At 40.4% G+C, this 144,179-nt stretch overlaps 5 protein-coding genes across 9 annotated transcripts; 2 read left to right on the forward strand and 3 right to left on the reverse strand.

The window, feature by feature from the left end:
- Window positions 1–20,184: 20,184 nt before the first annotated feature.
- On the reverse strand, window positions 20,185–48,645 carry rras2 (RAS related 2). Its single transcript, XM_079173653.1, has 6 exons — window positions 48,184–48,645; window positions 26,359–26,446; window positions 26,030–26,132; window positions 24,176–24,284; window positions 22,904–23,022; window positions 20,185–22,251 (listed from the first exon to the last, which is right to left on the reverse strand). Exons 1-6 carry the CDS (start codon window positions 48,283–48,285, stop codon window positions 22,164–22,166), a joined length of 609 nt encoding a protein of 202 aa, XP_079029779.1. The 5' UTR covers window positions 48,286–48,645; the 3' UTR covers window positions 20,185–22,163.
- Window positions 48,646–50,590: 1,945 nt separating this feature from the next.
- Window positions 50,591–61,256, reverse strand: copb1 (COPI coat complex subunit beta 1). The gene is made up of 22 exons (XM_079164875.1): window positions 61,121–61,256; window positions 59,057–59,198; window positions 56,823–57,052; window positions 56,471–56,640; window positions 56,247–56,361; window positions 56,043–56,135; window positions 55,794–55,931; window positions 55,527–55,646; window positions 55,141–55,248; window positions 54,880–55,026; window positions 54,606–54,751; window positions 53,978–54,074; window positions 53,714–53,874; window positions 53,466–53,586; window positions 53,144–53,371; window positions 52,561–52,740; window positions 52,292–52,436; window positions 52,037–52,156; window positions 51,775–51,920; window positions 51,442–51,531; window positions 51,083–51,238; window positions 50,591–50,851 (listed from the first exon to the last, which is right to left on the reverse strand). Exons 2-22 carry the CDS (start codon window positions 59,145–59,147, stop codon window positions 50,792–50,794), a joined length of 2,862 nt encoding a protein of 953 aa, XP_079021001.1. The 5' UTR covers window positions 59,148–59,198; window positions 61,121–61,256; the 3' UTR covers window positions 50,591–50,791.
- Window positions 61,257–64,612: 3,356 nt separating this feature from the next.
- pde3b (phosphodiesterase 3B) lies at window positions 64,613–101,194 on the forward strand. The gene is made up of 16 exons (XM_079166517.1): window positions 64,613–65,528; window positions 90,488–90,538; window positions 91,246–91,494; window positions 92,025–92,176; window positions 93,528–93,628; window positions 93,744–93,975; window positions 94,074–94,165; window positions 94,725–94,870; window positions 95,138–95,263; window positions 95,661–95,772; window positions 95,968–96,081; window positions 96,861–97,060; window positions 98,732–98,935; window positions 99,143–99,304; window positions 99,928–100,186; window positions 100,298–101,194. The coding sequence occupies exons 1-16, from the start codon at window positions 64,641–64,643 to the stop codon at window positions 100,519–100,521; spliced, it is 3,312 nt and encodes a 1,103-aa protein (XP_079022643.1). The 5' UTR covers window positions 64,613–64,640; the 3' UTR covers window positions 100,522–101,194.
- A 3,575-nt stretch (window positions 101,195–104,769) lies between these two features.
- On the reverse strand, window positions 104,770–110,492 carry cyp2r1 (cytochrome P450, family 2, subfamily R, polypeptide 1). 3 transcript variants are annotated; one of them, XM_079163836.1, is made up of 6 exons: window positions 110,311–110,492; window positions 108,293–108,481; window positions 107,604–107,745; window positions 106,855–107,487; window positions 106,373–106,702; window positions 104,770–105,624 (listed from the first exon to the last, which is right to left on the reverse strand). In XM_079163836.1, exons 1-6 carry the CDS (start codon window positions 110,323–110,325, stop codon window positions 105,407–105,409), a joined length of 1,527 nt encoding a protein of 508 aa, XP_079019962.1. In that variant the 5' UTR covers window positions 110,326–110,492; the 3' UTR covers window positions 104,770–105,406. The 3 variants fall into 3 exon arrangements, with proteins under 3 accessions (XP_079019962.1, XP_079019963.1, XP_079019961.1); XM_079163837.1 differs by lacking the exon at window positions 108,293–108,481; XM_079163835.1 differs by lacking the exon at window positions 110,311–110,492 and having other exon boundaries at window positions 108,293–108,858.
- A 7,070-nt stretch (window positions 110,493–117,562) lies between these two features.
- Window positions 117,563–121,082, forward strand: calca (calcitonin/calcitonin-related polypeptide, alpha). 3 transcript variants are annotated; one of them, XM_079165670.1, is made up of 5 exons: window positions 117,985–118,031; window positions 118,148–118,239; window positions 118,548–118,679; window positions 119,959–120,140; window positions 120,644–121,082. In XM_079165670.1, exons 2-4 carry the CDS (start codon window positions 118,154–118,156, stop codon window positions 120,119–120,121), a joined length of 381 nt encoding a protein of 126 aa, XP_079021796.1. In that variant the 5' UTR covers window positions 117,985–118,031; window positions 118,148–118,153; the 3' UTR covers window positions 120,122–120,140; window positions 120,644–121,082. The 3 variants fall into 3 exon arrangements, with proteins under 3 accessions (XP_079021795.1, XP_079021796.1, XP_079021794.1); XM_079165669.1 differs by lacking the exons at window positions 117,985–118,031; window positions 119,959–120,140; window positions 120,644–121,082 and adding exons at window positions 117,563–117,608; window positions 119,227–119,777; XM_079165668.1 differs by lacking the exons at window positions 119,959–120,140; window positions 120,644–121,082 and adding an exon at window positions 119,227–119,777.
- Window positions 121,083–144,179: the final 23,097 nt, after the last annotated feature.

A 144,179-nucleotide genomic window follows, 5' to 3' on the forward strand; every position in this document is an offset into this window, starting at 1 on the left:
CGTTTTAACATATATGGCAAATGTATGCCCGTCTGTGGCACAGTGTGGGAAGAATTGTTGGAAGAATGCTAACAAAAATAAACAGAAAAAAACCTGATAAATACATCAGGTGACATTTCCCAACTTAGCAAGTTGGTAAGGAAAGCCTGATCGCACCATTAACAATAACCACCATTCATTGGGTTAGTGATGTAAGTTGCCAACTGATAAACCATCCATGATCTCCAAATTCAGGCAACAGAGAGCTGCATTTCTCTGTCGCATTTGGAGGAACCCTTCGAATGTGTCCTCAAACTCCTATGACGTACGCAGCCTTGAAATGCCGACTTCGGAGGAGGCAATTAAAACACAGCTAGGGAGTGAGTCACTGACTGGATCCACATTACATCACACCACACACAGGAGCGTGTTGCACTTCAGAGAGACTGGAGATAAGTCATGGGATCCTGTCACCAGTAAATTGGTGTAAGCTAAAAAAGGCCTGTCTGCATCAGGATTAAGAGGTGGAGGGAATTTAGTCATGTAAATTATGCATAAACAAAACAAACAAAGGAATAAGGAACAGCGGAATGAACAGGTGACAGCAGATACCAGATGGAATATTTTGTGAACGAGTGCTATTTATGTTGCACAAAAATAAAGGGTTTTGAAAGCTCAAACATTACCTTAAAATAACTAATTTTGCAAGAGTGTTGAGAGTAATAAGACATTTTGATTGTCAAACTGACCATTTACACATGAAGGCATGATCATGATAGAGATATAGCCTGAAACAAAATTGTTAGTAACTGGAAAACTTAAAACTAAAAAACTAGCTATTATTCCCTCTTCTCTTCTCAGGAAAGTGGCCAGAAACACAATTTAGATGCACCTGTTCATCACCTGTTCATTCCGCTGTTCCTTATTCCTTTATTTAAATAGTAGATGCAGTTACAAATGCATTCAAACATTTTCAAAGCTATGGTTTAATTGCATATTCAAACTAAAGACAGCCTACTTGAGTAATCTAAGTCGTTATCAGATAACATTTGATTGTTTGATTCATACTGGAGTGCCAGGTTACCACACTGCTTGATAATGTTGCAATCACATAAACCACTGAGGGGCACTATGAATAAGCAGCAGTCTGATTCATTCCATTTAGAGGACGATATCATCATTTATAGATGAAGACCTCAAAAAAACCCATACAAATTTTCAAAGAAATCTATTTGAGAGTGAGGGCGGGTGGCTTTGAACCAGAAAGCCAGCCTTTGAAGGTTTCTGTGAGGCATAAACAGTGCCATCTTTATTTTAAGGGGAGTTGTAAATCTTAGAATGAGAGACGGGGACATTGAGAGAGAGAAAAAGAGAGACTATGTGTGTTTGTGAGTGAAAAGTAAATCTCTAGCTTCAGAGAGTGAGAGACTGTGTGTGAGCTTATGCATGCGAACGAATGAAAGGTAAATGAGCATATTGGCTTGTGTCCGGTATTGATTGAATCTAATGTGTACCTTCTATTGATTACTTCTTATGTGGCCAACATGGTCTTTGCTGGTAACAACAAATAGTGGAAAGTTTGAATTTATTTTCCAGTTACATTTTTCGGGGACCAACTTCTTTTGTAATATAGCGTCAGATGCACCTGAGACTCTATGGACGTTCCTGTATTCAAGAGTGTAGCACAACATTAAGCTATGTTGAAAAATCAGCAGGTGGGTGACCTATACACATGCACACACACACACACATTCACAGTTCTTGTATCAACAAAAATCCCTGTATCTCATCTCTCAGTGCCCAACGGAGGACATGCATAAAACATGATTTGGATTAGAAAATGTCACGCTGGATGAAACAGTGTCCCAGTGTCCCAGTGAGGCAACCAGATTGACTGCTACAATACACCAAAGTTCCTCTGCATCCTCCTTTTCATAGCACAGCTGTACCTGTGTATGTACAGCATGCTACTGCCAACTGTAAATCTCACATGATGATTAGGAGAAGCTAACAATACACATTTGCATTCTTTTCTGCATGTTGAATTTTATTCCATAACGCAATTATTGTGATAAACATGGACATTTTGCTTATACAGTAGCTTAAACTGATATAAGGCCTAAAGATAATGCTGAAAATCAATTTGTAACCAATGTATCTTCCCCTAAACAGTTTCAAAGATCTCCCCATAACGGATGATATTATAGATTCCACTAATATGTCATGAAACAGGCAAAAATGTTTTGAAAAAAAGCCCAAAAACTGCACTGACAAAAAAATGGTGATTGTAAACTAAAGCTCACCAACAGAAATAGACGTACATTAAAAAAGACATTTGCTAAACATTATTAAACACTGCCTTAATAACGCACAGAGATCTGAATCAATCCCTCCGTGTGGCAACCTGAACAAAGACGATATGTCTTGAGCTCTGCTAGATTATTGCCTATGACAGGGTTTCCATCTGGAAACCACTTGTTTCCACAGGCAACAGACACAGATGCACAGCTTAGTATAATAAGAGGCACAAAACCCAATATGGACTCATGAGTCATCTCCCATATTTTCCCTCTGTATATACAGATGTGTTTACCTTTCTAGACAGCCAAATGATGCCCTAAACTCACAATGTCTTTTTCCAGCTGTTGAAAATGCAATCTGTGATTTTATCCCCGCTGTTAGAAGTGTACTTACTGGTTTTATTAAAGTAATTCAAATAGTACCCTTGAATCAAACTTCCCTCAGCTGTGAACTGTGAAATGTAGAATTCGGTTTTGTTAATCGTTTCCAACAGTATTTGTTCAAGTACTTACATACTTGGGTATATAAGTTACGGTGTGTATCACACATACTTATTTTAACCCAGAACCGCAATCTTTTCCGAACCTCACAAAGTAGTGTTGTTGCCTAATCAGGTTCTGCACTGCAGGGGCATGCACAGGCGTGCAGATTGCTTTGTAGGAGAGCGCACAAAAAATCAATCATTTTCTGTAAGATATCATACACAAAGGATCAAAGAAGATCATAGAATCTGAAGTTTTCCTCCCTCCACAACACTTAGAGCGAACAACAGGACTGAGGCTTTTTTAGAGGAAATCAAATATATTTGATGTTCACATACAGTTAATATATTAATTGTTTTATATTCCCACAGCTGCTGTCCACTTTAGGTCTTGGGATTTCATGTTATCTTATATACACACAGCAGAGGTATATAGTGTTCAAGAAAGAATTACTTTAATAACATAACATAAAATGTACTCACTATACATACATATTATATTTATATTATATTGCAAAACTGTCCCAGTCCTTTCTTATATAATGCATTTTCATTATACTGTGTGGGCATTAACAGACCATGAAAAAAAAAATCAGGGTTATAATTTGTCCTTTCAGAGGTTAATGACCTGTCTTTGGTTCAAACTGAGGATACAAAAATACATCCCATACAGACGGACGCACACACATTGTACTTCACACCCCGCTGACAGAAAGGCAGCAGAGAGGCAGAGATGTTAAACGAGAGTGTCATCTCGTCAGGTACTGTACAGTGTGTGAGTCTGTGAGTGCGAGTGTGAGTCCTGCATCTATCTTTGGATGATTAGCTGCATGCCACTCACTGTTTCTGTTCATACCTATCTGTACCCGTTGTGTTCTCAAATTAGTTGTTGCAGCTCCACACACTCATCACACACCATGAATCACATGAGCAAATGACTGTAAATGAAAACAGCCCTTAAATGACACTGTTACAGCTTGACCACTATGAAGTCATGTTCAAGTGAAAAATGCAGCTGACCATGTTATTCTGACTCGGAGGGAGCACTGCTAATGAACGTTGGTAATTCAAGCACAGTGCTGTGGTGTGAATGTGTTCAGCCCTTGCATTCTAACTCAGCATCTTAGCGAGGAGGCGGTGGCTGACGTCTTTCTCTGTATATCACACGCTCCTCTGACGGTTGGCTCCCGTGACCATGGCAACAGCGCAGACTAATTATCATTTAAAAGCTCACCGGTCAACCATAATATCTGTTTCAAGAAGAAGAAGAAAAACACACACAGGCACAACACAGAAAACCAATTACTATATTGTTAGTTGCCTTAGCTGTGACGAGCAGCAGCATCACTGTGTTGCCGCATTAAGTCGTGTTTATTCTTCTTGACCAACAGGGGGACACATTGAACAGTGACAGAGATGTGCAGTGATCACTCACGGACACACGGAGGTGCTGTACAATAACAAAAGCTGTGCATTGCCGGCTACAGTATACTGCTTCACACTCTCTGTGAGGGAGGGGAGTTAAGAGCTACTGCAAACGCACATCCTCTACAAGAGCCAACAGCACTGACATGGATGGAGAATTAGTTCCGGAACACAGTGTGCCAGTCCCATTCATGCATTTGTCATGGTAGTGTTTGTGAAGTATTCATTTACACACGTGTACAAAGATGCCTACGTTTAGTGTGATGGACCAGTGTAACGAGATGGAATGAAACCTGACATGTCATGTTGAAAATGAAAGTCAGTGAGAGTGAATCACAGTCAGTCTTTTGTTCATGCTTTCCTCTATATGTGCAATAACAGTATTACAGGCTTTCTATCATCATGTATCTTTATTTGTCTCCTTTATCCTTTAATTAGCTAAACATGCAACATAAATGAGGATGACATACGCATCGTGGTCATAACAACAGATTTGATGGACTGAAGATCAAGAAATATTATTGCTAGGCCTACATATTATTTTTTGTTTTTTCCACCTAGTCACACCAGAGACAAAAATCTTTCATTCTCTGAGTCATTACAGAACATTCTGTTCTGTATTTTTGGACGTTGTTTGGCGAGATTTATACACTGACAAACTGAGTCAACAGATGACAAACAGCTTGAAGGAAAATAAGAGATATACGGTGACTAACTCTGCACAACATGCTGTCTTTGTGTGCATGATGTGTTTGTTCCTGCTATCAATTCGGACGTCTTTTTAACCTTTAAGATTAGATTACTTTAGAAACAAAGGGGATTGGCACACTGCATTTGTATCTCCTAAGAAAGGCAATGTCTTACTCTCAAATCGATCTTCAGAGGGCCTTAACAGGCAAACATAATGTTCCCAACAATGTCCCAGTGGCTGCTCAGCACCTGTTTCAGTCTTTAAGAAAGCCAGCTGCTCTCTATTAGTCAGATAGCAACATGGTTTATGCTCCTCCAGTCCATCAGTATTATTATTATCAGTATTATAATTGAGAGGCAGACCAATGTGAATTAAGACACCTTTCAAATTGCATGCTAAATCATGCATTTGCTCACAGGAGATTAAATAGGATCTGTCATGTATAATGTATAGTCCTGTGATATACTCAAATATGCTGGTCCAAAGGTAATACAGAAAGACTAATATACAATGCTGATGGCAGATTAGAGAGTAGGGTGATAAAGAACAAGGAAAGGGAACAAGAAAGGACAAGAAAAGATGAGATGAGCTAATTAATAGCACATGGAATAAACGAGGAAAGGAGAATAGCCTAGGTATTCATTTCATCACATTTCTTGGTGCCAACTGTCCAAAGAGACTCCACAGTGTCAAGGCTCTCTGGTCCAATTTCTTCTCATATTCATCCATCCATCTCATTTAAGTAATTGTTTATAGAATGTAGGCCCTGAACTATAACAAGAGTAATGCTTTTGAATGCACTTAGTTTAGTGGCCAAATGCCCACATCCCTTAGGGGCCATTCATCACGTTAAGTCAGGTTGATTGTTAAATGACAATGTATATACTTTTAGAATAACGTTTTCAAAAAATGTTTACATCCAAATTAAAAGATGCCAGAATGCATATTTGGGTTTTAAGCAGCTGAACAAGCTGAAACATAGACATATGAAGTTGAGTTTCTGGCCACCAGATGAATGTGCTGCTAAAGCATTCAGCTGGTCACTAACTCTGCCTTTTGGTGCTGCAGAGGCAGTTGTTATTGTGCTTATCAGTGACTTTTTACTGAGAACAACCGCGGCTGGGAACAAGGTTGATGAGAGTGAGTCAAAACACAACAAAAAGCAAAACAATGAGCTAAAAGATGCTATAAATATGATGAGTCGACGAGTGGAGGGAAGATTGTCTATCTCCTTTTATAATACACATCATAATTTCCCTCAATGTCATTTCATCCATTGTTCATTTAAAAATGAATCAATTACTGCACTTTTAATGCTTTACCTTAGTGTTTGCAAGTACAATTTGTATTCATATATGTGTGTATATGCATAGGTATTTATGTATGTATACTGTACATGTATCATAAATCAAAATGACTGTGTTTACATGTGTGTCAGTACAAAATATATGACTTTCACCTTTAGACAATATGCCTGTGAAACTTGTCCATTTCAGAGTGTATCTGATACACATAAAAGGTGAAATAACATAAGAATAAACACGAGCACAGACCGCAGGAGGCTATTGTGCGTACCGAACATATTTAGCTACTTTCATCTTGGTAAAAAAAAAAGGCAAAGGGTCTGTCTACTCAAGGTACTACTCATATAAAAAATGTACCAGTCATAAATATTTATCACTTCTTAATACGAGCCAATTGCACAGCTGGCTTGTCATGCTTCTTCAGACACTTGGTCCAAAGGAACACCTGCTGCTTAAAAGGTAGTTCAACACAAATCCACTTTGATGTGAAGGAGAACCAGCAGCCTCTCCTGTGTTAATAAGACAGCAAAGGCATCAAAGTAAGGGGGCTACAAACACCGTCACGCCACTCGTATGGTGATTGTGATTTATGAACGAAGGCGATGTTATTCCTTTGATGAAAATGAGGATTCTTTAGAAATGCCAAGCTGACAAAAGATTTCCTTTGGTGATGGCATTTGGCAATACTTCAAAAACAAAACCCTTGATTCTACTTCATAAAGAGCTTGAATATTAGTGCATAGGTTGCAGAGTGCATAGGCTTACACTAACACACACACACACACACACACACACACACACACACACACACACACACACACACCCCCCCCCCACACACACACACACACACACACACACACACACACACACACACACACACACACACACACACACAGTATGGGAAAGTACAACCCTATATATCTATGACTCATACTAAGAACATTGCAATATTTGCCAGGACTGTGCAAAAAGGGCAAAGTAGCACTATGCAGTATATTTCTTATTCTTAAAAATGTAAAATAATGTAGCATTTTATCATTCTTAACTGTGTATAATTATAGTATTTCACTTTTTTTACTGCGCTGTATCACTAAGTCATATTGACTGTGTACATTGTAATGAAGCTCTAGCGTAAGTTCAGCCAGGAAGACTATACTCTTGTATGCTTAGAGGCTTGTAGTGTATTTCTCACATCTACCCTTCACTTCTCATGCATGCTCACTCATTATTTCATTGTTCGGGGCTGTCAATCATATCAGTTGTTTAGATCAGCTGGTCTCCTCTATCCAATAGCACAACGAAACAATTTCATCGTTAGCCTATCATATTGCTGCTGTCTCTTTAAACATGATCGTCTCTCTACCTTTAGTACGTTCATGTCGCTGTTACGTACAGTACGTGTGCTCTCCCTCAGACCAGTTTCTGTATGTTTTCATTACAAACACGATTGGCAAGCTTCCATATTACCATTTTCCAGTCTCGTTTGTAGGAGCATTTCCCTGCCTGGGAATCTCACCGGTTACTCCGGGTCACTCTGTGCAGGTAACAACCTGATCTGCACTGTGCAGTCTCGGGCTAAATCCAGCAACCCATCCATGCACTCATCAGAATTCCTCAATGTGAGCATTCCTCTTTACGATTCATGCGATAGCATCACACTGTTAGTTGCCACACAAGTCATCATCGCAACCTTTCAGGTGGCAGTGAAAGTGCTCGCTCAGATTCTATATACATATGCATAAAACGGGTGGTTAAGTTTTTGATTCACAATTACTTATAATAACCTGTTTCTGGTCAAAGCTGAGCTCGACAATACATTCATGTCTTTCTGGTCATAATCATGCAGTTCCTCACAGCTTTTTCTAATAAAAAATATTATATTATACATTAAGTTTGGCTAAGTACTCACTACCAATACCTGTCCTCATTGTGTGGCAGGTATTGGTTTCACCTTCTGCGTCATCATGGAAAAGATGTCGTCCTGGATGCAACTTCCATAGCAGAACTACCACAGAAGTGGTTTTGAGTACTTTGCCACTTGTTTGTCTGACTGTCTGTCCGTGGTCATATTCGTCACAGTGATAGTGTCACAATAGATACAGTCACAAATCTTTTCAGGTGTATAGTAGGATCATTCCATAAAGAAATAGGCAGAATTCCAAAATATGTGCCTTCCGAGCAAGGCCGTCAGGAGTAGGTGGGTAAGAAGTGGGGAATGAGAAATGAGCCCAGCCCACTTTACAACCTGACCTGATTTGGCGTCATTGGCCTCCTGTTGATGTATTCTACTCATTCATTCGTTATTCATTGCGTTCTGCTGGATAACTACTATTCACAGCTTTCTGCCTACTCCTCCTATTCATCGTACGCTGGTAAGTGGGTCACTGTCAATGCTTCATGGTCAGATGTGTCCTCATACTGTTGTCCTGTTCTGTGTTGGATGCTGCTATATGACCCTGTCTTGACTAGGCCTCAGCGTATACCTCTGTCTTCCTAGTTTACTAAAGGATATTTGGAATCACATAATTGCCACCGCAGCAGCATTGTGGGGGAATCTCATATTGGGTCCATCTAGAGCTCCGTATTGACCTGCTCTATAGATAAATTGAGTAAGGCTCTGCCCATACCTCTTTAAGTTTGCCTTAAATCCCTCGTACGTGACGTGTGTCGACGTGTTTGTTATTGCTACTGCTTTCATTTTGTTGCCTGCTATTATCACATTAAGCATCTGAATTATTCCATAATCATGCCTGCCTACATTATCAATATACGCATATATTGTTGTGGGGGTGTTGGCTTAATGTCTATTTTGCTGTTCAATATTTCCATTCATAGATAACTCATCAGATCTGATTAATATACTTCAGCTAATTACTAATATTTATGTATTCAGCTAATTTTTCACATCCAGGTACTATTACTGCGTATTAATTTATGTCCATTTTATTTTGCTAATAACTACTTTAAGTGCAATCTGCAATTGTTTAATTTTCATCATGTTTTAGCATTTGCCCATATTAATTATCTTCTGTTACGTGATGTTATATCAATCATATATCGTCATACAAGTAGCATCCTATCCATTCTATTTTATTACAAGTGATTCATATTCTTGTATTGTCATAATTTTGTCATAGTCTATCTGCTATATTTTCATTGATTCTGTAATTGCTCACAATCATTGTATTCTAATAAATGGCCATTGCTGGCTTGATGATGAAAAAAAACTTGATCTCGCAGATGCTCTGGTCAGTGCTGACCTAGTCATTGCGGTGCTTTTGTTCCTGTCAACTCATTAATTTCATTTTTTTGCGATGAAATTGTTATCAAGATATGCATTCAAAAATCAACCATAAGTTACAATGAATACACACGCATACACATATATATATATATATATATATATATATATATATATATATATATATATGTATATACATAAATACACACACATACACATACAAATAATGGTAAATTAAAAATAATATATACACTACCGTTCAAAAGTTTGGAGTCACCCAGACAATTTCGTGTCAATTTTCAGTTTCTTCGCAATTCCTCGCATGGAATCGCCTTCATTTCTAAGAACAAGAATAGACTGGCGAGTTTCACATGAAAGTTCTCTTTTTCTGGCCATGTTGAGAGTATAATCGAACCCACAAATGTGATGCTCCAGATACTCCTATGTAGATATTTCATTAAAAACCAGACGTTTCCACCTAGAATAGTCATTAACCACATTAACAATGTATAGAGTGTATTTCTGATTAATTTAATGTTATCTTCATTGAAAGAAACAGTGCTTTTCTTTGAGAAATAAGGACATTTCTAAGTGACCCCAAACTTTTGAACGGTAGTGTATATATATAAATAAAAAAACGTAATATACACACATACAAGCCCTTACTCCGTAATCCCTCCCCCTCCCACAATTGGCGACACCCACCCTCATTATACATCTCATATAATACACTTGGGAATATAATATAATTAATTACATAAATTCTTGAATTGTATTTAAGACTCTAGTCCAGGATGAGATAGCTTTTCCTTTAGTTCCATGCATTCTAGCTACTGAGAGTCCCATGTTTACAACATCCCGATAACTAGCCAACCACTGGGATTTTGTGTAGCATGTGGAGGACTCCATCGCAATGCCAGCATTTGTTTTGCGGCTGTTAGTCCGATTAGTAAGGTGCATTTTTGTTGCTGTGATAATTTTAGCAAGGACATGTCATTTAGGAGCAGTACAGACGGGATGCATGGAACTACATAATTCAGAACATTTCTCAAAAAGGAACATACCATTTTTCAAAAAAGAGTTACTTCTTTACAAAACCAAAACATACGCATAAAAGAGCCAGCAAGTACTTCTGTGCGAAGAGTACATAGTTGGAATGAATTACTTTCATGAAGAAACTTTTCCTAGGTGTGAGGTATAGGTTCGGTGGAGAAAATTGAAATGGATCTGCTGATTATTAGGAATTTTAGAGGTTTCAGTTATGGTTTTCCAAATGTAATCCCAGTCCAATTACACATTCTCCGTCAAGTGTTCAATGTCTTTAGTCCAGGCCCGCTCAATATACAGAGGTTTGTAAAAAGATACAGAAAATAATGAGTACAGTTTTGATACTAATCACTTAGTTTGGCCTTGTGTATTTGAGATAGTATGTAGGTGATGTGATCCCAAAGGATCATTCCATGGTACCCCATATGCTTTAAGTGATGATCTTAGTTGTAGGTATAGAAAAAATGACTGTCTACATTTTTTTAATCGTTGATTCTTATCTCTTAACCTCAAATGTATATCCTGCTCCTTGTTATGCCTCATCTCTTCGCAGCTTATGCCATCTTCATCAATCATTTGTGACCCTTTCTTTATTCCCGCTCGGTAAGTAAACATTATTTTGGAGGAAACATTAGGCTGTGGTTTATTTTTTCCTTTTGGGGGATTTATCTAGTCCAAGTGCCAAAGACTTTTTCAAGGCTTTATCATCACATATCATCTGTTATTAATAAACTATCTTTCCTTTATCCGACTTCCATTCAAAATTGAAGGCCAGTAAGATAAAAAAAAGAGGGTACAAAAATGCATGGCTATTGTAAGTAATGGCTGCCTAACAAGCTGTGAGAAAATGTGATGTTTTGTGATTCAGAATTGTATACTGTTATCCATTTGTTTTCACACTGGATATGCATCACTGAGAACATTATTGAAGCTTTGTAAAATTGTCCCTCACAAACACCTCTAATCTGCATCTCCAGCACTCTGTCACACTTCACATTATCATTTTTTCCATCTCTTCAGAGCAAAGGACATTTAAGAGGATCTATCCTGGATTCTAGCTGATTGTCTTTCGTTATCTACATCTAAAATGTTTAACGTTCATAAAGCAAGACAAAGATTAATAAAAAAAGTCATTTTTCTGGCTTTATTTATTGAATGCAAACAAGATATGATTGATCAAATAAGATACATCTGTGGTATGAACCATAGTTTGTTGTAAAACAATTAAAAAAATACTACGAGAGGCAAATGTTGTTTTTTTAAGTATTGTAATCAGTTCCCATCAGGGGCTTAGTCTCATTGACACAGATGTGTAGGGATTCGTTTTATGATACAATAAATGTTTAACTCATGCTGATATTTTGTTGTATTTTAATAACATAATTGAACATACAAAGTGGGTAGGATTTGGCATCCATCTTGATTGTTGGACACACATACCCTATCTGCTATATTCCTGCATCCTAAAATATCAAGCCCAAGTCAATACCATCATACCAAGTAAGTGGGATTTAATAAGACAAGTTGGAAAATCTGCATGGCATCCTGGGTTTGGGTTTATTCTGTTTGAAGTTATAACAAGTGCATCAATATAAATAATCAATTTCTTATTTTATTTTAAATAGATTATATAGTGGATGCATATATAGATGCCTCAATGGACACATATGTTGGACTGTCACATCTACTTTTGTTAAAAATCAATCATGAACTTAAATGAGACTATTTATTTCTGGCAAGGGAAGGATTGCTTCAATAGCATTACATCTAGAGGATATTTTGTTTTTAGAATAATTGTAGGGACACCGTCATCTAAATGGCCATAAAAAAGGAATATATATGTAGTGGCGTTTAGATGGCCTGCCAGCATCGCCACCACAGCAACAAAATACAGAGGGAGATGTCAGAGAGGAAGCTTCTCCACCTGATGTCAGATCCTACTTGTCAGCAAGATTTTAAGAGGTGCAGCTTCAAACCACAGCAGCAGGTCAGCTGGCTGGCTCCCCAGACAATGTGAGTGTTTTCCTTTTTAACTGCAGCGGACGGATTGGACTGACAGGCGGGCTGAATTTCTGCCATGGCACCCTCACAAACTGATCTCCACCTGAAAAACATCTGAGCCTCACCTCAGTGGATGCTATAGCACAGGCACCATTTCCCTCCTTACCTCATATCTGCTCACTATACTCTCCTCTATCCGCCCACTATATTGTCTGGTCTTGTTTTAATCGATTTTACGAATAAAACGGGTGACAACTCAAAACAGCTATGTTACCGCAGGTATATGATTTTTGAAGAACAAAAGTGATTATATACTAAAAGTCTGCATTAGGTGTTAACCGTTATTCACATCATGTTCTCTCAGCCTGTCTCATTTTGTTTTCAGATTAGCGCTGGCTGTATGCGAAGGTGCTCAAGGTCCGTCACCCAGAGCCGCAACCCGCGCTTCTCCCAGGGAAGAAGTCTCCATGGAGGACGAAATGAAAATATGAGTCTTTTTCTCGTTTCTGCCACTTTGGATTTAATCTAATCAACAAACTATCAAAACACACATGAACTATGTACCATTGACCCTCGGGGAAAGCTTTATTCTTCGTCTTCTCATGTGGGACTGAGGACAGACTGGACGCTACAGTGACTCACTATCACTTCTTGAGGTACGAGTGGCATTACAAGACAGGACAGGGCTAGCTGGTTAGCATGCTCAGTTAATATTTTAGCAAAAGACAACTGTACATGAGTTTGCTATCATCAGGCAGTACATTTCAAAATGATGTGTTTTTGTTTTGCATTAAATGAAACTTTCATGCCAGAGGGTGGAATCCTCTAAAATACCATTGTGGTTTGTGGACAGGCTCTCACAGCTCTCCTGCTCTGTACTGCAGCAGTCATAGCCTGCTTTTCTAGGCTCATCTCTCTTCAGAACTATAGGTACCTCTGCGATCCAAAACCTAAATAGTCCACCAGCACAGGCACAGCACTAAAACAGCGTGATTGTCATCAAACTAATGCTGAAGCCATAATACACATATCTGAAGATGGAGAGGAATCATAAGAGGTAGAGCCAAAATACTATACTTTGAATATCAAATATCTCAGCTCATTTTAAGACAGTAGAGTCTGAATAAGTCAAGGTTTAAAGTATGTGGTCAGACAGTAAAGTGCGGAAGCTCTGTTTACTAAAAATGTCAAGAGGAGAAATCTTATTCTTAATCAGCAACTTGTGGATTAGGAATTTTGTAGCGCTGGATTATTAAAAGCATACCTTGGTTGGTAAAACAGTGCACACCTTTAATGCAATTGTTTCCCGACGACTAACACCGCCCAAAGATGGTAATGTTTGTAGTTCCATCGATTCATCAGTTTGTCCGTCTAATTGCAATATCTCTACAAAGTCCAATCAGACTGTCATGACAACTACATTCAACTGCTTCTCTCCACTGGGCCCATTCTCATCTATGATGGGTTTTTATGTTTTGACTATAAAAAATGTGTTTCATTTATAATGGAGTAATAGTCTTCTTGGATGGAGGCCGATGAATCAAGTTCAAACCTTTTTATTTGGTTGCAAGATACATGATTCTTTTGTGACTCATTTTTAAAGCCACCCACGATGGCCACAAACACACAATGGATTCCCTCTTCAGGAGCTCGCAGCAAATAGTGTGTATGACTTGGTGTGTAGCTGACAAACAGTGTTAGAAACAAGCTTGTGGAGGAGGGTCTCTTGCAAATCGAGTACCTGGGACTGATTCACTTTTTAATATAGCAATATGCATTTTTCTGCATATCCTGCAAATGATTAACATACAATCTAGCAGGTTACAGCTTCTGTAAGGCAGTCGAGAGCGCATACACATAGATGGTCTTTTAGTACTGAAGGTCAACAGCTCTTGCTGTAGCCCACACCTGCAGAGCCAGCTGAACAGACATGAGCACACCGCGTAGCAACCCATCAGATCTGATCTGAAACCGAATTCACACATTCACACATAGTTATTCAGACGCTTAAAACATTACAACACTCTATGACAGCACCTCACAACAATAATTAATTGAGGCTTCTTGCTGCATGTCTGAATTCATAGTTAAATGTAATTTAAGTCTCTTCAGTCAGCTGCACAGATTTCAAACCAGCACAGCTGACATTGCAAGAAATTCAAGCCACTGAGCAAACAAACACAGACTAAGACTGCTTAGATATCAGACAGGCAAAGTCTAGAAAAACACTGAAGTAAATGCAAAATGCATCCTCACAATGACTTGTATGTTTGTTTTTAAAGATCCACATTGACACTAAAACATCACAACATTAGGAGAACTGTAAAATCTGGTAATGAGCAGGACTGTTAAACCACCATGGGCAGTAAACACTGTCAATATGAGTTTATGGTCTCAGTCGCTAGTTTCAAGTCTTCTTCAATATAGCATGATGTTCATTTAATAAATTATGGTCCAGTTTAGAGTGAAATAGACCATAAAACGGAGTATGCTTTAGGGCGGGGCTACATTGTGATCGACAGGTCGTTACCAGAGCCGTAGACGGAGTCTCTACGTTACTCCTCCACCGTCCAAATATGGTCACTTCCGTTTACTGGTTGAACTTTTGAGATGAGATGTTTGGTAATTATCACTTGCAACGATCTCCACAGTTAATGCTTAACGGTTACTTCTCTCTTCAACTAACCATCAAGTCCCATGAAGACAGATGAGAGATTAAGGAGAAACTTACAAGCTCCACTGCTTCCTCTTTCTCTCTACTTTTTTTCCTGTGCAGTTTCAATGGGGGGGGGGGGGGGGGGGGGGGCAATGTTCACCAGGAAGAAGGTATTGATTTAAAACATGATAATTCTGCACAGAGCTCTGTGGCTCTGAATTGTATCTTGTCAGCCCACCTTTCCCCTCCATCTCTAGGCTACAGTGTTTACTGAGTGGGAGCCAGGACACAGTGGGATTGTACATACTGTAGGTCCACCATGAATTACAAAGCGTGCCAAAACACATCAGTAAGGCATGGTCGACTATGAGCAGGCGTATTCAAGGGTTTTGATTTACTCTACACACAGATCAGACACTGCAAATTAAATGGAAGATACATATAAACAAAACCAGAGCTATACTTTCATACAAATGGCATAAGTACTACACACCCACAGTGTTATTTTTTCCGTTTTTTGGTTGTTCAAAAAGTTCAACATCGTGCTTGTTTGGTGCATTTAATATGACCAATGAGAATGAAGTATCTCACTTAAAGGCCCCAACCAGGTGTTCCTTCTCATTCTGTCTGATTAGACCACTGCTTCGGTTGACGTTGGAGAAAAACAAAAAACTAATCAAATATAAAACTAGAGTTTAATCTGATCTGTCTTAACTCTCTGATATGAAACTCCAGTCAGTCAGTCGGATCAGCTACAGCGTCCAATCACTAACTGATGAACAATAAGGGGGCGTGTCGGCCGTTAAAACACTTCCTGGAAGCCTGTTCTCATGGGTCCTCGCTCATGGCTCCTCAGAGATCCCTCCTCTCTCCTCGATCCTCGCTCCTCAGAGCTAAATAAGAGCTTTGGGACAGCCGTCAATAACAACTTCCGGTTCAAGCGAGGAAATTACAAATAAGAGACTTGGGATGTACCCACAGTTGTTAGACAAGCTTTAATCAGGCAAAATAAGTGAAAACACCTGTGTGGGTGAACCAAAGGTGTGTACAGCCTTCAATGTGGAGGGGTAGAAGTCTTCATGGATGTTGCTTTGGGGCCCTATAGGGGGAATTACAGACATGTGTGTGTGTGTCTATATTTCTGCATGTATGGACTCATCCCCCAACTCAAGTGGCCCCTGTGCTGACACATGCATAAGAGGTGCAATTTGTTCATTGTCACCTCTGCCCCTCAGAGAGCCTGTGCCGCCACAACCAGCAACACCTGCACATATTGGCTTTCTGCTTTATTGAGCTTCTAGCCTTAAAAAAAAAAAGAAATACATTTGAATTACTCATGTTGCAACTTCATTGTATTTAGTAAGGAATCATCATTATTAATTCACTAAGATAGTTGAAAATAATTGTGTGCATACGGTGTGATAGAATCTGAATTGTAAGTCGCTTTGGATAAAAGCATCTGCTGAATGACTCTGATGTAATGTAATGTACCTGCAACCTAAATTTGACCCTTATGCTACCCGTAAGAAAGTGTCACATTAACGTCACAATTTGTTCTTGGGTGGACTGATTTTTGGCATCAAGAAAGACTTCACAATTCATTCATATGGTCAGTTCTAACTTAAACTCCTGCAGTTACTCTGTTAAAGGCTGCTTTCTAATCTGTTTAGCTGTACATGAAAGAAGTAAGTGAATCCCTAAAGCTGAAACTTTCGGTTGTCTGGAGTATAAAAATATACAATATTGCTGTAAAAGCAAACACAACTCCTCCTGTAATAAAGAGACCCTGGCACTTATTACAGTCTAAAGCTGCTTGCACAGTAGTTTAAACATGACTTCACAACACTGAGAAATCTAAAGTGGCTATAAGAGACCACTGGCTCTGGCAACAGTCTCTTGGGATGTCCAAGCACAGATTCAGAATACCAATTATATTGTGTGAGCCAGTGTATACAGTGTTGCCGGGGTAAACCATCCTCTACTGATGGAGCCTCTGGTAATCAATGACTGAGGAGTAATTGGTCAGTTAATCAGGAACTGCATGCTTTGGTGAGTGTTTATTCCTGAAGATATTTGCAACAATTGTGCTGAGACAGTATGTGTGCATTGATATGATTAACAAACTTACAGTCGGGGTTCTCCATATTAGAGCCATTTTCACAAGTCATGACCATTCAAACTGACTCATTCACTTACGTCTGACATCATGTTGATGACACAAGCACACACACAAAATGGAAATGTTGCTGTTTTCTTTAACGACAACCATTAACGAAATGTGTCATAAATCACACGTCGGAAAAAAAATCCTCCACGTGCTCCTATTTCTAATTCCTACGAAATAAATGTTTATTCAAAAATGCAGCTATTATCAAGCTGGGGACCACCGTGGCTCCACGTGTTTTTAATTCGCTCTGTGTTCATACTCCACAATGCCTGTTTGAATTAACACCAACATGTTTGTTCTTGATCACATGTGACACTCCCTGCTGAGACAAAGCATGCTGACTTCCTGTCTAATAAGTCCAGCTCTGTGATTGCAGCACTTTGAGGCTTGGATACACAGATATTCTGCCTCTGAGCTGATAATTATCACTTCTCAAACACAAACAACTTTAAGTATAATGTCAAGTCATCGATAGATAGATAGATAGATAGACAGATAGATAGATAGACCTCTTCATTATTTTGAAAATGGAAAAACAAAAACACATGGACATACAGGTAGTGAAGCAGACATCCAGCGTATCTGCCAGCAGTATGATGCTTAGGCTACTTAATACACTCACATTACGTCTCCCGTTTCCAAATCCGTTGCACCTGTCAACTAATTGCGCATGAGGGGGGGTCCCACCAACCATAACCATATCGGCCTAGCATGACAATACAAACGAAACGCAAAAATGAAAACAAGCGTTTGAATCGTAGACCTGTCAATGTGGGGGAAGCTCGCTTACCTGTCATAACTCCACCTACTGTAAGACATGCTCCTGTTGCTGCTGACTCCCTCCATGTCGTACTGGACGGACTGGACTGGCTGGCGAGACGGCAAAATGAAAGCGTAAACGCTCTTCTCTCCGTCTTCACTGAAGCACAAGCAAAATACGAACTACAGGAATCGCCGTGGAGTGAATGAGCAAGAGAGGCTGTGCAGAGCCAGACGCTCTCCTGTGGGCTATACCACCACAGAGAGGGGAGCGCGAGCTGTCAGCTCACGGTGCGTGCGCGGATGCTGATTTGTTTCATTCACGCGGACGCACAACGCTGATAAATCTTTACCCAACTGACTGTGTCCTGCGTGTCAATATAGCCTCAGACGGACTTCAGTCAAATTGAGCGAGCGTATCAAGGAATGAAACTGGGATTTGTTCATTTTTGATTATCGGCGTCTCGTGCACTTCTTGAGAGCAAACACTGAAGCTTTTCACCCATTTGCTGATTAAAAAAGGCAGATGGTAGATCGTTAAAAAACACAGATCTGTTCCTTTATTTTTCAAACGCTGAAGCAAAGTGCATGTGTATGTGTCCACTCTTAATAAGACATTGGTCATGGATGCTATTCAATGCAAATTTGAATAGGCCCAATTATTCATATTTTTCACAGGATCAGGCTCACTGCTTAGTGGATGCAGTTCAAGATCCCTGCTTCTCTAAGATCACTAATTGGATGCCTGCATAGCTATGGTTTTGTGCAAACATTGAGGTACTCTATTACAACCGATCATAAGGTGAACCAATCCAGAGAAGAAAGGTGAAAATGAGTGCAAAGGGTATGCAGGAAATCCTCTTTAGCTGCCATTTCAACACTGTGAATCACAGTTCACTATATATACAAATGTGCTGCATCTCTCCCGTGGCTGTCGAGGTCCTTCAACCTTTCCATACTCACCTCATTTTCTCTTATATTCTGCCAATAGAGGACAAAATTACATTAAGAAAATTTGTCTTTCCATGTCCACTTTTTTGAAGGAGCAAATGTCCCTATGGTTTGACTATTTTTGGAATACTACTGATGAGTGCATGGCCAAATGACACCCACAAGACAAAAATCACTGAAACAGGTTACACATACAGCTGAATTAAGACTTTAAGGCCCCTTTGCTGTTTTATCTTAAATGTAGATTCTCTCTTTGCACATGTAATTGATGGCTAGGATGTTATGTACTCTCAGGACACAAGACTGAAATTCAAAATTCTGTGACTGTCTGCAACCTTTGCAGTGCAGTATAATCACAGGCAATGTTTGAATGCGCAAAAGTTGCAAATGCACTTGATCTTCTATACAAAACACTCTTTGACAAAAGATACAAAGCACAGCACAGCTCTGGAGAGAAATGAGGATCATACAGAGAAGCCCTATTTTCACAAACAGAATTGCAGCACATGTTGTGAGGGATAACTGTGGCTTTAGTGCTATGATGGCCTACGTGATGTGTTTACTGAACCATCAGTGAGTTTTTAGCATGCAAATATAATAGTTTGATTCAGATGAAAATTATGAGTCTTATATGGACTTCATATTATCAGATCTCAACCCAACTGAACACCTATGGGACAATTTGGACTGATGTGTTAGACAGTGCTCTCCATCACCATCATCAAAACACACAATGAAGGAATATCTTTTGGAAGAATGGTGTTCATCCCTTCAGTAGAGACGTGTAGGAACACTGAAGCTGCTCCTGATGGGCCCTCACTAAAATGCTTTATGTTGCATCTTTGTCTTTTAATTTATCACCCATCTTTATGTCTCAATAACATTTCAGTGGTCAAAATAAGCCCCTTGTGGTCAAATGCATGTATGTATATCAGAAAGTATTTTCAGTGTCTTTTGTAGTATGTAATGTAATATTATATTGCCTCCCAAAAAATAAATTATCTACACTAGATGGATGCCACAATGCAACAATAGGCCAAAGGTATTTTGGGAATTCCAATAAATATGATCCCAAAACACAAAGAAAACAAATGAATAATAATGAAACCCACGGACACAAGGCTCAGTAAGATTCAGGTCTGTGCAGCTTTTTGAACCTAAAAGAAAGATTCTCTACCCCATCTGGCTCAATGACAGATTTTATTGTAGCACCAAAAGCTAGACACAGGGCAAAAGACATCGATATGGAAGAAAAAGAAGAAAACAAAACAGTATGATTTGGATGTATACTAGGATTTGGATTAAGATGGGAAGTAGGTATTTCAAATCTCAGTGATTATAATTCATCCATGTGATTTTAGGCTCTTTTGTTGCATTTTACACTCCACTGAGCTGGTGGTGAACAACTCAAATATCAATATATTCTCCAGTATTAAGCCACAATAAGAAACAACATTCTTGGTCACATCTGGGTAAAGAATTCAATTTTGTAAATTTAGGCCAACAGTCCTCCTCAGATTAAAATAATTAAGATAATTAAATATCCCTCTTTACATATACACACAGCTATGCTGTGAAAGTGTATTCACTTATAAACATATAAAAATACTTGTCAACTAGTTTGATAAGAAAATAATGTATAAAAGTAGAGTAGAAACATTTAATCAAGTTTGTTACTTCCATCATCTGATTTTCTTGTTTATATTACAGGATGACGATATGAAAAACAAACTGCAGTACTTCATTTATAAGCCCAAACAGAAGTACAGAAGTGGGAAGGGAAGGCAGAACAGTGCTTCGTGTCTGTGGGGATGAAAGCTCCACAGGTGGCAGGTCCGGTTGAGTTCATGTCCCATTGGAGTAGAACGACTGTTTTACGATGTGCATCTCAACGCTTCCACTTGTCCTGTTTTTTTCAAGAGACAGATCATTGGGGGGGGGAGGAAGGTAATGTAATAGAATAACTGAGGGACACAAAACAAATACATTGCCACTGTGTTATTGGAATGATATAACAGTTATTTGATCTAAATCGTAGACTAAATGTTTGACAGAGGAGATTCATTACATTGGAATTATCTGAACTGAGCTCTGAAAGAGTCTTGATTTGCAACAAATTGATTTGATGACATTACTTGTCAAGAGTTGAATACAGAGCATACAGTGTTTTGATCTGAAATCATGTTAGTTGTCAAAGATATACAATGTGCTACCAAGAAATGTATCTACTGCTTCTTAGAAATCTGATGTTCAATTTTGACTGCACCGCCACCTTCGAAGAAAGAAATTCAGACACATTTGCTACTTTTTGTACATTGAGGAGATGGAATTGGATAAGAAGGCTTCAATCTATAAGACTTTTGGAAAGAAATCAAATACAGTAGACACTTCATAGTTGAGATGAAAGCCGAAACCACAGACAAAGAAGAAGAAGAATCCACTGCAAAATGCCAGAAAGTTCTATCATTGTAGCTTTAAGGGCTGTCTAGGCTTTATATTTATATACATACTTATATATATATATATATATATATATATATATATATATATATATATATATATATATATTCACTTTCATATATGTAAAACCAAACTCAACCTCACACACTGTACTGTGGTGATTTAATAGATCATTAGAAGTACACTTTGAAAATCACAACAAATGTCACATATGTACAGTAGCAGATTAGCACATGGGAGTAAAAGGTGGATATGGCACGAAATACACAAAGCTTCATAAGATAATCTCTCTGCTCTGGTTCAGACGCTGGAAACTAAAGAAACTCATTAACATTCTGGATATATAGTTTTCATTCAATCTCGGTAGCAAGTACAAATGTCACTACAAGGCAAGAGAAGTCCTTCAGAGTACAACACATTAATTTGTCAGGCTGATTCGGAAGGCAATGTTTAGTGTTGGGACTCTCTCGTGTGAATTAGATTACGGCTGAAGGTAGAGTGGTGTTCAAATTTGGCATTGTCAGTAGTCCATAGTGATGTCCTGGGGACAGCACTTCCTGGTCAAAGTATCTCAGAAAAGGCTGTCTGAAGTCATGCACGAGGAGAAGGCAGCGGTCAGTCATCCACTTAGGATGTGATGTTAGGCAGAGTGGGTGGGGTGGTAGAGAGTAGCTGCATGAGTTACAGTGATAAGGCCGCCTCAGACGATCACACAATGGCAGCCGCTCTTGTCTTTCTCTTTTCTTGTAGGTTCTGGCGAGGGTGGACATTCCTGCTCTTGGAATTTCCTGGGAGTTGGGAGAGAGTAAAACTATCATGACACACTGGACTGTGTACATTTGTGATCTCTCTTTTTCTTTTTGTTGGAAACACAAATGACAGAAACTGAGTTTTCAAACAAATTTAGAACTGTTTGTTCATTTCTATGAGATTTCTGTCAGTGCTGTTTTATCTTTTATCTTTGTCTTACTGGTTCAAAGTGGGCGAGGCGCAAAAAGAATCACATTCTACCATTTAGAAGTAATATTTGAATCAAAAAGTGATGACATTTGTTGGGAGTGTTTGCTCATGTTGCCAAGCGACTATCAATCAAATCTGATCAAACCACACGCACAGTCTTGATGAGGCAGATAAGCCGAGTCTTGCTAAGCTCTAAATAAATAACACCTGAAGATGTAATCTTTATTGACTAGCTGACTTAGTAAAGAAGTGAAAAGGGGAAAAATGTAACAAAGGTCCCTGGTTGGGTTGTGATTCATGGTCATCGACTTAATCCCTAGGCCACCAAAGCGCCACCAGGCCACCCTGAGTCATTCATATTTATTGAAACAATGTGGTAAACCTTCACCGTATTCTGCCCGAATGTCTATCTTTCTTGCCTTTGCAAATGTGAGTCACTGAAAGGACAAAATGTAAAAATTGCATTTATAAATCACCTACCTGATTACTCTAACCAGCTCGTGGAAAGCCTGGTCTACGTTCATACGAATTTTGGCTGAAGCCTCCATATATGTGACCTTCAGTTGTCTGGCCAGCTGCTGGCCCTCTTCCTGGGTTACCTGAGGCAAACGGAAGGACAGAATAATGATGGCCCGAAACCTTAAATGTAGTGCTATCTTCTGTAGAGATGAAGCAGTTAAGTAAAGATGCAACAAATGTCATATTAATGTAAAATGTGAGCTTGTTAGATGGCATGCTCTGTTTATGCACATACTCGTCTTTGATGCAATACTACATACAAATGGTGGCTGAACTGCATCCCATGACTTTGTGAGGTCTTATCGTTTAAAAAGGGACAATTCACCTCAAAATCAAAAATACATATTTTTCCTCCTACCTGTAGAAGCTTATTCTCTCTGCTAAAATGTATTCATGGGAGTATTAAGTATTTACATTGACGCCCAAATTTCACTTTCATTTCCGACCTGACCAGGCTTTCTCCTGAGACTTCACAATATTATCCGCGGTGTTTTTTTCTCCAAATACCAAAATCCCTCTCAATTCTCTGTACTCTGGGACAACATCGTCCTTCCAGACTAGAAATGAAGCATTTTTGGGGAAAATGACATGAGGGAAGATGTACACGACTTGACAGAAATCTATTCATGGTAACTATACCATTACTTACACTTAAAGTGTTACATTTCTGTTGTGTTTAGGCTTCTATAACAGAGCTACGGTCAAGCTAATTAGGTTATGTGTTATTACCATCATCTAGCATGTTGTCCTATTTAATGTCTTTAGCATCTACATGTCTCTTGTAGAAGAATGGAATAAATATCAAGTAAGCAACACAAGCTAATTCCATTAGGGTTGAAATGCTAAATGTTGATTTCAGTGAATAAAACCCATTGATAGTACTTAGCTATGTGTGCCTGTAAGGCTCGTTTTCACCATAAGGGGGTGGTGTGGATTCACTGCAGGAAGTGATGAGCGACTGCATGCCAACAGGCAGAAAATTCATCATTTCATCACTGTCCCTTTTTCTCTCCATCCATTCTCCCCTCCTGACACCACCACTGCTACAGAATCACTTTTATTCTTTCACTCAGATCCTGCTGTATCTTGGCAGCGAGCTGCAGCTGCAACGCTTGCTTCCACTTTCAAATATGCAAATCTGATCCTCCAGTCGATATCATCTCTTCAGATGATCAAACAGGGTGAATGTTTGTCAGTCAGTGGGTTCATATCTCTGCAATCTGTTGGACTTACTTGTCTCTGTAGTTCCAGATCTGCTTTGTTTCCTACAAGGATCATAGGGAATTCATCTCTGTCTTTCACTCGGAGGATTTGTCTTTGGAATTTGTAGATTTCTTCAAAGCTGTAAAACATATTACATGGTGTTATGTGGTGTTTATAATGGGTAAATGCATACATTCATCTCAAAATGCCTATGTGCCCGACATCGCAATGTAGCTGAATGACCCACACACGCACACAAACACAGAAGTTGGGGTCGCTGCCGCTGTGGATCAGACTGAAGGGTTGATATTGTCAGCCAAATAGAAATAAAGTCAGCCACACTATTACAGAACATAAAATGTGTTTGTCTAAGGTGGGGCAGAATGCAACCACAAACCCAGGACGGCATTCGAGCCACGGGCCCGCAGACAGCTTGGTGAGCACATAGTAAATCTGGAAGAGACTTGACTAGTATAAATGGAGGAAAGAAAGACTGTTTACTACATAAACATTGGGAGGGGGTTGTGAGTTGGGGGCAGGGGAATGCAGCCCACTGTGACTGGGCAGGGACACAAAGACAGGGAGGATGGGCTGTAACATAAGAATATTACATGTGTAATAAAACAAGGGGGCTTAACCCCCAAAACATCAGATTGCAGTAAAACCACTCAAATATATTTAATCATCTAATTTTCAAGACTTCTATGAAATTAACTCAGATTTTTTGATGCTATTATTGGCCTGCGTTTCTCCTGCAAAAGACAATTAATGTATTTACATTCAGTTATCATCTTTCTATGTCGAAGTTTATATTGGTAGTGGCGGAGTCCGCCATCGCTTGCTGATAATCCAGCGCAGTTTTTATCTCAATTTTATTTTGGTGACAGCCTCACAGTTTACTCTTCACTGTCTTCAGTTTATTAAAACACGTTTGCTTGATTGTGCTGTAAACAGGTGCACCAGTGGCCTTTCTGTTGTATTTCTGACAAAGACGCAGCTCGAAGAGCGTTTGCTACAGTATTAAATCCCACCTGCCATATCACAGTTCACACAGGTGTCGCCAGGACAGAAATATTAAAGATTACAATCTATAATCATGAAGATTTTAGGGAAAAAAATCATCATCACCGTTTGACAGTATTATATACTGTATATTCCGTATTGGCTTGGTCCTCCTCTTTATGGAAGCTAAATTATGATTACATTAAATGAAAGATAACCCCAATACTGCTTTACAGTACGAGTGCATCATTACTTTAAGATATGTGGAACAATTCTAGATATATTGTGCATCTTTATATAAACATTTCCCCAAAATTCAACCCGACATATTTGGTGTCTTTGAGGTCTTAACTAAAGTTTAAAATAAAGTTTGAACAATTTTTTTAGCTGCACAGCATGCCTCTTACTCACCAGTGGGTCAGTGGGGTTTAAGCGGTTAAAAAGTCTGTTCATGCTTATACAAGCTACAATAAAGTCTGCGTCATGAAGATTTCAAAAGTTATAACAAATTTAAGATTTATATGTAACTTAAGATATCTCTATACCAGCCCACATACTATTGTGGAAAATGGTGCATGGGCTTCAAAGAGGAAGCTAAGGTACACGCAAAAAGTGAATTCAAGAGAACAGGGTGAGGGAGGAATGTTAAGAACAAAAGAAAATGACAAGAACAACAGCAAAGGGGGTCCGGAAGTACAAGCGGCAACAAGTGAGAGTATCGGTGCAATATTTATGGTTTTGGTAGAGCGAGAGACAGAGGAGGAGTGAAAGAAGGTGTATAGCTGTGAACAGTAAACAGAGATGGGCAAACAGAAAGAAAGAGAGAAAGACAGAAGTGCACTTGTAGCTGTGAGTTTGCACATGACGAGAACTGTCACTCACCTTCCTCTGTCAGTGACTGAGAAGACGAGCAGGAAGCCCTCCCCTGTCCTCATGTATTGTTCTCTCATGGCTCCAAACTCTTCCTGTCCAGCCGTGTCGAGGACTAGAGAGAGAGAGCGTGCACACACACACACGCACACACACACGCACACACACACACCACAAATCACTAACAAAGAATAACTTTCAGCAAAATAGACTTTTACCATCAATTCCTCAAGTACAATGTGTTAGAAACATACAAATAGACTGCATGTGTAGTCTTTATGTGTGTGTGTGTGTGTGTATATATATATTCTTGTCATGTTTGTTCAGCCAAGTGCACTTACTGTCGAGCCTGGCCGCCCTTTCGTCAATCACACACTGCTTGGTATAAGAGTCTTCAATTGTGGGGTCATAGTCGGTGACAAAGTACGACTGCAGGAGACAAAGAAGAGGACAAAAGTATAAGAATATGCGTGGAGTCTATACATTATGTCGGTTTGAGACACAAGCTCATGGCCAATCACATACCAACTGTAGACAGTATTCACTATGTACGGTTCTTTGCAGGGAGTGTGTGCAAGAAACCAACATGCTTTACTGTTCTATACTGACAGGAAATGAAGCAATACTGGCACCGTGCAAAAGGCAAGCCAACTGCGACTTTCGAGTAGCACTAACAATTATAGTTAAAGAGACAACAAGAATTTTCGGAGGAGGGTTTGGGAGCTGTTCCTGGAGCTGTTTCACCACCATCCACAATTCACTGTGAGCAGCTCTTCCATTTTAATCTGTGCATTGCATGGTAGGAGAATATTGTCCACTGCCGACTGAGTACAATTTATTTTGTCACCAGCGTCAACACACTGCACTGAAATATTGCTTAGAGTGAGTATGTACCATGGATTTGGGAAACAGATACAGTGACTTAAAATCAGCTGGCTTCATAATGAACGAGCTCTGTCCTTGTGTTTTTGGTTACAACAGCACCGCAGTAATGACCTCTACCTTTACAACCACACTGCAGACAGGAGGTAAACACACTGTCTGTAGACACTTGCACACAAAAAATGTCATGTAAATATTTCCTCACACAACAACCAGTGCTTAGGCTGCGCCAGCAGGCTGGCTTTCGTGCTAATAAGACATTTACAAGACGTTTCTTCAGTTGTCCGACCCATCACTCCTGAAGGCTTTGATTCTTTCATTCTGGGGCCAATATCTGGTCTCCTAGTAACCTAAACTGGAAGGGTGGGGCCAGGGGGCAGGGAGCCGGGCAGAGGAGGAGTCATGCATTTTTTACATTTTTCCCCATGTTTTGTAGTTCTAGCTCTGCTCTGGGACTAGTTAAGTGGTGACAGCTGAGGGGAGAGCTCGGGGAACGTCAAACCAACAACCTAAAACATGGAACGATCACGAGTACAGAAAATCCAGACAAGTCCTCCTGTTGCCCCGACAACAAGCCAAATGAAACTTTTACAATTACAGTCGTTTGTGTGTCGTTTCACACCAATTGTATACTGTCTATTTGCCGTTATTGGGCAGCCAGGGACATAAGAGAGAGCAGGCATTGCGTGTACTTAATGTCACATCTCATCTGACTCTTTCAGCAACATATTAAAAGCTGAAACAGATCAGGAAAAAAAACAAGCAGGTAAATGAATCTGGATGACCAATACAATCAGTGGAGTTGAGCTTATAACGGAGACATCATCAGTATGGACATACAATGTTGGCTGATAAGTAATATAGAGCAGAAACACCTTAAATATATTCGAGGTCATTTAATAACACCGTCGCCATTTACGGCTGCAAGTGACGATTACTTTCCTTATTGATGAATGTAACCGATCATTTTCTCGTTCCAATTTTCTCCCAGCTCAAGGTGATGGGTTGAAATTGTTTGCTTTATTTGACCAACAGTCCAAAATCTAAAACTGTTTCCTATCATGTATGGCAAAGAAAATCATCAAATCCTAACATTTGAGAACCAGGAAAACTTTTGCTGAAAAGTTGCTACGCACGGAGTAATAAAGTAATTGAGTAATAAACTGTTGAAGCTTTATCACCATTACATACTGTCTTCCAGAGGGCACTGACAAATCCTGCTCAGCACATACTAGATCTTGGTCCAAATAACAACATTTATAAGATAGAAAATATTTGTTTATGTCATTAGCTGATATATTGACATCAGATCTTTTAATCTCTCAAATATCAATATCAGCCATAGCCTCAAGCTCTAATTTTGTGAATCCAACTTATTGCGTCTTGTACATAAACACTTTCTTCTCATCCTGCAACAACAGGGAGCTGCAGGTACTCTCTCCCTCTCATGCTCTCCTGTCCCTCCGCAGCCTGCTGACCTGTGTCACATCCACTCACCACTGTTCAATAATTCATCAGTATTACTGTGTGTCCTAGAACAAGCTTCACTGCACTGCACTGCCAGTGTGCCTTCAGACGACCAGACAGACACAAAAAGAGAGAGCGAGAGAGAGAGAAAAAAAAAAAGGCTGCTTGTGTTTCTGTTCCCTCCCACCACCAGTACCACCACTCTCCCAGCCGTTGCTTCAGCACGTGACCTCGGCTTCCCGTCAACCTCTTATTCCTATTCTGTCAACCTCGGGCAGCCGCATTGAGCGCCGCACTCCTCCGGCTTTTTCCTCCCCTCCCTCCGCATGCATGGGTGGTGTTGCTGCCTTGCGCTCTGTTCTGGCTGAGCTGATTCTCTCAGAGCCGTTTCCCGTGATAGATGAGGCTGTTCTGCAGTGCCAGCAGCACCAGAGCCAGCACTAACAGGGCAATGGGCTGGGTGTGGGAGTGCAACATGACTCAGGAGGACTACCAATAACTACGTGACATAAGCCAGCCTGAGTCATGTCCAGTAATGTATAATTAGTCCATGACTTCATCTGATATAACAGAATGAATCAGGCTGTATGAGTCGAGTAGAGCTGCCCCAAGTTCTTGGGGAGCAGTTACAGCCACAAGTTACTACTGCATCCACAACCTGCTACTAGGGCTGGGTATCAGACCTCTGTACTTTGCTGACTACTGACCAAGTAGTGAAACATGCCCTGAAAGTTAGGTTTGAGTGCTTTGTTAGGCATCTTTTATTTTACATATTGTTTGATTGGATATTTTCAGATTGAAGTCATAACATTGCCCGTTTTATACAATTGTATTGTGGCAAAGTTCTTGTGCGGCTGCTTTTGTTAAGACAACATTGAGTTGTCGCATGCCGTTACATGTAACGAAACAACGTTTTGGGTAAATGTTTATACTCTTAATGTACTGCAACTATTGATTCTTTTCATTAGAAATTCGTCTGCCCTTTTGTGTATTTTTACAATTAATTGTTACATTGTTTGGTCTATAAAATGTCCCAAAACTTGTACAAAAAAACCCACAGTTTCTGTATAGCCCAATGCGCCGCCTTCAACGGTCTCGTTTTGTTCGACCAAAAGTCTGAAACCAAAAGAAGTGTTTACAATGAAAAAACTGAAAAAACTGAGAATTTGAGAAGCTGAATCCAGACAGGTTTGATATTTTTGTTTGAAAAATGACTGAAACATGATTCAATTAATCAATCGATTAAAAATCTCTCGTCATTCTTTTCCCTAATTTGGTACGGATGCTGCAATTCCAGTATCGTATTGACATAATAAAAGGAAAAATCTCAGATGTTATCCAACATATTTACAAGACAAGCAGGGACGGCCGTGTACAGGTACTGAGGCGCAGACGGATTCCGAGACAGATTTCAATGAAAACATTGGACAGCTGTCACAAGGAGACAGCCGACACTCACAGTGGGGTCGACAGATCAGTTCTTAAAGTGTGAGTGTAGTTTACACACACACACACACACACACACACACACACACACACACACGGTCCAACACACACAGATGGTCCACAGTGGCCTGTGTGCACTAGATCTTAAAAGATTCACTGCTAAAAGCCCTCTTCTCATATCAATTATCTAAGTGCACTCAGCACAGAGCACAAGTTGAGGCATTTACAGCAGAAGTGTCCTGCAGCAACTTTGCAGAGCTGAGGGAAATTAGTGTTACAACAGCTAGAAGAAAACTCAAGCTTCACTTCGGCAATCATTAGGCCAGTGCTGACATGACCACCATCATTTGTGAGCTGTAAATCAAGGATAACTAACATCCTTGGATTTTTCTCCTCTGCTAAAAGAAAATGGTTGGATAAGCGCACTGTAAAGCAGCACAATTGGTGGATTAAGAGAACAAAGTAAAACAGGGAGAGAAAAGTCCAAAAGTGTGCAGAATCAAGCTGCAGCACAGTTTAGATGTCGGTGACAAGGTGGGTCAGGACACACTCAGCCCCGGTCAGCTCACCAGGAAGGAAACTCCACCTCTGCAGCAGGCAGCCGGCCCAGCCGAGCCTTAGGGTGGTGGTGATGTCACAGACGACATGTTCCCCTGCCCTGCCTACCTACCGAAGTCCAAACATTAGCGGCCTGTTTTCAGCATGAAGAGGGCCGGTGGATGAGTCTCAGCTGCAGCACAGCCTTTTGTGCAGGGCTGTTTTCTCTCTGGATGCTTTGTGAAAAAACAGATGGAGTGAGATTACCCCACAAAGAAGAAAGTCAAAGAAAGAGTCAAGATAGTAGGGCTGCAACTAATGATTATTGTCATTATCGATTACCCTAAATAATACTGCCATAAAATAATGCTAAATGCCGATTACAGTCCAATTTGATGTCTTCAAACTGATCATTCCGTCCAAACAATAGTCCAGTTCCCAAACAAATTCAAATGATAACTATGTAATATAGAGGAAAGCAGCATATCATGTCATTTGAGAGGCTAGAAACATAAAATATTTCCGCTTTTTGCTTGAGAAAATAGCTTAAATGATGCTTATCAAATGTGCTGTTGATAGACTTCCAGTGGATCGACTATAGACGAGTACTTAAAGCAATTAAGCCATGCCTGGTAAAAACTGAACCATCAGTGATGCTTTTAAAGATGACTAGAATTGGACAAATCTTTGCAGAATAAACCACAAAGATAGCATCAAATCATTTTGTTTTTATTGTCTTTCAAACTGCCTCATTATTCAATTTCAAGTATCAAATGCTGTATGTGGTCCAGCCTGTAGTGTTTCATAATTTGAATATATTCATAGATTTATTTGAAACACCTTCTCAGGTTCCTTTTTAGGCAAACGCTCTTCAGTCGAGACATAAAGCAATAAATCCTGTCTGACTGCCGGTTGCCAGCCTCAAGGAAAGCAAGAACGGGTGATACGTGTAGGCGTGTAATCAACATCATGCTTGCACTATGCACCCACTTCCTCTCCACACAAACAGCTTTACGAAAACTAAATATAGATCCCTTTCCATCTCTGTCTGTTATCCTACTTGTTTGGTTAGAGCCGCCTCTTTGACTGTTAACCAGTACAGCATCATTAACTATACAGAGCACAAAACCACAGATTCAGCACCAACGCAGACAGAAAAGAGATTTCCACAAAAAAATAAGAAATAAAAACCTTTGCCGATTAATTAACAAAAACACAAAGCATCAAAAGAGATGAGGGAAAACCTGAAGGCGTACCTAGTAGATTGTCATAATTAGAGGGAACGCTGAGCTAAAACAAATAGTCATCAACACGGCTCGGAGTTAATTAGCCTGAGAATTCACAGACCTTGACTGGAAAATCATCAGCCGTAGTTACTCTTTAATTAAAAGTAAAATGTAGATTGAACGCCATTAAATTGTGTTATTCTAGGAAAGATTCTGTCAGCATCTGCAGATGTATTATATTCCCCAACCTCCTTATTCCCCACACCAACACAACACTGCCTACAACAACACTATATATATATATATATATTATTTTATATAGAGCGATTTCTTCATTCAGAATTGTGGAAGAAACACCGATCATATCTTATTTTGACAAAATGCCGGCATCGAACATTACTCAACTTGAGTTCCCGATAACCCTAGGACAGAGCAATACAAACTGCTACACAGACTGAGCCATCAGCACCAAGGAGCTGGATAGGAGCGGCCACTACAAAAGGCAAAGCTGTGTGTGTGTGTGTGTGTGTGGTGGGGGGGGGGGGGGGGGTCTAAAGCTGACAGGTGAAACATGTTCAGTGGGCCACAGCCAAGTGCAGCAATTTCAATGAAGGACACTAACGTCTGGTGCCTGCCAGGACGCACTGCCAGCTAAACGGCAGCAGAATGTGACGGATCGTGACGATACATTTCTGATCATAACACATCGTTACAGGACAGCTCATATTTTGTGCATGCCAATAAATCCATCAAAGATTTATAGTGGCATAAATATTCATGCCTGTTTTTCTTTTCATGGTTTTCCTCTGAAGGTGAACTAATATTATTAGATACATTTTTCTAGATACATATGTTTCTTTTGTACCTTTACACTTGCAGGATAACTCTCAGTCCACTGAAGGCTATTGTAATCTGTGACTAGGTCCAACATTTCTTGATTACCTAAGCATCACACCAAAGCAGTGGAGCATGGGGCATTGTTTAAGAAAAGAGACATTTGGCTGGGGGCATCTGTGTATTACTTTCTGTCCCCAAACTAGCAGAGGTTTAACCTCGTGGGTTGCACACTGGGCAGCTGTCGGTAATCAAATAGCCACCAAGAGGGTTTGATGTTAAACAGATGGAAGTGAGGACCAATTCCTTTGCATTTCTACACCGTCCGACCTCCTCCATCATCGCCGCTCTACCCATGTTTCACAGGGTTTCACACAAGTGGCACAGGGATTTGTGTGAGGAGCATTGTTTTGTTGAGTACTTTAGAGTGCTTGAAGTGAGAAATAGGGGAAAAAATAAGACAGAATGAAAGGTTTGAAGGGGGAGGAAGACTGTAGGCAACACGGAGAGGGAGAGCAAGAGAAAAAGAGGGGGAGGGAAAGGCATTAACTTCCTGTGGAAACACCCACTTTTCCCATGAGCTCATACAAACCAGAAAGGTCACTGATTCAATACCTAATACACACGGAGAGAAAGAGAGCGCACAATGTGCCCACTGCCTTAAAGGGCCACCGGGGAGTATTCTGTTAAAGCTGGGAAAGCTTTAAGACTGTACACATTGCTACAGAGAATTACTTGAAAATAACTAAACATTTTAATTGACACTATAGTCATTTTATTTGTAAAAGTCTGCTGTAAAGCTGCATGATCGTATCGCATGTTCAACATCCACAGTGATAACACATTCGCTGAATGTTCACAATAGAGAAGGCAGTCTGGGTGTAGCACTGAGCCTTGGCTTGATGCCGAATTAAATGAACCCATGCACATCACTCCTACAAGCTCTCTTCCTCCTAATGCGCAACAGATCAATAGCTTGTCCCTTAAATCATTCCCATGTCCTTAAATGCCGGACGACCACTGATACTCTGCCCCGTCACACAAACCACTGGCTTAACTCTCACATCCATCCAGTGCTATGACCGCACTGGAAATGCAGACCCTGCCACTCTCAAAGTGCACGGAACATTCAACTTTAATTATAAGAAACGGAAATGATGGTCAAAACTGCAAAAATAAGGTCCAAGTTGTCAAAAGAAACCTTTTCAAAGAGTCTTGCCAATCAGTGAAGGCCAATTCTGTTGTCTTCGGACTGTTGGGCCATCAGGTGGCACATGCACATCCACACATTTTAGTAAGCTGCAGTAAGCTGCACGAACACGATTTAATTCTGCATGGACTTTTCAACCACAAATGGTCTTCCTCAGGTCTCAGCTTGTTGGTTTGTGGATATTTATGTTTTTACAGTCCTGGTGGTGTATACCACTGCACCGCTGAGACATGGGGGCGCAGTCACTTCACTCGTTCCGAGTGACCAGTCCAGTAGGTATCGAGTGATCAGATGATCAAACAGCTATCCCAGGTGTCCCAGTTTTGACACTTATTTAAAAGTTAAATATAATTGTGAAAGTTAAAACTATTGCCGAAACTGTCCATTGTAATTGTTATAGCTGCAGCTGTTGATCATATCCATTATTAGCTAATGTTATGTTGTTAATGTTTTTATAGTTACAAATTTCCCAACTAACCGACTCATTGTTTTGTTTCTAAAATATCATATAAAGCCAAGAAGGGAGAAATGCTCACCATTATTAAACCAAACGTGTTTTTTTTATCCTACCAGATATTCAGTTTACTGTCATATATGACAAAGACAACCACCAAATCCTTTTATCAATCAAAATCATTACAGATTAATTTTCTGTTAATTGGCTAATCGATTGATCAACTAATTGGATCAGCTGTGGTAAATGTCATCAGTTAGATTTTGCAGTGCTACTCCCTGGTTTGCCCCACTATACTTACAGTGGCTTTGCGTGCATAGAGTTTTTTTAATGCAGTTAAAAGTGAGATATTTTAATTCATATTCCTGCTGTATTTACCATAAATGTTCACTTCCAAACATTAAGGGTTTGTAATTGATTGCCATATTCCCTAATCCCTGTGGTTAAGTTGCAGATTGAAATGTCATTGTAACAGATAATAGTAATATCCAAACTACTTATATAGATCAATATACATTTACATCTATAAAATTGCATGGGCATTTTCATTCGTTCCCGTTAATCGAGCACAAACTCGACTGGACCTGGACATACTGGCGTTTCACAATAAAAAAAAAAGTTACATACAGTATGTGAACGGTCCATCTAGCACTAAGTTGGGATCGCACTCATGCAGAGAATAAAGCAGAGGATAAATGTCCCACCAGTGAACCCCCTGCTCTCTTCTAACCTCTCTGACATTAAGACTTCAATCACCCTGCTAAATATCAATGTGTGCTGGACTCTGGACATGTTTGAACCCGCTCAAAGGCGCAGAATCAAAGAGGTGCCATTTAAAAGACCTTTTTCCACTCGATCACTTGGCTCAAAGCCGCCCATTTGCCTTTTAGTGCTCACACTACAAACTATTTCTTTATCTCCGTTCCATAAGAAGACTTTGTTGAATTGTAAATGGAGACCTGTGTAACTACTTTAGAAGCCCACAAACTGATTAAGCAGAACAACACAAAGAGGGAGAACTGTGTGAACCGGCCTTATTGTTCTCGCTGATCATGTGACAGCACTAATGTTCCCCTTCCTTGTATTAAGCCTATACCCTAAGCCCCGCCATTGATGAGTTATCAATGCTATTTTCTCTATGGCCCTTCCTTGCTTTGCTGGGAGAGACAGAAAATAAAGACATATTTTGATAAGAGTTGCTCTCTAAAAAGACATGGTGATTCCCACCTGACTGCATTTTGCTCTGGTGAATCCTCATCAATGCCTGCTTTTGTGGCAGTGGTAAAACCTTGGCCCATGTAACGGTGTATCAAAATTGCCACAAAATTCAATGGAGTAGATGTTGAGGATACATGAAGCAAGGCACTGCCAGAACAGTGTGTGGCAGTGAACCTCCTGCAGTGAGGGAGTGAGGATTATAATATGAATCAAATACCCATCGTCACAGTGTTTGCATATGTTTTTGTTTCATTCTTCTTCCTCTGCTTGTCTTGCTGCAGAAGTAGAACTGCACATGCTCACATCAACAAAGCTTTACTGTGACGGCTCAGTGAGCGGACACCAGCTACTGCAGTGGCTGTGTGGACAGAGAAACTACTGTGTGACTTTCATTCAACCCATTCAAAGTCACTCAACGAAGTGTGGCTCACAGTCTGTAGTCCATGGTTTTCAGGAAAACCGTATGACCGACCGAATAATGGGATGCGGATCAGCGCTCAAAACAAAGAACTCTCCGAGGATCCAAAGATTTGGTTTACCAATAAAGATTAGAGGAGATTAATAATCTGTATCCAGACAAATACTCGGAAATGACACATTACACTACAGCAAGTTATTTTCTACTGCTACCTACTTTAAAATGATCAAGTAGCTCCCAAACACCTCTAAAAACATTGAACTGTACAGCACCTGCAATAATGTATTCATCTTCCCCATCATCTCCCCTCTTTCCTCTGGTACAACTGCTGAGTGTGGATTTCTGCACCAGTGTACTTTGCTGCAGACTATAATTCTTAGCATGGAGTGATATGTCAAAGGAAATGGGGCCACTAACTGGCATCATGTCAGACACACAGCAGCATCACTGCCGTGTGCTATTAGGCCAGCAGATCCTACAACACAGGCAGCAGAAATGTTATTACTGGCGCAGGCAACTCCTCATAAACAACGCCTAATGGACACATCTCGATCCCTCTGACGCTTCCTCCCTGCCTGCCCAGTCGCCATCATCACAAGTCATTTTATTTTGGTAAAGGAAATGATCACGATCAACGTCCAATGAAGGCAAATACAGATGGGGGAATATTTAAAGCTTAACCATATAATAAATGAATGAATGCAGATGCAGGACCGGTCAGTAAACTCTTTGACGAGTTTGAAAATGGTGTCAATCATATGCTTTGGCCTTCAAAGTCACCAGATCTCAACACAATGGAGGTGAAGCTACATCGGAGGCTTATGCTGGCCCAACACCTGACTGGTTAGTAGATTTAACTTTTAAAAAGGCCAGCTTGTCAACAAGGAACATGTCTTCTGTGTGCACAGGAGCCTGAGCTCTACATGCTTGAACTAGCATCTAGAGACGCCTGGCTGTGAGTGGACAATGTTTTGGTTGGACATACCAAACACACTTTTTAAAAGGCAGCTGTTGACCTGGTTTGCATTGGCGTGTGCCAATGTAAAAGTCTGCATCGGGCTTGCCGACACCAACTGGTGCTGAAAACTCAGTCACATTTGCTGCGTGAGTTAGATCTGTATAACAGTCACACAACAGCTGTGTCGCTGACTCAACCGGACTCAGATATTGCTAAATGTATCTACGTGTGTACCTGATGCTTACCGACCATCCTCTCTCCGATTACGATCTGGTGTCTTATCAGTGGGACAGAGACAGAGAGGAGGACACAAGTCACACTTGGCTATCCGTGCTTTTGGACAGTGCGTCGTGCTGTACCGTCACCTGTCGAGGGGCTGTCTCATTCCATTCCTCACCTCCCCCCTGACGGACAGCAGGTGCCCCGCAGGCCTCTGGACGGTGTCTGCATGAGACGTGCCAAATGTCCACCAGCTGCCTGGCAGGCAGCTCAGGGCCCGGCATCAGAGACAAGCACAGTCGTCTAAAAAGAACCATTCATAGGGTTCTATCAACTAAGCTGCATGAAAAATGTCTCTTCTGCATGTGGCACATTACGGGAGGCGGTGCTGCTTAAAATAACAGCGTAGACAATGTTTAAAAAGGGCCGCACTAATGACAAACACTATATCTAATCAACAGTAGTATAAGTAGTTTGCTGATTAAATATAGACTTGTCACATGAAAAGGTGTACATGAATTTGGAATGCTAAATGTTAGAAGGTGGTGGGAGTGGGTTGCTAAAATAAGCAGCATGTCAGTTTCCCATGGACAGAGTTGTTGTTATACGACTCTGAGATGCGAGACCTGATACTGTGGCCAGTTATTCTGAAACACACAGATCTGTGGATACAGAACAATAGCCAAAAAACAACACAGAGGAACCGACTGCCCTCTGTGTCTGTCTGACTATCTGAGGGGCAGTGACCGGAAAACAACGAGGGATATCACAGGTGAATATAGGATTTTTGTTTTACCTATCAGAGGGCCATGTAACAGGTAGGTAAAGTTTGCATAAACAATTGTTGTATTCCTTATAGTGCAATAATCAAATGTTTATTATGTGGTAAAATGGATGAAATTGATCCCCAAAACACAATTTGGTTGCATGTCATATTTAGCACAGACTGCTTTTTCACATTTATGTGATTGTTTGTTACATTTAGCAGCATGTGACATTATGTTCCAATCAGGCTCTAAAAGAGAAAGTTGTTTCTAGAAGCAACTGAATCTTTTGTTTTCTTGAAAATCAAATAAACTCAAATACAATCATACAGGAAAAAATCTTGACATACAAGCTTTTTGTCATCAATCTGAACTCCAACACAGTCCGATACAACTGGCCACTGAGCAGTTCAGTGGGACAGCGTGGGATTACATGCCTTGCTCAAGGGTCCTTCATCAGCAACAGTTAATCCATATACTGTTACTGTATACAAATATCTATAACGTGCATCCATGGGGCTACCTGCAGGGTCCCCCAGTGTTTTCTATGTAAACAACATTAATGTATATAAAGGAAACGTTGCTTTGAGGTGAAATTTGAGACGGTCCGAGAAGACGCAACAGAAAGCGTCTCCGATCAAACAAGTCTGTCTCTATTGAAACATAATACTTTCTTATTTTTCTTTGACAATATTTTCTGGCAAAGATCAATACAAATCAAGTTCATGAGGGGCGGAAATGACAACCAAGAGCCAACCTCAGCTTATTCCAAATCACTGTCATTCAGGCCCCACTGTCAATCCTTCATGTAGATCCCTGTGATTCTCGCTGTAGCATGATAGGCAAATAAAAGGCTGTGAAAACATGAAATATTGTTCTGCTACCGACACCAGAACCATATTTTTCATTTATTTAACTAAAGTTTAAGTTTTCAAATGTGAAATGTTAAAAAGAAGCAGCCTTAGAATAACTTATCCTAAATAAAATACAGTCTCAAATTGGTCTTTTTTAAATTCCATTCCATCAACATGTATTCATACAGGTAACCTTATTAAGACAAAAGGTCTCATTCTCAAGAGAGACCTGGTTCTTTCAACCATCTGATCAACAAATAAGTATACAAGGTTATAATTAGGGCCAGACATCCGATGCCAGCTTTCAATACTTGATGCTATCTTAAAAACGCAAAGACACATTGTGCTGATTATTGTGTTAAAGTCTGCAGCCAGCTTGTATAAATCATTTTTGTACACAGGAAGTACTTTTTTCAATCAACCCCTGAAAAACAGTCCGTAGGTAATTAATACCTATACGACATCTTCATCCTCCAATGCAGATGTTAATCAGACTTAAGTTTTCTTTAGAATCTGCATATCACTGCAGTGTGACGCACTCGGCTGTTTTATTAGTAATCATTCAGATACAGTCATCACCTTCCTGTTACCAGCCTAAGAGCGGAGAAGTGAGGTTGAGCAGTGTACCCAAACACACATTCAAAATGGATTATTGTCCTAAACGACACTAACGTTAAGACATTTCACGGAGATCTCACTAATTTGATAGGCTGCATTAGTGAATGTTGTGCAAAACAAAGCTACAATGGATACTTATCATCTGCATCCACTGGCAAGTTGGCTCACAGGCTACAGAATGCTTATTAGACAACTGTATAATCAGTTCACACATGTGTTTAGTCTGTGATAGATGGATAATAACTCTCTGCTCTGTTGATAGTTCCTTACTTACTGACTTGTACATACATGCCATTGCTACAGCATTCATTGGCATTATCTTCTTCGCGGCTGTTGCAGCAGAGAGAGGGAGAGAGATAGGAGTGGCTCAGATCATCATCTGATCTCAGATCTGTTATGTGGTGGCTAACATTCTGGGACACACCTTTGCCTCCAGCTAACAACTCTGCTTCACCAGGCAGAGAAGATGCTTCAGAAAAGTGGTTTCGACTTGAGAGCATCCGATCACGTACACACATGCAGCTTACATTTGTATTTCTATCTCAACACCCTAAAAGACATTCTTTTGATAGAAGCTTTACAAATGATAACAGCTCACTTGAACTTCTCTGTTACGGTTCTCACGTGGAGCTCCGCTGTCGCATTCAAGGCTGCATACGAGTCAGTGTGTGAGTGAGTTAGCTGGGATGGCCATATTGTAATAATCACTGGCATTTCTCTCGGATTGAGGAGGGCGTTATATGTTCTGTCCTGTCAGATAACGAACATGGTACGGCCACAAGTCAGAGACAAAGTTCTCCTTTTACTAATCAAGGAAATGATTGTGTAATGTAACGTAATTCATTCTTCAAAATGGCATTACAAGTGAGAAGAGTTATTTTGGAAAAGCAAAACAGAGAACTTATTTATAACAAACACATATGACAACCGAGATACAGAAGATGTACGCAGAATGAGGAAGCACACGCACAAAGGAGGTGAGTGATTGTCTATTGTTTTTTCAGTACTGGTGTGTGTGTGTGTGTGTGTGACTGTGGATCCAAGCCAACTTTAGTAAACATGTGCAAAGGCTACTAAAAGTCACACAAGAAACAGACATGAAGGAAAGGTGAAATGTTTGTGTAAAGCCATTTGTGAAACAGTAAATCTACTCAAAAATAAACCGGAAAAAAAGAGCCCAATGTGATCAGAATCCTAACACATGAGTTCACTGCCCAACGATGATGTTAATAGAGCTTAAATAAGTGGTTTCAATAAACACGGATATGATCCCTAAACACAATTTTCTCTTTTTAGAAGAAGTTAGTTCTTATAAGAAGTTAGTTCTTCTCATTGACAATGGATCCTCTCTACCGTTAGCATGACTATAAGACACTGTTACACAAAATATACACTAATCCACTCGTGCCTCATGTAGTATTAACATCTTTATTGTATGCTAATGCTATTGCTGATGAAGAGCAGTCTCCCTCCCTGGATAGTCATTAGTTTCTCATTAGCTCGGAGCGAGAGGGATGACCTGCCAGTCTCCTGAGCTTTCCCAGATGGTTGGGAGTGTCTTTACAGATCCCCAACTTCCTTTGGCGTGAACATTCCTATGGTGTGCTGCATGGCATTTTGCCAGATTCAAGCAAATTACCTCAGCAATGGGATTGTATTCATCCATGTATTCAAACAAGCCCAAAACAAAATAAAGCCTCGCTAGAAGCCTTTGGTGCAGCGATGTTCATCACATCCCACTATACAAAAGTGTTGGATGGCACAAACAATATACTGATTGGACATTTCATTATTTCTAATGAGCATCTATTTCTCCATAGATGCTTAGAATTTGTGAAAGAAAAACTGTCAAATTCATCCTAAGGGTTGCACTAGAGCAGGGGTCACTAATAGGAGGACCGCGGCCCGAGTCCGGACCCAGACGCCGTGGTCTATGGACCCGGACCTTTAACCTTTAACCTTAATTGAGAATTGAGGCGCACTTCTATTTTAACTAGCACAGCTTTTCTAGCCTTTACGGCACCCGTTCAGCGGTCCTGGATCAACCAATGACATGCGTTGTAAACCATATCACGTGACGCTACTCGGCCAATCAAATATGTGTATTCCGATAAGCGTCGCCCTCGACTCAAGTGATAAGATACTCATACACATGGGAGAGACGGGGAGAGAGACCCAACAGTCGGAGAAGTATGTGAGTCAGAGAAGTTATTTCACATGGCGTTCTCGAAAAAGAGAAAAGTGGACAGCTTAACCTGAGCCTTTAACCAAGAATGGACTCTTACATGTGTATTATTCCCACGGGCAGTTTAAAACCTGTATGTCTCATGTTCAGAGACTGTGACTATTATTAAAAGCACCAATGTGAAGCACCACTATGAGACAAAGCACACATTTTTTATAAAAGCCCCGAAAAAGAGCCAAATATGATCAGAATCCTGATACAGTAATTCACTGCCCAACAATGATGTAAACCGAGAGGGGAAGGACAATTCAGTTAAATTCATTTTTCTAAAATGAATTACTTTATTTTAAGAGTCACATTTTACAAAAGCTTTGTTATGTATTTTATTGTTTTAATCCTTATTTTACTTGAAATGAGAGAACAATATTGTATTATTATTATTATTATTAGAGTATGTATTAGTTATAATTCATCCAGTTCAATTTCAAATCTGACAATAAATACTGTTTAGATATTATTCAACTAAACTTTCTTTATTACTACTTCAATACACATAGCACTAAATCATAGCGCAAGTTAGACCGTATTGTGATGTTATGGACCTTAGCATCAGGAAATTCTCTCTAACTGGACCTTGCTGAATTGTAAGTGAATAGCCCAGCACTAGAGGAAAGGCCATGGGGTCATTACAATTAAAAGGGGTTTATCTCCCCTGAGGCATGAATGTACATTTCACACAAGCCGGCCCATAACGTTATATGATATTGTGTGTAAGAGGTTGGCCTTTTTGCCTGAGGGTGGCACAAGAGAAAAGAACCTACAGATATTCATACTGAAATGGTTTATCCTGTGGGGAGCAAGAATGTGCTCAGTATATTTCATGGCAATCTGCCCATTAGATTTAGATACTGCTTATGCACACGTGTATGTTTTGGGCCAGTGGTTGTCCGACAGCCACCAAAGTCTGAGAAAGAGCCTGGTGCTTACCCAGCCATAAAAATCCTCCTGTAACGGAAGCTACATGGTGTGCAAATCTATCCGTTTTAAATCTGGGTAGTCACCAAAAACATTAGGATCCCCCCCCCTCAGGGAACAACGAATAATCATGGCAAATTTTAAGTAAATGTGGGTGTACTTTGCTTTGGCAAAGTGATGCACAAACAATATTGCCAGCTTCACGCCATTCAACCATCCGTGAAAAGAAACAGGCTTAGTAGTGCTGCTATTATATGCCAACTTCCATACACACACAAATCCGACCATACAGTTGACTAACAAAGGAAAAATAATCTTGTAACGTTTTATGTATGCTCAATAATCTATAACCTCTGTTGCTTGAGCGCTACACAGGCAGGCACCAACCACAAGGCCTGCTGAATTCATAACCGATTGGTCACACAAAACCGTACATAGAAATGTACTTATGATAAGCTATATCTGGCTGGAGTATGACGTTCACTGAGGTCCAACAAGTAAAGACATATAATTAAGTATGTACACTTGCATGGTGAGATCTGAAAAAGAGAAAGATGCTCATAGAAGGAAAGCCACAGCAGAGAATACAAGGTGGACAGTTAAGGCCAATATGCGAAAAGGAAATGTTTTCTCATCACAGCAGAGTCATAGTGCTTACAAAACAGCACAGGGCTGCAGGATAAACTTGCATTTGAAGTGGATTTTAATGGGTCAGTGCACATTATCCGACCCCGCTCCCGACCCTGGCACATCTGATCGTGTTTTGGTATAAACAAGAGAACAAATGTGTCTATGATAGCCAAAGCTTTATAATTATTAAACAGTTTCTAGAACCCTTCGGAACCAGTTCCAGGCAGCCCTATTAAACATAGACGTTTCTCTTCTCAATCCATACACAGCTTAGGTTTTTACATTAACTTTTCGTAAGGAAACCAAAGAAGGAAATGCTATAAAATGACTGTGAAAAACGCAGCACAAGAGTGACACGAGGGTAAAGGGTTGTGGTGGTGAGAGAGAAATAAGGCAGAGACGCACCGACTTTGTGGCACTGTGCTCAAAGCAGCTTCTATACTATATTGAATCTTGAAAAGAAATGAGAACTAGCTATTATCAAATGACTAAGAGTGTTTTTGATTTTCGGCTATGATATACACACTGGATCCTGAAGCATGCACAAGTCTTTTTCTTTCATTTTTGTGCATGCTGATATTGCCAACCGGATGTATGATTCACAAGCAAAGGGACTGAAATCATTCACAAAAACAGTAGGTCTCAGGAAATAGTCACTGCCAGCAATTTATAGAAGTTTGCCGTTTTTTCCTCTAGCTGACATGGCGCTGAACGGTTTTTCTCCTGCATCTTTAAATATTGATATTTGTTCTTTGCGTATATATATCTACATGCCATTTTGTTTAACTTTCTGGTTAGAATTAATGTTGTGAAAACCAATGAAGGGCTTATTAGCTCTCAATTCTGCTCTGTGAGAAATCAACAGGTGACTCTGCTACAGAGCTAAACAAACAATGCACTCTCATCACCTGCCCTAACAGGCACAGCTGCAACCCCTACAGTAGAACAGAGCTTACTGTCCTATGGTTCAATCTTCCGTTACAAAGAAAAGATATTCACTCCCTTAAAGGGGATGAAGGAACGCCGGACCGAATATAAATGGAACTGTTTGCACTCAGCTGTATGGCATGTGACATATCGCTGAGCCAGACAGAAAGCAACAAAACTGCCTGTGTCCAAAAGTGGGTTAAAGAGTATGCCGTGTGTGGTGTTACATGCATCTAAACTTCTAAACTAAATCACAAACAAACACGCACAAAAGCGTGGCAGCAAACACTGCGTCTCACCACCTGTGGCCGTTTCTGAGAAATGCACATGAAACGGCGCTCACCACATTCAACACTACCATTATTACCACACCTTGCCTCCACATGCCCAAGGGAAGCTGCAACTACAATCCACGTTTATTCTGTTGAATTACTACCAAAGGCAACATTCCTTCTGAATGACCTCATATTTAAGCAATCAAAAAATATGTGAGATATGTGGAAAATGGAGTAGGAGTAGGAGAGAAAGATAGAGAGAGGTCACTTATGTGCTGTAAATCCAGCTGAGGTCCACAAAAAATAAATCTAATCTGTCTGGACTTGATCAGTCATGATTTTGTGCACCCATGCATGCCCAGGGCCGCCACCACACTAATATTAGCAAGCATGTGAGCAAGCAACGCCATGCTTTTTACCCAGTAGTCGGATCAAACAGCATCTCATTATAGAGCCGTTTCATTCCAGTAGCTTCTTTGGTTACTCTGTGTAAATTAAGGCTGTTTTTGAAGTGCCATTATTTCTGGGGTAAAAACAAACCTACACACACACACACACAAACACAGTCACACACACAGTGAGTCATGTTTTCCCTTACTTGGGACGCTTCCTCCCTTACAATCGTCACATTAAAACAACACACAGTGTTCCACAACTTAGGTCAGATGACTCGATGTTATGTCATCCCAATGCTATCTCAGCTTGAGTCAACTGCTTGGCATTAAGGTGGCCAGCAGCCACCCAGGGACCTGCCACTCTGCTAGTGCTAACATCATCTCCTATCGTCCGACTCCCTGAAATCTCTGCTTCAAGCACAGTAGTCGTCTTAGACTCCGCTCAGCACCCTCGTGACAAGCGCTGGGTTTCGAAGCTCAGTACTTCTGAGAAATGACTGAATGTGCCCACAGAATGGAGTATCAAAAACTGACAAAAGTTGGCACTGATCGATTCATAGTCTTGTTTACTTATTTGATCACATATTTCTTGATGTAAATCATAACTTTTTATGTGCAAAGTTTGTGTACGGCTGCTTTTGTTAAGACAGCTTTAGTGCTTAGTATAAGAACAGTTTGATATGTTTGATAATTTAAAAGAAATTGTTGATGTCAGTGCCAAAACTCAGGTTCTTAGTTCAGTCGTTGGCTCCAGTATTGAACATTTTCAAATGAAACATACTTCTTAAAATGGTTTCTCTCACACACACATTCCTGCGCACAAAAACTTATAACACACGATGCCACACAAAGACCCTGCTGGATATTTAAACTGTCAGAGCTCCTCTCCTATATCAAACCATACAGTAGAAGTAGACTGTTTACAAAACGACCTCAAATAGCCTATTTTTACAAGCCTATTTACAATCGGAACTACTTACCTGATTACAGGCTATCAAATGATAAATTGTCTCACCAGTAGTCTTGTTCACAAGATTAAATTATTTTTTAAGTCATGAATTTGATGGAGACCGTATCCATTAGAAAGCAAATACTGTTTGTGGAAAAAGAGTTGCAACAGCGTTTCTCAGAAGCCGTCGCAAACCAACCAAGAGGTTCAAAAAAAGGTTTGGGGGTTATGTAGAGACTTATGGCACTAGCGGTAGCGCCGCTTCACTTAGATCAGTACACACAGGAGGCCTGGTCTGAAATGTAAGATGTGTTATATTTTATAACAACTGTTATAAAAGTAATTCTGCAATAATTCTTGTTCAACTACTTTATATTTTTGGCAAAACGCATGACATGGAGTATAATACTCTGTCAAGACTACCAATAACACACACACACACACACACACACACACACACACACACACACACACACACACACACACACACACACACACACACACACACACACACACACACACACACACACACACACACACGTTGCTTGGGTGATTCAGGAAGCAGGGCATATTTTTCCATACAAAACTAGAAGGTCCTAAGCGCTGAAGTAGAGGGACTTCCTTTTGCCGAAGGGCCAAATTCCGCATGGTCCATGACCGTTAACCCACTCAGACTGACTCAGACCCCCCACCTCCTCAACACTCAACATAGTTCTTGGGAAAGCCTCGACTTCACAATCAGCTGTTAGGTCTTTTCCCTTGGCGGGCGACTTCTAGAAACTTCTGACGAGGATGTGTGTTGCCGTCAACATCTCAATCTCTCTCACTTTCACGGCATCCGATATGCCAGCCGGCGGCGAGAAAAGCACGAGAGGAAATCAACTGTGGGTCACACTGAATACACAAAAGTGGATGTTTTTTTTAAATGACGGTATACACTGGTACTTTTTACTGTTTACCTCCCAGATGAAATGTATTGCAAGAGCCCAATGCAGAGGGATTGGTGATATCTTATTGTGTTGAATTCACTCACCTGGCAGAAATAATGTGATTTAGGTCATTCAAGAGAGGGCTTTTGAGTTAGTTGAACATTTGTTGTGGATGGCCATTAATTTGGCGGGAGACTCCTTGGTGGAGGCTGTGGTTTTATTAGCATGTAAAACCATCTCTGCTTGGTCTATATGTGTTACTTTAAGAACAGATATCAAGCATGATCTTGTGTGTGTGTGTGTGTTACTTCAGGTCAGTAGGGTAAGGCAAAATTCTGTGCCACAGCAATCCGATCCCTTTTTACTTGGTATGCAGTTAATGAGCTTTTTGAACCCTCATTAGACACAACTCCCCCCAACACCCACATACACACACACACACACACACACACACACACACACACACACACACACACACACACACACACACACACACACACACACACACACACACACACACACACACACACACACGCGCGCGCACACGCACACACACACACACACACACACACACACACACGTGTTTCACCCCCATTTTAAAACGTGTGCCAGCCCACTATTGTCTGACAGTGTGGAGACATGCAGCTGCCTGCAGTCTGGTCAGTAACACAGTGACACAAGGGGGAAACACACAAGGCAAAGGGCAAAGTTTGTCATCTCTCTCATATAGCGTTGTGTGTGTGTGTTTGTGTGTGTGTGTGTGTGTGTGTGTGTGTGTGTGTGTGTGTGTGTGTGTGTGTGTGTGTGTGTGTGTGGGCTTTCCAGGGCTCTTGGTTCAATTACTGTTATGAAAGCCTGGAAGGTCAAAGCAAGGCAGGCTAAGTCTGCAGTGTGCTGGAATGCAAGCAGGGATAGATGGAGGTAACTGTTTACATCTCTTATATGTGACACAGATGAGTTTTGAAGTAGGCTGCCAATAAAAAAAAAAGGATGATGGCATTGTCTCTCAGTGGGAGTAACGTTTTAATCTCTAAGAATATGTATTCACTAGTACACTATTATATTAGTGTACTAGTTTGCCTTCAGTTACTGGAAGAGCTTCGAGTGAGGTGTCTTGCCTTGGTGAAATTCTACTTCTGACAGATGTTCTCTGTCTAGTTCACATATTTCTAATGACATTTGGAACAGCTTGGTGGCTCTAAAAAAAATAAAATAATTTGGAAGCACTTTTTCTCTCTCTGAGGGCATCAGTACTCATGATATTGTTACACATGATATTGTGACTAGTGAGTTGGGTGCAACTTTTGTCTGCCCTCTGCCAGAGCTTTAACACTTCTACTCTAAACTCTCTCTGGCTTGGAAGGCCACTAATGACTACATGTTAACATGGGCTCTAAATCCGCTACTTTGCTTTTGCAGCAAGTTAACGAAAACAGGGCAACTCGGGAGCTCCACAGACCCACTTTGCTTTCTCCTCTGACTAGCGGCTATGAACTGCAAAGTGGAAGTGGAGCTCTCGGTTACTGCCGAGTTAAAGTGACAGCCGTCCTTCTTCGTTTAGATCACTAAATAAGCCTCGCCACCTCTCCCTAACATCTTCTACCAACCCCTCGGTGAATAGTTGGAGGCCTCAGTAAAGTAACGAAGAAAGCAGACCCCGGTATCCGCTCACGGGGCTCACGGGGCTCCCGTGTCTGGCCTCCCCCCCTCCCCTCCCCTCCGTTCTTTCGCCGTTGTTTTCGGCGAAGCAAATCACAGCCAGGGCTTCATGCAGGGAACGGGTGCACGCTACTGACCTGAATAAACTGGATAGTCAGGGCTGATTTCCCGACACCTCCGCCTCCGACCACAACCAGCCGATACTTCTCCTGCACCGAGCCGTCCTTCCAGCCTGCCATCGGGGACACTTCGCTGCGCTCGCCGCCGCCGCCGCCGCCGCTGCCGCTGCCGGAACACCAGTGAGCAGCAAACACCCACTTTTTTTTTTCTTCCTCTACAGTCAACTGAAGAGGCCCTGCAGTGTGAGAGACCGGCGCGTAGAAAGGAGCCCCAGATATATGTGCGCAAAAAAAAAAATGACTCGTCGACGTAGTCCGTTTAGTGCACGGATAGACGGAGAGAGATCTGCGGAGCTACGGGCGCCTGTCCACACGCCTGACCGTGTTTCTGCCCAGACACTGCGATGTTCGCACAGTGGAGCCGATAGTAGGAGTGATCAACCAGACCAGTACTAATGTCTGGCGCTAGAGGCCCTTCTACTTTCTACAGACTGTGTGTGACTGCCTCAACACCCCACCTACAGCACACACACACACACGCCGGCGGAACCCACTCCGCAGCCCTCCAGTCCTGTGACTAATAGCATACTCCCCTGCAGTCACATTCCTGTCCTCCAACACAGCCACACACGTAAAGGCAATGCCCGTCCAGCCGACTGTAAGTGCAACCAATTACGGTAAAGGTGCCCTGCAGCTATCATCATGCAAACAGGCTAATAGAAACTTCATTTTTATTATACTGTAAACCAAGAATTCACGTGTGTACTGTGGACTACTTCTAGTTTCGCTAAACACACAAATGCAAACCAAAGTAGGAGCATATCATACAAACCACGAGCCTTGCATTATCGAAACTCTGGTTCCTACAAGTAGAAGTTTCCCATCATGCTGTAACTGAGGCACTTTTTAGAATGCAGATACTAGGTTAAAAAAAGAAAGGTAAATCATGCAATACAAATATAACTCCACAACATGCCTTACAAATAATTCTAAATTACAAGTCCCCTTCATAAAGGCATGAGGCTTTATTTTAATAATCTACAGGAGCTCGACATGTTGACGTTTATATTGCACTCTGAAGTGGTGTGAAAATATAAGTGAAGGTGTCGGATTTTTTGTCACTGAAATGTGTCATTGCCCCTGAAGTGCTGACTTAAGTCAGTTTATCTGAAATGGATTTACTTCAGTAAAAGCATGACTTGTATTATGTCAACATGTCAATTATATGCCATGTTGTGACAGATCTTACTACAGGATTACACTGTGCAAAATACCAACAGTGTCTGCTTCGACACATGTGGCGCCATCTAGTGTCACTTAAGTGTGCTTAAAGCACTGAGGACTGAGCTTGTTGACAGATTAGAAAGCTTCGCTGCTGCAGTTCTTGTAATAAGAATGCAGAATAGACGTTTATAAAACACAACAGACAACCTGCAAGTGTCTAATAGAAATACAATATTACACAGATACCGCAGGAGGAGTTTTGACATTGGCCTTGATCCAAAATAAAGCCGCCATAAATCCACTGTACCACACACCGTACGAATACATATAGAAAATATGATGAACTAAAGAATGTAACTTTAATCTATGTTGAGAGGAGTACCGTCTGCCAACAACAATTAAGAATCATCACAAAAACACAGGGAGCTAAATCTCAGGTTTTAGGTTATGGAGTTTAGCTGCGATTGTAATCATGAGTAACATAAACCCTAAATCCAAAAAGGCTGCACGATGCACACAGTAGCTTGGCTGCGACTGTGCTGCCACATAGCCAACTATTTAGTTTTAGAGATGAAGTTCTGACCTTAAAGCCACCTTTCAGCCTTTATCTAACCCCCTAGAGAGAAAGATTTTACAGATATTGTAAATGTGTGAGCAGGGTTGTGACCCTTTAATCTGGCACATTCCCAGAGATGTCCCTTTACTTATGAATTATAAACAGGAGGGCAAGTGCAATATGTAACTCTCTGCCACCACTAATCCATCTCCATCTCATTATCACAGTGTAGAGGGGTTTGAGGGTACCTGTGAAATCACTGCAATACATTATCCTCCGTTAAAATAAATGCATGCATATGGATGTATATAAGAGTCTTCATGATGTTATTGTCAATTTGGATTTCACACGAGGCATCTGAGGAATTCTAGTTCGAGCCCGGAGCAGTGAGGCTGGACACAGCAGGAGCTGCAGGCTGGACTCCCTTCACTTAGGGACACAAGCTCCTTTGAGTGACAATTTTCTTTGAAGTCACATTACGGGAGAAAGCCCCCGAACAGTGGCTGTTGATAGAATCACAGAGTATTCATCCAAACTTCACCTTTGAAACAGTTGAATTTGTTCAAGTTGAAAAGGCCTGAAACACCTTCTCATTTACTACATCTAGATATGACCCAATGAATAAAGCATGGAGCAAAGTTCTGTCACTTTTAATACATTTGTTTATTGAAAATTAAACAGGACAGGGAAGGAAAATTACTGAAATGACAGCAGTGAGGTTAGAAAAAAGAAAAAAAGAAACAGCACAGAAGCAACTAACCATGTAGAGTTCTTAATTATCTGTGATGAAAAGATGGATGACAGAAGAGAAGAGCAGGTGACTTTTACAGCTGGACCAGAGTCGTCTCAGGCATTAGACTTTTTTTGGGAGAGGTTGATCTTGTCACCGAGACTCAAGGCCATCCCCTGTGAAATGAAGGAAGGAGGATTTATTGTATACTTACTGATAAGAGAAAAAAAACTTTCAGTGCAACATCACCTGTAACAGCTTATTTCATATATTCACGCTACTTATCCATTCTGTCAACGGGTTATTAGATTGAATGTTATACTTGGTGCCCTGCTCAAGTTGAGAGCAAAAAAAAAAACAGACTTCAGAGATGAGTACGTGTTCATGGTGCAGCAGCTGTGACCCACCTGACTTTTGGCTCTAATGCGTATGTGTCCGTTGACAGGAGCATCAGGCCCCAGGTGGATGGGCTTCTCGATGCTGACATTAGCCAGGGCATCTTCTCCAAAGATAGAACGAGCATAAAGGTTGGCAGCCATGAAGCCGCAGAAGCCCGACAGTGCCTGGTTTACGAGACAAAAAGAAGAGAGTTGAGCATATTGTAAAACAACAGCATAGGATCACTAGGTCACTTCATCTAATATGATGGGCATGACGATACATTACTGACAAAGGCCACTTGTGATTCTTCTCAACATGCACCAGCACCTGCTAGCTTTAAAACCACCGTTTACTTTCTTTGCTGTATGTGACGTCTCATACCAACCTTCTCAGGAGTCAGACACTTCATGTTGGTGGACTTGAGGATATGCTGAAGGTACTCGTTCAGGTCAGTGATGTTGGTGTTCACGGTTACCTACGACACAGAAAGACTTCTTAGAGACCATCTAACGTTTTCATTTTCCTAAGTAATGCTATTGATGTGTTGAATATAAATCAATGTGTTTCCTTAAAAATAGGAAGTAGAGAAAACTAGAAAACAACGAACCTTGTAAAAAATATCCGATTCATGATGCAAAACAAAGGGATTTTTGTGAAGCCAGTTTGTTTCTGGGAACTGGCCACAAACGCAATGCTTGTGTGGAATGCAAACGCTTACCTTGTTTTCCCACTCAAACTCTGCCCACATCTGTCTGAATTCTGCATCGGTGCAGGAAGCTGGCTGGATGTAGTCCATGATGTCAATGTGGATGTCACTGAGGACGACGCAGTTTCTGTCGCTAGCAGCTCCCGACACATCGTAGACTGGAAAGACAGAATCAAACATCCCCAACAAATAAGAAAACATTCTGTGCCTACAGACAGCAAAACAAACACAAGTTGAACTGTGATGGTAAACAGACACAAAATGACCGTCTTACCAATGTTGCCAAATATAATGCCATTCTCCGTAGAAGCCACCTTGACATTGGCCTTGATGTTAGCAAAATCGTGAGGAGCCAGAGTTAGAGGTGAAGGCTTCTCAACCAACTTGAGGTCCCCTGTGTGATGGAAACATTTAGTGAAATGAATACACAGCGCTATGTAGCAACACAATGGGATTGGCTTGGATAAGCATTAATAGAGAAGGGAACCTGTACATTTGTGGAGTGAGGTGGACAATAAACCAGACTAACCTAAAGTGGCCAGCTCAAGAGTGCAACTCTGGAGTGTATCACTGGTTTGGTTGACCACCAGCACGTCCAACACGATGTCATACTGGTTGACATGAACATAGGCTTCAGCATACACCGGGTCTGAGAAGCCCGTCAGCTGGGTCACCTAGAAAGGACAAAAATGAATTTATTACAGCGATTAAGAGGGTTTTTTGGCGATTTCCTTTCTACAAAGGAGTAGTGCTGTTCTCAATGTCATTTTCATTTCTCTTGCTGGGCTTGTGGTGTACCTTGTTGAGTTTTGAAGCGAGGGGATCAGCAGCCTCCTTCCTCTGAGTGTTGCCCATAGCAGCCAGCAGACTGAGCTGGAACTGGTCCTCCTTAGACGTCATCTCATTTTTGGCTGTCAGCTGCATGAAGGAGATTGGGTCGTCTGCCTGCACTGTGACGTTGCGTTTCTCAGACTCTTTCTGTGGTCAGAATAAGAAACGTATGTGGTTATTTTTTTGGTGGCTTATCCGGCCTACGAGTTCAAACACAATATATGCCTTAAAAACAAAAGGGTAACAGCAAGAAACAAAATAAAAATTAAGACAAATATTACAGTGACAATGTTTTTGTGAAGAGCAACCTGGGCCCTCATGTGTTATTGTTGCATAGTGAGGCCATACATTATTAAAAATAAAAAAAGTATTCCACCTACACACAGTTATCACATGTTCTACACAATAGTGATAAAAGAAGGCTGGGTCCAAACTATGCAATCAACACAAAACATGTGTTCACTTCCTCTACTTGTGGTGATGCTCCAGCTGTGCCCACCTGTCAAGAGGTTAAATATTAAGTTCAGCCCTCTGAGTCAACTGTGATTACCTTCTGTGACATCTTCTCTTCCTCCAGTCTGACAGTCAGCATATGTGACAGGGATCTGCGGCACTCCTTGTTGAAAATGTCATTCATAAGTGGCGAGCACTCGGACAGAACCTTGAGGCACAGCGAGATGCGGTCCACGTCATCGTCTGTAATTGGCTTCTTGGGCAGAGAGGACTTGCCCAGGTGCAGCACAGTGACCATGATCAGCATGGCCTCTGCAACAAAGGACTGAGAGGGGACAGCAACACAGCAGGGATTAGAGGGACAGGCAGTTGGTTTAGTGGTTTTTACAAAAGGTGTCGGTGAAGAGAGGACAACTTACATTTTGTTTCTTTTTGTCTTGAACTATAGCAACGTAGCGCAAGGCCACTTTGGTCAGTGTGGTGGCCAGGGAAGCTGCCACATAGAAGTCTCCATCCATCAGGAAGCCTCTGAGTGGGGGTCTGCAACAACAAAATCTGTGTTTATTGATGACCAAACTCCATACACTCAACTGAATAGTACAGCCATATAACAATACCCCAACCCCCCCCCCCCAAAAAAAATAGAATAAATATCTGCAGTTTTTACCGATCCTCATCTTTCTTTGAAGGCCTGGAGGAGCTGAGGGCACTCTGTGTCACATAGGTGCCCATCTCTGTCACCAGCTTCTGGGCTGGAGCCGCACTTACTTCATCATCTGCTTTCACCTCTCCCGTCTCTTTCTTTATCTCATTTTCTACAATCGGGATCTGTCCACGCGAGAGCCATATGTCAGATATTTGTAACAATTTTACATGGACTGTCAGGTAAGCTTGTGTCACATTCAATTCTGACAATAGCAGACAAACATACCTCGCCCAAGGACCTGCGCACTTCTGTCATCACATTCTGGATGTCGTCCTTCGTGCTGGAGTATTCTCCCAAGATCCACAACGCTCCCCTGTAGATCCTAAAGCATGACAACGGTGACAAAGGTCATGAGCATTCGCAATGCTACATACTCCTGTACTGATGTACTACCCAGCCTTAATGACACAACTCAGCCAAGTCTATGGAACAGTTGACAAATTACTGTTGGACCAGACTCACCAAAATCAGACCACTTCCATTCCTCATTTAAAGTAACCAACAAACCAAAACGTACCCTTTTTGTGTATTTTCAATCGTCTATCTACTGCTGTCGATATTTATCACATCATTTCAGAGAGGACACACAACTGGTGAACTACTGTAATGTGCTATTTTGCCTCACAGATGAGCTCACATTTGAGGTATCGTTTCAGTACGAGTATTGACTTCTCACTAGTAAAGACTGAATAAATATTTATAAATAATATATACTTAACTGCTGACCGCCTTACCTATTTATATAAATCACATCGGCTAACCCAAATTTAACCTGCTTTTTATAACCATTAGGGGAGAGACGTACACCAAGACGATGCATAGTATTCCCCTCGAAGTGCTTAAAAAGTCTTACTTGACGGTTTTGATGGCGTGAAAGACTTCCAGCATCTTCTCGATGATGAGGGGTCTCAAGTTCTCAAACCGCTGAATGGCCTCCCGTACAAACTCCAGCACATCAGCAGCAGCTGCCTCATTAGTGTCACTTAGGAACTCCATCAGCTGTAAGTCATATCAACACAAAAGAACTGCCTTACTATATTCCTATCATATGTACAGTACAAACCGCCAATGGGTCTCAAAACGATGAAATATAACAAATTTCAAGAGCTAAACAATAAGAAACTCACCACAGGTATGACATTGGCCGCCATGTCAGGGAAGCGCACGCTGCAGGAGTGGAGCGTGCGCACCAACAGCTGCCTGTACTTATCCGTGTCTTCATGTTCCGATACGTTGTTCGTCTTGATCACTTCTTTCTTCAAAACAATCACCAACTGGAAAACAAACAGATGCCGCTTTATTAACAGCATATTCCAGTTCCCCCCAGTGTCCATGCTCAGACATGAAATCAACAACAATAACATGGATGTACTATGCACGCCACTGACCTCTTCAACATTGCGCGATGAAACAAGGTCCAGCGCCAGCTGCAGGGTCTTCTTTCTGACTTCCAAGTCCGGAGTGCTGAGAACGCGCAGGATGTCCATCACTAGATCCTGGATAACAAAGCATTAGAGACGACCACGTTAGCTCTTAACGGAGATGATGCCCTGCCGGTGCAGCAAATGGGTAAACTCAAAAGACTAACATCATAAATACTACTACTAAAATGTTTGGAGGTAAATAGTGTTTTTGTTTTCAGGAGGGCCTATATTTTGTTTTCAATAATAACCTTTTTGAGATAGAGGACAACGGTCTTTGAGGTTTATAAAAGGCACTACATTCTATTTGTTAATTGCAGCAAAAAACTAGCCACAGCAATAATTCAGCGTACCTGAAGTACACGCTCGTGAGTGGGGTGCTCCTTCAGTTCAATCAGACGATCAAGAACAATCAGCTTCACGTTGTTGTCGCTCTCCTTGATAATCAAATCAATGTAGCACTGGGCAGCAGCCTGAAGTCCAAAAAACACAGAGTGCATAAGAGACGGTACAAGACCAAAGACATCGCCGCTGTTGGGTCATGTGTAGTACAATATCAGTACCGTATGTATACAGTATATGGCACACACAAGTTCACTGACAAAACCGTGGTAATGTACCTTAACGGCTGTGGGAGCACTGGAGAGGGTGACAAGAGTGCCAGCAGCCTCGTACTTAACAGCCGGACTGGAGGACTGCAGCAGGTTGTAGATGCATCGGATAAACCGAGCGCGCTCAGAGGGGTTCGCGTGGCAAACCTAGCAGGTAGGGAACAAAAGCATCAAGAGTTCAGACATGAAAGCAGCTCCTCGGGTAGTATGCTGTTGTGTTACTAAGCTTATATTAGACCAGTGAAGGCCTTGACTCACTTTGTAAATCAGCTCCACAATTACCAGCTGGAGAATGTCGCCAAAAGTGTGAACTTGGTCAATACATGTGCTGAGGTAATCCAGAGCTCGGTCCTGTAAGATGCAAATGCATCGAATGACACGAGGTAAGTTTGGGATAGAGACTGTAGGTCGTAGTGGCACACAACAATAGGAACAGTAAGAAAAGGACAACATGCTACGGACCTGATCTGCATGAATCAGCATCATGAAAGCATTTCTCTTACAGCTGGCATCTTTCTCATTGACAAGAAAATCATGGATTAACTCTGGAGCGTCTGGGATGAGATGTTCAAAGTTCCTAAAACAAGTACATATCATCAGCCGTTTGTTGTTCACTAATGAATAGAGTACAAACTATGTGTGTGTGTGGAAAGGCAACTGAACATCAAATATGAAACAGTCTGTACCTATAGATGGTGTAAATGGCCAGGACGGCATTGCGCCGCACATAACTGTGACGGTGCTCCAGACAGGCCCGGATCGCCGGCATGAGAGGCTCGAGCAACTCGGACTCCTTCAGCTTGCACAGGAAGCGCAGAGTGGAGCCACGGATGAACTCGTTGGGATGCTGCAGGTCCTGGAATTCAGAGAAAGATTTCACATGATTGCTGGAAAAAAAAAAAAAGAACTCTCCTCATTTTGTTTTCACACCGTTACTGTTAACAGTATTTTCCCAGCTGATACACATGGTGTATAACGATGGAGGGAACACCTGATTTACAAATATACAGCTCTCCAGACTGAGTCGATGAATCTTACCTTCCTGTAGGCGTCACAGACCAGGATCATCTCCTGAAGCAGTTTTCCATCTGGCGTTGTTTTGGGAACAATCTCCCAGAAGACCAGCAGCAGCTTTTTGATGGTGTGGTCTTGAAGTGGCAGCACGAAGCGGATTATGGTCATCAGCAGCCCTGGCAGCTTTTCGCCATTCAGGATCATGATGATGACCTTCTTCAGGGCTTCAGTCTTTGCCTTGATCTCCCCCTTTTCTGTTGAAAAAAAACATTACTATTACTAGAAATCTGATCGGCATGGCCTCACGCGTGAATTATGACTTTTTTGTATCTTAATCTAAAACCGTTCTGAAGGAATTGATTGAATTATTTTTTATTCCATTTAGGATTAAAGCTTTCTGGATAACCCATAGACTTCACTGTCGACTGTTCTTACTGGAACATTTTTTGGTTAATAATTGTCAACAGTGAGGTTTGTGGATTATCCAGAGAAACCAGGGCCCTATTCCTCGTACGTGGTTGAACTAAGTCGATCAAATGTCCTATTATCCAGCTTAAATTAACTCGATGATTGACATCAGGCTATCTCGGTTCCTCAAAGGCTGATCCGCGCTCAAACAGTCTCGTTAATTCGAGCCAGATGTCAGTCATCAGGATCGTTGCGCGTGCCCGTCCTACTTCAAAAGGGGGAAGCGTCGATCACCGAAACCATGATTTTCTAACAGTACAACGGCAAATCAACTCAAAGAAAGAGCCTATTTTTACTCCTCTGACGAGCAGGAGATGATCATGAACGCATATGAGGAATTCAAGACCATAATCATGGCGAAATCTAACGCTGCGAGGGCTAGACATGGCAAAATATCGCAGACGTCATTAAATGCGCAAGTGTTGGGAAAATGTATAGGTTAATTTTAAGTGCCTCATCACCTCAATCAATCAGATGATATTTCTTTAAATGTGCCTGCTGGCAGTAGGCTTAATGGAATGCATCATCCAATGAGATCTATAGCGACAATAATTATCTCAACTCTTTCAGAATAAGTAGATAAAAACAAGCCCAAAGAGTATCTAATTGATACGAATTAATATATACTTATGAGGATATATGTACTGTATGCGCTTATGTATCATGTACTATATATATATATATATATATATATATATATATATGTGTATATACATGTATGTGTAGATTACCATATAGAATAGGAGTTTGAATATGTGTGTGTGAATCTGTGTATGGGCGGATCAGTATGTGTGTATTATTCATAATAAGCGGTGAAAATAAATTGTGTGTAATTCTCTCTATTCTTATCATGAGTCCACCTTAATCATGTTCTACAGTAATGATATCTATGGTGTACTAATAATACTGTCGTATCATTATGAGTGCTTTCAACCATCATGTAGTTCAACCAGCCATCAAGAGGACACGGGAGCAAGTACACACTAAGCACACAAACATTATTCAGAATGGTGAGTCAATACAATATGTGCCATGGTGATGTAATGAACACATCCATAAGTTTCTTAATCGCCAAATAAACTTTATGAACAGCACGGCATGCAGCGGCTTTCCCGATGTTCTCCACGTGACCGACACTGTACAAACATGAACCACTCGCAAAAAAGCGCGAGGCTGTGATACAGTCCGTGAGACAGTAGATGGCGTGTGGTCTTCAATGTACGGCACGAGAAGGTCTTTAAATAAATGATTCCTTGTCGGTAGAATTGATAGCGCTCGTACAGGAAGTCATCATGATGTGATAACGGATCTTGGCGATCTCGAAGAATTCTCTCTCCCTATAAAACGCTAATCTGACTAATATTGCTTCCTCATCGATGGGATCTCTGAGGAAGGGAGCTGACACTTTTCCCCGGGGGAGTGGCAGCTTATCCAGCGGATCTAGCTCAAGCCTGCTCTGGAGCAGGTTCAGGCTTATGGATGTGTTGCTATGGTGATTTTTCCAAACTTGCTTCGTGGAACCGAAAAGCCTCACTTATGTAATCTCATCCTGAAAATTATCCGGCTAACTCAGTTAGCCACGTACGAGGAATAGGGCCCAGGACATTGTTTCAGAAAGGAGATGTTGTTGTTTTTTTGGTATTTTTTCAACACTGTGAGCACCACAAATTAAATTCCAACCACCTCTGTTGTATTGAGGTGGAGACATTTAGAAATGAATATCTCCCATCTGCATGTTTTATAAAGGTGTTAGTAAGATAGCTTTGCAAGTTAATATTAAGAATAGTTACCTAGATCAGCTTTGAGGCTGACTTCAGAAGGGGGCTCTGAGTCAGATGACACATTGATCAGAGTGTAACAAACGTTCTCTGCAGCTGTCATTTTGCCGCTGGGCTTGTGTCCGTTTAGAAGAATCCCAATGAATGCTGCTCACTGGAAAACACAAATGAGAAACAGAAGAGGAGTAGATTTAGTAAAAAGCAGAGAAAACAGATACTCAGACACATAAATATAAGTGCAGCAAATGTGGGATATAACTACAAACTAAACTAAATCTACATAAACAACGGACACAAACAAGAGAAGCTGAAGAAAGCATGGCAAACAACTCTTCTTCTATGAGCTTTAAAACACAGAACAGTCAACCAGGTATCAATCAAGGGGATTACTTTTACTGGAAAACTGTCAGAGCTAATCGAGTCTACAAAGCATGATTTACCAAATATAGCCGCTTATTTACTGGAGGTAAACTGCAAGTTTACAGCACACCGGCTCATTGTTTATTTAGTACCGTCACCTAACAGAACAGTGTCAGAGTCCCCAAAAAGAAATGCACAACACATAAATTGGAAATGAGTGTTCGACCTGCTGTAGACTTGGGACCTGTCCCGCACTATCTGCCTCTGACCCAAGGCATGCTGGGATACGCTTCAGCCCCTCACTAACCTTAGTCAGGAAAACTGATGGAGGGGAGCTACAAAATGTTGTGAATCATTACACTCTTGTTTCCTACACAGTGATTATTTAAAGTGATGAGGCATTTGTTTGAGAGGCAACAGTGTACGACTGTAATCCGTGTAAAACGCTTTAAAAAAAAACAACCATCAGCAACATGTGAACCCACCCAAAATCATGCCGAAATCACAATGAGTCAGGTGTCGGAATTCATTGAAACTGTTTTTCTTGCTGTGATAATTCCTCTTATTCATACTGGACACTAAAAGATACATCTTAACACACCTCAGCAGCCTTAGTCATATCAAGTGGGTATCTTAAAGTTATAATCTCTTAAGTATAATTAAGTAGTCATTTAAGTATAGTTTCCATGTTGCACTGTGGGTAATTTTTTACTACAAAGTCTACAACACTGTTTCAATATCTATTAAGCTTGTGTATTGCATGTGTAGAACGTATTGGTTTAATGGAACTGGTTTAACCAGTTAACAAAATATTTGACGGTATGAACACCTGAATACAAGCATCTAATAAATGGCTTGTGTGCTTGATTTATTGTATACTACTTCAATGTTTTGCTAACAAAACCCACATGTTGCATCAGACAACATATCATATAATAAAAGCCTGGTCAACAAGGTTATTAGATGAAAGTTAAACTTGTCTGCATTAAGAGGTCAACAACTGACAATAACCTTATCTGTGGACCCAAACAACACAGACAAGTATTTTCGATACTATCGGAAATGTAAAACAAATCTCACATGGATTTGGCATAATAAATAAAAAAATAACTGAATTATGAGGAGACATAAGTGACATGGCCGCTTGCTTTTCTTGACAGCCTTACAGTTTGTCACGTTTCAAGCTATAACAAAAGGAGGAGCTGAATTATTGCTGAGCTGTCTTAGAATACATATAATTATGGTTATCGTTGAACAACAGAAGGTTATGTTTACAATTTATAATATCTTTGATCCATTTTCTGCTGCTTTAGTCTGTAAAAACCAGACTGCTGTCAATAAAGAAACAATGTTATGACAACGACGGTTATTACTCCCGAAGTTAATAAAGTGTGACACGCAGCATTAACACCCTCGTACACACTGATGTTACAGCGTTAGCAGCGCTACCTCCGTTAGCATCAAACGTTGTAGAGAGAAACCCCAGATTAAACGCAAACATCACTGAGGCTAGTCTGTCGACTATTCAATTGATTGCGTTGAATGAAGCTATATAATCAATTGCTAACTAGCGAACGTTAGCTAACGCCAGATTAGCTTTTGCCCAGGCTAGCAATGAAATGGAGGACAGTAACGTTAGCTAGCTGTCTTAGCAGTTACAACGGGTCAGAAAACAAACATCACTTATGTTGGTTAAAACTAAGTAACCTAACTTACCTGATTGCACGACTATTATCCTCCGAAGTGGACTTCGACACTCAGTTTTGGATAATTACATCTGTAACAATTCTCAGGTGATCTCTCTCTCCACTACTTCCTACTGACGTGGAAGATTACTCTCTGAGCCACATCACTGCTACCGTGCGCCGGATGGGTCAAACGCGAATGCAAAATGAATCCTAAACGCCACAGACATGAGAAACAGACTGTCGCCAATGATGGGTGGATGGTTTCTGAAGACATTTCACAATGAAGCTAAATTAAGACGAAGTAAATGCTATCATGAATTGGGCACTAAACAGCAATTATAGATTAACTGCCCTTTCATATAAACAAATTAAACAATGAATAGTGATTATTGCAACAGTGATGTATTTCCGGTAAACACTTTAAGAAAGAGACAAAGTATACTTTCAAAATAATTGTACAGCTAGTTGTAATGTTGTACAATCATGTATTACCAAGTATTCAGTATCGGTATGTAGCACCCTCCAGTGGAAGCTTAGTCTTAATACAGTGAATGCACGGAAACTTGAATGAACCGTATGTCTTAAAGTCGTTCATTCAGTCAAGAGCTTCCACTCTTTAACTACAAATTGACAGCAATGCAACAATCCATGGCCAAAAGCCCGAAGCAAACAGCATACAAATATAACTATACTTTTTCACTTATTTTACTTTTATAGCAAACCTTATAAAACAGCACAGAAACATTGTTTTGACAAATCCATTTTTTATATGAAAGGTTAATAAGTGATTAACTTAAGTGTAGTTATGTTATCTTATTATTGCTATCAACAAATCCCATTTAAAGACCAAAACCAGCAATTCATTAATCTCATTAATAAGTACTGCCAGTGCAAAAAAACAAAACATGTTCATCATAATGAAATAATATGTTTTGTATTGTCTGTGGAATAGTTTTTTGAGGACCATGAAGTTTTATGGCACAGAGGACTAAATTGCATCAGGCTGTCGCTACACAAACAATACTCATTGGTTTAACAGTATTGTATGGCTGCAAACACTACAATAGACTACAATAATTCTTACACTGATTAACATGCAAGTGTTTACATAGGTATACATATTTAAATTGCAGTTTTTTATGATAAGAAGGGTTTATGGTTCAAGTCAAGAGCAAAGTACTTGTTTACAGTACACTACAGAACCTTGTCAGACAAAGAGCAATGGCAAAACACATGCTGCTATCTATTCTGCATGCTTACTACCAAAACTATTGTTTATGGGATTCTCATTTAACTTTGTTAAAAATATCCTGTTCTGTGGGCATGGTTTCTCTTAGGCCACACATTTCATAATGTACCAGATCATTCAGATTACAGGAAGGAATACAATAATTCACTATAGGAACAATATATAAAAGGACACTGGTGAACAATTTAATAGAATATTAACACATAAAGAATGTTGTCATGGTGGTTTGCAGAATACAAGCATTGAGTTGAGACCAACCTGAGCTCTCCAAACGGCATTGTCATACCGGTTACGGAACAAAAGGAGAGGCAAAAGACACGCATGGCCTATATTTAATTTACACAAATGTATTCAGTGTTAAAAGGCAGCATTGTTCACCCCACTGACAACAAACTCAACCAACAGTAAACACTGACTGGGAGTAAAGCTTAGAATAATGTCATCAGATCATGACATGTATATACAGTCTTTGTGACATACATTTAGTAACATGGGCTCATAGAATCTTTATTTGATATATTACATCTGGAAATCAGAAAATGTGCAATCCATATGGTAGTGTCTTTTACAGTGTGAGACAACTGTGCCCAAGCTACGCAAAGTGAAAACTTTTTTATTTCCTCGAGCTTGATAAATTATCAGTATAAATGTCTGTGTGCGTGTGTATGTCTGTGTTTGTTTTCTTTGGGATAGATGCAGGATTAATCAGTTTCTCGTGGTGGATTGAGGGTTCTTTCTCTTATCTTTTGTTGTTTTTTTGTTCTCTTCTTTTCTTGTACTTTATTCCTCTGTCCATTATTTGTTGCTGCATGCATTTTAATCTTTAGCTTACTAAAATGTGCTATTGATAAAACTGCCCTGCCTTTCCATCGACCCTTTTTCACAGATATTTTTGATTTATCAGCAGAGACACAGTTGTAACTTTACATTAAAGATGGCCCTGTTCTATTCAACGGCTCAATGCAATGGCATGCAGTCATCGATAACACCCTATCCTGTTGTGACATTACAAACTTTCTCCTGTGAAAAATGGCTACAAACTGTTTGTGTCAGCTCTAAGACTAGTCAGTCTGTAATCACTCTGCTGTTGTGTTTTGTTTAAGTCTATATGACCTGGACCATATACTAATTACAGGACAGTAAAAAAGGGACAGTTCTTTCGTTTTGGGTGAGAACTTGTTTTGATTAAGTCAGTTCACATGTGGACATAGGCCTACTTATTCTCAATTCAGTCAATCGAGTCTTGCTGTCTATCATGTTAACAGAATGTTCTTCTAAATTTAAGATGTCAACAAGCTGGTCAGTTTACGTTTGTGGAAAGCCTTTATGTATTTAGCGTTAGCAGGCTATAGCCGATAGCATCCAAGTGGGGCTTTTTTTTTTGCCAGTCATAAACATTAACTTCAATTCGGAAACTATGTTAAACTACATATTTATTAAACGTTAACTATCTGACCACTACTCAACAGCTACCATCGGTTACATTGTTTTTCTGATCAGTGTGATCGACATTCGACTAAGCGAACCAGGCAAAAGCAAACGATCCCAGAGCAACTTGATGCAGCGTGGCGACACCGACCAAAAGACCAATTATTTTTATGACGTAGACTATTACTTTAGTTATACAGTTTAAGTAGACTTCGGCCAAGCCAATTCAAATTATATGTGAGAGCTTGAGTCGTGAGATGCATCCAAATATGTAACAAACTCTAACATTCGGCTAAATTCACTCATTCATTTCACTCATTCATGTATTTATGTATTTCTTTTTCTTTGGACTCATGTGTCTGAAAATAAAGCTGAATATACATGTCTATTTTGAACAAGTGATATTCAAATTGTGTAGAGATTAGATCTAAAAACACATTTCAAATCAATAATAAAGTATTTCCGAAAAGGAATATATGAAACAGTTAAACTAGGATAGGGGAGTGAAACTATTGAAAAGTACCCGTGGTGTTTTCTTTACTCTTTAAATGGGAACATTTTTAAAAGTTTGTAGTATTTAACTGCAACCCCTGAGTATATTGATTACGTTATAATAATGATGCCGCCCAGGATTAATTGAACGCTCCACAGTACAAAGCCTGACCCGTCTAAGTTGTGGCCTCTAGGTGGCGACAGAGAGCCCCCTTTTCTGTAAAAACAACATATCACCTTCTTTCTTTAGTCCGAAGTGCTGGAGCACGTTTGAGTGACCATGGAGTGCATTCGCTGTCATGTAGTTCAGCGTTAACACGGCGTGAATATTGGAAGAGGGGGACTTTTTGCGTGGAATACGAGGAGCCACAGTCGAGCCATGGCTGCACGGGAGGAAGGAGAGCTTTTGCACAGTAAAACAAGGCACCACGACGGAGCTGGAAGTGTAAACAGCTCAGAGGGCTTCAGGAACGGCTATGTGAAGAGCTGCGTCACCCCTCTCAAACAGGACCATCCGAGGGGTTTTTTGTTGAAGTTGTGCAGGTTTTGCAACGAAGACATTCTTAATTCAAAACTGTTAAATGTCTCTGCCCTCTACGTCGGTGCGTTCGTAGCCCTCGCGGGTTCTTTCCTCATTTCTAGGAGCTTGCAAAGTGACTCGCTTTGGGATTTGCGGACTTTTTTGTCGGGCTTCTCCCAGTCCATCAGTCCTTTATTCAGCATAGGATGTGCTTTCTTCTTTCTAACGTTTTACCTGCGGAGGAAAAAGAGAGAGAGCGGTACATGTTGGCTCGTGTCCCTGCCAGCATCGTGTTACCTCGGGGATTTTTTGGTTTTGCGTTTTTTGCAATGGGGAGAGGACCAACACCAGATGCAAATGGTGGGCAGGTTGTTATTCGTGTTGGGATGTGTGGGTCTGCTCACCCTGATCCCCACTCTGAAACTCAAACTCAGTGTTCTGATACTGGTTTTCGCCAGCGTTGTGTGGCTGGTTTCTTTCACAAGTTTGAGCGGTCTGCCCGCACTCATCAGACCGCTCTTCGCCTGCTTCGCCGGGGTCTCGGGCTCCCTGCTGGGGCTCTGTTTTGACCGTTACTACCCGTCGAGGGAAGCACCGAGTGGGGTTTCCTCCGCGGAGGAAAAGGTCCCGGTGATCAGACCTCGGAGACGGTCCAGTTGCGTCTCACTCGGGGAAACGTCGACCAGCTATTATGGCAGTTGTAAAATGCCCCGCAGACCTTCGTTACCCTGTATATCCAGAGAACAGGTATGTATTCCCCTGCAGGACCACGTCTGTTGTTGTTGTTCACAAATAGCCCCCCCCCCCCGACCATCCACAGCTACCCAGACACACTCATGTCATGAAAAACTCAAAGTAAATCAAACAACTTACCTACAGCAAAACATATATATTCAAAAAAATAATTAGATTTGCAATAAGTGACTTTGAGTTAAAGTTTTCGGGTAAAAGAGAACGTTGTCTACTGTTCCAGGTAGCAGGCAAACTAACATTGTGTTTTGCAGTGTTATTACATGGCCCCTAAATGCCAAGCAAAGGTTTTGCATTTCAGCCAATTATTTAAAAAGTGTCTTTCACAGCCTATGGATACTTATAATTAACATTCAGCATCCTATTGTGTGCAATCTTCTTGTCTACATCACTTCATAGCATCCATCATTTTGAGCATATATGTATTTTTGTGGGGAATATTTTCATTTAAACGTTTATATACCAGATAATCACCTACATCAGGCTGACAGAATAACAACACAGGCAGCAGCATAGCAAGTGATGTGGCCTACGGTCCCACCTGACTGTAGCAGTCAACAAAACAAAATGATGGCGAGCACACGCAGGGATTATTCCGTGTTTACGGTCCACACTCAGCGTGTGTTTCCTCATCTTTTTGTTTGCTTGTGTACACAAGCTGTATAAAGTCTGCTTACAGATCCACCGCAAAATGGTGCTCCCTTCTACTTTGCATTAGTTTTGTAAACCAATACACCGATATCGAGTGATGTCCATTCTCAATGAAGACTATCGTGTTGCATCCAATATGTTGTGGACACAAAGCTGCTGCTGCAAGTTGCTGACTTAATTTGTGTGTAAATAAATGCCAACATTATTGTCGCATTTATTTATTTTTAAAAAACAAAACATTTCTTTAGTGGATGCCAAGCCGTCTGCTCACACACATTGTTTTTGTGTCCGTCACGCTTTGTTAGAAATGATCAGAGAACTACAAATGTATATCCATCAGTTTGTCTCGGTTGTTCTATTTCCAGCAGTTGTTTTTTCCACCTGATTGTGTTTTAGGCTGTTAGCCGATTAGTAGTCGCATTGAGTTAGGCCTCAGTGCATGAAGACTGAAACAGGTTGGATCATTCAAGACAAACACAATTTCACCGTTTGCTTTATCCTATGAATCATTGTTCTGTTATTACATATTTACAATTTCATTTCACTGAAAATTAGCTAAAAGTAAACGCTATATATATGGAGGCTGTTCTATCTTTTTCTTTTTTTTTTTTAGTAAGTTTTTGTCTCAGCTCCAACATTTGCCAACCTTTTCATTTGGAAGAGAAAGTTATTGACTTGAACCTAAGATGAGGTGTTTTAGAAACCACCGTATGTTGATCCAAGTTGTTTGCAGAAGATTTGTGATTGTAAGCAACTAAGGAAACATTGTGTAAAAACCCGAACAAGAGTATTCCCATTCCACATTTATGTTTCACTCAATAGACATAGACAATCAGTGTAGTACAGTGTTGTACTACACTGTATATTCAGCGACTGGCAATCCAAAACTTGAAACTGAGTAAGACTGAATTGTCTGTTTAGATATGTACAGCATGCGGTACACTTAAAGTACTAACCTTATCACTGTCAGTTGAAAATAATAACAAAAATAATGTGGAAAAGTAGTGCTTAAGAGGTTATGATTGTGTTATTATCAATTGAATATCTGACATGCATCACCAATTATATTGAGAGAAAAGATAACTTGAATTGTGAGCATATGTTACGGCCTGCGTCATCATCATGCCATCCTTAAAAACGTGTTTGGCAGCCTCTCTGCCAGTAAACCCTTACGTCAAAGTTGTGAATGTTTGGGTGAGTGTGTCTGTCTATCTGTAGGTGTGATCCTTTTTGATGCAGCTTACTAGCAACCTGTCTGAGGTGTTGGGCCCACTGCATGCTGGGATAGATCTTACTTAATGGGACGGCCCTACAATTATTGTGAATTGTAGCTACTGATGGCCCCGAGCTTTTCCTTTCCTGGGTTTGATAATCTAGTAATATAGTCAGTGAAGAAGAACCGTAAACTGAGCATAAGAAATGATCTTTTGTGATATAATTTAATGAGAGCGCTTCTGCGTCAGAGGCCGGCAAAAAGAGGCACAAAGACAGACCTCGAAAGGAGTCACTCAGGGTTCACTGGTGATGTCAAACGTGTTCTTCATCTTCAAAGAGGTTTTGGTCCGGAGACACAAATGTGGGAACTAACTCTTGAAATGAAGTAAACTAGATATTAAGAAAATGTTTCTTTTAAAAGAGTTAGAAGAAACGACTTCAAATCATTGTCACAAAAGCCTTTTTGATGATTCATCATGTCACACCATGGGTATGGTTCACTGCCAGGTGCTTCTTAAAATCGCATAGCAGGACACCCCAAACAAATATACTGTGAACAGTTTAACCAACATCCTTAAGTCATGTGGATTATATATTGTACTGCAGGTAACTACAGCAACAGTACTTTGTCTGGTGCAAAGGTCCTAACCAGGAGGTAAACCCACGACCAAAAATACTTTCAAACATGACTTTATTTTGTATTGTGGTAAATGAGCAGGCAATACGCCTCCTAATATAGAACATAACAATTGACGCTTTACATAACGTTTTATTGCCTCCACTGCATCTGTTGATTTCATATATTATGACACATCTTGTGTATTAATCCAAACATTTGAAGATATTTGCAGTAATTGCTTTATTACTGTGAGACATTTTGTATTCATGTGTAAACTATCTTGATGTGTTCTTCACAAACACTCACATTAATGTGGGTGCAGACTTTTTGCCAGTGGACACCGTCATGAATATTCAAACTGAAAGTGCTGCTTCTGACGATGCGCTCATTGGCCTGAGAGACAGCAGGGCCAGGGTTGTGCCACCAGACACCTGTGTTGTTGTCCAGCTTGTCACTAGTCGTGCACATGAAGGATTTAAAGAGCTGCAACAGAATATTGTGATGCCGTAATACCTGAGTGACACCTAAAAATACAAGAATTTCAGACAATAGTTTATGGCGCCCGACGCCCGTCCCCCTTTTTTTTAAATTAATTTTTTCATAATCCATAAATCCGATCTGCGAGTTCAAATGGAGGACACACGTGTGTCAATATTTTTATAAACATTCAAGGTTTCTGATATTTTGTCCCAACATTTACTTCACCCACCAGAAGTCATAGAAAGCTTGAATGGGCCGCCTAAAGTTATTAGTTGGTATTGCAAACAGTTGGTAATTGTGTGTTTTAGACGAAGCGATAAAGTTATCAACATCTCTTTTATGTTTAGGCTGAAGTTGTGACAGTTCTTTGTAAAACTTTGTAAAAGACGTTTTGCTTAAAACTAAATGATAAATGACAGAAAAACATACAGAGTTAAGTAGGTGGTGGACATGCACCGATACTGACAAGCACATTATTTGATCTACAAAAATATAGTTTCTCTCCAGCCCTTCAAAGCTTCCACAGTTAGTTTTTGTTTTACCACAAGCGTTTCAACAGATACATTTGATTTTACAAATGATTGTTACATGTGACAACCAATACCAACAGACTGTAGCTTCATTGATCACCTAAATCCAGCCATTTCACCAGACTATTTACAGTTTCAACATATGCTTTCGATATTTTTAACATCAAGATGATGCAAGTTGAACGTTGATAGATTCGCAGAAACCAATCAAGCAATATTTTGTACTATTTGAAAGTGGTAGTTTTCGCTAAAATGATTTTTGAATTACTGTAATCTTCTTTACTAATGGAAGCTATAGCGTTATAACTTAACTGTAGCGTGGTCTATCAGTGACTCATACAGGAACGTTTTCTTTGATGCCGGCTTTAAAGCATCTTTTGACAGCATCATCTTTGATAAAATACTTTGGCATTTGCATACTCTAAGTACAATCGTGCTATTCGTCATGAACAAAAAGGCAAGAAGTTCAAACAAAATTGAGAATAAGTGCTTAGGATTTACAGACGTATTCATTTTAATGTCATGTTATGGCCACATTATGATGAGTCAAAAGATTGTTCTATTTTTCTTAAAGGTCAACCTCCCAGTTCTCTTTGCTCGTACGCAGTGTTCGGTGACGGTCTCTGTAGCCGAGCACGTCTTTTGATTGGAGGTGCGATCCTAAAATGTGTCAGACTGACTAGAAAGGAAAACTCTTCACAGTTGGGTGTTTAGACTGCTCATTTAGAAATCCTGAAACGGGACAAAGGTTTCTGTCTCTAAAAAGGTGCAAACATGATTTACACATGAAAACAGTTAGTTGTCGCATTTAGTCTTTTCCAGCTTCAAGTAATTTAGTTTTTTTGCTCTGATCATTTCAAGTCTCGGATATGTTTTTTGGCACAGTAACTCTAAACCTCTTGCACAACCAAAGCTTTATGGATTGGCTGCAAGTGCCAGGGGTTAGGCACACTGAGTCCTAGATGTATTGCATTAACAAGCTCCACTGTATTGTGCTAAATTATTCTTCAATAGGAGACCCAAATAAGTCAGTCAATCATGTCACACAGGTCACAAATTAAGACCCACAATTTGAGAAAAATATTCTCTGCTGCATATTTGGGTCCTAGGAATCCTTCATTTCAAATCCAAAAGCCAAAACGATGATTATATCGTCCAGCTTGTTCCTCCCCGAAATGATGTCGGCAAGTGTCTCTGAGACCCAGTTAGTTTTTTGAGATGAAGTAGATAAAGTGGAGATCATATTTTTTTTTTTTAAGTAGGATTATTGTCTTTGGGCTTTCATGGCAGAAATCTAAAAGCTATATGCCTTTTAGAGGCAGTCCTGGCAGCGCAATGTAGAATACTGGGAGAAGGCCCTCTTTTTGTGTGGTTCCTTACCACTCCACGGGGGCAGGCAGGGGTAAATAATACACTTAACTAACTCCCCCCCCACATCCCATCCAGACAAGAGCAGAGACGCAGGCTGCAGAGAGAAAGGTTGGAAGGGAGAGCAGTGAAAACGCAGAGCAGCTCTCAGCTGTCACGTTCGCTTGCTGTAAAGCCATGTGGAATGATATAACATTGACGTCACAACCCAGTGACGTACCGCAGGGTGATTGCAAAGGAGAAAAAAAAAAAGAAAAATGCCAAGTCTTATTAATCGCCCTGTAGAATATAGTGTCTGCCTCCAGCAGTGATGAGAAAGGGAGAAAGTGTGCGTCTTGCGACGGTGTGCAATAGAAAGAGTGTGTAGGAGGAAAAAGTTGCCACAGAAAAAAATAAAACCCCCACTCTGCTTATTCATCCAGAAATCAGACAAAGCTAAAGGCTTTTAGACGATTTCACAATATCACTTTTTACTATTTTATAATGTGACATTTTGGCTGAATGTATACAGGCCGTCACTATCAGCACAGTGGTGTGAGTGCATAGATAGTTATGTAATGTTCACATCTAATGAATAAACCCTCCATCAGTATTATAGAAGCACAGACCAGTGTCATTTGGATCAAATTTTAATTGTAGATTTTTGGTTTAAAATCTAATAGATTTGTGATTTATAAAAAATACTAATGAGGTTATTTTAGTTGTCACTGGTCTAATGAGATACAATCCTGGCCAAATGATATTGTAGCCAACGTACTGTGCATACTGTTTGCATCCTCTGCCTCTTTATGAGTACTCTCTGTGGAGATGAAAGCCTCTGTTAGTGAAACTGTCTGCCAGCTCCTTTGCCTTTTGGTTCACTGTTATCAAAACCAAACTGTCTGAACAACGTGTGTTAAATTCAAGATGAGTTGCGTGTGCTGAAACAATCGCTCAGTTGGTTGCTGGTTATGGCATATATAAATAAGTCCATCTTGCTTTAAAGAATTAAAGGTTTAAAAGATAATCAAATGAAACCTTGTTGAGCATGCTGGGACGCCACAATCTAATTGTGTTCATTTTTTCTTTGCACTTTAAAAAATACTTTTTATATAACTTAAGTTGGAATAGATTGTAGCTTTGAAGGACAGTGCTGATGGGGAAAAAATGCATTGTCTTAAAATATAGGCCATTCATTGTAAAAGGTTGTGTTTTTTTGTTTTATTTTAAGGAAACTTAAATGTAGATATTATCCATGTTGTGAACAATTTCTCTCACTCCATGTGAAAATAAAACGGCTTTAAAGTACGAAGCCCTATGTGGTATCCACAGTTTAATTCATAATAGAGGATGTATATAAATATGGAAATATATATTTAGTGAACGTGTTGTTGACTTTGAGCTGATTGTTATAAAACAAATCTATTTGATGAAATGTGAAACTGAGCTGTTGTTGAGCTGGGGGAGAGTGACGTGTGAAGTTAACCTCCGTGTTCAGGAGCTTGTGTTACAGTCGCAATATCAAGGCCGAGATGTCCTAATTCATCGCTTAGCAACTCCTCACTGATGCCACTTTGATAGTAGGTAAACATTTTATGAATGCCAAACCAAGAGCTGAATCAGCATTTAAGAATGTTGCCTATATGTGTAATAGTCTTTTTTTTTTATGTATATAATTTAACACAATTTGGTTTGTTGTTATTGGACCCTGATGGGCTTCTGTGAATAATATAAAGTCACAACTAGTTTGCGTAATTCTTCGGTACAAAGGGTTAAGCTGAGCGAGGTACTGTTTGTGTGTGTGTGTGTGTGTGTGTGTGTGTGTGTGTGTGTGTTTGGCTGACTGCAGAGTGAAACAGGATGCAGCGGCTGCATTGTCAGCCTGCTGGTGTGAGTGCAAACAGATGAGGAAATGCTGGAGCGGGTACTCCAAAACTCGGGTTACCCTGGAAACGGTTTGCGTCACGATCACCAGCAATTAGCTTGCTGCTCTTTAGTTTTCATGATGGGTCTACCAGAGCTTAGCCTTAATGACTCTGGTGTCCGAAGAGTCCCCGTCCGAAGAAGGGCTCGCGAAATATTCACACGCGGTTTTATTTTGTCTCTCTTGTCATTATTATTTTAGGGCATAGTTAGAGTTATGGCTCGTTTGATGCTGTGTTTGGAAATGCGTACGAAGAGCTGTGCAGCTCTCCCCCTCTTTCTTATCTTTCTCTAATGAGCCTTGATGTGATGTACTGACCTCGTCTATCTGCTTGTGTTATTGTGCACAAAGCTTCTTCGTGGCTGAGGCTTTTTGTTTTGTTTGGGCTCAGAATGTTGGACTAGAGAGGGGGGGGGGGATGCCGAGCCATCAACTAAGTTTGGGCTAATTAGACCCCCCCCCCCTAACTATTGTATCAGCCTCCCATACTTTGCTTGTTTCCACTACATGAAAAAACTGCAAATAAGAAATGGATACAGAACATAACTAATGAGAAAAAAATGTTCCTCACACTGCTGGCTTCATTTGCAACGCAATCAAGCTTTTTTTTATTTTGGGAGTTTAGGAGACAGGAGTTTTCTTTTTTTACTGCGCAGCTCGTCTCAACGAGTTTGGATCACACCACACGGTTCCCAACAATGCAAATATTTCAGGTGCCTGAGCTCTTAAGTTCACGATGAGGTTGTTGAACCTCGCATGTGTTGACTGTTGGTTCAGTCCGTGACAGGGTGAGAGTAGAGGGGGGGGGGGGCTGGGCTAGGTTTGGTGGTGGAGGTGGTGTTTAGTAAAATTAGACTTCTATGACATAGATGGTGTGAGCCCATATGTAAAGCACGAGGGGAGGGATGTAGTATATTTAAGTTTGATTTAAGTGAGTGCATACCATAGGTTTTACTGCCTGGTAATAGCCTCCAGACGACTTTGTTGACATAACATCATCTTTTCCTTCAATGTTCAATGTTACGTGATCATTTGAAGGCATGGTTAGACTTGAGGGATTGCAGCGTTCTGTGGCACCGAGAATGTGTACAATTGTAATTTTCGGCATCGCATTCTCATCCAAACATTACACAGCAATCTCGCCGAAATTGTACTCACTTTCTCCCTCTACTTTTCTCTCCCTCGCTTTATTCTCTCTATCTCTGTCTCTCAGTTCTCTCTGTCGTTCTCTGTGCGCCTCTTTTGAAAACGGTGTCAGCACTGCTGCTTTTACACCAAAAGGCTGTTGCTAAGTGACGGTTGACGTCAGCCACAGCTACAGAGGAGGGCTTGTGTGTGTTTAGCAGCTGAGGGCAGATCCCACTGAAAAGGGCAAAACTGAGAAGCACTATTAGTCACTGCAATGAAAAACTTCAACCATTTCCAATAACTGCACAATTTATTCAGAGCGACTTATGGTAAAAGTAAATATTTCAAAGTGGAATGGTGAGGTTTAAGCAAACAAAAGAAATTTAATATATATGTATATATTGGAGAAACTGATCTCGGCCAATCCCCACCCCCTTTTCTTCACTTTTTCTTTAGTCTGTCGCTGTCTCCTTTTCTTTCTCCTTTCAACCCCCGTCCGCCCCTCCCCCAACACACAAGCACACGCGCACACACACACACACACACACACACACACACACACACACACACACACACACACACACACACACACAGCCTCAAATGCCAGACACCCCTCCTCCCCTTCCCCTAACATAATGTAAGTAAGATTTTGTAGATAGATTTAGTGTCTGACGAAATGCTCTGACTCTGAGCCTCAGTGTGATTTCTCCCCCATCCGGCCAAGGTTGCTCTTGATCTGCTCGCCATTGTTCCCAGGGACCTGTATCACCCCCACTCCCCTCCCCCCTCCATTCTCTCTCCTGTGACAGCGCACGAAATTTGACCCGTTAAAGTGGACCAAACAAAAAGCTTATCTACATTTGAGGTTAAAATAGAAGTGCACGTCTTCCGTGAAGCATTGTTTTTAGTTCCCACTTTTGCAAGAATTTAGTACATTTCTGTTGCAGCTTGACACGTGTTTTGTCTGCGTCAAAGCTACAATACCGAACCAAAATAATTTGCAAATGCCTGCTTGACACACACGAGACAGTATCTTTGTTTTTTATGTGAGAAAGGTTAGAGAGCAGTGACGCAGTAATCTACCAGGTTTACAGTAGAAGAAGGCCGTTTTTTTTTTATGGCTGATGCAGGCTGCTGCTGGAGATAAACCAGCACCAGCAGGACGGGGGTGGGGGTCTGAGATAGGTGTTTGCGCTAGTCATATGGAGCTCACTGATGACAGAACGAGTGAGCGGAAGGCACAGGGTTTTAATCGCACACTCCCTCTGCAGCTGATACACACTGTGCCGCTCAGATACAGTCGGAGCTGCTGGGCCCGCCCCAAACAGTTTGCTCCCCGGGAAGGCCCCGTCGTGATGTGCTCATACGAACTTTTGAAGAGTGATGTTAAGGGATCAAGGTCCGAGGGGCTGTGGTTTAGTGGCCAAAGAGATTTCCCTTCAAGCAGAAGACCGTTTCTCTCCACTCTAGTGAAACCGTTGAAATTGTTGTTTGTCAAGACACTTAACCCCTCCCGCAGCGTCAGGGGCACATCTGTCACTCTGGAGTGATGCAAGCCAAAGATTTGTCTCGATATTCAATTAAGAGATACTGTATTCATGTATTTATACACTATAAAAACGTTGATCTCTTGTCTCTTGCTGATACTGATACATTCCGCAATGCATTGGATTGATTGCTGCAGTGCGACCCTATTCCGGCCCTAAATGTCGCTTACCTGTATCAAAGGATGGACTGGATGGACAGTGGACCTGATGCCACATGTCAACAGCCGGCACCCTAGCATGGCACCATTGATGCGGGGCATTAGGCACCAGGTGCTCTGCTGCAGACACAAGTAGTTGGCCGGGGGGGTGGTACATGTATTAAAGATGCTGCAACTCTACCGGCTATGTGATCGCATAGAAAGTTGTGTGTGGAAAAACAGGTTGGTTGGTTGTACAAATGGCAAAAACAGGCTTAAATCAAATTGAGGCGAGCCAAAGATGCAAAATGCAGTTGACATTTTCTAGGCTAGCTAGTTGGTGTGTGTCTTTTCTCCTTTTTTTTTTACGTCTTTTTCTGTTCACAAAATGAGGCTGAAAGGCTTGCTAAATCACTATGCCTAACATTTAGGTGGTTTCTTATATTTTTCACCCATCTATCGGAACAAGATACTTGGTTGTCAGCAATTATATAGTTATATTACACAAATATATACAAGTATTTGAGCTGAAAAAAGACTTTGATACTGATACAACTTATAACACACATGTGCCGATATGACACAGCCAGGGGACAGAGGCCAGTTACTCTCAGTATGCTTGAAAGACCCACTCATAATCATCATACATTTCACCTGTTAATAAGTGTTTGATCACATGCAGCGATATTGTAACTAATCACTAAAGATGGGCAATGCTAAAAAAAACAACTGTGCAGCCCTACTTAAGGCTAAAAGTATCATAGAGGTCTGTTAAGCTATGTATTGATCATTTATCATGTTTGGGACACATTAATACGCTGTCCATGAGGATAATGTAGTGTAGTTAACTGTGTGTCATGGAACAACAGAGCAGTCAGAGAAACGAGCTTAAGGTCACATTCAGGCAACGCAACTCTACAAAACAAACAGTACTGAAATGTTGTGTGCGAGTCCTTAAGTCTGCTTTATGTTTCATGACACTGGACTGATTTGTCCATCCAGTATTCAGTGAGTCGGATGCTTCATGACAATAACCTACAGTGGTGTAGATTCTTTCATTTCTAAAAAACAAATGTTTTAAAGGAATTATGCAGATTGTTGCAGATGACATTTAAATCATGATACGCACATGACGTGCAAGGCTAATAGAAAACAGCGTCAATGAAGAAAAAGGTAACACCTGCACACTCACTCCATGCCACTAAGGCTTGAAGCTTAGTTTATACTCGCCTTAGTGAAGCCGACGCAAGGCGCACAGGCCAGAAAATGATGTAATCACAGCCTGCGCGTCGTGCGCGAAGGGTCCGCAAGTGTTCACTTCAGACCGCTCGGTCGTGCACCTCTGAATTGTCTAACGTGGCGCGCGCTGTGCACACGATCACCTGAATGTCACAAATACTTCACTGATAGAAGCACTATTTACATGCTTAGGGATTATACAAAGAATCCCAATTCGTTTTTAGATGCTTTAGAAATGGGAAGTCTTAAACATCTTCATTTTAATATATGTATATATATATATTTGCCAGCCAAATTAAATTGTTACAGGATATTCAACCTTCGTTTCTTTATAGTACATTTAATACTTGACGTGTTTCTTTACAGGGCTTGTGCAAAGGCAATAAAGTCGCTATGAATATGAGATATGAGTTTCCAGTTAATTACAATCCCTCCTCGGCATTGTGGAGGTTGGTTTATGGCTTCTTGCCGGTTACGCTCGTTGTCTGCTTCTTCACAGGTCATTTTGTTTGTACGCCCTCCGACGTTTCAGAGAATCATGCAATTAACAGCGTATTGAGTATAAACGCCTCCGTGCATGCTCGGAGCTCGCGCGCCATTTACGGAGGCTCGCGTTACGGTGTGAAGCGCAAGTATAAATGAAGCTTAATACGTTTGTCAGGTCAGTATGGTTGAAAAGTGGAAACCACACCCATATTTATACATCATGTACAACGACAGGCTAACAAGCTCTGTGATGGCAGGTGTGGTTCATCCAAAACGCCCCTGGTGATATTAGGTCCAAAAAACAATAAGCAATTAACAATTTAATAAAGTATATAAAGAAAAAAGAGAGTGATACGTGCAAAGGTCTCGTGTCTTTAATCCAAGCAAATTTACATTTTCTTTTATTGTTGAACCTGACAATCACTGTTTTCAGACTATTGCTAATGCAGAAGTTTTGCCCCTTTTTAGACTTTATATATACTTTATTTATAAACAGGAGTGCTCTTTTTCAGTAATGCCACAGTGTTATTATACCTAGAAATCTAAAGTCAAAGGACTGTATACTACACAACACTTGGCAAACTGGGTACATGTAGGCCTCACCTTTGCTCGCCTTAACTTTGTTTAGTAAACCTACCTCGGGTTTGTTTGTATGTCAGCCAGCGTTCCAGTATTTATGCCATGTGGCATCTGTCTCAGGAGATGTAGGCAGACCTCACCGAGCTCCAAGTTTATACTTACAGATGTAAAATGCTGATCTCTGGTGGTTTCAGCATCATGTTGTGATCCGCACTCTGTCAGCACTAGCTGCTGAGTCTGCTCGTTCTGATGATGGGATATCGAGGGGAGAAAAAACTCAAAGACCCCAGTCTATCCTGTTTAAATTCATTTGTGAGGAATTTTTGATTTAACACGTAAAAAAAATAAAATCTGCCCTTACATATTAGTCAACTTTAAAACATTTTCTATTCCGCCTTCATTTGTGACACTATCGTCTTTAACTGCCATTTAGGATACATTTTGTGCTGATTTCTGTTTGTTGAAGGCATCAATAGCAGAAGATAAGTATCTACAAATTAATTAGATATCCTGTGCTCAGTTGTTGAATTGGAGTCATGTGACTGTTGCATCCTGTGATGAAGGTAACCCCCCAAATAGCCTCTCTGGAATGCTTTAGTCCTAATTTGCAGAAATATCTATTGAATTCAAATATTCTTGATGCAATCTTTCTTAAAAGCAAGAAGAAGCATGTGTTTCTTTGTCTGACTATTTTAAAGAATCTGACGTCAGAAATAATGTTGAACGGATTTATAGCATCACTTTATGAAACTCACTGTTTTGATCAGTACTTCATGAACTCGACTGCTCGTCCTTACTTTGCACTCCTTAACTCTTTTCCAACAGCAGCGTCTCCATGTTCGTCTCTTAGTGCATACTTGCCTCATGGCAGTCTCACTCCATTATGTGTGCACTAAACACCAGCGACTCTACAGTGTGAAACACCCCACCCCTGTACCAAGCCAGGTGTATTATTCTCATGAAACATCAACATATTGCTTTTGTTACGTTGCAAAGTTGCAACACAATACATTTTGGGCCTCTCGCAGTGTATGATTCAGTCCCTGACGTGTTACAGTGTTGCAAACTATCAGCATGGGGATGCTGTATGCCCACACATTGTTGTAAAAAGCGTACAGTTGTCGATTGTCTTGCCATACCAAGGGAAGCGGATTGTTGCGCACTTGTGGGTGATTGCCTCATGCTGAAAATGGGCGTTTTGCCTGAAACATCTGCGTCGAATGGAATGCCAGAACTGGAGTACGGTCTTTGACATTTTAGCTATCAAAAATATTCCGAAGAGCTAGAAATGTGTGAAATGTTTATATGTAAAAGGATTTAAATAGAGATCTATGAGAAAAATCGAACATACTGTGCTTTCCAAAACCCATACTTCCATATGATTTAGTATGCCGGAAAAAGATTTTGTATGTATGTCTCATATTATGTCAAATGCAGAATGCCCAAAAATACCAGGATATCCTTCTAAATCCGGTCGCTTTTTGCAGTGTGCAAGCCAGCATGCTGTTCTGGCTATTCTGACCCACAATCCTCTGTGCAGCAGACATATGAGCAAGAGGGTCAAAGTTCTAGGTGCAATGTTTGAGGAAGTAGTGTGTTCCAATTGAATGCATGCTGCATGCAACAGTACGTACTTTGTAAGGGCAGCTTCAGTATGTACTAAAAGTAAAAAGTACATCAGTTTTTTTTTAAACACAGACCCTAAAGCTGCATTCTTGTATTTCTGGCCATTAGAGGGCGGAAGAAAACCAGCTTACAGACACACAGCTTTGAGATATTAATTTTGTCTTTATATATATATATAGCCTTAATGTTAGCAAACGGTTGCCTACTTACACATTCAGCGGACACAGAGCAACATTATTATCTCATTTGGGTTATGTTCTGGCCATCTGATGTCCAAAATTCACTTTGCTTTTATCTCTGGTTTGGTCTCCACCAACTCCTGAGAAAAATGTGTGCGTATTTAGGTTGCTACATGTTTCACTTTCTTCACCAGCTAGTCGCTAACTTTGTCTGCTGTCAGGCAGGTAGCTTTTTGACTAAAACCAGCTTCCTGCTGCTGCTAGAGACGGAGATAGATGAGAGCGGGAAACTACGGACTGAACCACACAGTAAATACTCGAATATTAAACCAAAATATTGACCTAAAAGAGGCTAAAGGGCTCCATAGAGCTACAGAGCATAGTAATAATTCTCCCTGGACTCTTGTGTGTATGAGCCTAATGATTTACAGCCACTTATTTTATGATCTTATATCACTCAGCAAAGTTTCTATAGCCTATCACACCTTGTAAAAATAACATCCAGCTACAATCGCCGTACAAGGTACCGTTGTAGCTGTGAGGCACTTACAAAAATACATGAAGGAGTCCCGTAGGACGCTGACCTGTACTTCTATGATCCAACCCAGGCCTTCACACCACCATCAGGACGGCAGGAAAGGACAGGTGGCAACATGCCCTTTGTTTCTATGCAGCACACAAACAGACCCTCAGTATGAACTTGCCTAGAAGAGTGTATTGAATTTGGTTAAATTACCCTCAAAATGTATAACCATAAGTAATTTGAGTGCAATCTCAAATAACTTTAACGACAAGTAGACAGACGTTGAGGCGCTCAAGAGCGGCCAGTTCCATATTGATTTTGACCTTTAATTTGACAAGTGTACATCTGTAAGCCTCTTAAGCTTTTTTTTTTTTTTCAACCTCAGCTTTAAAGGCAGCTTTGTGAATTTGATACGTAAAGTAGAAATAAGAAGCTGCCGAGAGCCAGCGTTGCTCACTTGATTGTAAATGATTTACTTAACACACAATTTCCGTCTCTTCTCACTGCTCTTTGTGTCTGTGTCTCACTCTCTCTACTTCCCTGTGAACTCCTCCTCCCACTGCTCGGCTCTGATGGATGGCGTTTGTGTTCACATGCTTGTTATTGGCCAGAGCTTCAGGGCACAGGCGTTAGGTTGTGTTTATGAGAGGAGCTTGCACTGATTCCATGATAAAACCAGATGTTCCCTTACAAGGCTTCGAGCCTCCCTCATCTAGCTCTCATGTCCATATCAGGTATAACCTTCCTGTTGTCCTCAGGTCTCCCTGCCTCCAAACTACAGCTTGGTCTTGGGCTCCACAGTGGTCAAAAAAGGTTGCGTGCGATGGACATACATGACATGTTTGCACTTGGATAGAAGGAAACAGTCTAAGCTAGAACATGCTGAGAATATGGACTATTTGTTTTACAACAATGACAACAAATAACTAATAAAAAAAATGCTAAATATAAATATAAAGTATAGCTTATTCTCACATTTGAGAAGTTGGAGCCTCCAATTTTCTAAATTGTTCATTCATTTTCCGTTAATCCACTAATCGCTTCAGCGCTGAGTTATACATAAATGAACAGCCTGTCCAAAATGTCCCTAGGTGTCTTTTTAAATGAAAGCTCGGTACAAAACAAACATGTGGTGCCGCTGCCATACCCAGTTAGCATACATAATGTTAAACGCCATTCAATTACTGCCGATCTGATCCATGATAACATGCTAAAGGCCTATCAGATGCCAAAACACCAGACAGGAGGTTGTTATATTAAGAAGAGAAAACAATGTATAACTCAGGAAAGTTACCACAGTGGCATCATTTAATCCAGCCAGTGTAGTGTGTAGCTATATGACATATTGCGTTGTTGTAAAAGCTGAGCCAGGTTCAGCGTTTTCACCGGACTACGCTGTGTTTCTGTGCCAGAGCCCAGAGCGACCTCAATGAGGAGGCTGTAGTTTATGACACTGCGTTGTTGTCGGTTTAAACACGGCACTAAAGTTCAAGAGCCTGGCGAGTAAAAACCCGGTAGATCCCATGTGCCTGCCAGGACTCAAACTCCTGGAGTCAGATCGTAAACAAACGTAGATAAAATGTATGGAACAAAACGCCATGCAACCAAAAATGTATACAACACCACCATGTGGGCAGGATGTCTTTGGACGGTATAGCCGTCTGGTGCAGGGCGGCCTGGGCACAGATTCAAATAAAAACATTTGCACTGAGATCACCTCTGTCTTCTCGCATATCTTTGATAATACTAATTCCAAACAGCTTGTTGCAAACCAAACGTTGTGCTGATATCGTTAGAGGGAAATACAGCTGTAAGGAAAGGGAAGCCCAAACAGAGAGACAGATGTGGTTACTTATTTTACCTGAATAAACAGCTGCTTGAATGTTTTTTGATGACATGTGAAGCCCTCGTTAGGCTCTGACTGTACTCTCTGTGCGTCATAAGGTCAATGGTCCTTTTAATAATTACTTGTGTTAACACTGGGTGAGCCCAGGATATTTATGAACCTGCAGATCAGCAAATCAATGTCAGCAGAAAGGACTTTGTGAAGTACTGTTCCGAGTATTTACACTTGGGCTCTCTGCCACCACTCTCCAAAGGTCATACATGCCTATATTCTTGCCAATCTCTTGTGATAGCTATGAATTGTTGCGTTCCAGGTCAACAAAAAAAAAAAATCTAAGCTCCGATAAAATGTAACCTGCATACATAGCCTGCAGTGCAGACTGCCTGCAACTATTTATAGGGGCATGATTTACTGAATGGTTTCCAGTAAGTGTGGGGCCAAAGTCCTGCATGGATTAAATCCCTTTATGTGGAATATGTTTATGTCTAAAATTTGTCATCCTAAAAGTTTTTATTATTTGACTTGAGTCTGTTTGCCGTCATCAACTTGAATTAAAAGCTGAACTCTGTTTATATAATACATATTTTAAACATCTGTTTACAGTGTGTAGAATGCATCGTCTGACAAGTCTCATGAGACCGATACCTGCAGTATATCTGACCCGCAGAGTAGCTGTGAATGTAAGGGACACAGTTTCAAACACCATGCCCAAACAAAGCAGTAACTGCATCCTATCTTCTGTCAGTTTATTAGTTATTATCAAGTTAGAGTTTTTCAAAATGTCTGTCATTTCTGATTTACTAGATAGCACACAGTGGTATTAGATTATAGAGGAAAAGATGCATGTTGTCGGTCAGATTCAAATACAATTTCATCTGTTTTTCTTTTTATGGATTTGTAGGTCTTAAAAACACTGCCAAGTGGTGTGCAGGCTGTATTTTGCCAGCATTGGGAGCTGCCGACTTAGTTTGGGTGTTGAGTACAATCAGAAAGTTATCGGCCGTTTGAGCATGAAACAGATTACTGTGGGAAAAAGTTCATCATTGATGTATTGGGGTTGACTTTACTCAGATTTTGGCATTGACTCATACTTTGTCTGTGTGAGTCAACGCAGTTAAACTGAGATATGCGTTGCTTGTTAAGCTACAAATTAGTTGTCACATCCCTACAACAAAACAACCTCTTTATATTCAGTTCTCCTAAATCTCAAAGGTGTAGTAGCGACTAGTCTCTTTGTTTCTTGTTGACTGAGTCATATGATCAACAATCAGTATCATAATAACTAACATTTCATTTCATAGCAATAAACTGAAAAGGGGAAAAAACACTATTGAATTGCTGTATAATTCTAATAATGGCATTTTGTACAATCCTCATCTATTTTTCTTTAAAACAAAGATAGGGAGTAAAGTTTAATGTATGGAAATAAACAGAATGACTTATAATGAACATTTTCTGAAGATTTAACATTTTTACAGTCCATACCAAAATAGAATCTTTAGAATTGATCAAATTTGGATAATTTCCCAAACGCAAAATACATATATTCTCACATTGAAATCTATTTTCACTTATTTGCGTTTTAAATTTCCTATGCCACTCCAGCATGGCACCAAGCAGCTGCTGCCCCATTTCCTTAGCAAAGGCTCCATCGTGACGTCTTTGGTTTTCCTCCCACTGCTGTACATGTATGAGGCTCTGCGCTCTCTGCCCTGTGTTGTGAAGACTGTGATATATAGTTGCACAAGTAGAGAAGAGTAATTCTTCGCCTGACTGTGTGTCTGTAAACTCATTGGCTATAAGAGCGCTTTGCTGACAGGCGTCCAGGTCCGTCCAGGATGGGCTCAAGAATCCTTCTAGTCATCAACTGCGTTGATAACCATCTTGCAGCACATGATGTCTCAAACTTTTGTTGTGGCCTTTTTCTTTTGTTTCCTATAACAAAGCTTTCCTTGTCAACAGCTACCACAGGAGGTGCTGACAATCTCATTGCTCAATCTTGTTGCTTGTTCCACATGATGATCTTTCAAAGCATGTTCTGCAACACAATGCACCGCAAGTGAACACAATGGGTTAAGTAGCATGAATAGATGAGGATAACTGGCTCATTTCTTCTGCGTCACACTGACAGAATATGTGGGGAAATGCAGTTATTCTCTAGCTCTGATGTACTGCCAGTGCAAAACTTTCCTGAGGACCGACAGTAAATACACTAACTCGGTTGGGTGTAAAATACACATAGATGCAAAGCCATGGCACGGGATATTTGCTGTTTTGATGTAAAATGAAAACAGCTGGGATGCTTTGAAAGGTGGACAAAGAATTAGAAAGTATTTAACGTAGTAAAAAAGTAATCATTATTTAATAATCTTTGGTCAACTAATATAGCTCTTAGCAATCCAGTCATCTGTCTTTATTCTTGTCCTTCTTGCATCTCTTTCTGGTGGATGCTAAAGTTATCCCAGGTCAAATGAGAGATGCAGTAAATCTGACAATGTGGGAGATCCACTGGGACCCTTTAATATCTCCCGAGGCTTTCTCTTGAAACGAGGACACACCTGCAGCCTCAGAGTGGCCTGAGGGATGTCTAGTCTGGCCTTCCCTTCTTGAGCCTCCAGGTGTTTTTCTCTGTAGCCTCCTCTACTCGTCCAGTCCAGTCCAGTCCAGCGGTTGCAGCCTATTAGGCTTCTGTGCCTTTCCTTCAACCTTAATGTGTCTCCACCATGATGGACACCAACCATGAGGTCCATACTGTATGTCTGATGAAACCAGGTCACTTCCATGTCCCTTCGACATGTCCAATCTCGTGGTCTTGACGAAATGGCAATATTGGAAAAGAGCGCCATCTAACTTGATTGAGCACAAAGCCTTTTTCCTGCTACTATTTCCTAAACGGCTCGTGGTGCACAGCTGCAATTCTTCCACTCACTTTTTCGGTCAGCCTCGTTCCTGTCCATCTGCTTTTTTTTCTGGGGACACAGCTGGCTGACATATTCACGACAGCCAGGAAGCAGACTGCAACTGCTATAAATTGGGTAACATCACATTGAGAATTGAATACGGAATACTGAGAAACTACTACCTACATTAACACAGCACAGAAAACATTTACAAAGGATGTCCTCCACTAAAATGTCAACAGTTCATGAGATACTTCTTGGAATGTACTATCCCATACTGGTAATATCTTGAGTGGGTGGTACATCAGAGTTAAATATGTCCCACATGAAACAGAGTTGCGTACAAACTTGTGAATACCTAGGTTTTGTTCACTTTCTCCCACTGGTTGCATATAAAAATGCATCTGTAACTCGATACGGAAAGTGGAAATAATTAACAACAACCATGGCTGTCTGGAGAGAGACGAAGGCTAGGGAGGTTTAGAAAAGTTGTTTCACTGTATCTTGAGTTGTGACAAAAGTCAGGCTTATGACCTCGAGGTGGGTGTGTCTACTTTGTGGATTAAGGCCTGTCGATGTACAGTTTCTGTTAAGGGGACAGTTCAACCCAAAATTAAAAAAACAAACGTATTTTTCCTCTTACCTGTACTGCTCACAACAAGGTACGTGGATTATCTTGAGTAAAAAAAGTCATGATTTCTGGAGAGACATTATATTCGAGAGAAGGCAGACATCTCTACGGCCGATATCTCCAAAGCTAGGCAACTCACAACAAAACAATATAGATTGATAAATAGCTCTACAGGTAAGAGGAGAAACATGTTTGATATGGTGACCTGTCCCTTTGTTCATGCCAGAAACAGATCTTGTCATACTTGGGTACTTCAGTCTACAAATGACACCAATGGACGCTGGCTTTTGCAGGGCAGACGCTGAACAACACCAGTCCAGTGAAGTGGTAGATGAGTGTGAAAGAGAGGGATGACATTTTGCACAGGCTCCTTTCCCTCGTCAAAGAATTTTCCATGGTCCTGCTAGGTTGCCCTGACAACACTGGTGACAGCCATAGGCGGACTGGCCATCTGGAGTACCAAGAGTTTTCCCGTTGGCTCTGTTGACCTGTGGGCTGGTGGCGGGCCAAGCTGCACAGATGCAAAAAGATTTTTACAAGTCTTTGGTCCTGTAGATTGTTTGGCTGGTGAGACTGGGAGGAAGTACTTTATTCCTTCAAACCTTTCACTGGCAACCGCTTAGTTACTTCATACTTTTGTCATCTAACAGCTAACTCTGATTCAGTCTTTGAACCATTCAGCAAAGAGTGACCGATTGCGTTCTGCAATAATTGTGACTTTGTAAAGCAACTGACCCCCCCCAAAAAAAGTGGAACAAAAGAGTAAAAATAAGGTATTTCGATACAGCAAATCTTCATTTGAAAATATATCAGCATGACCTATTACAATGTTGCTGTCATGCTCTGATGTATTTAGCAAAACAAAAGCACAGACAAGTCTTCATGGGTGTCTGTACTGAGACTGTAATCATTTTTTCTATTTCCCATTTGCTCAAGCCAAAAAACTGGTGATAAATGTTTTTAAAATGTTATTATTAATGTCCGCAAACCAAGGATACAGTTGCTTGTTGTTGAGGTTGAGCTCCACTGCTGGATGTCAACAATTAGCATGTTGGACACTGTGAGATTTGTAAGCCAACAAGCCCTCCATTCACCAGTGTTCATGCTTCCTGTCCTCATTACAATGTACATATTTTGCCTTTGTCAAAGCCTTATTTCTACTTTAAAGATATCTTAACCACTTCCACATTATTTAAGTTTAAAAAAAAAAGTTTTTTTTAGATTAACGGGATTATGAAGAAAATTGTCATTATATATCATTGTTACCAAACAATGATTATATATTTATAGTGATCATTTTATTTAGTATATTTTATAGTAAACCTATAATGTATTTTGTTATGTGGGTCAATTTTGTTGTGTAGATCTGAAAACCGCCGTTCACAAACGCTCTCCATCTAATCTGACTGAGTTTGAGCTGTTTTGCAAAGAAGAATGGGCAAAAATCTCAGTCTCTAGATGTGCATCGCTGGTAGAGACATACCCCAAAAGACTTGCAGCTGTAATTGCAGCAAAAGGCGGTTCCACAAAGTATTGACTCAGGGGGGCTGAATAATTTTGCACACTGCACTTTTCAGTTTTTTATTTGTGAAAAAAATGTAAAAACATGTATAATGTTCTTTGTACTTCACAATTGTGTGACACTTTGTGTTGGTCTTTCACATAAAATTCCAATAAAATATATTTATGTTTGTGGCGTGTAATGTGACAAAATGTGGAAAAGTTCAAGGGGTATGAATACTTTTGCAAGCCACTGTATGTCTGACCAATAGGACATGCACGCGCGCACACACACACACACATGCACACATGCACGCACGCTCTGCAGTCCTCTCATCTGGTTAACTGTCTTTCCTGAACAGGCCTAAGAGAATCAAGCCAGCCTGTGCTCTCTTTTCCTCTCTCTCTCTCTCTCTCTTTCGTCTTTTCTTCCCGTGCGTGTCTTGACAGCTAGAGACCAGTCCTCATTAGCGACGTGTGCATGTGCAGAGGGCTGCTGACGGTGTGTGTGTGTGTCGCCGCAGACTGACGTCAGCAGTGCCCTGCTTCTCTCCATACAAAAGCCTGCCTGCCTCATTGATACCTTTTCTCTCGCCCCCACACTCTTATTAGCGTGTTTTTATCAGTTCTAGCACCTCTCACACCACAGAGCCGAGCTAATATGACACGCAGGTGTAACAACTGGCCATCTACTAGCTTGCGCAGGTTTATTGACTCCTGTTCGGAAATCTTTATGACTTGTGTTAATAACGGTGTGTGTGTGCAGTGTTATTTTGATGTGTATATCTTCTCTGTGCATTTTGAGTGTGTGTCTGATTGTGTGTGTTATGGTCTGTTTTCTCTGTGTACGGATGTTGGACTCAAAAACAGCTGGATTGGATATCGTTGACAATGGGGCCAATTCAATTATATTCAATACATTGTATACTGGAATTCTAATCTCTGTTTCTGCATTGAAAAAAGCAGATTTTTAAGGTGTCTGTGTCGGGACTAAGAAAGCTGGATCGGTGCGACCCTAGTGTGTCTCTCCCTGTTTGCTTTGTATATTCATGCAGGTGTGCATTAACCCTTTATTTTTACCTGCATCACAAATAGTCTTCATGGTGTGCACACAGAGTTGCGCAGACTGGCAGATACAATGGATATGGGCAATTATACGAGTCTAACAGACTCTTTCTGTGCACTTGTGCTTCATTAAAAGCCAGCCCCAAATAAAAAGTAGTGAAATGAATGAGTAGTAGAGGGAAGATCTAAAAGGTAGGCAGTCTGAGGTTGTTGCACGCATGTCCCCATATTTCCAGTGTAAATATGAAGTTATGAAATTGATGTATAATTATCAATTGCACAAATGTACCCACAAAATCAGACTATTTACATTACTAATTTTAGATATCAGTTTTGTAATATAGCATGAGTTAATGTTATTTATATTGTTTCTTCCTTTCTCAGCGTCCCTAAGCAAGTGCTGGAAGAAGTCGTTCTGTAAAAGTGGTCAAAATGAAATAAATGCAAGCAGAACTTGATTTAAGTAAATGTTGGTGCAAAAAGTACTATTGATATTGATGATAATCATCATATTAAATGAGATTATTACTCAAAGACATTAACATTTGAATGCATTGTAATGATAATTTTATCTACGTTATATACTGTGGAGTAGTTATGCATTATATTTTATAAGATGGTCTCATGATTCATTTGTCCATACAAGTACACGTTATAATATATCCCCTTTAAATGGAGCTAGTTGAGTGGAAAAGTGGTAGCACAAGTAGTACAAAGTGGAAATGCTTGGAAGTGCTTGTACCTCTTTGTGCTGGATGTCTACAATGTTTGTTTCACAAATGCAGCTAAATGTCTTTGAGCTTTTGTGTGTCTGCATGTGTGCAGGTGTCTCAAGTGTCAGCTGTTGTGTGTCTCTGCGTCTGCCCTCATGTCATGTTTCCATAACATCGCTAAAGATAATATCTCCTGTTCATTGAGAGATTTTAATCTGATCACTTGCAAAAGGCCCTCACTGTAAATCAGTTGTTGCTTGGTGCACGCTGCGATGGTGATAATGGCGGCGGTGGTGGTGGAGCCCCCATTCAGCCAGTTTTTCCTGTTTCTGTGCCGTGTGTGAGGCGGAGAAGACATTCATGTTAATGTGCATTGTGCACAGAATGTGCAAAGGCATACTGTAAAGGTGTGGTGCAGACAGATAGTACACAAACTATGCTATGTTGAGTGTGTCACAGTGTACTGCGTGCGTGATCGAGAAGGACAGACGAAAATGCAACTAAACGTCTTTAGGTTGAGTGAAATGAAGGCCAGGCGTACATCATATTTAGTTGTGTCTTTGTTTCTTTTTTTAATCTCTGTCTATTAGTTCTCTGTCCTCAACTCTCCACTTAATGGCATCGTGTCCTCGAGCATTTACCCATCTCCCTCTCCATTTCAGCCCTTCTACGTAAACAAGCAGAAGGCCAACAACTCTGTCCTCCGGCCGTCTCCCGTCATCCCGTTGCCATGGTGTACGGAGCATTGTTTGCTGGCCTCTATGTCAGGTTGCCATGGCAGTGCTTATTTGCCATATTACAAGTTTGGAAGCATTGTACAGATGCTGATGACAAACACCCGACATCCCACTCTGATCAATGAAACAGTTACTGATTGGAGGAGACGGGATGGAGCCACTGATCTGTTTAGTAACCGTAGTTATAGCTTACATGCACTGTATGTGTCACATGCAGAACAGTAAAACATGTATAGGATAGGAATAGGATCTAGGATAAATATTTCTAAAAAAACCTCGCTGTGAAGATATGATTTTACCTCTAAAAATGAAATCCCTTAAATAAAGTCAATTTATTTGACTAAATATGTTATTGAAGTTCCTGGCGTTGCTGAATGAATGTGACCGAACGATTAATCAAGTGTATAACATTTTTAATGTTAATGATAAAAAAAAAGGATATGTGTGTGTTTACATGTAAGGTTGAGGTAGCTGGTAATTGTGAGGCTTAACCGTCTGTGTCTCTCCCCCTTGTGGTGTGGGGCGAGACTGCACGTTTGCTCTTAAAAAGAAATGTCTACTGGATTTTACATCGCAAACTACCATATTTCTTACCATTAAAACACGAAAGTAGACTTACAGTCTGTGTCCTTTTGTCTGCCGCATGAAGCGACAGCTTCACCACAAACGGAAGACTTTATGTTTTCAATCCTGTCAAAGGGGAATTCAGTGCTTTCACTTCAATGTGCAAAGCTGACAAAATGAAATGCACACATTAGGGAAACCAGTGAATGTGCAAAAGTATAGTTGGACTGTGTAACAAACCTAGTTAGGGCTATCATAACTAATCATTTCTGTATTTATACTTGAGCCAGAGGATTAGATTATTTCAGGACCTGCAACTTAGTGTTACACAACCTGCTGCAACTTTGACTGTACACCGCTGTAACGTGCATGTGTGAGCGCTCCTGTTTGGTTACTAACAGATAGTGTGGAAATGCTGCCAATTGACGTAGTTTGAGCCAGATAAGATCTCATAGCTCCATTGTAGACGCACCGTGGTGGTTTCAGTGGTTTGCTTTTCTTCTTTTGCTGTCAGTGAAAGGCCTCAGTGTGCTGTGGCTAAGGCACTTTCTGCATTAGCATACCTGTAGTAGAAAGTGCATCGTGTGTTGTAGGAAATCCTTCATGTAAACTGTTACCACACTGTGTGTTTGGATACATGGCAGAATAGACTAACAGTCTTAGGACAGTGTGCTAATAGTGGAGCAGAGGTCAAAGCCTGTGCTCTCTCTCTGTGTAAATATGTTTCATATTCTCTGTTATTCACAATAAACATAATATGCCGTTTATGTGTCTCTCTTGTGTCTTTCAGATGATCTTGTGGGACTGGGATCTGAAGCACTGGTACAAACCACAGTATCAGGTCAGTACTGTGCTTATCTAAGTTTTATTTAAAGGTACAGGTCTGTTCAGAGAGAGTGTGTCTTTGAGTAGACCACAAGTAGAAGCCGTCTGTCAGTCACCTTTAGTACACTCAGTTCTTTTGCTGACATCTTTGGTGAGGCAAAATACACATTGTGCAAAAGCTGGCATACAATGACCTTGGAATTGTTGTCATGCCACATTGTTATCTTACTCAGACATTCTTTGTCTTGTTTGAACTATTGGCGTAATCCAATAAAGAATTTAGCTCTCACAGACTAAAAATCATTATTTGTTCCTGTTAGGCCGAGCCAAGCCAGCCGGGATACTTTCCCACATTAAAACATGCCCTGAATAACGTGGGGATTACACCTGTTTGTGCTACAGTGCTCTCACAATTTATGAGATTTCACTTTAGATATTACAATAGCACTACACTCTAGAATACAGTGTATTTGTATTACTGTCGTTGTTCCTACTGCTACACGGCTAGCCCAAACATCTATTTAAGTTATCGGCATGTATCACTAGATTGTCACGCTGTCTGTTGTCAATATTTTGGTGCACTCCAGCAGGAGGCTACACAAGCCATGAGCCAACATTTGGGATGAGACTACTTTTGAGTGTGTTGGACTGAAGTTGCCTCTCTGACAGCGCATTTGCTGCCCCGTTCCCTAATCTGTGTGATGTATTGTGTGCATTTGGCAGGGTGCAGTGAGCGGCAACGGCGTGGATCTTTCAGTCATCAACGAGGCCAGGAACCTGGTGTCGGACCTGCTGATGGATTCCTCTCTGTCGCCACCCACCATCTCAGCCCTGCGCAGCGTCTCAAGCCTCATGGGGACATTTTCGGGCTCATGCCGCCCAAGGGTCAACCCCTTCACCCCCTTCCCAGGTTTCTACCCCTGCGATGAGGTGGAGGACTCTGTGGAGAGGAGTGACAGGAAAATCATTAAGGTGGGTAAAAGCACTACCACTGCAACTACCTAGTATGGATGCTTAAAGAGATGAGTAATAGGCTATTCCAGTCAAAAAAGTACAGAAGGAGTCATAGTGTCCGAACTTAGGAACTAGCTCATGCACTAAAGGTTCCTTCAGAAACAGCAGTATCTACTGTGAGAAATGATTTTACAGCTGTGAAAAGTTATTAGAGCGACAGTATCCTTGATTGTCACAATGTAGATACCTGAATTACACCATTCACATACTTGATTAGCTAGATGTTGTGTTATGTTGCTAGATGACGCAAATATTTAGCCAGTTTAAACATATTGGCCATATGACCCTGTTCTTGAATGTTTTCTTTTTTTTTTTGCTGGAGCCCTATGCTAGTTGTATGGTTTTTGACGTTGTGCTATTGTCAGTCTGAATTTGGCTTGAGTTCAGAAATCATGTGATCATATTGTTTATGTAACATGTCCAGCATCTTCAGTTTGTGTAAAAAAACAACACATTTGTCTATACTGGAGACTTCCTTTCCCCATCAGGGTTTGAGCAGCAGAAACAGCCTCCCCACCCCTCAGCCCAGGCGGAGCTCCACCTCCTCCTCGTGCTCAGCACTCTCTCCTCTCGACTCCGCCTCTTTACGCTGGGAACGCAACACTGGCAAGAGACCTCACCCTGAACTCAACTTGACCAGGTACCAACAAACAAAAACACACCGTCTTCAGAATTGCTCGCACACGTCACCTGGGCTATAATTTACCCTGAACCTGCCCAGTTTAGGAGCAGATTAATTGGCCATATTTGCAATGTGACTTTCCTCCAGCTATGATCGTCCTCAGGTGGCTCAGCAGCACCTGTGCACAGTGAAATCAAGGGTCATTTTTTGTTTATGGTCAGCCTGAAAAAGATGTTATGAATAGGTCTCAGCAAGAATTCATCGTCATTATAAAAATAGAAACCATACACTTCACAGAAAACCAGGTCGACTGGGTATTATGCATCCGTACTGAGGACCAGGCGATAAATGTAGATCACGTAGATTTTGACTAGAGAAGCCAGATTTGACAGTTAGATGCCTATGCTGAGGTGTTACTTTTATTACCAGAGCAGAACATTGGCTCTATTTCATATATTTAATACAGTAAATGATCACGAAAAGCAAAGTCATTCTAACCTTTAGAAAACATGCCACTCTGTTATAGTTGCCACTATTGTCCATACTGCAGTAACTCCCTTTTCATCACAGTTGATTGGTGGGGAAGTCGCTTTCATTTCTTGAACCGTGAACAAAAAACACAGCCTTTGTTTTGGTTTGAAGCCGTTTGTGTGAGATTGAGACTGAGAAGTGCAAAGTTAGCTGCCAGACCCACAAATCCTGCTTCATGGGACAGACCAGACCCTGCTATCATCAGCTGAGAAACAAAGAACCTATAAATGCACGTACAATTTTAATTGTAAACTCCGCCTCTGAGCTTGTTTTATAGCAGTCAGTCACCCACGAACAAGAAATTGTGAGAAATTGTTTTGAAGTACTCTCTTTTATTGGGTTTCTGCCATCACCAAAATGTATATTTTAGCCCTGTGTGAGTTTCAATTTCACAGAGAAACCAAAAGCAGAAGGCGCTGTTAACACGTCATAGTGTTGTCTCTTGTCTGAGTGATAAATAGATCCGAATTTTCCACAATTAAGGAATGAGTTTAAGTGGACAATAATGGTACCTACTGTTCACATGCATTGAGAGAAAGTCAGGCTCCTTTAGTGACTGTAAACAAATCTATTACACACTGTTCAATTCACTCAAACAATAAACTTGCTGTGGACACTGGGGTGTAGTGTCTATATTTATCCACAGGATGGTAGTAGAGACTAGCTATGTTGTTGGCCGAAGAGCGTCTTTGTTTAAGACGGTCAAAACAAAACACCTGACAGTGAGACATTGAGTATTCCATATCTTATTCTTTATCTTTGCTCAAAGTATGCTTAGATTCAAAGGTGATTTTATTTTTTTCAAGCCAGAGTTGAATATGTGTGTTTTGTGCTCCAGCTCAGGCCTGTCTAATGGGCCCAATCCAAACCTGCTCACCATTCCCAAGCAGAGGTCTTCCTCTGTTACCCTCACCTACCACGCCGGGTCCCGGAGAGCAGGTGAGACTTAACCCCAAAGACACCTTCTCAGAGACACCACATGTGGATTAGTTGCTCATGTTTGGACTAAATCTCATGCCTCTCTTTTTTCCTGTTCTCCCTTCGTCCTCTCCAGGCGCATCTCCCAGCCTGAGCCCAGTCACCTCACCAAGCCACAGTCTTCTCGTAGTAGGCCCAGGTTCTTCGTCGTCCCTCGTCACTCGATCGCCTGTGGAGTTCCCAGACACGGCTGACTTCTTGACAAAGCCGAGTGTCAATCTGAATCTGCACAAGCCCTTGGGATACACCCTCAGCTCACCTGATTTCCAGCAGGCCCTCCGTAGCTCCCACTTCCCTTTGTGCACCAGGTGAGACCTGCAGCACTGAAGCGGCATGTCACTGTGTATTTTATGTTAGTGGTTATAACTGCAATTGGTCATGTCTGTGATTGTCGTGTCCATTCTAGTTGTGGTCGCCAGATGCCCAAGGGAGGTTCCAGCGGTGAAACAGGGGAATCATATCAATCATTTACCAGTGAGGCTCAACGCAGGCGCTCAGGTACATACAACACGTTACATTACATTTCATGCACATTAAGTAGTGTATTGTGTTGTAGAGATTGAAAGAGAAACACTTCTGTAAGCAGTTTAGGGGGTTAACGCTGCCCTCTGCTGGACCCCAAACATAATGCAAGTTGATGCACACAAAGACAGACGGAGGTGCACACATGAAAGAATGTATATTTTAATTTTGTAACATTTAGTTTATTAGCTAGACTAACGCGTTTAAAATAAACTTTGTTTTCTCAAATAGCCGCTATACCTTCTGGTTTTATTTATTTATTTTCTATTCAGTTTACAACAGTGACCTCTTTTGGGCAAGTTCTTTTTCAAAATGAGTAAGAGACATTATCTTTACTAAAAGTCCATTTAAATACTTCAATATATGGCAAATCAATATAGAGAATACATTCTAAGAACAATTTCATTCTGTGACTGCAATGTATTCATTTAAATTCAGTTTAAAATCCATTCACTTGAACGTAACAAGATAAAAAGAGAAACGTTTACATGCGTGTGTCCATATACTCACGGCTTCCTGTGCTCTGTGGATGCAGCAGGTGAAGGGTTGGACTTCACAGGAGAGCCTCTTATCAGGGAGGAGAGTGTGGAGGCGGACGTGTCTGAGCACGGGAGGTCAGACGCTGCAGGGGAGGAGAAGGAGAAGAGCTCCAGCACAGACCAGCAGACTCAGGAATCAAAGGTGTGCTTGATCAGAGGGCTCCGAGTTCCAATATGATTGTTTACTGCAAAACAGCTGAAGAAACAATTACTCCATTTGTCATGTAGTTTATACTATTCTATCAGCAATACATGCGTTTCACAGCTCATACTTTTATCTGGACTTAATTACAATGATTAAGCATATAGGGATTCAGGTTTTTTTGCATGTTCAGAGCGCTATGTGTCAGTGGAAACAATACTTGTGCAAATTTCTACCATATTTTCTGATTGTGTCTCGGGTGAGCAGGAGTTCAGACTAGATCCTATGCTGGAGGACCATGAGGCTCTCATGGAGAGGATGAACACCTGGAACTTCCAGATCTTTGACCTGGTGGACAGAACAGGAGGGAAGAGCGGAAGGATACTCAGCTATGTTAGTACAACACGCACAAACCAGCCATCTCCTGTCGCTGTAGCAGTTTGTCTTTTAATTTGTCGGCCTGTCTACTCTGTTAAGAAAAGTAAACAGTTCTGGATATAATCATCATTGCAGCCTTTTTTGCCTGCTGGCAGGACTTTTAGCATTTAGTCTGACTTTAATGTAAACATGCAACATATACATTATTAGATTTCAGTAAGTGCAAATGGTGTCCCTTTTTTTTTGCTGGAAATGACATGTCTGCACAGATAATGAACTTCTTGTCCATGCATAATGGTGTGCACCAAGTCATTTCAATGTTCAATGTATTTTAATGTTCCACTGAACACCGTTGAGGGAGCTGGTTGTGTTCTGATTGGTGTTTCAGTAAAGCTGGCTTGTGTTTCCCCAGGTGACATACACTCTTTTCCAGGATACATGTCTGTTTGAAATTTTCAAGATCCCTGTGAGGGAGTTCATGACATACTTCTGTGCTCTGGAAAGTGGCTACAGGGACATTCCCTGTGAGTATTACACAGTGTAGTGTTTCAAGAAATTCAAAGACTCGCATTAGTTTTTTTTAATGTAAGCCCAGGTTGTTCATGGTGTTGCTATTGTGGGGCCAGGCTAAGATGCAGTTTTAGTTATCCATAAATTATCTACAATTTCAAGTGAATGCTAATGGTGCAATAGACTAATTTAAACTATTATGGTTACAGATCATAACAGGGTCCATGCTACTGATGTGCTCCATGCTGTCTGGTACCTGACCACTCGACCAATCCCCGGGTTCCAGCAGATTCACAGTGAGCATGTGACAGGAAGTGACACAGGTGGGCTCATATACTCACTGCTCATAGACACACAGCTGTTAGATCGTTTGTTGAACACAGGTTACTCTCCGGACACATGGCTGCACAACAATCATCTCAGGCTAAATGCATGGATGCATTATGTGATTAGATCACTAAATAAAAAGAAAAGGTGTCTATTAAAGTGTTCACACTTTTCATCCTTTCCTGCTGATAGCGCCTGTTTCGAAGTGTGTACTCTACTTCATTTAGAGATTTTGGACCAAATATTATTTGAAATACAGTAAATCTGACTGATTTTGATTGTGGCTTTTAGAATTTCCTTCTTTTGTGGGATGTGGCTTTTAATCTGAAGATAGTTTAGTTTAAAAAAGCAGAAATTCCCAGACTCGTCTCTGCTGATGATAGTTTAGCTCCATTAGAAATGACCTGGGGCTTAAACGCTGACATCTAACACTGAGGCTGCCAGAACAGCTGTCATTTGATAAGAAGGGACAGAGAGAAGGGGATGAGAAATCAGCTGTGATATGAGAAATTGAGTTGAGCAGTGAATAAATGAGAATAGAACAGTGTGTGTGTGTATACTCTATGGCCATAACCCCCCTCCTTTTTGCATTTGATCCAATTTCTGCTTAAATTATAGAGATAAGTCACAAGTAAGGTTTTGCTCTATTTGGGAAAAGCCACAATTCAAACCTGTTTTTGCCACAACAATATTACAATGACAGTGTAGACCTAGACGTTATCTTTCATCACTGTGACATCCATTGACATCCATCATGTTTGTTGTCATGTTCCAGATTCAGATAGTGGGATCTCTCCAGGCAGGATATCCTACGCCTCCTCCAAAAGCTCCTCGATTTCAGATGACAGCTATGGCTGCCTGACCTGGAACATACCTGCCCTGGAGCTCATGGCCCTTTATGTAGCAGCTGCAATGCACGATTATGACCATCCCGGTCGCACAAATGCCTTTCTAGTAGCCACTAATGCATCTCAGGTATCCTGCAGCATTTATTTAAGTTTTGTAGAATAAATGGACAAACTTATGAAGCTCACTGGGACACATAAACAAACTTGTTTTTACAGAAACACAAAATCAGATGTTCAAAATATGGGTTTGTGCAAAATGACATTTAACCACAACTTGTATATACTACAAAACATATACAAAGGTAACTGATGGCGTTAGATCATTTGGTTGTGACCTTAGTCCCCTCTTTAAACTGGCCACCTTGATACTAAACTGAACATGCGTTTTTACTTCTCAAAGTTGGTGGCCAATTTGCTGGTTATCCTTGTGAACACCGGAGCACAGTGCTTTTTTTATACTTTTGTGTATGTGCACTATTATTGCAGTTGTCCAAGCTTTACAAAGCAATACACAATATCGTCCGTGGATATTAATGAAATGAAATGCATTTGCTGCAGTATCAGCATTTGTCTGTACTCTACTAAGGTAACCACTCCATGGTGAGGGACACTGCTTGCAACAGGTCTGCAACTTGCCTTCTAACAGGAAGGCAAATATCGCCACGGACGTCTTGTCCCTGAGACAAGCCCTGTGTACAAACAAAAAATTACATAACTGTGTCTCTGCAGTAGTGACAAAGTCTGTCTGAGTGGCTCCTGTTGGTTGCTGCACGTCTGTCTGACAACAGAAAAACTGCCACTCAACACAAATAGTCATGAATGATCAACCCACACATGCACTAAGCCACACGAAATGCATTGCCTGCATATCCTATTTTTATCTCATTTTTTAAATTGTCATAATTCTTGGTTTTTACATACCTCTTAATCACCTTGACTGCCTAACGTGTATTTGCGGAACTAGAAACAATTCATTCAAAATGGTGCTTTGCTCTCATGTATTATGAGTATCCTACAGAAACCCTATGTTTGCAGTTTTACAGTTGTACAATCTGTAACTTCCCAGTCAACATTTTCATTAGATGGCTTTTCCTTACATATTACATAACACAAAGACAAGCTATGGGTAGTGTCATTTAATAGTAGCCTTTTTGGATGCAGAATTTCTGCTCGATTTACGCAAATACAATACTTTCATTATTGGATGTCCCGAGATTAACACAAAGTTAAATATACTGTGCAAACTATGTCTCAAGAGGAGTATATGTATACGTGTATAAGATAACCTCCACTCCACACAGCCAGTTGATCCCCATTGTGCTCCTTCACTGTGACCAGTCATTTAAATGAGGGGGTAAAGGTTAACTGCATGCCTCTGTTTAAATATTGTAATTTCTAAACTGATCACTGATAGCACTCACACTGTCTGGGTTTTGTAGAAGTCCCAGGAAAGCGGGTTAAAAGAAGGGACAGGGAACCCTGAACCTATTGATTGCTAGTGAGCCTAGGTGGTATCTAATGTCCTCATAACTACTTTCAACCTGTCTCTTACCTCAGCTGTATTTGCGTTTCAGGCGATTACATTTGTACTTTCATAACCAAATACCCTAAAGTCCTGTTTATCTCATTTACTGAGTGCTTGCTATTTTTAAAGCCTCAACACATTGTGTAACACATATGCGGACGAATTATGTAAGCAGATTTATTGCTGACATTTTAGAGGAAATTGGAGGAATCTTCTTAGCGTGCGATCTTTCCCCTCGCTCACCATTTGGCTTTTCCCTCCTGTGTGGTGTAGGCGGTGCTGTACAATGACAGGTCGGTGCTGGAGAACCACCACGCTGCGTCTGCCTGGAGCCTCTACCTGTCCCGGCCCGAGTTCAACTTCCTGGTCAACCTGGATCATGTGGAGTTCAAGCGATTTCGCTTCCTCGTCATCGAGGCTATACTGGCCACAGACCTCAAGAAGCACTTTGACTTCCTGGCTGAGTTCAATGCCAAGGTCTGAGATGAGTTGTATGACCAGAATAGATCATTATCTATTTATTGATCCTTTAATATCTGGCAAAATATTGATTGAAACATTAGGCTGGTACGTTAACGTTTAGTTACTAGTGACTAATTAGTACGCAGCATAATGGATGCAGGAAAAATCAGTTGACCATTTGTAATACGACATCCATCTTTGTTTGTTTGTTCTTGTTATCAGGTGAATGATGTGAACAGTCCAGGAATTGATTGGACCAATGAGAACGACAGGCTGCTGGTGTGTCAAGTGTGTATCAAGCTGGCAGATATCAATGGGCCGGCCAAAGTTCGTGACCTGCACCTCAAGTGGACAGAAGGCATCGTCAATGAATTTTATGAGCAGGTACAGACTGCATGCTGATGTGTATTCAGTTGACACAGACCAGTTCATGGATTCATCTTCATCTTTAGCATTTTTACCCAGGTAAAAAGGAATATTTCAAACAAGATTCTCTTGTTATTTATGCCTCCGTGCCCGGCGAAATCTGTGGCATTATGTGTTCGGGTGGTCCGTCCGGTCCGTTCTCGTGAATATGTCAGTAACGGCAGAAATCTGTACCCTAAAGTAATCCCCTTCCCAGCACTAACGCCTCCACAGAAAACACATATCTGACACATTTAAACATCTAAACAGCAAGGTTACAAATGAGGGACAGGAAAAGGAACAAAAACAAAAGGGAGAGATTAGTTATATTAGTGCCTCTCTACATCTATTAATGTAGAGAGGCAAATTTATATGACAATTAATAGTCTAAGGAGGACCTTTCAGCTCAGCTCAGTTCAGTCTTTATTGTCCTGCATGGGAAATGTTCTGCATAACAAAAAAACAATAAATCAAAACAAACATTAGTTAGAGTACTGTAACACTAATAGCGTTCTTCCCATTACTGTGATTGTAGTTTATATCAAGGCTCGTCATTGAAGATCTATGTCCCCGAGACCATAATCTTTGTTTCTAATATGCAGGGTGATGAGGAGGCTAGGTTGGGATTACCCATCAGCCCCTTCATGGACCGCTCCTCTCCGCAGCTGGCAAAGCTACAGGAGTCCTTCATCACTCACATTGTAGGACCACTTTGTAACTCCTACGACGCCGCTGGCCTGCTTCCGGGCCACTGGATTAATGAAGAGAGATCAGATGAAGACGATGAGGAGGGGCAGGTGGACACAGACACAGATGAAGATGAGGATGAGGATGATGAGCTAGAGGACGAGCTGGCCCCAAGTAAGACACCAACAGCTCATCAGTACTGTCAGGTTTTCCTTGCAAAAACAGATTACAGCAAGCCAATCTAGATTTTTTTGTTAACAGTTCTTTGTGTTTTCTTCGTTGCAGAAAGGAGGAAGAGCCGCCGCAGGTTGTTCTGTAGCATTATGCAGCACCTGACGGAGAACCACAAGGTGTGGAAGAAGACCATAGAGGAGGAGGAGAAAAGCAAAGAGCTCGGCAAGCAGCACCCAGACGGCCTCCTCCCCATCCTGCCAGCCGGCCTGCCCACCTCCTCGTCAGATGACATCCAGGTCATCCAGGAGGAGGAGGAGGGAGAGGAGCGTCAGTAGCAAGAGAACGAAGGAAAGAACAGAGACGCGGGAAGAAGAAGAGGAGAGGCAGTACAAGGACATGAGTCCCTCAACCACCTGCCTTTCACCAACACAAACGGACGTGAGAAACACACACAGACAGACAGTTGACAAATGCACATAAAACACACTTTGCTCTCTCTCTCTCTCTCTCTCTCTCTCTCTCTCTCTCTCTCTCTCTCTCTCTCTCTCTCTCATGAACACACACACACACACAAATATCGAAAGATTCACTGTGCAGACACTCAGATGCTTAAGCAGTCACATTGTTTTTGGAGAAACAAAAAGGCCTTACTACTGTGAGCGGATCCTTGCTGCAACGGTGGGAGTCCAACTCCTATGCACTTTCACCCCATGGAGAGTCGAGTGCACCCAGAAAACAAGCACCAGAGCTGAGGAGAAAAGGTGCAGGAGAAGAAGATTGTGGACAGGGTCCAGCATTGACTTTCCCTCCATGGTGACCTGGCTGTGATGCTGCCTTGAATACAAAGCGCTTACACCTCCCTTAGGTATAAAACAATTCCTGTCTATTTCAAAATGAAAGATGGAGAAAAGAGGAAAAATAATGAAGCAAGCGACATCATGAAGCGATTGATGCCCTTTACCAAAGCAAACAGTTCAAACACGGAAAGACAAGAGACTGAGACTGTTTCAGCTTCAATGTCAGGTATATTTTTGAATTATATATATATATATATATATATATATATATATACACACGTGTGTGTGTGTGTGTGTGTGTGTGTGTGTGTGTGTGTGTGTGTGTGTATATATGTGTATATATATATGTGTATATATATATATATATATATATATATATATATATATATATATATATATATATATATATATATATATATATATATATATATATATCAAATGTGCCTGCCTGAACCTTTACTGAGTCCATATTGGCCCAGAGCCTAGGCTTGTGTAGTTCTCTCTCCTTGCTGGCGACACAAAACACTGTATCAGACTCAGTCACAGAGACATTATTGAAATGTTGACTGATTTAAGAGCATTATATCTGCATCATTTTTTATGCTTTTACTCATGTGTACCACCCGTCTATTTTTTTTTTTGGGGGGGGGGGGGTTCTTTAACTTTCCTTGCTTCATTTTGTTTCGAGTGTGTGAATGTGTTTGGCGGGAATGTGATAGAGAGAATGAGTAGGGAGAAAGAGAGCACATTTTTTATTATTAATATGTAAGTTTTGTGTATGTTTGTGCGTCCTTTCAGTAATGGTTGATTTCTAATCAGTGAAATGTCCTCTGGTGTTTTAACATTGAGATCAGGAGTGCTGTTTCAATGAAAGGATTCTTCACTTTTCCTATTTTGATTCTAAATACTATTTTAAAGGCTACTCAGGATTCACGCAAAGTTGAATAATTATTTTGCCAAGAATTTTAGCATTTTAATCTGGGTGACTGAAGTAGTTTGTAATCTTTCAATGAACAACTTGACCACAAACAAATTCAAGCAATTGAAATCCTCAGTGACAGAGGAGCATACAGTATGTGCTGTCTCTCGGCCATTCAGACACTGTTTGCATAACCTTTTTACAACCTCACTAGAGAAACGCTTATCTCGATTCTTAGCAGACTGCGAAAGTCTCTCCTGCAGCAACACCGTTTTGCAGTGTATTGGGTAATTTATTTTTCAATGTTCAATCTTCTCTGTTTTCACGCAAACAGTACATATTTATTTATCTGTGTTTCAGTCAGCAGGCAAACAGATGTTTAGATAAATTGAAAGCTCACCCAACTCTCTTTTTCCTCATTATGTCTTGTTTTTGCCAAACCCAGGGATACAGGGTTCATTTCACTTTTGGTTTTGTTTATATATATATATATATATATATATATATATATACTACTACCACTAGTTCTCTATTTTTGTCTCAAGAACTCTTGGCATTCCACTAGAATACAATGTTTAATGAAAGGGAAGGCAGAATATGTGCCTAGCTCCTTTATCACCTGATAAAATCATAATCTCTGGAGACAATGTTAAGTAAGCAGTGTAAATCAACAGTAATATTTAAAGACAAATAGATACAGGTGTGCACATTTTAATACCAAACAAGTGTTTAGCCGCTGTACAAAAGAGTATGTGCATATAAATATATATTTTTTAAATAATCAAATGAATGCATCCGTTTTCTACACACAGCTGACATGTTGTACATTGAGATCCTGTAATTACCATTGTGTTTCCAGAGTTTTTATCTACTTCTATTTACAGGTGTGGAACTGTGGGGTTTGGTGTTTTGATTTTGATTTTACACTTGGTTTCAGCCTCTCGCTGTTCTGTCTCATAACCACTCTTGTATTCTTCATTATCTCTCTGTATCACTGTTGTCTCAGTCGACCCAACTCGTGCCAAACTTTACCTACATACAGTAGTTTGTGGGCTTTGACACACTGATTGGCATAATCTCTCTGGGCTCCAGTACTGTTCATGCAAGAGAAACACCTTGAGTCAAATATTTCACCGGGCTCTAAGTGGCAGTGATGGTGGTAAAAGTCAGAGTTAGACTCAGGTCAGAGCCATATGCATTCTGACAACTCTGTCGGCAGTTTTTTTCACATGGAGCCATGCTGGATCATAAATCCTCGGTAGCTCCCGACCCGACATACTCCGGCTCGTTAAGTTGTAAAGGTTTGTTGGCGTCTCGCTGTGCAGTCTTTCAAACCACAGTGTCCTCTGATGATTGTGCCATAAATACATCTATGAATGGTTGTTACCCTTATGTAGCATCAATATATGTACGTTTGTCTAATGTAACCATTCACCCTTATCTACATTGTGGGGGCAACTGATTTTTGTTGTTATTTATAGCTGTCATAAAACACCATCCCTAAAGTATCAGAAGTTCTCATTGATTTTTATTGGTGTGAGTGTGTGTGTGTCTGTGTGTGTGTCTGTATGAACTCACTATATACTACAATAACCTTCTTTTTGTGTCCAGGCCACCCAAAATGAAACAGAAAGAAGAACAAATGAACAGAAGAGTATAACCTTAAAGACGCTCACAGGTGTTTTCACTTATTAGACCTCCTCTCAGGTCAGTGGGTGTGTACAAACTGCTTGATTGACATCTCTCTTACTCTTGGTCGGGTTGCGCTTGATATGGGGGAACAATGTACGCCCTTGTTTTTTATAGAAGGGCATGAAACCCTGCACAGCTCCAACCAACTTCGGCCTGAGCAGAGGTCTAATCAGCCACATTAACAGAAATCACCTGTGTGGGTGTGCAGAGCATATGTTTTACGTTAAAAACGGCTCAAATCGTTGCATGTGATAGGAAAGAGGTTGCTAAAGATCACAAACCCTCAGACAATATTCACCCGACTGCAGTTCTTCTTAACAATAACACACAGTGTCTTTTAGCTTATGGTTTTGTTTTTATGGCCTGCAACTTTACTGTTTTGGTTCGCTCACACCACACTCATGAGTGTCGTTTTTGGCGGAAGCAGGACCCTGTTTTCGGCAAAAACTTTCTGAAAACCCACTGTACTCTACCAAACGGCAGCCAGCGACTATTGGGTGAACATAGGGGAGCATTTAGCAGCTAAAGAACCAGATATTTTCCTCAGGAGTTGGTGGAGAGAAAAACTGAGCTAAAATGAGATAGAGTATTGAACTTGCACATAGGTCACATGAAACTCCACATTGATGCTAATGTTGTCTGTGTCTGCTCAATTTGTGAATAAGCAACAGAAGAAAAAGCACATAATGAAGTCCAAGTGTATTCTACTGGGAGCAGAGCAGTGCAAAGGGGGGGGGGGGGGGTAAATTTAGAACATAGGTGACGCAGCTGCTTTTACCCTTTATGAACAACACAGTTTACAATTTATGATAGCTAATTATTATTGTACGTTGTATGTCCTAGGACTTAGGTCTCTCAATTAATAGGCATACTCCTATTGAAATTATTCTGCAAGTATTCAAAGGGATGATCTGGGGTCTTAACATGTGGATAACACTTAAGTAATAAATATGCGATCTTTGTACATTTTAGTGATGGGTTTTAGCAATTTAGCAGCAGCTAAAAGATGACATGGCAAGTTTTAAATATCTTAAGAAAGACTTTATGAATACACACAAAACAAAACTCATACCACCAGTATTGCAAAAAAAAGGACAAACAAAAGTTAACATCAAACATAAATGCAGTACTCTGTTAGTACTGATAAGCACCATTTATCAGAAACCAGTGTTGCATAGTCAATTTCTAGAAATCCACCAGAGTTGCATTTGCCTTCCAAGAGTGCGCAATCCCTAGAGGAAGGGTCAGAGTCAGTTCAGGTGATGGCGAATGTCCAACACACAGTAGTCAGAACTTTCTTGGAAAGTCACATTTCGCTCCACGCGTACACATCAGTGGTGTACTTTGTCTGACCTGAAGCTGTCTAGAGGACAGGGCTATGATCCACCATAGGTGTACTTACTATCAATAATTGACATTGCTACCACACCAAGGTTCATAGACATTTCACTTTCTGGAGTCAGAGCAACTCTGAGCTACAGAGAACTAAATCAATAGCACGCAATTGTTCCCCGTATGTCTTTCAGCACACAGTTTTGTCGCCTCCCTTGCTGCTTAAAGGTATTGTGCAAACATGCATATTGCTCAGTAAAAGAATTCAATTGTAATTGTATAAACTGAATGAAATGTTCATATGTAAAGAGCTACTTTTATCGCTGAAAGTCCGTTGGAAAAACTATGACGCACAGGAACTGGACGCTACAGTCCAGAGCGATACAGCTTTATGCACCTGTATCATGGTTGCATTGCTCTGCAAAATAGTTCAATTTCTGGCTTGAATATTTTCACAAGCTGTATTTAATTCCTGTTTGCCTAATTGTGATAAGGAGTGTCTCCAAAGCAGGGACTTTTCTGCTGCCTGCGGACTGCACAGATGGAGTAAGGTTTGGGCTGTAAGGTCATGCCCAGTTTGGGAGTGACACTGGGAATGCTTCCTGGAGGGAACTGAAGATGAAACCTCTGCAGCAAAGTGGTGAAGAAGAGGAACATCTCCATCCTGGCCAGCTGTTCGCCCAGGCAGCATCGCTTCCCTGAAAAAAAAGAAAGTTCTTTAATTTAGACTCTCTCATACACACACAGACACAACATCTGTCCTCAAAAATACAAGAAAGACATTGGGGAACACAAACTCTACAGATGAGGGAAGAAATGTGTTTGACTGGGGATTGTGGCTGCTTTTCTACATGCTCTATGGGAATGTTCTGTGATAAAGACAATGAGAACTTGAACAAAATGAAAATCATAAATACATTCTACAGCTGAAGTAAACACATTTGGTTTTTAACAGATATTTCTTTTGAATTTGGGGATTTTGTGGATGCTTATTGGCCAATGAACTGTGATCGTAACGGACTATATAGAACATGACAAAAGAGAAAAAAAATATGTTTGGCTCTAATCTCAACAAACAGGATATTTATTTAATTTTGTCTTGTAATGCAAAGGTGGGTATGGAGTTATGTAGATGGGAGGTTGATATGTATACATGATACACAGTTTTACATTTCTATTTCATTTATAGGGGGAAGTAGATTGCACTGAGAAAAATTAAGCTAAAGACAGAATTTAGTATATTTTAAGACCTCATTCTCGCCGATGCATGAAATGTGTTTCAGTGGAGTTTTATGTTTTACTTTATGGCTTGGCAGCATTTGATTTGAGGTCACCACTGACCTGGGACATACTGTGATTACCTTTCAGTTTCACTAATCAAAGAACCTAAAGCCACAATCATTTTTATCAAGAGTATTGAAATCTAAGAGAAACAGAGAGACTCACCCAGGGAGAATGGCAGGAAGGCCTCACGCTTCACAAAGTTACCATTGCTGTCCAGAAACCTCTGTGGTGAGAAAGCACCTGGATCCTTCCAGTACTTCTCGTCAAAGTGCACCGAATAGAGGTTTGTGATCACCATGGTGCCTTTGGGAATTGTGTACCCGTTGACTTTTGCATCCTGGGAGGTGGCACGGAAAATACCAAGGGGGACAATGTTGCAGAAGCGAAGGATCTCGTGCAGAACAGCCTCCACAAAGGGCATCTTCTGTTTGTCCTCCCAAGTGGGTGCCCTCTCATTGGCCAGCACGCTGTCGATCTCCCTGTGCACCCTCTCTTTGAAGAGAAAAACAGATGGCATCAGGCATTTATTCATGCGGAACATTACATAAGCATTACATTAAGAGGAGCCTATAAACAGATGTCCATCAAATCTCTTTCTGGGTCAAATGTGCTCATATTGGGATGTGGCTTCTACTATAACTGACCTTGTATGTTGGGATAGAGAGCCATGTACAGCATGGCCCAGCGCAGGGTATTAGTCGTGGTCTCTGTGCCAGCAATAATTAGCTCACCCACTGAATAGATGAGGTTCTCATAGGAAAAAGAGGAGTTGTGTTCTCCTGCGCGCCGCTCCAACTCATCCAAATAGGCATCAACATAGTGGCGAGGTACAAGTGGCACCCTGCCCTGTGAAAACCTCTGTATAGCCTCCAGCAAGAAGTCGTACACCTTAGCAGCATTGCAGAACAGCTTCTGGTGTTTCCCAAAGGGCACATACTCAATCCAAGGGAAGGCGTTGTAGAGGAGGGCCCAGACGCTCACTGCTAGCTCCACGTTCTCACTAAATAGCTCGATCATGTGCTGGAAGTTGCGGTCATCGTAAGTGAAACGCTGACCAAAAATGATCAGGTTGGTGATGTTGGACACGGCGTTGGTTACCAGGTGTTTGGGGTTAAAGGGCTTTCCCTTGTGTTCGTCAATGGCATCGACAAAGAACATGCACTCCTCTGAGATCTTCCTCTCAAACTCTTTCTGGCCGCTGCCGAAGTAACGGAAAGAGTTGCAAGCCAGTTTACGGTGTTCAATCCAGCCTTTGCCATATTTACAATTGAGAAGCCCTTTGGAAGGTGGAGAAAGACGTAAAGCAGATGAGATTATATCATGGCAACTGCAATGATTCAGATACTGATGCATGATAAATAGTATGCATTGCAATCTTATAACATCATCTTACCACCCATTTTGGTCATTTTCTTGAATAAAGGCAGCGATGGGCGATCAGCAAACACCTCGCTTTGATGGTAGAGGCATTCCTTGATACAGTCATATCCAGTTAATACCACCGTCAGGATGCCTCCCAGGTCCAGACTGAAAATCTGAAAGGTACACATTGCGACATGAGCACTGTACTTTTGTTATTTGCAGACAGTTCTGTGCAAATGAATGCCTTGTGTCAATGTGAGATTAATACCACAATTGTAGCCATGATGCAACATTTTGCTTGTGTCCGCTCTTTGTCACTAGTGTCCAAACTGGGTTTTCATGAGCCAGTTAAACTTGAGTGAATGAGACAGACTCTGACCCATATTTAAGGTTATCTCTCCATTTACAAGATATCCAGCTCTGCACTTAAATTATGTCTAACTTTAAAAAGCACAACTTGCCACCAAAAGAAACTGTGTGCTTTTCGGGAGCCCCTGATTTTGTCAGTTATTCTCCTGCAAATGCTGCAGGAAAAATGTTAGGGCGAGTCTCTTTTGTTTGCAATGCGTGCGTGCGCGCGCGCGCGTGCGTGTGTGTGTGTGTGTGCATGCATGCATGTGTGTGTCATGCAAGTCTGATCCTCTGGTAAAAGGTCATGCACTGCACAGTTTGCAGAGTTTAAAAAGCACTGCAGTCATAAAAACGAGTCCGAATCGTTACCTGTCCATGAACTTCGCTCTGCTTCTTGAGGAAGACGTGCGGCTCGGTGGCCAGAGAGATAATGTTTCCTATCACAGGGATGGTAGATGGACCAGGAGGAAAGCCCGGTGGTCTTCTCTGCTTGACGAGCTGGCGAACCAGCAGAAAAGCGAGGAGGGCGACAGCCAAACAGCCCACACCGAGAAGAGCCTGTCCGCAGGACACCGGCACCAGAGATTGCAATTTAATTGAAACCATCTTTCTCAAAAAAAATCTCTCTTCCACCTCTAGACTACCTCTGCCGACTTTGGCTTCTCCTCAGAAGAACTGAAGCGCATATGTATAATATTGCACACTGTCTATTCCCCGCCTCTAAAGCAAAGATTGGCCAGAAAAGTCCGTGTCAACTATTGGTGAACTTTGTTCTGCTCTTGATCAACAAGCCGGATAATTTTGGTGGCTATAGGTTGGGTCAGCTTTTAATGAACATACAGAAGGGGGGAACGCACCATAAAAGTCGCATGGTCATCCTGCACTTAATCCAAGCCTTAATTAGCCTAAAGTTGAAAACATGCTGAGACATTAAAGTTGTAAAACGTTGGCTCAAACAAACAGACGAGCATTTTGATGCTTAAATAACACGTGCACGAGCAGAAGGCAGACTGACATCAAACATGTAAGTATGATCACATTAAATATAACATATTAACCTATAGCAGGGGAGAGTGGGCTGGATTAAACCGGTGGGCACAGAGCCACCCATTGTTTCAAGGAAATCACAGACAGAAATGCAGACACAGTCTGGAGGCAGTTTTCCCAGTAGGGAGGTGCTGCTTGAGTCCTAAAAACAGAGTTGGCTTACAAAATACATCATCCCTGCAATATTTTATTTCATTTGGCCCGAATGAACAGCTGAATGAATTTTCTCACTCGATTTAGTGACTTTTAGATTTAGTGACTAGTAATTTTTATTGGAAAAGAGTTTGCAACACTAGGCTGGATTTTTCAGTTGGATAATTTACCAACATTACCACCCCTTGCTTTTATGTTCAGCATGTTGTATAGACCATGGTAAAGTTTGAGGTAGACGTGTATTTCTGGGAAGTGGAGTTAGACATTATGTCAATGGCTAATTTAGCTTTGGCTTAATTCAGACCACAAATAAGCTATAAATGAAGAAGAAAAAAATAAATAAAAAATAAACATGGTAATGACTTCTTGGGTGGTCGGTGGGACAGCTAATTAACTTACTTACAAGCTATTATGACTACTGAACCCGCCTCTTAATCTTAAAAGTTTAATATTAACAAACTCAGTAAGGTTCAAATAATATTTTCCCTCCCTCAAATGTAATTAATTTGTGTTGACTGCTCCATCTGTGAGTAGTGGTCAAGGTAATTATTGCTTAAGGTGAGCTTTTTAGAAAAAACAAATCAAATTTTCAGAGCTAAAGATGAACCAAATGAACAAACAAACCCAAGCGAACAACCCACCATGCTACTGGGAGGAAAAGAAAGAGAAGCAGGCCCAGAGGATTTTTACAATGAAGATGGATAATTGGTCGTGGTAATGCTGTCGAAATCCTAAATTAATGCTGCAACAAGCCTCCATCGTAATGTTTCAACAGACACACTAACCCCTGCGTGTAGTTATTCACGTTCGGTCCCTCTAGTAACAAAACGACAGTTACCAGTCATGTCTAATCTAGATTAATGTATGCTGCACAGTGTAGAGTATCGTTAACATAACATGAATGTCCGTAGTCTTTAACATAAAACATACGCGTTGTGAGATAGCCTACAGAAGTTGAATCACAACTTAATCTGGGTGGATCACAGTTCCCCACAGCTGACAGTCATCTGTACGCGGTGTTTGAGCTCAGTATGTTTAACTCACAGGCTGCATGAATGCACAGACAGGTCTCACATCGACTTGACATCAGATTAGTAACGATATATGATACAAATATAAGACGGACAACAGAGCGTTTCTTAAAGGATTTATTGACGTGAGTATTTTGAACAGGCATCGACACCTACCACTAACTCTGTCATTCACTCTGGTCCTCGTCATGCGTCCTCGGAATCTCAACCACAGCCTCGTTAACGAGTAGTACATATTCCAACAAAGTGTTCCGTTTATATTCTTTCAAAAGAAACCGTAGAAACTACGTGAAAGAGAGGAGAAACGACAGAAATGTTTATTTCCTGTTTATTCTACATGGGTCCTGAGAGGCCACTCCTACCACACATCTGCTTTACGCACTCGACCATAAACCAGTTAATCCAAAACCAGTTAAACTCGCACACCGGTCCCGCTAGCAACACCTCACATCTCCAAAATCGTCGGAGCAGATTTTTAAATCGGCTGAATCTTCACAAACCGACCACAGATTTGGTGCTGAAACAACTAACTTCATGATGAGCTTGTAAGTGAGCAACAAGAAAGGAAAAAAAAGAGACAAACCTCACGCATTTACTTAAGCAATAAGGTACGAGAGGCAGTACTGTATCGTCAACAATGTACTGTTCAAGGGTGTTGTTAGGCCCGACGCGTAGCGGAGGGCCATACAGTAGCCTACTGCCTCGAGTACCTTATTGCTTTTATAATACGGTTACCTGCGACATTATAAATAGTAACTAAATAGTACGCTGTCTTTCAGCACAAAATAGTTGTAGCCACCAAACGTTGTGTATCGCATTTCAGTAGCCTAGAGAAAATAGTCCCCGTATGTGTGGCTGTTGCTATGCAACAGACAAACAGCATTGGGATCATCGCGTTTGTTAGCCTAGCTAGATCTTGCACCATCTCATTCATTCACATTGTTCATTTTATAAAAGTTCACCATTAAAATAACAAAAATGAAGGCTGTTGTTAACGTTTGTTTATGTTGATATCTCCATTAATTGTGCGTCCGTGGAAAACGTGTCTCACAGTGGCGGACCGTGCATTTTATACCTGGGCCTTCACTGCTGAAATACCACCTTATAACCACATGATGGCGCCACAGCTAGGGTTATTATTCGTTTCTTGGGCTGTAACTATATAACGTTACGTATTTGTATTAAACCGTTTGGTACGAGGCTTACAAACCGAACAATACGTTTGAATAATACTAGTGCATTTGGAAAATACAGAAGCTTAAATTGTAGGAAATATAATGTTTCCTGCGCTCACGTAGGAGACAGCGGTCTGTGTGACCTTTGAGCCGGAACAAAAAGAACCACAACAAAAAACAGCTGGGCCTCCGCAAGTGTTCCGGGAGGCTAGGCTAACTAGCTTAACGGGAAAACAACAGCAGTAACACGCATTCTGCTACACACTCAAGGGCCATTCAGATATTAGATGTAAAAAAACGAACCAGTTGATTTACCAAATGCTGATCACATCCTCTTTTCTTTGTTGACAAAGATTAATCCCACGGTTAAATCCCAACTCACAAATCCGTTTCTCCTCCTTCAGCCATTGAGTGTTAAAAAACAAAGCTAGGTAAAAAACAATTAAAAATCTACACCAAGCAAAATGCAAAAAATATCATAATTTCATTCATATCTTTCAATATGAACAATTACTACTCCAACTAAGCCTCTGCTGTAAATTAAGTGACCGGAGCAGTTGCATGCAGGTTGCTTTAGTTGTGACTCCGCTCACTCCTCAGATCTAATCTGGAAGAAGAAATGAACGGCTGGTGTCTTTGTGTCTGCTGAACTTTATCTGTGTCCTACAGGTTAGTACTGGTGAAAACGGCCAATGTTCACTCTTGGGAAACAATACTGTATGTGTACGCTAATTCTGTAAGGCTTTGTGAAGTTATTGTGGGCGGGAAAGTGTAAATATGTAGTTTAGAAATCCGCGAGGGTCTTGCGCCATAAGTTTAGCATTAGCAGGTAAGCTAACTATCATACCGCACTAACCCGGATTTGTCTTCACCTGAGTGTTGTCTTGCAGGGATGTCTAACGTGATCTACAACCACACAGTAATTATTGCTGTTAGTTACACAAAGTGTTAATATGTTTCAGCGCCTTGTGAATAAGTATATTTTGGAGAGTTAGCAGTTAGTTTATATGAAATGTTAACTTGTGAATGTAGGAAAACTGAATGTTGTAGATTGAGTTTTGTTTACTACACTGAAGATGAGTTTAAAGCAAGTGTGTACAATGTGATTACTGTTAGTTCAGAACAAGTGCCTTGAGTTCCAGAGCAGGGATAAAGACAGAATACACATTAGTTGAGGGCTAATGACAGTGTATAGAGTTTAAAGCTGTACATGCTGCTGTTTAAACGTTTAGTGAGCTTGTTTTGTATCTCTGTGTGATATGCAGGTCCATCATACGTGTCAAGGTCAAATCTATTTTAATATAGCTTGTTATAAATACAGTTGAGAATGGCTGGCTGTAAATTGCAATGTATCTTTACAGCTATCCTAAATCACTCGTGCACAGGTGATTAAGTGGACTTTATGTTGAGTATTGTGGAATACTGTGAGAAGTACACTGAATAGGTATTGTGCTAGTTGCGGTGAATGCATGTTTGTCAAGAATTGTAAGATAATCAGACTGTTTGACACTTGTACATTTCAGAGACAGTAGGAGACTGTCATAGAGACTGATGCAACACACACAGTGACGTTACATTGAATGTTGGGTTTTTTTCAGTAAAGAATGAGATCTAATCTGGAAGAAGAACTGAACGGCTGGTGTCTTTGTGTCTGCTGAACTTTATCTGTGTCCTACAGAATATTCATTTTGTTGCTGTGGTACCATTCCTGGGACCCGTAACATTTCTTTAGACGGAAGTCTTCTAAAGTGATGCGTCAAATGAAATAAGAAAGCCTCTTTTGTTTGTCAACATGGAATTCATCGAGGTAAATGAAGAGTAAGCACGTTTTTGGTGTTACCCTGTTTTTGTTTTTATAAATAAACTTTGCCCCTGTAAGCTGCTCCAGTTTCCCTGACCCAAACAGATTGAAGGTTGGGTCATGCTCTACTGATAGAGGTTGAAGGTTAAGGCAGGCACCACATTCCAAATGTGCTTCGTTGTGTGTTGGGTTTTTCAAACCTGTTGGCTAAAAACTGCAGGACTGTGCGTGGATGTTCTAAAAACAGGTAACACTTTTTAATACATACATAAAACTGTAAGACAGTGTTTTTTTCTAGCCAAATAAGTCGGAATCTTTGCCAATATACTTGACATAATTCCTTTTATTCACTATACATTTATTTATTAATTCACTTATTGTTTTGCCTACAGGTTTTTGCTAAATGGTCTGTAGATGGAAGTTGAGAATGGATAGAGCTTGAAAGGGTTAACCCAAGAAACTATCATCCCATTAATGGGGTTTTAAACTATAAACAGTTAGCACTTTTGTAGAACCATGCTCTCCATGCTGCTGTGTGATCAGTTAAACTTGACTGGCTCCTCATTAGACATGAAGTTGTTTACCCAGCCGTTCCTTCCTGCTGAGGCAGCTGGTAAGCTTTTTTTCTTAGATGGCCTCTATAGACCTCTCCCAAGCATTCATATTTATTAGGGCTACCTAATGAGGACATTCTTGCAAATTATTTCTTTGCTTCCTGCCAGCTCCAGAGACTCAAAAGCTATTCTGGAAGCGTTAAACACATCTGTCAAATTTAATCAAATAAACATGTTCTCACTGTTGCATTATCTTGTTAGCGGTTGAATTAATGAAAACACCAGCGACACAACGAGTGTTCAGGTGGTTAACATTGACCATATTTTGTCATTGATTCAGAAAAAAACCCAGAACCAGAAAAAAAAAATAACCCTGATGATGTCTCCCCCCCCCCCCCCCCCCCCCCCCCCCCCTCTACATATTGTTATAATACCTAACCCTATCCTGGGATAATTGCATTCATTTCCTGATCAATGTATGGGATTTAATGCATTTACTGTATGTGTGGTAGAACAGCATCAGTCGCTATAAGGCCATTTGAAGATGTTCTTCCTGTTTAGCTGAACTGTAGGGCATTGTGTGGCATGTTCGTTTGGGTGGGTCCCTAGTCTACTGTGGTTCTACAGTAAATTATTTACCATCCGGATGACTGGAATTATCAAGTGCATGGGGAAAAATCGAATTACCGACCTTCCCTGGTAATACTAATGCTGTCCAGAACCTCTTTTTTTTTCCTACAACATAATGAAAGTGGCAGGAAGATCAAGAGGTCTTGTAATCCCTCTGCAACCACCGGCCAGGTGTTTAAATGTTATTCTAGGTTTGGTGAGCTTTCTAATGGAGAGCAGCAGGTGCAAGTCCCTTTGCTAATGGATACTTCATCTCATGTTTGTAATTCCATGAGCAAGGAATGAGGGTGATTTTATGTTCTTTGTGAAGGTGCAGAGACCGATCTGTAAACTGTTTTCAGGCACTTCACTTCCATTAAAGGTTTTCACACAGTTGCTGTTTGTTCTCATCATTGCCCTGTGTTCACAATTTCACTGTATTGTTTTAACGCTTTGTGGTCAAGCCAAAGATAATTTTCCACAACAGGAACAATAAAGTTTCTCATCAACTAACTAACTTGTTAGTTTTCTGCTTCCTACATTCTGACAGTTCTGACAGTGTAGGTTCAGAGGTCATCCAGCCAACAATGCCACAATTGCTTTATTTTCACACTCACAAAACATAAACGCTTGTATACTTTAGGACTGAACCAAAAAACTCATCCCCAAAGTGCTGTCCAACTGTTTGTGTCTATGAACCTCTGTCTATTTGTTTCTATCAGGTCCTGATATCAAGAAAAACATTCTTACTTACAACTTTGGCAATCGATTTCATCTTAAAAGCCGACAGTAGTGCAAATGGAGTCACATTGACATTTCCAGCCATTTTGAATGGATCTGTTATGCTTAGGTGAGTTGAGTGGTCATGCTAAGGTATTCCTGTAGATCAGGTACCACATTGCTATTTTGGTGCTCATTTTTGTGTGAAGCTGTCTCTGCCTGGTCACACTGCTCCCTTTCCAAAACAGTTGTAGACTCTTTTCTAGTTTCATAAAAAAAATATGCTCTTCCTCTCTTATTGAGGATCTGTCTACATTCTTAGACAAGGAGCATTTTATTTATTTCTAGCTGACCGTATGTCAAGACTTATTCAATGTTCAGCTTGCCTTCCAACATTCAACACTAGCTTGGAGGCTTAGAAGAGCGAAAATTCAGAGGACTGATGTACACTTCACCTCACAATGATCCATTTACTGTATTATGCTAAAATTTCCACTTAAATATTTAATATACAGTATATAGCCTAACTGTGGTATCATTCCAGCTGATTATCTACTCTTGCTGCCTGTTCGAAAAATGCAAGATGTTGATATGAGTGAGCTTTCAAGGGAAATTCAGTTTGAGACTTTTTATTCCCAGCCAAGAACAGTGGTGCTTCTCTCTGGGAGAAGACACGTCCACACACGGACACAGCTGAGACTGATGAGCAATGCACTGAGCATAACACTGCCCTCTCTGTCATGAATGCTCTCCTGTGTTGCAATTAATTTTTCAGGCCAATTCGTGCCAAACTTTAGGGATTGTGAACAGTGTGAGATAATTGCATTCTTGACAATACACTTTTCCCCTTGGAATGTAATTTCTCTGCCTCAACTCGTGTCACTGGTCAGAGCAGGCCGTGGTGAACCAAGGCCTGGGAGCAGCTCGAGTGCAAAACAAAGTGGAGAGTATTTACTTCTACACAGACTTCTGTCATGGAGGAAGACATCCTTCTAATCGGAGTTTGAGAGATGGTTAGCGTGACTTTTAACTTGTGTGTTTATAATCATTTTGGTGAATTTGCAAACAGTAAGATTGTTTGAGCACTGACATCCAAATTTGGTGTACTATGCTCATGATTTTCTATCTTCACATATCTGCTGTACTGGGTTGACATTCCACGAGAAGCTGGAGATGAACAGTTAACTAAATATATGCACTTCAGACGACTTTGAAAGGTAATCAAGACAATAAACCTTGTGTGTGTGTGTGTGTTTATTGTTGGAATCTCTTTCTCTGAAGTCTGAAGTCCTCCATGAGCAGTTTCTGACATCATATGGAGCTGTTGGAGACTAATTTAGGGCTTCTGGTATAGAGCCTGCAGGTCTGCTCAATAGTACTAAAAGGCTCATCCACACTAATGAGTTTCCTTGTGACGCAAAAACTAACTGGGAGGCAGGGTGCTTTATGATACATCATCCAATATTGTTACATAAGGGGAATTACAAGATGGCCAGAGACCAACAGCACAGTAATTAGCTCGGAGAAACCGGATGGACACTACTGAATTCTGTGGGAAGGTTTAGTTTATCCATGGACACTATTCTCATTCAAGAAAGGCATTATTTTATCCAATTGTATATAAGTTATGAAAATGCACAGGATCAAAACAGTCAGAAAAAGTCAGAAATAGAATTTGATGCAGAGGCATGGGAAGTTAAAATCTACTTTGTGCTTTTGTGCTTGAGAAATTGACACCAAGGTTAACTGATGTCGAGATAACAAGTTGGATGCAAATTACTCTGGTATTTGCAGACACACTTCTAAATTGTTCAGCAGTGTCAAATGGGGCAATATTATATTGAAACATTCCCTTTGTAAATTGTTTGGCTGTTAGATGGCATACTGATGAACATTTGAGCCATGCGCTTGACCTTTGACCCTGTTCCCTTTGCCACTTTAAAAATGCAACTTGAGTGAATGACTGCAACAAAGGTCACAAGTTGTTTTTTTTCAGTTTAAGACATTGCTATAATATGTAATGAAACATGATATGAAATCAATGATATGAAATCAATTGTGGACATTCACTGTCTCCGTAAATGTGATGAATCTTGTCCCCACTGTATGCGAGTAGGTACTTGACATCTTTGGATCTCATGCCTCTTATTAGCCCTAACCTTGTTCATCTTAACCACTTAAAGATGAAATGGCTCAACATTAAAAATCCCATTGAATCACATAACAAATCACATATTTCAATAACGGAGGGAATTGGGGACTTATGTTTAAATTCTCTGACCATTTTAATTAAAACTAACTATGACAGAGAGGTTTTTCTTTCTCATTGAAATACGTGGCAGTTTTTTGTGAATTAAACACACTGGTGGACATTTATTGACACCATTTACGTACAAGCTCTTTTACTGGCCTGCTGTAAGTGACGTAGTACTTCTGATTGGCTAGCACTTTGAGGTGGCCAATAGACTATGACCACTTAATAAAGACACCCATGGGGGACATATATAAAACCCTGCACTGTAAAGAGTGCTGAGCAGATTCACAAGTGAGACTATCATTGAATTTCTTAATTACTTGAAGATTTATTATCTCACGGTGAGTATTGATAGAAGTCTGTTTTTTTTGTTGATTGTTCAAATGATGCTGTCACTGTTAAATATCAGAAGATGTGGTTTTTGGAGAAGGTGAGGACTTAGTAGACTGGATAGCCACCTGTACTGGTGGATACTGGGTGCTATCAGTGGGGAGATGAAGCTTTGCTGGTTAGATGACGTTGGACTATCTGTGATAGGCTTCAGCTAATTCTACTAATGGACAGAGCTGCTGTTATGGTTGCTGGCAAAGCTTCCAGTGTCAGTATATCACCAATAACTATTCCATCAGCCTCTGCAAGTTCAGCGGCTCTAACAGTGAGGGTGTGTAAGAGAGGGAGAGAGAGAGAGAGAGAGAGAGAGAGAGAGAGTGAGAGAGAGAGAGAGAGAGAGAAGATTCATAGCAGTGAGTGCATGCACTAGATGAGTAAGTCCGCACTACAAGAAATCATGTTTACTTGAATCTAATGTTGTGGACATTTTAAAAACTTTTCCTTGCAATCATTTTGATTACCTTGTTTGTATTCTATGTGTTTTTCACAGGGAATCATGATAATGCCGAAACTCTGGAATCTCCTTCTTGCCTATGCGCTGATCAGTTGTCAGATATACGTCTCACAGGCAGCTCCATCCAGGTGAGAGTTATGGCATTATTCCAAAAATAATGAAGCATATTAACCTCGTAAAAAACATTGCGATTATTTGAATTGTGTTAATTTTTTTAATGTGTTCAAAACAATTTCTGTATATATACTATAACAGTTTTCCTTGTTTGCCATAACTAATCAAATATGTTTTGATATATGTTAATTTCCTCAAAATCCCAAAGATCAATTTGCAAGCTTATAGATGTAAAAATGCTACTACGTTCATGTTAGCTTTTTAAATGAATGAAACTAATGTTGCAGAACCGGAGACTACTTGATCAAATGTTTATTTTCAGAACTAGTAAGGAGACAATGTCAGGGGGAGTCACACTATCGAATGATGATGCCCAAAGGTTACTCAGAGCAATCAAGGAGTTCATGCAGATAACTTCAGATGATCAAGACCACCAAACAGCCGATGGAAACAGGTATGGCTTTTATTATTTGTAGGTATTATCGTAGTATAGTTAACCCTGATTATAATACAGTTTAATAAAGGCTGTGGTATCTATCTATCTATTTATCTTAGCAACATATAACACACTTTTGTTTATAAGCCCAACAGCTCCAACTTTGGTCTTTATTCTTTTTTACCAAGGTATTTAGTGAAATTCATGTAAAACTACTCTTTGTCATAATCCCTTAATGCATGGACTGCAGTTCGTAATTCATCCATCCATTTATTCAGTATAATAGTAAATGATGTGCCTGAAAGAAAGTGTCCTTGTCATAAAACTGAAGAGAGCATGATGTCAAAGAACAGGAGAGAACATGCATGATAGATATCATAGAAACTGAACACAACTCAACTACAACGAGATATCTTCATATGCCTGTTGAATCTGTTAGCATGCATTTCAAATATTCATTTAACGCATGACATTTTAGAACATCATGCATGTAATTATTCATATTTATGTGCATGCCACAGTTACTGTAAGCCTGTTTCTGCATGTTTGCTTCTGTTCCTGACAGCTTGGATAGACCCATTTCTAAGCGCTGCACCGGCTTAAGCACTTGTGTGCTGGGCAAACTCTCCCAGGAAATTCACAAACTCCAAACCTATCCCCGCACCGACGTAGGAGCAGAGACGCCTGGCAAGAAGCGAAGTCTCTCTGAGCAATATGAAAACTACGGCAACTCATACAATTAAAACTCTCGTTTCTAGCCCACTCTATTCTTCTGTCTGTCTGAGTTAACGTTTGCTCGTTCATCCAGCTCTGTTTCCATTCACAAGTCTGCTGATGCATGTGGATCCTATTTGTCTGACTAACTTCATAGAAACAGCCTTGCTTTAATTTTCCACTGGCAGGCATTAGATTTCGACAGAGACTTGAAAGCTCCAAAAATGGGGTTACTAAGGTAGTTCTGTACAATAAAATAAAATATAGAAACCTTTCTAATTATTGTTCTCTTCATAGTAACCTGGCTCCCCTTTAATAAATTCATCTTTTACATGGAAGTTGTTTTTAATTCATTCGAGATTGAAAACATAGGTTGGACATTACTCATTGAATAAAACATGAAAGGAGAAAAGGGTAAGCATGACTATAATGCACACACAATTATTGGAATAATTTCCTGTTTTTGTATTTCCATTGTGTTTAATTTGTTGTTGCTAAATAATACTGTTAAACGTGTGTCTTTCAGATGTCTGAGTATCTTACTGTGATAAACTGTGTTCACTATCTTTTCCGTTCTTGCAAGTAATGCAACTGCACAGAAGCGGGCATGCAACACTGCCACCTGCGTAACCCACCGCTTGGCTGACTTCCTGAGTCGGTCAGGAGGACTGGGACACAGCAACTTTGTTCCCACCAACGTGGGTGCCCAGGCGTTTGGCAGACGGAAGCGGCGCGGCCCTGTGTGAGCACAAGAGCAGATACATGGTATGTTAGCACTCATTGAAGCATATAGTGTAGATAAAGTACAAGAGAGTGAGTTGAACAAAAGCATTCAACTTTACAGATTTGTGTAAGCTGTATCATTATGTATATTACAATTGGAATTGTGAAATTCCTATAATGGGTACCTATATTTGACATATCCTGAAATTAGATATAACAATCAATTATGTTAATTTTGTTGGTAAGTATGGACGTCCACAAGTTACTCTTAATGGTCATTTATGTGCCACACGTTGATCAAACCTGATTTATTTGAAATTTAAATGTATTGACTCTACTGTCCTTTTTGAGACAGGTTCAGTGTGTACGAACTTTATAAAATAGTGTTGATTGTGAGAGATCCCTGTGGCCAAAAAGGTCTTTTACAACTAAGGAACTTTGATATGTGTCTCTTACTTTGTGTAGATCTCTACTGTCAATCTATGAAATAAAGCTTTTCTTTCTAGAAGTTTAACTTTTTTTCTATCCTCTCTTTGGCTCTTTAGGAACGACTGCCTCCTTTGAGTGACAAGACTGCATCATCATCTACCTGCAAACACTTGGATGAACATATATAGTTGGCCGCTTTTCACAAATATGGACTGATCTGACTTGTTTTCAGAAAGTTGTCAGTATTCATTCTTTGACTGTGCTTAAAAACAGAGAAATAACTAGATATTGGTGTCATCGTCATCAAGGAAAAAAAATGAACTGATCTTAAAGATTTTCCTTAGCTTAGAGGGATGCCAATGTGTTTGTCTCTGTCTTTGCTTGTATTCTATTATTCTGACCTGTATCAGCATAAGAGTGAGGTGTCTGATACTGAATGTCTGCACTACCAACAAAACCTTCAACTATGGCTGTCTTGTGCCTTGATGTAACACTTCATTAGATTTCATTATAGTGCACAATGCAAGAGTGACAAATGTACTCATGGTTCTAAATATTGTAATAATCGTGAATTGAATTGAAGCCGGAATAAATTGTATTTTAGCTACATTAGGCTTTCATGTCTGACTGTGTTTTTGTTTTATTGGGTAATATAAGCTGTAAGCCATACTTGGCTTTCCAGCAGCACTATCTATTAATTTAAAAAAGGATCATATAATGTGTTATGAGAAGCAAGGGCATCAAATCATGCAGTTTATGATATTCACTTATCATGGAAATAGAGACGCCACATTGCATTCACGACACATGAGTAATTGAACCGTAAAGTATATTTTTTTACAGCAACTTTGCGTGTTGTAAACTGTTATTTGATATTCTTTTGTTATGAGATACAATGGTGAGCATGTCACTGACATCTCAACACACTTTCAATACCTCGCTCATTTTGCCCTCCAGTGGTCACAATGAGTCACAGCCTTTTCATTGGATATGGAGCCTCTCTCGAAAATAAGGGGTGTGCTCAACTTCTCCTGCAGTATCACATCACAACATGTTTTCTTGTAAAGTTTTTATGTTGTTTCAGAAAAAATCCATTTGAAATGTTTCAATTTACTTTCTGGAGCTTCTTCGCCTACAAGTAAAGTCGCTGTTGAGGGTATTATTTTACAAAAGTTCCATATTCAATCAATACTGCAATGTAATCGGGTCTATTAGCCTATTAGCTAACAAGGTTATACTTGGACATCATTAGGGTACTATGTGAAACCAAAGTGCTTTTAGTTGCCACAGCTAAACCCTACTTTAGGTTAAACATTTATATTAATAAATATTTATTTTTGTCGTGATCTTTCCCTATCTTTTAAGCAAACAGAGGTATTTGCCAAGCTGCAACCATACTATCTTTGGGCCTCTTGTCAGTTAGTTTAGATAAGATTGTCTAGTAAGGTGTTATTTTATAGAATGATACTGATATAAGTGTTGTGATATAGCCTACTATTTTTCAAGGGAAATCTATTGAGAGACTGATTCACTCACCAGACAGGGAGGTGTGTTTTTGGCAAATCCAGCAAAGTGATTGCCTGATAAATGCATTTTAAGACATTTGTCAAAAGGTTATACTTTAAAAAAAAAGTATCACAGCCATAAAGCAAGCCTGCTCACTGAGTTGTAACATTGCCAACAATAGCCCAATACTCCAAGAGAGATGACATGGCAAAATCTCTAATGGTTGACACATTTATATCGTCTCACTGTAAGTATCTCCCACCCTATGTGCACACAATTTGTGCTAGCTGTTAAATGCCAATAGAATAATTAATAATATATGTAGATACCTACTTAGCTTAGAATATGGACAAACTACCCCTGGGATGCATATCTTATTATTTACAATATATTAAGTCTATTAAAAGCCTGATGTAAATTAGCCAACAGGAGACTTAGTTAAAGGAGTAGTCTACTCCATCTATTTTAATATGGCACTATAAGGTTGTGGGATTCACGATGAACAGAGGAAAAGTCATAAAGATGAAAATTCGTTTCTCCCCCCTGACTGTTTTAACTGCTCTTACATTAACACAAAAAACATTAATCATCACCAAATTTTATTTAACACCTTTTTAAGCTATTTACATGAATAACTGCTGTGAATATACAAAGAATAGATACTGAAAATGTATCGTTAAATTAAATGAAACTGTTGTTTGGACATTGTTGACATGAAGGCCTCCCGGACTCCGCATCCCACAGACTTTTTGTAGCCTCATTGTTTGACTGATATACTCCTGCTAGAATAAACAGACCCATGTAGGCTTGGAGGTCTATGGTCCAATGCTCTCCACGTGTCCCCAAACACACGCCTCCCCTCCAGGTTTGTCATGTCCAGTATAACACCCTCAATGGACTCTAGTAAAAAGAGTTGGAAGCTGGACTTGAAGTCATCCACACAAGATGTTGCATATCGTGTTGGCCCTGGCGTCATCCTTATTATGTTTTCAACTCTCGCTCTGCCTCCTCTGTCCTGGGAGGATGAATACCAGAGCAAGTTGCCACCCTTGGACTGGAATGTCACCTCAGGTGCCCGTTCCTCTGGTGCCACTTCCTCGCCATCTATATGTATATCTATACGTGTATATCTTAAGTAACTGTGATCCAAATGCCCCCCCCCATGCTTATTTTTATGTAACTGACTTGCCTTATTCACCCATTTCATGTATAGACTGGTCAGTCTCATAATAATCCGGATCGAAATCAGGATCAATGTTGTCTTCAATTTCTGAGACATCTCCCTCTATCTCCGGTTCAATCTCCTCTTCATCTGGTTAAAAAATTAGGTCCAGAGCCTCTCTGACAGAAAATCGCCTCATCAGTGGCCTACTCATTGTTCTCACAGAGTAAAATGAGAGCAAGGCACAAATTTAGGTTTATATAGGGGGAAAGTGAGAAGATATGAAACATTGTTTAGTCTGTAAGGTGTGGTTCACATGGGGGGGGGGATGGGCACATAAGCACGGGATAGAGATCGGTTCCCATAACAAACACCAGATTTTTTTTATTTGAAGTTTAAAATGTGTACAACTTTATATATGGGGCTGTGAATGTGTGTATGTGTGTGTGTGTGTGTGTATGGGGGGGGGGGGGGGGGGGGGGGGGGGGGTTGTGTGTGTGTGTATGGGGCTGTTTTCCATCTGATGAATGGACATAATCTAGTGTTTTTCTGAAAGATAATAACAGCTTACTCAGTCATAGCTGTTACTGAAATGCATTTTTTTTTGCGAAACCAGGAAAACGTCCTTTGTTTGTTCAGCATATGAATAGTTGGTCCCTATGTAACGACTTTGAATCAGTTTCTGGCCATCTTCTAAGTGTACTATATTCAACGGCCAACGAAATACACACAGAGTTTTGCTCCCTCTTCCTCCTCTTTTGCAAATATTGTGTTATAGCAACAGTTAGCCTGACATTTTCCTGCAGAGCTAATCCTCAAGAACGATTTGTTACAGGCTTAACAGCCCTCTTGAGTGCTATTTCTCTGGAGTTCCTGTGTAACAGACCCAGAGCGTCACGGCTGCTCGTCTTCCCTAATTGACATGCTTGTTCTACAAGTTGTTTGACCCCTCCATTCTAGTGTCTCTTTAGGGAGAACATTATTTTTTTTTAAATTTGTAATATCCACACCAAGGGATTATTATAACAAGTGTTGTGTATATTGCAGCAATGTACAATATGGGAATTAGTTTCTGTTTGAAACGCCTCACACCTTGATAAAAGTGTGACTTGTTGTGAATGGTGTAGAGAAGTCATGTAAAGTATCGATGCTAGTTTAATATTTACAGTCAACCAACGTAGGAGTTTTCACAACAAGGGTGAATACATTTTTAAAGTTTTGGACAGTATGTTTACTGCTGTCTTTTTGTACTGCAGGGATCTCGATCTCTGGTAGCTATATTTCACAGAATGCCCTGTGTGTTTACTGGACATGTGGTGGCACAGAGTATTTATTAACAGCAAGACTGATACTAAGCTAGTATCAGCCAACTACTGACCTGTGTCAAGCCTGACACACATTGGAGTGTTGTTTCACTGGTAGATTCTGATCAATGGCATCGATAGGTATGTTGGATAGTTTCTACCATATTTGCAGCCTTTCTTTTTGTTTGACTTTTTGATTTTTTGAAGTAAACACTTTGTGTAAGCTTTTAGCACTGATTGTTTGTCCACGTACTATACTAAATATGTTTGAAGTTTAACATAGAAATAGACTTAATAATCGTGAACTACAGAAGCAAAACAAAGTCACATACTTGTGTGCGTGATTGATTGCCAGTGCTTGATAGAAAGTAAATGCTCTAAACTTTCCTTATTGTAAACTCTTTTTATATGCAGTCCTAAAGAAGCTGTGAATTTTGAAAAACAAACTTGATATTGTCCATGGTGGTTGAAACATGTCCAAGGGTGTGTTTAAAATGTGCAACTCTCTCCCCTGAGTGTTGACAGACGACGCATATCAGAGTTGATTAGACAGATGAGAGTGGGTCACTCTTGGATGTGAGTAGCCATGTGCAAACGGAGCTAATGAAGGAGATGAGGGCTGGTGGTAGAGATAGTTCAGAGCCCCGGAGGAGCTGTTCGAGATGCCAGATCTCTGGAGTGTCTGGGGACGAGCATCTGTCACTTTCCCCTCATCACCATCTGGATGACAAACTGAGTCAGTTAGAGTGGCTATATCTTACTTTTCTTGTTTAGCTGCAGGAACACAGATGTTTTGTGCATGCAGACTGGTTGTCTGGGACAAAACCTTTCGACACATATTGATACTTTTAGCTTCCATCACAGGGGAGAAAAGGCAAAACTTTAATATAGTAAATATAATAATGTACTTCTTGTCCCACTTGGAAAAACATGGATGTAGATGTCCAGCAGAAAGTGAATGCTGAGTGAAAGTGCTAGCAGACAATTTATGTCTGCTTCTGTCCACACCTGGTCATTGGAATCGCATTTCAAACTACCTTCAAATGTAGTTTGAAATAAATCACATTTCATGTGTTCAATGTTTTTTATGTCCAGACTTTCCAAAATCAATCTGGTTACTATCTGGATATGCCAAAATAACAGATTTGAGCCGGAAGTCTGAACAAGGCTTAAGAGTCTTGCTCAAGGGCACCTCAGTGGTGGTTATGAGGAAGTGCAACGCTATGCTCATTCACGTTCTTCACTCCGATTCACCCAGGGATTGTGGTTTCATCACAAGCCCTCTTGCTTTTAGCCAAACTTAATTAGGCTATTACTACTTTCAATCATAACCCCATTGAAAGGGTTAAACTTAGCCATTAAAGGTCTCCATGTAGTCTCTTCTCATGTGTTATCTTTTAAGTATTCATGACCAAATTGAAGTGAATTTTAAACCCCCGGGGAAATGTATGGAAGGATACATATCAGTTCTGAAATAAGGTGCAAGTGCATGAAAACCTACTATCGGCATCTCTTTGGGCTGCAGTGCCACCATGCGGCCGAACAGGTGATAGCATGCAAAGATGTGCTGTGCTGCATGTACATGAGGAATTCTTAGTGGTCAAAGAACGAATATGACGTGTGGTTATAAGCTTGACTTGAAAAGTGAAACACAAAATAGAGGGAAGGTTGAGCTGCCAGCACAGGGTACGTTAATATACTCCAATGCTTGGGCTCAGAGGCAGATTTATTGTAAAACAATTTCTCAAAAACACAAATGCTTTGACTCAGCAGTTTCATACAGAATAATATTAACCCAATCAAGGTATTTAATGTTCTGACCTGTGTTCAAAATATCTGATTGGGAGTGTTGAGAAACAATAACATTTTAAGTTGTCAGGATCTTCTCAAAATATATTTACTTTCTCATTTTGCATCAGGTGTGCGTGTGTGTGTGTGTGTGTGTGTGTGTGTGTGTGTGTGTGTCTGTACTTGTCTGCACTAACTGATTTTAATTTGCTGCAAGTTAGAACTTCAGACAGAGGGCTTTCTAAAGCCTGTTGTAATTTCTAGTACATGATGTATCGGTAAGTTGAAGGGAAAAGGTTTATACCAATTTGATTTCAACTTTGTTCTCCTCGCCTTTTTGTTGTGGACCACTAGTTCATACATCCATGCAGTACATCAGTGACATGTTGTGCTAAATTAAGGCATTCATTCTGTAACCGAGGCTCTCTATGCTAATGTGGTCGCGACGTTTTCCAAACACACACACAATTACGTAATCTCAGTTCCCAAAAACACATTCTGCCGGCTTGAGGAGCCTTTTCAATAATACAGCGCTTTCATATTATATTCGTAATGCACTACGGTGAACACTGCAACCAAGTCTGCTGGTTTAATTGAATGTAATTTCAGGGCCTCATTTGGCTACATGTCAGGAGTAATGGAACTTTTGTATTTGATCTACAGCTCCTCCATTTGGATTTTCCCAATTTCCAAGATTTCAAGATGAACTTTGTGCATAGCATTAAATTCAAAGAGAAAAATAACCCCATCAGGACTCTACGCTCAGTCACTTTTAGGGCCACTGATGCCCTTACGTTTTTTCATTCATGAAAATAAAGGGGCACAGTTTGTTTTTTCAAAGAAACATTTAACATTAACTATAGAGTATGCATAAGACACAGTGGCAAACAGACATAACGAGGAGATCTCTTAAGTATTTTGAAGCATAATATGTACTTTGGACCTAACAAAGGACAGGGTTGCATTCAATGTATTCCGTTGCAAACAACATAACGTCTAATAATTATTTTTAGGCTCCAAAATTAGGGGTAGGGTTTTAGTAATTTATCCAATCTGAATCCAGTAACAAAATGGCTATTTAATCTAAATCCTTTCAAAGATCTTAGTGAGCCTATTACTAAATCTATAAGTAACTATACAAATCTGTAGGTTGATGAAACAGAAACAGTTTTGAGTGGCTTAATTAATTACAACTTACAACTTAAAATCCCCTAACATAAAAACATATTGCTTTATTGATTTATAAAAAGTAGTTCAAACTAAAATATGTAATTTCTTTTCATATCCTCAAGATGGCAGCAAAGAACCATACAACTCTGCTACTCAATGAATACATTTTCTATTTATGAAGTATATTAAAAAACGGTTTTGCTGTTTTCTTTTCTTCTGTGCCAGATTTATACAGTACATAATTAATGCAGAGGCACTTCCTTTCTGGTTGTAAAGCCGTCTAATCAAACAAATTATTCCAGCTAGAGAAAATTCACTGAATGGTTTAAAGTGAGGCTATAACTAAATTAATTTGTGTATGAGATGAGGATAATTGACGATATCTCGGTATCCTTGATCATATTGAACACTAAATGACAGTATGTTGTCTCATCCAAAATGATCAAGTTTTCCTATAACTCTAGAGCTGGTCTATGTCTGTGAATATATCGATATCATGTGCTGTGCAGTAAAAACGGCAATGCTTATGTGCAGTCAGGTTGTCGATAGTGTTAATCACTTTATTATTAAAATAATTATTTGAGCAATTTTGACATCGAAACCAGAATAATTTCAAGAAGTCAATTCACTATCCTTTTAATACTGAATAAACGCTTTGTGGCAGTGCTATTGACTGTTGAGTTTAAGCATATCAGCACATCTATGAATGCATATCATATAAGACCCCTTAGCTCTTTTGTGAACAGCTTTCTTGATGCCCTGGTTATCAACACACAAGCCACCACACTTCTTTTGGTCACTTTTTAAAACCCCAGTCATCACTGGGGCTTATTTACCGTGTGGAATAGATATTTCTAAAGAAAACATTAAACAGACTTTGCAAGGCCTGCGTTGTGCTCCGTCAAAGATTTAGCTCCTTGTACACCCTCTCTCTCTCTCTCTCTCTCTCTCTCTCTCTCTCTCTCTCTCTCTCTCTCTCTCTCTCTCTCTCTCTCTCTCTCTCTCTTTCTCTCTGAAGGCCTCCTTTGTAGGCATAGAAATGCCCTCTGTGTACTCTAAAATGTAAAGCAGGCCTTCTATTCAGATATGCATGCTGCTGTTGCTGATCTGATTAATTGTAAATGACAGAGGGATTTATGAAATGCTATGTTTGAAAAAGATGCCTATCTTATATTCTGTAAAGGAATGAGGTGTTACAACATGCAGTTCTAATTGTTGACCTTCTCATTAGGGCAGCATCATGGGACATTGCTGGATAATTAAATTGCTCTAATGCTATGACATTCATCTTGTCTTGTGTGTCATCTCATCATACATGCATGCATAGCTGCAGTCACAATCTTACAGCACAATTGTCTATATTGCTCACGGTTGATATGAATGTATTCAACACTGAATTGAGTTTCAGTGGCTATTGAACATTTGGAAGAATCAAGACTAAAGAAAAACAGAAAAAATGGTGTCATCTCAAATCATTTTGACCTGTAAATATGATGAATTATTGTGCTGTTAACGGTTTGATTCATTAACAGGAGCCAGCTTTTTTTCATTTACTATTATAGATTTTATGTAATGCTATTCAACAAAACTTTTTTTTTAAATCTGAAATTTAGAAAATCAAATTATAATAGCAATGGACACTTTAAGTGTGCCCTTAATCCCCTAATTAATTCCTCTCATTCCTCTCCTTTGGAAAATGTTTCTGCTAAATTGACTCTATTATCCTTGTGATACCTGAACAGTTTAACAGACCTTGTTCAGACCTCCTATTAATCATTTTACACACACAAACACAAAAAGGTAGGCACAACAGGAAGTCAAGGTGAAGCAATATACAATGCTGTTGTATTCATGATCCAACAATTCAAATATTTGCAATACCTGGCTTGTGTTCCTAAGTAGTCCTCTTAGACTACTAGGCCGACTAAAACATAACGTCGTTTTTAAAGCCTGAATGGTTTTACCCACAAATTCTATACATATAGACCAGTCTTTGCAGTTAAGTTCTAAATATGTAGCTGTGCACTGTAACCCAATGGTCACCCTGCACAGATACTTCTTTCTTTTGTACAGTTAGGACACCATCACACATCCCACCTTTGCCCTTATATCACACGGCACACACCACAGATAGATGCTCACACGCTGCTCATATTGTCTCCCAGCCACACTTTTAACTTCAAAGCCCTGCTCACCCTTGTGTCTCAGGAGGAATGGAGGCACCATAGAAGCCAGTCTTCGCTGCTTTGCCATGGTTAACTATGACCGCAGGCTGGAGCACCTCCCCATGCCCCCTGACACCAGAGCAGGGGTGGGGGGGTAGGGTAGGCGTCCTGTAGCTCCACAACACACTGCCTTGTGCCTTGCCACCACACAACCTGTCCCTGTGAAACAGAGGTGCATTATGCACCACGATACAAGGCTGCACTATTTGAGAACAGTGTATGTTTAATGATGAAAAGCACATAACCTGTGGAAGTGTGCTTGGCCAGATTGGCTCAGTATGGATTTCTTAATGAGGATAATGCCATATTTAATCATTAAGAAAAATATAGGAAATTCAAGTTTGTGTGTCATAAAAAAGAAACCGCAAGAGTTGAGTTGTATTACTTTGGAAGGGGAATTCAGGAATTATTTCTTAAAGATTAAAAAATGATTCCTGTGTGTGTGTGTGTGAGATGTGTTTGTAGGCACATTGATGCTTGTATCCAGGTCTGGAAAGTGTCCTCTCTGTTGAAATGGTTGTGTTCAGCTCAAAGGAACAATGTGGTAGATTTACTTTAATATGAACAAAGCCTTTGTCTGAGGTGCTCACATACTGAACGGGGGTCCAGAGTCCAGGAGCAGCTTTGAACTATCAGGTCAAAGACATCACAGAACTGACGCGGTGATTCGCATTCATCTTGTACCTCACACAGGAGGCCCGTCACATTTGTCCTTTTGATTGTCCTCTATTTCTTTAAAGGTCTGGCTGGAATCATAGGTCATCTGGAGGCTTTTATGTGGAGAAAAACAAACGTGTTCTTATTCTTGCTCTTCACTTTATGGGAGGAACTGCACAGAGGTGAAGGCTTCCACCGTGGCTCCCACAGTAAAGAACAACAATTGAAACTGATCTCCAGATTAAAACAACCCATTACATTTAGCAAGAAAAAACTTTTAATTGAAAGACAGAAAGTGCTTTTTACATATCAATAGAAAGGTGGGCATAGATATGAAATCCACTGCCATGAAATATGCAAAGCAAGCCCACCACAGAGAATAGCTGAAAACACAGGTTCTTTTGATGTTAAGTCCTTTGGTTGTGCATGTCTTCATTCAACTAGCCTGTGGATGTTTTAACCTTCTGTAAAACTTGCTCCAGCACTGCACTCTCCCTCTCTACACCAGAGTAACGTGGATCTGCAGTTCTGCCGGTGGATTTTATTTCATGAACTCTGTGTCTGTCTTTGCCAAGGTTTATGAGTGGCCACAATAGCATTTCACTATCCTGCTGTGGACACTAACTTCCTGTAATAAGTACAATTTGGTTATTAATGTCTCTGTTGTTTTTGCTGATTCTGTTTTTCCATACAATATTTTGATGGCCTCAGTTGTGTTATGCTGACTACTGCGTCGTTGGCAAAGTTCACTGCCTTTATAGATAAGATAAGACATTTTTGGACAAGTAATGTTCTTCATTGAAATAAGTAAATGTAAAGGTAACACGGTTGGGAAAAGAAAGACTTGCTTTGTTAGTCATATTTTTTTTTTGTTTCTCTTTTGCACGCACACACACTCTCTCCCACTCAAACAAACAAAATAATACAAATGGGACAACTAATCAATCAGCCGTGGAACACGTATCCTTTGACTCCAGGCTATTATTGCTTGGGTGAGCCCATGTGTGTTGTGCTGTATTGACCGCTTCAGTTTTGATGATCCATTCGCAGATGAGAGGAAGCATATCAGTGCGCCGAGCATCACAAAGGGCAGATGAAACACAAGGCTGCACATGCTAGAGCCGATAATTACGGAGAAAATATCATCTTCTCTCAATAGACGTTTTTTCCTTCATTTTCCTCGTGATATACGGAAGTGTCCTGTTGGAACTGTGAGGACTGGGCCGGGTCCCAGCAGTGACTGCTGGTCTTACAAGCTTTGAATGCTCCTAGAGAGAAGCTCAGGATTAGTTAGTATTCACTGGCCATAACAAGGCCTTTGATGTAGCCCGTATTCTCTTTACTCACCCAGAGCATCAACATTTAATGAGACCTGATATCAGCCTTTTTAGGAGCTGTGAATATTTCAGATAAAAGCAAATTGTATTCAACAATACCAACAGACCACGTTGTGGTCAGAGGTTCATTGTCACCTGTGTGTTCTAAGTGATATACTGGAGTTATGCCTTTGTTAAATGGGATATGTTCATTAAAATAGGCCCATTTCACTCTCTCTTAATCAGCACCACATATGTCATGGGAGGATACTGCCTGGAGCTAAAAACTAGTGCATAATTTATAACTCCAGGTCAGGCAGTGCAATGAGTGCATATTATCTCAACAAAGATGCATTACTCTCCCATCATTCCATATTTACAATTATGTCTTGATGTGCAGCTCATCTAGCAAACAATAGCGCAATAATCCTCTAGATGAGATTTCATCACGAAAGAATCTTCAAACCGGTTTGGTCTATCGGTACCCATTTAAATGAGATCTTAATATGAGCACCTTTCTCTTTTCAAAGTCGTCAGCATCTGTCTAACACAAGTTACGTGTGTGTGTGTGTGTGTGTGCCTCCGTGTCTGTGCGAGAGAGACGGTGAGACACAGAGAGAGTGTGCAAGAAAGAGTCACAGTGAGCTGTGACACTGCAGGTGTTTAAACTGTGGTGATGTAATTGGTCACAAGGGGAATAGAAACAAGAGCTTCACAGTCCTTGATTTGATCCCTTGGTTATTGATTTCTCAGTCTGCTTCTAACAGAAATAATTGCCACATGTAATGTATTATTCAATTACAAGACACTGCTCTCAAGTTTGGGTTTGATGGTCCTTTTTGAATCACTGAGACCTATAGATAATTCAGCACTGTCAGCCCATTAAGCAGCGCGAATATTAAAAGATATACGTTAATCCTGCCTATTTATTCGCAGCTGTGACATTCACCAGTACTCAAAGTTTCCCATTTTCAGCCTTTGTATAGTTGAAGGAAGTGGGCTTAACTTTGGTTCAGAGGCATTCTGTTGTTGTGACTCTTGTCTGTTATATTGGCAATCTAGCTATTTTAACTGTTCTTTGAAGCTAAATGAACATGATGTAAACCACACTATTGCACCTGTGATGAGGTGAGACTCTGACATGGCCTCTCCTGTTTTTGAAGGCTATGAGAAGTTTGCAAGTTTATGATTTGTGAGTCAGACAAACCTACAGGACAATGTAACTTTGATTTTAGCTCATTCATAGAGTAAAGAACATAAAGCTGTACGACCATGCCAGTAATGGTAACAGTGTTGGGACAGTGCTCATATTTTATTGTCTGTTTTATGTTAGAGATTTTGGATAGCCACATGCAACTTGGGACCCAGAAGTTTTCTCCTAACTACATTTTTTTTTCTCTGTGTTCTCTAAGAGTCAAATGATACAAAAGGAAAAATGTAAATGGATTCCCTATCCTGACTCTTATTCTCTTGTATGATTCAGTTTTCTATGAGTTTGTGACAGAGTGCTTTCAATATTCTGTGTAAAGTTGTATTTAGTCACTTCATTCAAGCTTAGAAGTTTTAGTCTACTTCATTGAAGTAGACATTTAAATCAAATGATTCTCTTTAGGTGTGTGTGTATGTGCGTGCATGTACAGAGTTCATAAAGAAAGCACTGCTTTTGGAAACTTAATGTGCAAATATTAAGATTTAAAGACATCAATGTGTTTGTGATGTTGCAACAATTTCATGGATCCTATTTGTTTCAAGGATCCTTTTGTTTCTGTTTTCTCGTGGACTTTAATGCAAACACTAATACTTTCTTCATAGTGGGAAAATGCTTACCTGTTATCTTACATTGTGTCATGACTTAATATGTGTGTGCTACATACAGTTTGGACCAGTTTTTATTCTGTTTAATAGATAAAACTCATAGCTTCATTCGTCTCTGTAGAAAGATCAGTTCCAGTGTTAAAATCTAAAATGTCTCCATTGCTGTGCAGCACTGTGTGACACAGTTTTAATGATCAGCCATCCAGCACTTGTTTACAGCTCGGCTTCCCAGTCATGTTCTGTTAATACCCACTCCTGTTAATATTTATCGTCAGTCTTAATTGGTTTGATGTCACTACACTGGTGCTGCTGTCGGCTTGCTTGTTGAAACGACCTCGGTGTTGTTTCAAAGTCTTTATTATCGTGACAGTCAAGTCCTGTTCATTAAAAGTCCTATTCATTAAAGTTTCACTTTCCATTTCCATCAGTAAGAAGCTGATTCTGTAAATGCAAGGGATCTGTGGAAGAGTCAAACCCTGCAAGCGATCACAGGGGAGGTGCATAGTCTGTATAAATTATCAGGAATATGAACTCGATCGAAGATGTAAATTGCACCAATGGTTAGTTATGTGGGGAATTGCCATGCATTTCATGCAGCGATAATAAAAATGAATTTTTGAACAAAGGGATCTTAAAATAATATCTAGTCTACAGAGAATACCCACATCAAACGAATAATTAAAAGCTTTGAAATATATCTTTGTGGTCAGAAGTGTGAAGCACTAGCCCTGTGAATATTGTACTCAATTCAAGTTTACTCAAACACAAAACCAGAGTTAATTAACAGTTATTACAGGCCTTTTTTAACTTAAATTTGACTTTCAAATATTAGCTCTTATATATAAACTATGCTTCTGGCATCTGCAAATTAGCTTTAGTGCATCTCCTCTAATTAGGCCTCATTGAACCCATGGTAACCCACACACAATGATATTAATAATTCAGCAGCATAAGATGCATTTAAGAGTAGTCATTAGAGTGCCTTTTAAATGCATTGTATTAATCCGATAAACATTACCTTTGTAATTTAGTGAAACTCTAAGCTTAGGTCAGAACCAAAATTAAATGATGAGGTGATGATGAATATTAAAACGGGAGTATTTTAATAGCTTTCACAGGGCTTTAGAGAAGTTCTCATTATGACAGAAATCTACTGCTTTGTGTTGTAAAGCCCAGTTCATTTTAGGTCAGACCCTTTTTAGCCAAGCCCTATGTTTTTAATTAGATAGGGCTTTATCATCATCTCATTAGTTGATCACTGCAATAAATGACGTTTCTATGCGTCTTTCACATTGACACCGAACGTTGCACTACAAAAAGCTTCAGTTCTCGATACCTAATTGATTAACTTAATTTCTGTCAGTTGCCCAGTAAGTAATCTCAAATACAGGCCCCGCCTCGTCTTTGTAGAGCATGCCTGTGGTAAAATTAAAAGTGTGGTTTAGTAAAACCTGCCCCCCCCCCCCTCCCAGCCCTCACACTTCTCTCTCCCCCACCCACTTACCCTCCTATCTCCATCCTCCTGCCATCTCTCTCTGTCAACAGTGATTTTGCCTCTTGCCACTGATCAAACGCACCTGCCAAGCCCTGCTAACATTCCCGAGCATGTTCGCTAATTACCCACAAAGCCTTGCAGATTTATACTCCTAATAGGGGATTTGCCTCAAATCGGGGGCAGGGTTGCGCTGCATTACAATGGTATTTATTTACTCATTTGGGGAAGAATCTCTTGGGATAATGTGCATTATAAATGTTTTAAGGCAAATAAACTTCTAATTTTAACATGGTACCATTGTGAATAAGTGCCTCCCTGTTGTATTACCATTTTTTCAAATGGTAAACAAGGGTTAAAGACACTGTCATAATCATCTCTTGATTTACATCCAAGTTAAAGCACTCGTGTGGCATTGACATCAGGGAGATCAACAACAAAGCTTAGCGCTGATTATAACCCTCTTGTTTCAGTGTAATTAGACAAAAGAGCCTTTTATCTGTGCACTTAATAATGAAAATGATAGATTAGGTGCTGAACAAATTGCCAATTACTTTTATGTTCAAACCAGTATGGTACAACAGATGCCATTGAAGAAAAATTCTCCTGAAATTACAGGAAAATCATGCTCAAACACATGTCTAGTGTTTAACATTTTAACATGATATTAATAGAAAAACGTCTTCATCGATGTCTTAACATATCTATAATCAGAATAAGAGATATTATATCAAGATTTTAATGCCCCATTAAAGAATGTGAAGGCTGTTGACTTTGGCATCCCCTTGCTCAAGTTGAAACATTTTGAATTTGTGCAGACTTTTGTATCTCTAAAATCAGTTTTATATTTAGTTCAACCACACGTATAGCTGTGTCATGCACTGTTTCTTACCAGTCACTATTCCTTTACAGGGAAAGCCATGTATATTTGATTTTGTCTTGTGTGTTGAAGGCGTTTGCATTAAGTGGCCTGCTAATTTAATTTGCATAAAAAATAAAAGCCTATTCCATCCTGTCACCCCAAATTGTGTCTGGAAAGCCAAACGACGTCACATGACAATTTTGATAATTGATCCACATGCTACCTCAGTTCATACGATGTATCCCTATGTATTTGAGAACATGTTAGATTAAGTGTCCCAAAGATCTTTTAGTATAGAGACATTAGCATTTTCTTCGTGTAGCTTAAGTGCAAACTCAACCATCTGTAAGGAGCATACTGAAAACGAAAACAAGTGACCTGCTTCCTTCAACATCCTGAAATGGCTCTCTGGCCATCCTGAGCTTTTTCTGAAAATGTCTCTGGCTTTTGTAGAGTGCCATTCACACAAGAAGCCAAAAAATGGTACTGTTTTGCAATGGTGTCTGCACATACAATTTAAATAATTTCCGCCTAATTTAAAATGAGCTAAATCAAATAGGTCATTGCATATGAAAAGCTTCTTTCTATTTGTTTTGAAAGGGTTGAGGGCAGTTGAACTGTTATTTTATGGGTACAAATTTCTGCACATTTATTTATCTTTGCCAGAAGAACAAACTCTGAATCTTGCAGAGACCCAGGTTTTGAGGGCTTCATCTGGACCTAGTCAGTTGGTCTAAGCGTCAAATATCATATTTGTCAGGAGGAAGCAATCACTAGGGAGAGTGTTTACTGCCTTTCCATTTAAAAGAGAAACAAGTTTTCCTTATCCTGCTGCTTTCTGCATGGTTAGCTCCCCAGTGCTGCTCTAATGGAAGGCAACCCGCTCTGTCGGTTCTCGGCAGCAGTAGCAGCAGCATGGTGTGGGGAGAAGCAGAATATGGTGTGGAAGAAGTGCTTGAATACTCCTCAAAACAAACAAACCTGACTTTCAGCTGAACAAATACTTGGTCACCATACCATCATTAGTGGAGGGGACAAGGGTGGGTAGGAGGCCACGACTTTAACCCCCTTTTCAGTTTATTTTCTATTCTATTTTTACGCTTTGTAAGACATTTCTAATGCACAGATCCACAGCAGTCCAGCTTTATTCAGCAATGCAGTAGAATTATCACAGGATATTGGGAATGACTTCATAATTTAGTAAAACCAGTTTGGAGTCGTATCATAATTAGAGTAACAATATCTGGTGATTATTTTAATGTGGCACATGTTCATCGCTTGTGATTGTCGTTGCAGTCTGAAATGTAGTCCTAGTGTAGTTGGAAGACCAGAATGTCAAAAGTTGTTTTCAATGGTATCCTCATAAGTGAGCTAAATGGTCAGTAAGATGTTGAATTCTTTAGCTAAGCGATAAATAAGACATACATTTTCTGGACCCAACCAGAGGCATGGAGGGATGGCGTCCCACCCCAGCTTGTACCAGGGGAAAGTCTCAATGGAGTAATCTACGTGAATGAACCATGGGAAATGTATATTTCACATATTGCCTTTTACATTTTTCACTCTGCTTTGTGTGAAAAGGGAAATTATTATATACATATATATATATATATATACTGTATATTATTATACATTTTTTAAAATCATCTAGTGCACCTACTTTTAATATATTATTAAGCTACAACAACACAAAGAAAAAGCATATCTTTTGAATATCTTCAAATGAATTAATATCTTTTTATAGAGCGTTGCTTTCAACAGATAAAACAGTTGCAGCGTTAATTAATAAAACGGAGTCTACAGGGGGCAGTTTCATAAACAAAAACACACAAAGACACCTACCTGTAAATCACACACACCCACACACACACACCAGAATAACAGTTTTTTCAAAGGATGTTGTCAGTAGGAGAATAAGCAATGGAGACACCACACGTTTGTAACATGCCAGGACCGATCCCCCCCAACCTGTCTTCAAAAGCAAATGAAGAGTCTTAATAAAGGCTGCCATAACATGAGATCTTTTTAAGTGAGACACCCTCCTTTCTTTACCAGTCTACCCCCTGTGGAGCAGAAAACCTCTCTTCACCAATCTCATTTCCACCAATCAATAAACTTAGTCTTCTGAACACAACCATGCGAAGCCACAGCTCTGCTCCTTTTTTTCTCCTCATTGCACATTAGAAACAAACATCACACTCCTATTCATGCCAGACTCATTAGATGCTGGTCTAAATAATATTCCCAAATAATTCCAAATTTCACAGCAAAGTCGAATTTAGCAATTTACATTTGAATGGCATTTTCTTCCTTCTGTGATCAATAGTCACTCAGGTTATTACATCTAAGGAAGATCTTGTTTTTTCATGTTAGAAGGCCAGATTCTAGTCATTTAACAGTTTATCAATTGCTGAAATTGAATTAGCAACTTACTTAATTTTTATAATCAGACCAAAAGGCTAAGTTGTAGAGTGGTATATTCAGTTATTTGTTGTATGTAATGTATAAGCTGTAATGTTTTCATGACTAGTACACGTGTTGGACTGAGACTGTGTCAGGAAAGACCAGATGGTGGAGCCAAAAACTCAAAAGAGAAAACGTCTGATTTCTAATTTGCTCCTAGCCTCAGGTTTCTTGCACAGCTCTGTAGTTTGTAGTGTCTCTCTTTGTGTACGACTGTGTGAGTATGTGCGTGTGTGTGTGTGTGTGTGTAGGTATGTAGGTATGTGTGAGTTGTATGATGTGTGTATCAAAGCATGTGTGTTTATCCGAGACAAAAAACACTCACTTGAGAAACAGAGAACAGGGCTCATTTTCTAACCACCCCCATCGGCTGGTTCTGGGCTATGGATGAATAATGGCTGAATTCAACTGTGCTGAAACAGAAACACATTCCACACACTCTGCAAAGCTAATAGCCAGAGCAAAACAACCACATTTGAACATTTACAATTAAGAAAGCTCAGTGATTGAATATCCGGGTGACTGGTAAGTCACGCCTTGGAGTGAGATAAAATGCTGCTCCTGGATATTGCTGAATGCTTCACAAAACCCTAACTATGTTTTAGATGTGCTTCAACAACACTGAGAAATGAGTCAATTTGACAGGGAAGCAACATTTTGTTTGCGATGAGAGAGCATAGGGAATATAGCCATTGGCATGTCTAGAAAAAAAAAGGCTATGATGGCAACACTTGGTATAGAAATTCCGTCACTATTGCAGATTAAATTTCCTGGTAGGTAATTTACGATCTTGTCCAGATTTATTGGCACCCTTATATAGATCAAGAAACATATAAGTAAATGCTCTATATGCTTTAATTTAAATTTTTTGAAATATATTTTCTTATAATCATACAAAAATAATTATACTTATTTTTGTGCCAGCTTTTGGCAGCGTCTGCACAATATGGTACATGCCTTTTAGACAGCACTTACTTTTTTCACCATGTTGCTGCTCATTCTTTTGCATGCCAGGGGACCTAAATGAGGTTTTATGCAATTTTTCAGATTCGGCTCATATAAAATCTGGAGCAGTCTACATGGCAGGCACAAGACATTTTAAGATATTGAGGTGCTGAGGGAGCAAAACCTCTTAAACTAACCCTGCTTCCACTGGGCATAAAATAGAAATATATTTTACATTAGGGCTCCCACCTGAACATTTTCACTCACAGGTCAAGAGGGAGAAAAATCCCTGATTAGATCTTACATTTAAATAAGCATGTTCTATCCTGCAATAGGATAGAACCACAGCACCATTTAGGTTTTTATGTTGTGTGTCATTAGTCAGCTGTGATGACAAAGCTACAAATAAGCACACCCAATAAATGAAAACTCTTGGAGATGAAGAATATGAATTTCAATTGACTGGACCAGGAGTATTATATCTGCAAGGTCCATACTTTTATAGGAACTCAAAGATGAAATTTGTGGAGATTAAATGGAATTTAAGTTGAAATTATACCATAGTAATCTTTTGTATAGTTAAGAATAGCAAGCTGCCCAAATGATTTAATTTGCAAGAAGATATAAAATCAAAACTCAAACATGACTTTATAATTTGTTGGCAGTGCATCAGAGCTAATGTCTTTCCCTCCCACTACAAGACAAGTAGAAAATCTGTCCAACTGCATTCTGTTAAATTCTTTTTGATACAACATTTTTTATCTCATGTATCAGTGTATTAAAAATCCCCACCGGCTCAGGCTAAGGAGGATATTCAGGTCGAGCACACGAAGAATCACAAACAATCAAGTTTGTGAAGAATGTTGAGAGAAACATCTGTGGATCCATTCACCCATGGCCTCTCAGATTGCCGTGGCCATCACAAGCCCTAATGGCTTTACCTGGTGGCCCTTCATTCACAGGACTGACATCTCATGTAGTTAGATCTGGCAGGTGTTCATTCCGCAGAGCATCGGTAGCTGACTTCTCCATTTTTATCAGCCCCTGGTTAGAGAGCTGGCCAGAAAATAATTCTGCAGCAATTACCATATGTTGTGATTGTGGTTTTGGAGCAACACTACAACATCTGTGTTATACTGGCAACTGGGGCACCCTGAAAGAAACTTCCCCAGTCTACATTCCTTCCCTGCATCTACTGAACAGGTGCTCGCTGCAACACTGCTGCCCTGTAGAGGGGCTTTGGGCCGGCCACATGGTTCCTCCCTGTTAAAGCTTTTATATACACAGGGCATGTTTGTAAAAGAGTAATTACTGACTGGCAGAGTGTAAGAGAATGCAGCATAGCAGCACAGTCATCTCTTTGTGGTCTAAAGTTTTCAATGAAACGATAACAGCTCACACTTTTATTACTCTGACGGAACAACAACTCAGGCTATTTCTTCAAATGTCAATCTAGAGTGGTTCGTCTAGAGCAGGGGTGGCCAACCCGCGGCTCGCGAGCCGCATGCGGCTCTTTGCCCGGTTTCATGCGGCTCTTACGTTCATATCGAAGTTTGTATTTGTGTTTTTTTAATGTTCGTGTTCGCTTCGCTTGAGTTAAATACGGTATTTTCGTCAAACGCGCATGTGCGGCCACAGATTACGTTCCTCGTCGACCCATTTAACGCCGAGACGGACTGTTTGAAAGCCCCGCTAGTCACAGATGAGGATGCGGCTGAGTTGGAGATGATCGATCTTTGTGAGGAGGACCAACTCAAACCTGCTTTAAGGGACGGGACCATTGAGTTCTGGAAAAGTGTGCCAATGAAAAAATACCCCAATGTCAAACGGGCTGCGCTTAAGATACTGTCAATGTTTGGGTCAACATACGTCTGCGAGTCTGTGTTTTCTACCCTGAAACACGTGAAATCAAAGCATCGATCTGTTCTGACTGACACCCATGTGAAAGAATTGCTTCGAGTGGCAACAACGGAATACAAGCCAGATTTGAAGAGGATTGTTCAAGGCAAGGAATGCCAGAAGTCCCACTAAGTAACATGCATAGTAAAAGAAAAACACTATTGTAAATTATTATATTTTTGTTTGTGGACTTAGTTGAACTGAGAGTTTGTCTGTGTGAGACAGTGTACACAATGTTCATTGTTGAAAATGACTGGCCTGTGGTCTTAGGAGTCAATTTCTGTCATTATCATATTGGTGTGTGACATTTACAATAAATCTGGCTGAGCAAAGGTATGTGTGTGTGTGAGGAAGGGATAGGGTGATGTTCATGTGTGCCCATGTGTATGATGTGGCTCTTTGCGGTAACACAGTAAAAAATGTGGCTCTTGGTCTCTGACTGGTTGGCCACCCCTGGTCTAGAGTATGTGACGTATGTGTGTACAACATAACACCTTTTTTAATGCTCATGATAACGGCTGCAGCTATTTGCATGCACAAATTTAGATTAGTTGAGACGGGTGAATATGAAAATAATTCATATTAGCATTGATTTTGAAGAGGCAGGTCTCACAAACGCACACTTTTAAGGACACACACCACTAAAGGCCACCTTAAATGATGGAAAATTTGCAAATGAAAAACAGGCCGTTTGGAAATGAATCTACATACGGGGATTCCCTGGCCTAAACAATCAATTATCTCTTTAAACTTGTAACATCTATCAACATTTGTCACAAACCATACAGCAGAGCAGGTGGTGAGTTAACACAACGTCCACAGGGAACCAGGGAGAGCAGCCAGCGGGCGCCCAGTCAGGGCGGCGGTTACTCCTGTGTGAAGTGATGTCTCCCACTACAGGGCTGTGCTGCTCTGTGATACAACCACTCAGACCCTCAATGTAGACGTCATTATAGTGCAGCTGAATGGCAGCTGTCACAGAACCTGGCCATCAATTTCAGAGCAGCTCATTGCTGTAGGCGTACAGAGAAGCACACCTTGATTGTCTCACCAAATCAAAGGCTTCTCTCTGCTGTTCTTCACCCTTCGCCAACTGTAGCCAACCAACAGTGATTAGGAAGGAAGTTGTGGTGGCTGATGCAGTAAATCAAAAAACTTTACAAGGCAGGACCTGAACATGGACCTTTTTCATTTTTCAGTGTTGGTCTCTGATTTATTACATATGACATGAACACATGAGGGAGCGTTTTAGTCAATCATTCCAGCAATGTCACCCCACTAATTCATCAGAGCTTGCGTAATTAATATTTTAATCAACTCACAACAGCCTCCATAAAACGGTCAAATCCTGCCACATTGGTCATTAAGAAGCGAAATAAAATTGCAGAGCTTAGCTAAGCAAGACGATGTAAAATAGACACAACTGTAGTTGATTTTGATGAAGTCAAAGTTTTCCAGAAATATAGTGTATGCTGCCTATCCAAAACCAAAGGTTCCTTAAAATGTCCCTCTTGTTTTCTCCCAGTGCGATGGGATCTTTCACTCTAGATTCTCTGACACACAAGATAATGCTGGATGAGCACAAAGCAGAGACAAAAAATGTAATCAGCCAGAAAGTATGAAGTGAAACGCTGCCAAGATGACAATCTGCAAGAAGTGTGTAATTAGGAGACCAACACATTTTAACATCAGTAGAACAGCACTTGGCTCTTTAGAGGAAGGAAACGGAAAGAATTAAACACTTAGAGCATGACCACAGCATCATGTTTGAATAAATGGGAAGAATAAGTCAATTAAAAGGAGCCTTTTCAGTCCATAAAGGATGGAGTAAACACTGGGCTAGAGGCAGAAGAATAATCAAAATCACATTTTATACAGCTATAAACTTGTCAAGGGACTGTAGAGAAGACAAAGACCTAGAGATTATCTCAAAGACTAGTTCCAGAATAATTAGACTTTCATGGTTTGTGAAATAATTGAATTATCCATAGAAATGTAGTCTTTATAGCTGGAATCTTACCACGTCATTCATTATAAACACATGGAGTCATGCTCAGACATTATCAATCTTTTCAAAATGGGTTCATGTGTGTGCTCTGAATTCAATTTATATAGATAAATTAAGTGCTCCTGCACAATTTCTGCTACTTTAACACGTACTGTATATATATATCAGAAACACTGGCTGTTAGATCATTTTAAGCAGTTCTTCAAGAACGTCTACAGCATGTATTTTCCTTGATGTGGAAAATTAGATTCTCGTTGCTTTATGAACCTGCCACTAATGCTTGTGGGATAATATTATGAAATGTTAGTGAAAATGTAGCAGCTGTAGGAAGTAAATGCATAACTAAATCTCATACAATAATTAATTATCTTTTTTTATTTTGTATTGTTGGGATTTCTTTTCGTATTATAAGCAAACATTAGCTTTGAGCTCTTCTTCCTGGCAAGAGATACTGTCATATGCCAAATTCCCTTTACGGTGACAAAGGCAAGTATAAAAAGCCAACTGAGCATAGACATGCTGGAAAATGTTCCCATTCATATTCAATATTTAAATTCCTTTCCGTGTGTCGGTGTATATGCATGAGTGCTCGGTGATCGCAGCGTACCAATTGCAGCTTGAAGTACTGTAGATTGCTGGCTTTGACATTTTCCCATTGTGCATGGTGGTGCAGCAGGCAATAATTGAATATCAGGTGCATAAGCTGCTCTTTAATTTGACATGTGTGCTTGAGGCAATAAACACATGTGGTGCAGTGGGGGCTGCATAATTGCAGAGGAATAAAATATCATATCAAGAGTGAGAGGATCATTGTATCAGGTACCCAAAGACAGCTCGTTTGATCATTACGCCAAGGCTAAAGAGGTTGGCTAATTAGTTGTCATTAAAACTCACCCCCTAATCAGGGCTCGTTCTTGCATAAAAAATGTCCCCATCACATGATAAGCAAAAAAATGCCCTTAACCCTTTCAGGCCGATCTCCGTGCTTACAGCTATTAGCATCGAGAACACTGAAACACTGGTACAGATAAACTTTGTTT

Source organism: Pholis gunnellus (assembly GCF_910591455.1).
Source record: "Pholis gunnellus genome assembly, chromosome: 1".
NCBI classification, from domain to species: domain Eukaryota; kingdom Metazoa; phylum Chordata; class Actinopteri; order Perciformes; family Pholidae; genus Pholis; species Pholis gunnellus.

What these genes read in the sequence shown, in the direction of transcription:
- pde3b (XM_079166517.1), top strand. Translation starts at nt 64,641, where the DNA reads ATGGCTGCACGGGAGGAAGGAGAGCTTTTGCACAGTAAAACAAGGCAC. An exon ending in CACTTCCCTTTGTGCACCAG is followed by an intron (nt 93,976 to 94,073) that starts GTGAGACCTGCA and finishes TGTCCATTCTAG; the next exon opens with TTGTGGTCGCCAGATGCCCA. An exon ending in GGCTCAACGCAGGCGCTCAG is followed by an intron (nt 94,166 to 94,724) that starts GTACATACAACA and finishes CTGTGGATGCAG; the next exon opens with CAGGTGAAGGGTTGGACTTC.
- copb1 (XM_079164875.1), bottom strand. Translation starts at nt 59,147, where the DNA reads ATGACAGCTGCAGAGAACGTTTGTTACACTCTGATCAATGTGTCATCT. An exon ending in TCTGTGACGCCTACAGGAAG is followed by an intron (nt 56,641 to 56,822) that starts GTAAGATTCATC and finishes TCTGAATTCCAG; the next exon opens with GACCTGCAGCATCCCAACGA. An exon ending in AGTTTGAGTGGGAAAACAAG is followed by an intron (nt 51,532 to 51,774) that starts GTAAGCGTTTGC and finishes TCTGTGTCGTAG; the next exon opens with GTAACCGTGAACACCAACAT.
- calca (XM_079165669.1), top strand. Translation starts at nt 118,154, where the DNA reads ATGATAATGCCGAAACTCTGGAATCTCCTTCTTGCCTATGCGCTGATC. An exon ending in TCACAGGCAGCTCCATCCAG is followed by an intron (nt 118,240 to 118,547) that starts GTGAGAGTTATG and finishes GTTTATTTTCAG; the next exon opens with AACTAGTAAGGAGACAATGT. An exon ending in CAAACAGCCGATGGAAACAG is followed by an intron (nt 118,680 to 119,226) that starts GTATGGCTTTTA and finishes TGTTCCTGACAG; the next exon opens with CTTGGATAGACCCATTTCTA.
- rras2 (XM_079173653.1), bottom strand. Translation starts at nt 48,285, where the DNA reads ATGGCAGGCTGGAAGGACGGCTCGGTGCAGGAGAAGTATCGGCTGGTT. An exon ending in TCAGTCACTGACAGAGGAAG is followed by an intron (nt 24,285 to 26,029) that starts GTGAGTGACAGT and finishes TATGTTTTACAG; the next exon opens with CTTTGAAGAAATCTACAAAT. An exon ending in ATCTGGAACTACAGAGACAA is followed by an intron (nt 23,023 to 24,175) that starts GTAAGTCCAACA and finishes CGTTTGCCTCAG; the next exon opens with GTAACCCAGGAAGAGGGCCA.
- cyp2r1 (XM_079163835.1), bottom strand. Translation starts at nt 108,529, where the DNA reads ATGGTTTCAATTAAATTGCAATCTCTGGTGCCGGTGTCCTGCGGACAG. An exon ending in AGAGCGAAGTTCATGGACAG is followed by an intron (nt 107,746 to 108,292) that starts GTAACGATTCGG and finishes TGTACCTTTCAG; the next exon opens with ATTTTCAGTCTGGACCTGGG. An exon ending in GAAAATGACCAAAATGGGTG is followed by an intron (nt 107,488 to 107,603) that starts GTAAGATGATGT and finishes CACCTTCCAAAG; the next exon opens with GGCTTCTCAATTGTAAATAT.